The sequence below is a fragment of the Leptopilina boulardi genome, unplaced genomic scaffold, assembly GCF_019393585.1.
Source record: "Leptopilina boulardi isolate dan_hultmark-lab unplaced genomic scaffold, ZJU_Lbou_2.1 LbouV2_78, whole genome shotgun sequence".
Taxonomy (NCBI): domain Eukaryota; kingdom Metazoa; phylum Arthropoda; class Insecta; order Hymenoptera; family Figitidae; genus Leptopilina; species Leptopilina boulardi.
This window is the reverse complement of record NW_026138025.1, coordinates 465,032-600,999: the sequence shown is the minus strand read 5'-3', so window position 1 is coordinate 600,999 and position 135,968 is coordinate 465,032. Positions and strand designations below refer to the sequence as shown.

At 23.8% G+C, this 135,968-nt stretch overlaps 4 protein-coding genes across 27 annotated transcripts; 2 read left to right on the top strand and 2 right to left on the bottom strand.

Annotated features, from left to right (window-relative positions):
- Window positions 1-6,815: 6,815 nt before the first annotated feature.
- On the bottom strand, window positions 6,816-15,439 carry LOC127290661 (dentin sialophosphoprotein-like). 18 transcript variants are annotated; one of them, XM_051319399.1, is made up of 17 exons: window positions 15,193-15,428; window positions 14,962-14,988; window positions 13,992-14,021; window positions 13,681-13,707; window positions 13,334-13,360; window positions 12,651-12,707; window positions 11,067-11,096; window positions 10,850-10,876; window positions 9,979-10,035; window positions 9,668-9,697; window positions 9,448-9,474; window positions 8,267-8,296; window positions 8,048-8,074; window positions 7,697-7,723; window positions 7,549-7,575; window positions 7,399-7,425; window positions 6,816-7,024 (listed from the first exon to the last, which is right to left on the bottom strand). In XM_051319399.1, exons 1-17 carry the CDS (start codon window positions 15,277-15,279, stop codon window positions 6,902-6,904), a joined length of 687 nt encoding a protein of 228 aa, XP_051175356.1. In that variant the 5' UTR covers window positions 15,280-15,428; the 3' UTR covers window positions 6,816-6,901. The 18 variants fall into 18 exon arrangements, with proteins under 18 accessions (XP_051175356.1, XP_051175360.1, XP_051175359.1 ...); XM_051319403.1 differs by lacking the exon at window positions 7,697-7,723 and having other exon boundaries at window positions 15,193-15,432; XM_051319402.1 differs by lacking the exon at window positions 7,399-7,425 and having other exon boundaries at window positions 15,193-15,431.
- A 5,705-nt stretch (window positions 15,440-21,144) lies between these two features.
- LOC127290656 (uncharacterized) lies at window positions 21,145-23,970 on the bottom strand. The gene is made up of 4 exons (XM_051319387.1): window positions 23,805-23,970; window positions 22,860-23,720; window positions 21,804-22,718; window positions 21,145-21,694 (listed from the first exon to the last, which is right to left on the bottom strand). The coding sequence occupies exons 1-4, from the start codon at window positions 23,922-23,924 to the stop codon at window positions 21,194-21,196; spliced, it is 2,397 nt and encodes a 798-aa protein (XP_051175344.1). The 5' UTR covers window positions 23,925-23,970; the 3' UTR covers window positions 21,145-21,193.
- Window positions 23,971-38,607: 14,637 nt separating this feature from the next.
- Window positions 38,608-97,591, top strand: LOC127290658 (QRFP-like peptide receptor). Of its 7 annotated transcripts, none has more exons than XM_051319393.1 (12): window positions 38,608-38,785; window positions 43,726-44,175; window positions 50,899-51,029; window positions 75,290-75,411; window positions 79,120-79,243; window positions 88,287-88,492; window positions 92,430-92,556; window positions 92,781-92,941; window positions 94,371-94,532; window positions 95,197-95,260; window positions 95,509-95,577; window positions 95,823-97,591. In XM_051319393.1, the coding sequence occupies exons 2-10, from the start codon at window positions 44,049-44,051 to the stop codon at window positions 95,225-95,227; spliced, it is 1,191 nt and encodes a 396-aa protein (XP_051175350.1). In that variant the 5' UTR covers window positions 38,608-38,785; window positions 43,726-44,048; the 3' UTR covers window positions 95,228-95,260; window positions 95,509-95,577; window positions 95,823-97,591. The 7 variants fall into 7 exon arrangements, with proteins under 7 accessions (XP_051175350.1, XP_051175347.1, XP_051175348.1 ...); XM_051319390.1 differs by having other exon boundaries at window positions 43,718-44,175; XM_051319391.1 differs by having other exon boundaries at window positions 43,695-44,175.
- Window positions 97,592-103,967: 6,376 nt separating this feature from the next.
- Window positions 103,968-106,721, top strand: LOC127290660 (uncharacterized). Its single transcript, XM_051319398.1, has 6 exons — window positions 103,968-104,261; window positions 104,506-104,714; window positions 105,091-105,232; window positions 105,514-105,596; window positions 105,737-105,884; window positions 106,166-106,721. Exons 1-6 carry the CDS (start codon window positions 104,059-104,061, stop codon window positions 106,434-106,436), a joined length of 1,056 nt encoding a protein of 351 aa, XP_051175355.1. The 5' UTR covers window positions 103,968-104,058; the 3' UTR covers window positions 106,437-106,721.
- Window positions 106,722-135,968: the final 29,247 nt, after the last annotated feature.

The window sequence follows — 135,968 nt, the reverse complement described above, 5'->3', positions numbered from 1 at the left end:
GTTGTAAAATTTATGCAAATACACCTATAACCTAACCTCAAATTTTAAATCGAATTTTAAATTTAAATATTTTTAACCAAAAAAAAAATTTTAATAGCACTAAATTAAATTATCAAAATTTCATCGCATATTAATTTTTACCGATACATTATATTTATATAATTTTATTTATACATTATTCTTATATATGTATATATATAATTACCAAAAAGATAATTATCATTAAAGACGACAAAATTTTTTTTTATAATCATATTTTATTATCTTTATACAGGATACGTTATTTTAATCAGATATCATCTATTATTGATGATAATGTCATTGAAAAATTGTTTATTTTTATATTAAAAATCAAGGGCAATATATAATCAAATCTCTCTCTTTTTTTTATTCCTCCATATTGATAAAATATAATTTATTTTTTTTTGCATAAAAATTTTGTTTTGTTGATTTCTTCTTAAAGATTTAAATTTTATTACAATCTTTGATTCTCGGATATATATATATAGAGAGAGAGGTTTAAAAAAAAAATTTCTGATTAATTTTGCACAGTCATAAAAATTAGACGTTAGGTGTAGAACAATTTAAATTAAATTGAACAAAAAAAAATTTTTTTTAATTAAATATAGAGAAAGCAGATTAAAAAAAAAATCATGAAATTTGCAATTATTGGACATTTACTTTTAATACTTTTTTCCATTGCAATCGGTGATGAGAATGTTACATGGAACGAAGAAGTAAGTGAAATTTGAAAACAAAAAAAAACTTTTAACCTACATTAGACATTTTTTTAACTAGATTAAATTTTTTTTTTTACCTACATTAGATCTTATATTTGAATCCATTTTTGCACCTACTTTGACCTAAATTAGACCTTGTTTGAACCTACATTGGACTTACTTTGACCTACATTGTACCTTATTTGAACCTATTTTGAATCTACTTTGACCTTCATTGAACCTATTTTGAATCTAATTTGACCTAAATTGAACATTATTTGAACCTATTTTGAATCTACTTTGACCTAAATTGAACATTATTTGGACATAATTTGACCTAAATTGAACCTATATTGAACCTACTTTGACCTAGATTGAACTTTTTTTAAACTACTTTGACCTAAATTTGTCCTTATATAAAACTAGGTTGGACCTACTTGGACCTACATTGAACCTATTTTGAAACTACTTTGACCTAAATTAAAACCTTATTTGAAGTTACTTTGACCTACATTGAACCTACATTGAACCTATGTTGAACCTATTTTGAAACTACTTTGTCCTAAATTAGACCTTATTTGAACCTACATTGGACATAATTTGACCTATATTGAACCTACTTTGACCTAGATTGAACTTCTTTTAAACTACTTTGACCTAAATTTGACCTTATTTGATACTACGTTGGACCTACTTGGACCTACATTGAACCTATTTTGAAACTACTTTGACCTAAATTAAAACCTTATTTAAAGTTACTTTGACCTACATTGAACCTACATTGAACCTATGTTGAACCTATTTTGAAACTACTTTGTCCTAAATTAGACCTTGTTTGAACCTACATTGGACCTACTTTGACCTACATTGTACCTTATTTGAACCTATTTTGAATCTACTTTGACCTAAATTGAACATTATTTGGACCTAATTTGACCTAAATTGAACCTACTTAGACCTAGATTGAACTTTTTTTTAAATTACTTTGACCTAAATTTGTCCTTATATGAAACTAGGTTGGACCTACTTGGACCTACATTGAACCTATTTTGAAACTACTTTGACCTAAATTAAAACCTTATTTGAACTTACTTTGACCTACATTGACTTACTTTGACCTAGATTGAACCTTTTGTCAACTACTTTGACCTAAATTAGACCTCCTGTGAGCCTACATTGGACCTACTTTGACATATATTGAACCTACTTTGACCTAGATTGAACTTCTTTTAAACTACTTTGACCTAAATTTGACCTTATTTGATACTACGTTGGACCTACTTTGACCTACAGTGAACCTATTTTGAAACTACTTTGACCTAAATTAGAACCTTATTTGAAGTTACTTTTACCTACATTAAACCTACATTGAACCTATGTTGAACCTATTTTGAAACTACTTTGTCCTAAATTAGACCTTATTTGAACCTACATTGGACATAATTTGACCTATATTGAACCTACATTGGACATAATTTGACCTATATTGAACCTACTTTGACCTAAATTGAACCTATTTTGAAACTACCATGACCTAAATTAGACCTTATTTGAATCTACATTGACTTACTTTGACCTAGATTGAACCTTTTGTCAACTACTTTGACCTAAATTAGACCTACTTTGAACCTATTTAGAATCTACTTTGACCTACATTGAACCTATATTGAACCTACTTTGACCTAGATTGAACTTTGTTTAAACTACTGTGACCTAAATTTGACCTTATTTAAAACTATGTTGGAGCTAGTTTGACCTACATTGAACCTATTTTGAAAGTACTTTGACCTAAATTAGAACCTTATTTGAACTTACTTTGACCTAAATTAGACCTTATTTGAACATATATTGGACCTACATTAAACCTATTTTGAACCTACATTGGTCTTAATTCGATCTAAACTGGTCAAAATTATTAAAAAATTAACTTAATTTTGATACTTTTTTTTTTTAATTTAATTCATTTTGCCAAATAAATTTATTTTGCCGTATTCATTGTTTAAGTAATAAATAATAATAATAATAATAAAAATTTAGTGATACTAAAATTTTTCATTTTTTTTTTTCTCATTAATACAGGAAATTGTGATAACATTAAAACCAGATGTTCGTCAATATGAGCCGAATAAAAAAAATTATGTCGTTAGACAAAATCATTTTCAATATAAAAAAAATTTTGGTATTATTATAAAAAAAAATACAACATTCATTTTAAATATCGAAACAAATAATAATATAATTGAAGAATTATATTTTCATTGTTTAACATCATTAAAAAAAGGTACATATAATGAAATAAATTTAAAAAATTATAACACTACACAAATAAAAGTGACAACAATTGAAGATTGTGTACCAATTACATCGGTATCGCACAATATACCATTAAATATGACAATTATCACTAATAATTGGATAAAATTACCAATATTTGACACTAAATATGTGACATTTTTAACATCAATTGATGAAGAGGAAAAATTTTTTAATCAAATAAAAATTTATGGTTTTATTGAAAATTATTATACCCAAATGTTATTGTCAATTAATGATGTTATAATATTGAAGAGAAAAAATTATAATCTTTATTTAGGTTTACAAAATCAAGCCGATTTAATTGAATATTATGATTATTTATTGGGTGTTAATCGTTATATTAATGAAAATGAAAATCATTGGTATCAACAAATGGAACGTACAACAATGTTTTTACGTACTGAACCATGTAATGATGATGATAAACCATTTAATAATTATTTACCAATAAAATGTGAAAAAGTGAAAAATAATTGTGAAATGTATTCTGGTTGTCCATATTATGCATATTATTCATCACAATGGATAGCAATTATTTCTGATTGTAGTGAATTTTTAAATCCATTAAAAGGTGAAGATTGGGTATTGTTACATGAAATGGGTCATAATTATAATTTAGCATCTTATAATGTTAATATTATTGGTATTGGTGAAACAGGTGAGGTTTGGAATAATATTTATGCTGCATTATATCAACAAAAATATCATGTTAAAGTACATTGGATTAATGAATCATTAATTGAAGTTAATGATACAATAAAAAATTATAATAATGGTATAAAATTAGAAAAATGGGATTGGCGACCAAAATTACATTTTTTTATTAGTATTTTTGGTTATGATGGTACTGATGCAGCATTAAGGGAATTTAATCAAAGACATTATAAACATTCTGAAAGAAAACATGAATATTATAATAATATTGTACCCGATTTATTAGAAGTATTCCTCGATCTTTATAATATCAATTTATTACCATATTTGGAGAAAATTTTAAATTTTCAATCAGAAATACCATTAATAAATGAAGAACTTAAATTACGTTTATTAAATTCAAATGCAATAATGCCGGCAATTGATTTTAATGTAAATTATAAAGATTTACAAATAACAAGTAAAGAACGTGATTTTCGTTATTCAACACCTTTAATTTTACTTGGAAAAATGTTTAAAAAAAATGTTAACATTAAATTTATAATAAATTCACCAATTAATTTAAATAACAATTGTTTGTATTTAAATAATAATTGTTATTTAATTAAAAAACATAAATTTAATTTAAAATTATTAGTAAATATTTATTCAACTTATATTATTGTTAAACGTGATGAAAATTTTTATCTAAGTGATATTGAATATCATAAAATAGTAAACAATAATTTTCAAATAATTCTAAATGTTAAAAAAATTAATGAAATTTTTCTTCCATTATTACATTATACAATTTCTGCTTTTGATAAAAATGATATATTAATATCACAAGCATTTATTGATTATAAAACAAGTGAATTTTTTATTTCTCAAGTTGAAATGAAAGAAAAATTTTCATTACAAAATAATAATAATAATAATAATGAAGAAATGAAAATAATTGATAGTAGTATTTATAAATTTGTCATTAATGATACAATTATATTGAATCTTGATAATATTAAACGTTTAGATATTAATGGAAAATCAATGATAATTGATAATAAATTAACAATGAAATTAAAATTTCTTTTTACACCAATTGGTATACAAAATAAATATAATTTAAATGATTTTGAATTTATTGAAAATGATATTAAAAGAATTGATGAATTTGTTGAAAATTATAAATTTGATTTAAGTGGTAATGAATTGTTAAACATTTATCTTGATCATTATGCGCGACAATTACAAAAATTTAATTCAAATATTAAATTTCCAAAAAATTGGTTAAAAATGTAATTGTTCTTTTTTTTTTTATTAAAATATTAATTGGAAATTAAAATATTTGAAAAGGCAAAATTTTAAATCATACTATTATTATTATTGTTGTTGTTGTTTTTCTCATCTATTGAATATTCACTATTATTGTAAGGTGAATTAATTTCAATAAATTTAAATATTCCCGGTGTATGTTCATCGTTGATTGTTTTTTTTAATATTTATTGGAATTATTAAATTTGACTCGCCATCATTTATAAATAATAATTCAATTGCAAAACGACTGCTTGTAAATGTTTTATTTGTCTCAAAATTATTAATTGATAAATCAGTTTGCGTTGTATTCTCTGAATGTAACATTGATGGTTTTTCATTGACACGTTCAAGTGTACCAAATACATTGATCTTGAAAATAAAAAGTTAAAAAAAAAAAAATGAATTTAAAGAAAAAAAAAAATTTTTTTTTTTTAAGAAAATAATTTTTAGTTTGTAAAAAAAAAAATAATTATGTAAATTGAATTGAAAAATTATTATCATTGCAAATGATAAAAAAGAAATTAAATTATTACGTTAATTATTGTCAAAACTGTGAATTTGTTAATTAAAATGTTTTATAAGCAAATTATTAATAAATAGTTAGGAATTTGGTAATTAATTTATAAAATTTTAAAAATTCCATAATTATATGAAAATAGAAGTGAATGAACAAAATTGTTTTGTTAATAAATGTCGAAATAGCGAATTTGTTAATTAAAATTTGTTTAAACAATTAATAATTAGGAATTTGTTAATTAATTTTACAAAATTAGAAAATTAATAATTATATGTAAACAGTACTGAAGAAACGAAATTATTTTGTTAACAAATGTGAAAATAGCGAATTTGTTAATTAACATTTTTTTAAAACAATTATTAGTTGAAAATAGGAAATTAATTTTACAAAATTAAAAAAAAAAAATAATTTTATGTAAATATTGCGGAAGAAACGAGATTATTACGTTAACAAATGTTCAAATATTAAATTTGTTAACTAAAATTTGTTTAAACAATTAATAATTAGGAATTTGTTAATTAATTTTACAGAATTAGAAAATTAATAATTATATGTAAACAGTACTGAAGAAACGAAATTATTTTGTTAACAAATATTCAAATAGTTAATTTGTTTAAACAATTAATAGTTATGAATTTGTTAATTAATTTTACAAAATTAAAAAATTAATAATATTATGTAAATAATATTAAAGAAACAAAATTTTTCCAGTAATAATTATTTAAATAGTACCAACATTTGTTAATTAACATTTGTTTAAACAAATTATTATTATTATTAATATAGAAACAGATTAATTTAGGTACAGGTAAATTGAAAAAAAATTTAAAAAAAAGAAAATTATAAAAAAGAAAATAAAAAAAGAAAAAAAGAAAATTTAAAAATTATTTAAATAATTATTTTCCAAAAAATTTTAATTATTTTATAAATAGTAAATAAAATCTTGGAAATATACTCAAAAAAAAAAAAAAAAAAAAAATTTAACTTCCTTTTCGTATATTTTTACAAAATTAAAAAAAAAATAATTTTATGAAATTATTACTGAAGAAACGAAATTATTTTGTTAACAAATGTCAAAATAGTGAATTTGTTAACTAAAATTTGTTTAAACAATTAATAATTAGGAATTTGTTAATTATATTATATTATTTTATTATTATTATTATTATTATTATTATTATTATTATTATTATTATGAATAGGAGAGGAATTAATTTATTTTTTTTTTATTTTCCAATTTAATAGACGGAATAAATTTTGACGATATTGGTAAGGAAAATGTGGAAATGAAGAAATAATAAAAAAAAAAAAACTAGTAAATTGTTACAGATTTATTAAATAATTATACAATTTTTCATAAATAAATTTGTATTTCATTTTAAACAGTGAGTGTTTGAAACATTTATCCCCTACTAAAAAATACCAGATAACCAATACCTGATACTGCAACAGTACCAGTAACTGCTGCAAGAATTTTCCAAAACATAGAAGTATTGTTTTCTGAGGTTGGTTCTGACGTTGTTGTCTACGTATAAAAGGAAGATGAAAAAATAAATTATTTTTTTTCACTATTACCAGTGTTAGAAAGAATTAATTTAGGTTCAATAAAAAAAAAAAAACAAAAAAAAATTTTTTCGTTGAAATTATTAAAAAAGCAATAAAAAATTGATAAAAAAAAAAAAAAGTTAAAAACAAAATGGTAGCGAATGATAAATTATATTATTCGGAATAATCTTTATATGAAAAATAAAAAAAAAATAAATAAAAACAGAAATTGTAAAATTTCATTATATACAAATTTTATTTTCATTTTATTTTTTTTAAATAAATTTTTGAATTCTTTAACTACCGAAATAATTTAAAATTTTTATTTTTGAAATTTAAAAAAAATTAACTTACAGAAACATTGTCGGAGGCGTCAGTTGCCTAATTCAAAAAATAAAAAAAATTATTGAATAACTTTTGTTTTTTTCGATAAATTTTTGAATTCTTTAACTACCGAAATAATTTAAAATTTTTATTTTTGAAATTTAAAAAAAATTAACTTACAGAAACATTGTCGGAGGCGTCAGTTGCCTAATTCAAAAATAAAAAAAATTATTGAATAACTTTTGTTTTTTTCGATAAATTTTTGAATTCTTTAACTACCGAAATAATTAAAAAATTTTATTATTGAAATTTAAAAAAATTAACTTACAGAAACATCGTCGGAGGCGTCAGTTGCCTAATTCAAAAATTAAAAAAAATTATTGAAAAACTTTTGTTTTTTTTTTTTTTGGTAAATTTTTGAATTCTTTAACTACCGAAATAATTTAAAATTTTTATTTTTGAAATTTTAAGAATAGTTTTTTTTTGCCTAAAAATTTGTGTAGACAAAATTTCAATAAAAATAAGAATTATTTTTTTTTTTTAAAAAAAGATCTAAAAATGAAGTTTAATTTCAAATAGTAAGAGAAAAAATTAATATTCATTTACTAACGAAAGGCATATTTTTTTTGGTAGCAATTAAAAATGAAATTAGTACTGGATTTAAAAAGAATTAACTTACAGAAGCAACCTTGGAGGGTTCAGCTGCCTAATTCAAAAATAAAAAAAAATTATTGTACTTTTTTTATTATCTTTAATATCTGGATAAAATTTCAATAAGAATAAGAATAAATTTTTTTTTTTTAAATAAAAGATTTAATATTTATTTATTTGTTTATTACAAAAATAAAAAAAAAAAAAACCACCAATCAAAACTATTTATAATAAATAATTTTATTACCTCTACATTTTGTATTACCCCGCCGGAAATCTGTATGAGAAAAATAAAACTCGCAATCAAAAGAATAGTAGGCAAAAATTTCAACATTTTATTTTTTTTTTTTTTTGAAATAAAATATCAAAATATTTTCACTTTTTTTCTTTTTACTTTAAAGATGAATTTTTAAATTTTTCATATTAAAAACTTGGTATTCAATTTTTTATTTGAAAATTTCGTAACAATTTTTTTTCTTTAGAATTTGGATTTTTGGAAAAATTATTTGGACACAATTTCCAAAAGAACAAAGAATTAGGATAATTTTATTTACATTAGCTGTTTTCTAAAATGAAAATTAATATAATTGAAATTAATTATATTAATTATTATTTTTATAATTATACTTATTATTATTGTATTAATTATATTAATTGTTATTATCTTACTTATATTAATTAATACAATAATTTACAATACAGGTTCTATAAAATAAAATTTCATTATTCTCAAAAATTTGAATTCAAAATTAATTGAATTTTCAATAATTTGAATTTTCAATAATTTGAATTTTAAAGCATCTAAAATTTAATTATTTGTAAAATTTTCCATGGAAAATTTGTTTTTTGAAATTTAATAATTTCAATTATAACTCTAAGGAAATTCAATTATTTTTAACTATTTTAATAATATTGTTTGAAATTTTAACTATCTGAAACCATTTTTCAATTAAAAATGATTTTCAAATTATTGTCTTTTGTCTGCATTTACTAATAAATTTTTAGTGAAATCATCTAAAATTTTAATTACAAAACACTTAAAGTTTCAATTAATTTCAAAAATCTCAACTTTAAATCTTTGAAAATTCAATTAAACGGAGGCGTCAGTTACCTAATTTAAAAATTAAAAAAAAATTATTGAAAAACTTTTGTTTTTTTTTTTTAATTTTTGAATTCTTTAACTACCGAAATAATTTAAAATTTTTATTTTTGAAATTTTAAGAATAATTTTTTTTGCTAAAAATTTGTGTAGACAAAATTTCAATAAAAATAAGAATTTTTTTTTTTTTTTAAAAAAGATCTAAAAATGAAGTTTAATTTCATATAGTAAGAGAAAAAATTAATATTCATCTACTAACGAAAAGCATATTTTTTTTTGGTAGCAATAGAAAATAAAATTAGTACTGGATTTAAAAAAAATTAACTTACAGAAGCATCGTCGGAGGCGTCAGTTGGCTAATTAAAAAATAAAAAAAAATTATTGTACTTTTTTTATTATCTTTAATATCTGGATAAAATTTCAATAAGAATAAGAATAAATTTTTTTTTTTAAATAAAAGATTTAATATATTTATTTATTTGTTTATTACAAAAATAAAAAATAAAAAAAACACCAATCAAAACTATTTCTAATAAATAATTTTATTACCTCTACATTTTGGTTTACCACGCCGGCAATCTGTATGAAAAAAATTAAACTTGCAATCAAAAGAATAGTAGGCAAAAATTTCAACATTTTTTTTGGTTTTATTTATTTATTTATTTATTTTTTTTTTTTTTGAAATAAAATATCAAAATATTTTGACTTTTTTTCTTTTTACTTTAAAGATAAATTTTTGAATTTTTCATATTAAAAACTTGGTATTCAATTTTTTATTTGAAAATTTCGTAACAATTTTTTTTTTTCTACCGAAATAATTAAAAATTTTTATTTTTGAAATTTAAAAAAAATTAACTTACAGGAGCATCGTCGGAGGTGTCACTTGCAACCGGTTTATTGGAAGTATTACTCGATATCTATAATATAAATTTATTACCATATTTGGAAAAAATATTAAATTTTCAATCAAAAATACCATTAATAAATGAAGAACTTAAATTACGTTTATTAAATTTAAATTCAATAATGCCGGCAATTGATTTTAATGTAAATTATAAAGATTTACAAATAACAAGTAAAGAACGTGATTTTCGTTATTCAACACCTTTAATTTTACTTGGAAAAATGGTAAAAAAAATGTTAACATTAAATTTATAATAAATTCACCAATTAATTTAAATAATAATTATTATTTAAATTATTAGTAAATAATTATTCAACTTATATTATTGTTAAACGTAATGAAAATTTTTATCTAAGTGATATTGAATATCATAAAATAGAAAACAATAATTTTCAAATAATTCTAAATGTTAAAAAAATTAATGAAATTTTTATACAATTTCTGCTTTTGATAAAAATGATATATTGATTATAAAGCATTTATTGATTATAAAACAAGTGAATTTTGTTATTTCTCAAGTTGAAATGAAAGAAAAATTTTCATTAGAAAATAATAATAATAATAATAATAATATTGAAGAAATGAAAATAATTGATAGTAGTATTTATAAATTTGTCATTAATGATACAATTATCTTGAATCTTGAAATTATTAAACGTTTAGATATTAATTATTATTTTTTTTTTTTTTAAAAAAGATCTAAAACTGAAGTTTAATTTCAAATAGTAAGAGAAAAAATTAATATTCATTTACTAACGAAAGGCATATTTTTTTTGGGTAGCAATTGAAAATAAAATTAGTACTGTATTTAAAAAAAATTAACTTACAGAAGCATCGTCGGAGGCGTCAGTTGGCTAATTAAAAAATAAAAAAAAATTATTGTACTTTTTTTATTATCTTTAATATCTGGCTAAAATTTCAATAAGAATAAGAATAAATTTTTTTTTTTTTAAATAAAAGATTTAATATTTATTTATTTGTTTATTACAAAAATAAAAAAAAAAACCACCAATCAAAACTATTTATAATAAATACGTTTATTACCTCTACATTTTGGTTTGCCCCGCCGGAAATCTGTATGAGAAAAATAAAACTCGCAATCAAAAGAATAGTAGGCAAAAATTTCAACATTTTTTTTGGTTTTTTGTTTTTGTTTTTTTTTTTTTTTTTGAAATAAAATATCAAAATATTTTCACTTTTTTTCTTTTTACTTTAAAGATGAATTTTTGAATTTTTCATATTAAAAACTTGGTATTCAATTTTTTATTTGAAAATTTCGTAACAATTTTTTTTCTTTTGAATTTCGATTTTTGGAAAAATTATTTAGACACAATTTCCAAAAGAATAAAGAATTAGGATAATTTTATTTACATTATAGCTGTTTTCTAAAATGAAAATTAATATAATTGAAATTAATTATATTAATTATTATTTTTATAATTATATTTATTATTATTGTATTAATTATATTAATTGTTATTATCTTATTTATATTAATTAATACAATAATAATTTACAATATAGGTTCTATAAAATAAAATATCATTTCAGAATATTAAAAAAAAAAATTTTTTTTTTTAAATTATGATAGAATCTTGTTATTTATATCAACAAAACCTGAAGAATTATTTAACAAATTTTGAACTAAAATGATTTTTCACTAAATTAATTATTTTTAATAATTTTAATGAAATACATCACAAATTCAATTATATCAAAATTATTTTTCAATTAAAATTTTTATGAAATTTAACAATAATTGTTTATAATTAAAAAAAAAAATATCACAATAAAATTGAATTTTTTTTTGAAAAAATTCAATTCAAAATAAACTAAAATTCAATTATTACCCGAAATTTTAATTCAAAATCATTAAAAATCCATTAATTATCCACAAAATTTTCAATTTAAAATTTAATTATTTACCAAGTTTTCAATTTAAAATGAAATAAAATTCAATTATTTTCTAAAATTTCTATTCAAAATTAATTATTCAAATTTTTAATAAAAAATGAACTTAAATTAAATTATTATCCAAAATTTCAATTAAAATTCAATTATATCCCAAAATTTTCAATTCAAAATGAACTGAAATTCAATTATTTTCCAAATTTATAATCAAATAAAATTTCATTATTCTCAAAAATTTGAATTAAAAATTAATTGAATTTTCAATAATTTGAATTTAAAAGCATCTAAAATTTAATTATTTCTAAAATTTTCCATCAAAAATTTGTTTTTTGAAATTTAATAATTTCAATTATAACTCTAAGGAAATTCAATTATTTTTAACTATTTTAATAATATTCTTTGAAATTTCAACTATCTGAAACCATTTTTCAATTAAATATGATATTCAAATTATTGTCTTTTGTCTGCATTTAATAATAAATTTTTAGTGAAATCATCTAAAATTTTAATTACAAAACACTTAAATTTTCAATTAATTTCAAAAATCTCAATTTTAAATCTTTGAAAATTCAATTAAACGGAGGCGTCAGTTACCTAATTCAAAAATTAAAAAAAAATTATTGAAAAACTTTTGTTTTTTTTTTAAATTTTTGAATTCTTTAACTACCGAAATAATTTAAAATTTTTATTTTTGAAATTTAAAAAAAATTAACTTACAGGAGCATTGGCGAAGGCGTCACTTGTAACCGATTTATTGGAAGTATTACTCGATATCTATAATATAAATTTATTACCATATTTGGAAAAAATATTAAATTTTCAATCAAAAATACCATTAATAAATGAAGAACTTAAATTACGTTTATTAAATTTAAATTCAATAATGCCGGCAATTGATTTTAATGTAAATTATAAAGATTTACAAATAACAAGTAAAGAACGTGATTTTCGTTATTCAACACCTTTAATTTTACTTGGTAAAATGGTAAAAAAAAATGTTAACATTAAATTTATAATAAATTCACCAATTAATTTAAATAACAATTGTCTATATTTGATTATAAAACAAGTGAATTTTTTATTTCTCAAGTTGAAATGAAAGAAAAATTTTCATTACAAAATAATAATAATAATAATAATGAAGAAATGAAAATAATATTGATAGTAGTATTTATAAATTTGTCATTAATGATACAATTATATTGAATCTTGAAATTATTAAACGTTTAGATATTAATTATTATTTTAAAAAAAAAAAAAAAAAAAAAAAGATCTAAAAATGAAGTTTAATTTCAAATAGTATAAGAAAAAATTAATATTCATTTACTAACGAAAGGCATATTTTTTTTAGTAGCAATTAAAAATGAAATTAGTACTGGATTTAAAAAGAATTAACTTACAGAAGCAACGGTGGTGGCTTCTGCTTCCTAATTCAAAAATTAAAAAAAATTATTGAAAAACTTTTGTTTTTTTTTCGATAAATATTTGAATTCTTTAACTACCGAAATAATTTAAAATTTTTATTTTTGAAATTTTAAGAATAATTTTTTTTGCTAAAAATTTGTGTAGACAAAATTTCAATAAAAATAAGAATTAATTTTTAAAAAAAAAAAAAAGATCTAAAAATGAAGTTTAATTTCAAATAGTAAGAGAAAAAATTAATATTCATCTACTAACAAAAGGCATATTTTTTTTTGGTAGCAATTGAAAATAAAATTAGTACTGGATTTAAAAAGAATTAACTTACAGAAGCAGCGGTGGTGGCTTTTTCTTCCTAATTCAAAAATTAAAAAAAATTATTTTAAAACTTTTGTTATATTTAAATATTTGACTAAAAATCAAGTTTATTACTTTGTAAGAAATTTTAGTGTTTTTTCTTTTCTTTATTTTTATTATTTTTTTTATTATCTTTAATATCTGGCTAAAATTTCAATAAGAATAAGAATACATTTTTTTTTAAATAAAAGATTTAATATTTATTTATTTGTTTATTACAAAAATAATAAAAAAAAAAAAAAACCACCAATCAAAACTATTTATAATAAATAATTTTTATACCTCTACATTTTGGTTTATCCCGCCGGCAATCTGTATAAGAAAAATAAAACTTGCAATCAAAAGAATAGTAGGCAAAAATTTCAACATTTTTTTTGGTTTTATTTTGTTTTATTTATTTATTTATTTATTTTTTTTTGAAATAAAATATCAAAATATTTTGACTTTTTTTCTTATTACTTTAAACAAAATACTTTTTTCAATGTTTGGAATTCTATTAAAAAAATCTACACAAAACTCGCTTTTTATATACCAGTGATTTTTATGTTCTTTTTTTTTTAATAGTGTTGTAAATAAGCAGTATGACGATATGAAAAAAAAAATGTTAACATTTTTATAATAAATTCACCAATTAATTTAAATAACAATTGTCTATATTTAAATAATAATTGTCATTTAATTAAAAAACATAAATTTAATTTAAAAATATTAGTAAATATTTATTCAACTTATATTATTGTTAAACGTGATGAAAATTTTTATCTAAGTGATATTGAATATCATAAAATAGCAAACAATAATTTTCAAATAATTCTATATGTTAAAAAAATTAATGACATTTTTCTTCCATTATTACATTATACAATTTCTGCTTTTGATAAAAATGATATATTGATTATAAAGCATTTATTGATTATAAAACAAGTGAATTTTGTTATTTCTCAAGTTGAAATGAAAGAAAAATTTTCATTACAAAATAATAATAATAATAATAATAATGAAGAAATGAAAATAATTGATAGTAGTATTTATAAATTTGTCATTAATGATACAATTATATTGAATCTTGAAATTATTAAACGTTTAGATATGAATTATTTTTTTTTTTTTTTAAAAAAAAAGATCTAAAAATGAAGTTTAATTTCATATAGTAAGAGAAAAAATTAATATTCATCTACTAACGAAAAGCATATTTTTTTTTGGTAGCAATAGAAAATAAAATTAGTACTGGATTTAAAAAAAATTAACTTACAGAAGCATCGTCGGAGGCGTCAGTTGGCTAATTAAAAAATAAAAAAAAATTATTGTACTTTTTTTATTATCTTTAATATCTGGCTAAAATTTCAATAAGAATAAGAATAAATTTTTTTTTTTTTAAATAAAAGATTTAATATTTATTTATTTGTTTATTACAAAAATAAAAAAAAAAAAAAAAAAAAAAAAACCACCAATCAAAACTATTTATAATAAATACGTTTATTACCTCTACATTTTGGTTTGCTCCGCCGGAAATCTGTATGAGAAAAATAAAACTCGCAATCAAAAGAATAGTAGGCAAAAATTTCAACATTTTTTTTGGTTTTATTTTATTTTATTTATTTATTTTTTTTTTTTTTTTTTTAAATAAAATATCAAAATATTTTTACTTTTTTTCTTTTTACTTTAAACAAAATACTTTTTTCAATGTTTGGAATTCTATTAAAAAAATCTACACAAAACTCGCTTTTTATATACTAGTGATTTTTATGTTCTTTTTTTTTAATAGTGTTGTAAATAAGCAGTATGACGATATGAAAAAAAAAAATATATAAAAAAAAAACAATTCTAGTATATGATAAATTATATTACCGAAAACAATCTATGTATGAATAAAGAAAATTGTAAAAAAATGAAATAATTTCATTTAAGAAATATAATTTTTTATTTCAAAAATTTTCTTAAAATTTTGTTATTTAGATGAATTTTTGAATTTTTCATATTAAAAACTTGGTATTCAATTTTTTATTTGAAAATTTCGTAACAATTTTTTTTTCTTTTGAATTTGGATTTTTGGAAAAATTATTATTTGGACACAATTTCCAAAAGAATAAAGAATTAGGATAATTTTATTTACATTAGCTGTTTTCTAAAATGAAAATTAATATAATTGAAATTAATTATATTAATTATTATTTTTATAATTATATTTATTATTATTGTATTAATTATATTAATTGTTATTATCTTACTTATATTAATTAATACAATAATTTACAATATAGGTTCTATAAAATAAAATATCGTTTCAGAATATTGAAAAAAAAAATTTTTTTTTTCTTTAAATTATGATAGAATCTTGTTATTTATATCAACAAAACCTGAAGTATTCATAAAATTCTTTATACTGAGAAATAAAAAAAAAAGGATAACTTTTTTTTTTATTACGAAAAAGTAAATTTTTGCCAAATAGCTTTTAAATTTTAAAATAACTGCTTTAAAATTTAAATAAAAATAAATATATATAATTTAATTTTGTTTTATTTTAATTTAAAAATTTTGTTTTATTATTATTTTTTTTATTTTTATTATTTATTTATTATTTATTTAATTAAATTATATTCCGTATAAATTTTTTTAAAAAATTAATTTTATTAAATTTGTCCAAATATAATTTGCAGAAGTTTATTTTTCTACTAGCAAAATTAAACGCACGTAAGCGCGCCAAATTGAGTATTTAATTGTTTGTTATAAAGAAATTAACGATTAATATTATCAATAATAATTTAATTTATTAGAATATTATTACATATTAAATGATAATAATGAAAATTATATATGTTTACAGGCCTCGGATTATACGAATTTTTCCGACTTTTTTTTTCAAAAATACGACTTTTATCGACTTATTTTAATAAAATGCGACATTTTTTATTTTACATTTGAAAAAAAATGTAAATAAAATACATTTTTTTAGAATAAAATTTATATCTTCTTCAGATCTTCTTCAATTCAATTATTTAACAAATTTTGAACTAAAATGATTCTTCACTAAATTAATTATTTTTAATAATTTTAATGAAATACATCACAAATTCAATTATATCAAAATTATTTTTCAATTCAAATTTTTATGATATTTAACAATTGTTTATAATTAAAAAAAAAAAATATCACAATAAAATTGAATTATTTTTTGAAAAATTTCAATTTAAAATAAACATTATTACCCGAAATTTTAATTCAAAATCAATTAAAAATCCAATAATTATCCACATAATTTTCAATTTAAAATTTAATTATTTACCAAATTTTCAATTTAAAATGAAATAAAATTCAATTATTTTCTAAAATTTCTATTCAAAATTAATTATCCAAATTTTCAATCAAAAATGAACTTAAATTAAATTATTATCCAAAATTTCAATTATATCTCAAAATTTTCAATTCAAAATGAATTAATTATTATTTAAAATCAATTTATGCATTAAAATTTTTTCCTTTAATACATTTAAAGTATTAATCAATTTTTTTAATATATTCCTTGTATTTATTTTAAAATTAAAATCTTCATTTACTAAAATATTAATGGCATTATTTAAATTTTTTTTAATAAATAAAATTATTTTTTGAATATTATTTGCAAAATTTATATCTCTATTTTTATTAATTTTATCATTAATATCTAAATTAATTGTATCACAATGTGATGGTAATTGTGATAATTTATGATTAATTTCTGTGAGTTCCATTTTGTTCTTTATTAGAAAAACATTAATTTCATTAACATCCTCAATGTCCAATGATTTATTAAATATTTCAAGACTATTAATCAAATGTATCATTGAATTAGTGAATATTAAACGTGAATCAAATTTTAAATTACTATTGCAAATTAATTGATTATAAAAATTTAAACCAATTACACTGAATATTTCAGTAATGTTTTTCGCAGTGTTGGCAATTTCAATCTGTAACAAAAAAAAAAAATGTTGATATTTTTTGTTCAAAAATTATGAAAAATTTTATTTTTCCTGTATAAGAACAAATTTAATTCCAACAGTAGAAAAATTTAATTTGAATTTTTACTTACGGAAATTGTTGCAGTTGTTGCTTCTGTTTCGTCTGATTTTTCTGGTTTATTTTCTGTCATAGTTGCTGCTGTTGTTTCGATTAATGATGCTTTTGTTACTATCGGTGTTATTGTTTCTTCCTCTGGCAAAATTGTTGATTTTATTTCTGTTTCATTTGCATTTTTTGATTCATTTTCTATAAAACTTGTTGCTGTTGTTCCTGTTCCTGTTACTTCTGTTATTGTTGGTTCATTTTCCCTAAGTGTTGTTGATTCTGTTGTTGTTGGTTCATTTTCCCTAAGTATTGTTGATTCTGTTGTTGTTGGTTCATTTTCCCTAAGTATTGTTGATTCTGTTATTGTTGGTTCATTTTCCCTAACTATTGTTGATTCTGTTGTTGTTGGTTCATTTTCCCTAAGTATTGTTGATTCTGTTATTGTTTCATTCAATTTTTCACTAAAATTTTCTGCTGTTGTTCCAATTAATGTTTCTAACATTTCATTTGGCATTTTTGTTACATCACTTTCAAATTGTGATTTTTTTACTACTTCCAATTTATATAAATTATTCACATATAATCTAAATTTATTAATAAAATTGATACGCTTATTTATTAATATTATTAAATTTTGACGAGTTTCATAATCACCTTTTTTTGCAACATCACCAATTCGAGGCATTCTTTTTCTTAATAACATTATACCATTTAGAATTTGATTTGCCTTTTTTACTAGAGAATTATTTTCATCAATTGACGACAAATTCATTGTGTCACAATGTTGTGGCAATTGATGAACTATTGTTTGAATTTGATAAAAATTATTTTCCAAATCTCTTAACTGAGAATTTAATTTATTAATACATTTAGTGTCTAAAGATTTTTTAAATAAATTCAAAGCATCATTTACATTAAATGACATATTTAATGTCATTTCTAATGGTAAATTAATTTTCACATTTTTTTGTGATTTACAAATAAGATGATTGTAAAGATTAACACCAACTTTATAGGCTTCATCAGTGATATTTATCATGGTATCGACAATTCGTTCAATTAAAATTGGTACTGTTGTTCCTACTACATATACTTTTTTCGGTTCGTTATCTACTTTAGTTGGTAATGCTTCATCTACTTTTTTGTTGTCATCATCTGTCAAAGTTGGTAATGTTGTTCCTACTTCATCTACTTTTTTCGGTTCGTTTTCTACTAAAGTTGGTAATGCTTCATCTACTTTTTTGATGTCATCATCTGTCAAAGTTGGTAATGTTGTTCCTACTTCATCTACTTTTTTCGGTTCGTTTTCTACTAAAGTTGGTAATGCTTCATCTACTTTTTTGTTGTCATCATCTGTCAAAGTTGATAATGTTGTTTCTAACTCAATTGGTTTTTCTTCCGAATTAATTAATTCTGTATCAATTGCATTCAATTTTTCTCTTTTATTTTCTATTATAGTTCCCTCTGTTGTTTCTATTAATAATTCTTCTGTTTCTTCTGATCCTATTAAATTATCCACCTGCAAATTTTTTAATTCTTTTATTTCTAATTCATTTGTTTTCATTATATAAAGTTGCTTCATTAGAGGTATTAATTCATTTAAAATTTCCGGTATATAATTGAAAATAAATTCCCATTGTTTTTTTGAATCTTCATAATTTATATTTGATATTAAATTAATATTGTTCATTGCAATTTGTATTTGTTGCATATTATCTTTTAATAATGAACCTATTTGTAAATTAGAATTATTTTCATCAATATATTCCAAATTTTCCACACTACAATATATTGGTAAATTAATAATTGCACGTTGAATTTGAATAAATTCAGTTTCAAGTTTTTTTATAAACATTTCTTGTTTTATAATATTTAATGAAGAAGAAGAAGATTCATTAAGTATACTTAGAGAATTTATCACATTATATGTACAATTTAATGCGATATTAAAAATTAAATCAAATTTAGGAATATTCTTGTTATTATTGTTGTATGTACAGACAAGATAATCATAAAGATTTTCATATATTTTATAGCCATAATCGGTGATATTTTTGAGAATGTCGGCAATGTTGATTAAAAATTTTTTCAACTATTTTTTTTTGGGGGGAAAAAAAAAAGAATATATTAGTTTATAAATATTAGAAATAAAGTTTTATATTTTCTTTAATTTTAAAATAAATATATATATATATTACCTCGTCGTTTTCAATTATTGATATATCATTGTCATCATTATTATTATTATTATTATTATAACAGGATACGAAAACAATTGTCAAATTAATGGACAATAATAGTAGAAACCAAAATCTACACATTTTGGATTACTTTTTTTTCACGAAGAAAAAAAAAAACAAAATTGTTATATTGTGAAAATTTTTATTCTTACATATGTATTTATACCCAATTAAATTTAATTGCATCATCATAATGACATCATTTCATCATTAATTTATATATGTAAATTTAGTTTATATACTGTCTAATATTTAACATAGATAGTTTATATGTGTCAATAACGTACATTATATTTGTGTTATTTTGAAATATATTTTTCTAATACAACAGAAACATTTATATATATAGGTTGACCTTAATAGATAATTTTCCAAAAATTTAAACAATTATTTATTTATGAATAAAAAAATTGAAAAAAATATGTTTCAGATAAAAAAAAAAATTTTACGGATCATTTGTATTTATATCAAGGTGAATTATAAATATATTTGCATAATATGTAAATACTAAAAAAGAAAATATTGAAAATTTATAGTTTTCCAGTTATTTAAAATATTTTTAGATAATTTATTTCAATAATTTTTTTTAAATAATTTATTTATTAAGTTATTATTATTAATATTATTATTAACTATTAAGTAATATTTATAATATACTGTGCTCAATTCTTGTATAACAGAAAATAAATTTTTTGATAAAAAAAATAAAATATCACTTGAGTTCAATAATTTTTTTGTTTTATTTAAGTCAAAATATAGAGATTTATTTGAATTTAAAAATGTTTTTATTTTATTTAAATAAATGTTCTATTTGATATAAATAATTAATTATTTGACGCAATTAGAGGGATTTTAATATGAATTAAAATAATTGTGACAAGTAAATTTTTAGTTGTTTCAAAAAAAAAAAAAATTTATTCTTGTAAATAAATATTTATTTGAATTCAATAACATGAATTATTGAATCAAATAATTTTCATAATTAATTATTAACAAAGCAGTATTTATTAGTGTAAATTATTTCATTTATTAGATTCAAGTAATTTTTTCTATGGCATACAAATTACTGTTTATTTGAAAACGATAAAATAAAAAAAATACTTTTACGATTCGTTTTCTGATAAAAATTTTATAATTACTTAAATCCTCGATCATTTATACTTTTATATAACAAATTTTTAATTTTTAAAAATCTTCAGTTTATTTAAATTGCTTTTTCAAATCTTTTAAAATATTTATTAACATTGTTAATCTTTGCCCCGTTACTTTTTTAGATTTAAAATTTGATTTTACTAAAATATTAATTAATTTATTTAATTTTCCTTTAATTAATGAAGCAATTTTTTCAACTTTAATTCCAAAATTTATATATGAATTTTTATTAATTTTATCATTAATATTTAATTTTGTTGTATCACAATGTGAAGGTAATTGTGAAATTTTATGAATAATTTGTGTGAGTTCCATTTTGTTTTTTGTTAGTAAAACATTAATTTCATTAACATTCTCAATGTTCAATGATTCATTAAATCTTTCAAGTCCATAAATCACATGTATTATTGAATTAGTCATTAAATGTGAATGAAATTTTAAATCAGATGCATTGCAAATTAATTGATTATAAAAATTTAAACTAATTACACTAAACATTTCAGTGATATTTTTCGCAGTAATGGCAATTTTTATTAATCCATCTTCAATCTGTAACAAAAAATGAAACAAAAATTTTAATATATTTTTTGAAAACATAAATGAAACATAAAATGTAAAATATATATTAGTAACAAAATTTAATTGGGTTTTTACTTACGGAAGTAGCTGCTGTTGTTGTTGTTGCTGCTTCAGTTTCGTTTGATTTTTTTGTTTCATTTAATTTTTCTGATTTATTTTCTGTAAAAGTTGCTGCTGTTGTTTCTGTTAATGATGCTTTTGTTACTATTGGTGTTGTTGTTTCTTCTTCTGGTAAAATTGTTGTTTTAATTTTTGTTTCCTCTGAATTTTTAGTTACATCATCTGTTAAAATTGATGATTTTGTTTCTGATTCAATTATTGGTTTTTCTTCCTTAGTTGTCAGTTCTGTTTCATTTAGTTTTTCTCCTTCATTTTCCATTGTTTCTATTACTTTTGATGTTGTTTTATTATCATCATCTTTAAAAATTGTTGATTTTGTAACTGTTTCATCTAAACTGCCATTTAAAACTGTTGAATTTTGTTCAAATTTATACGTTTCAAATTTTGCCTTTAATGCATTTAAAGTATTTAACGATATTTGTAGATTATTCCTTGCTTCTATTTTAAAATTAAAATCTTTTATTCTTAAAAAATGAATAGATTGTTTTAAATTATTTTCAATAAATGAAATCATTTTTTGAGCTTTATTTCTAAAATTTATTATTAAATTGTCATTAATTTCATCATTAATATGTAATTTTGTTGTATCACAATTTAAAGGTAATTGAGAAATTTTATGATTAATTCCTTTGAGTTCCATTTTGTTCTTTATTAGAAAAACATTAATTTCATTAACGTTCTCAATGTCCAAAGATTCATTAAATATTTCAAGACTATGAATCAAATGTGTCATTGAATTAGTGAACATTAAAGTTGAATCAGATTTAAAATCATAATTGCAAATTAATTGATCACAAAAATTTAAACTAATTACAAGAAACTTTTGAACGATATAATACGTAGTGGAGGCAATTTCTATTAATCCATCTTCAATCTGTAATAAAAATGAAACAAAAATTTTAATACGTTAGTGGTTATATTTTTTGTTTAAAAATTATCAATAAAATTATTATTTTTCATGTGAAAACAAAATTTAATTCCAACAGTAGAAAAATTTAATTGGGTTTTTACTTACTGAAGTAACTACTGTTGTTTCTTCTGTTTCGTCTGATATTTCTGTTTCATTTAAATTTTCTGATTTATTTTCTGTCAAAGTTGATGCTGTTGTTTCTGTTAATGATGCTTTTGTTACTATCGGTGTTGTTGTTCCTTCTTCTGGCAAAATTGTTGATTTTGCTTCAAATTTTTCAAAAAATTTTGAGTCTTCATCTGTTAAAGTTGTGTTGTCTATTTCTAATTTATCTAAATATTCAGTTTCATCATTTATTGAAATTGATGCATCTGTTTCTTCTAATCCTGTTCGATTTTCCTCCGTCAAATTTATTAATTTTGTTTCTAATTCACTTTTTTTTGTTACATAAATTTCATTCATGTGAAGAATTAAATCATTTAAAAAATCTGGCATATATTTTAAAATATTTTTCAACTTTTGTCTTGTATCTTTATAATTACTTTTTAAAATAAAATAAACATCGTCTACTGTATATCGTATTCCATGCATACAGTATTTTAATAAATTTCCTTTTCGTAAAACATTATTATTATAATCAATATTTTCCAAATTTTTTATATCACAATATATTTCTAAATCAATATATGTAGTACGAATTTCAAAATATTCCATATTCAATTTTCTTCTAAATATATCCTGTTCCTCAATATTTAATGATGAATAAATTGATTTATTTAGTATATTTACAGAATTTATCACATTATGTGTAGAATTTAATACCATATTGTAAATCAAATCAAATTTAGAATTATTACTGTTGTTGTATGTACAAACAAGATGATTATAAAATTTTTCATAAATTTTAAAGCCAGTATCGGTGATATATCTGAGAGTGCCAGTAATGTATATTAAAAAATTTTTTAACTATTTAAAAAAAAAAAAAGGAATATCAGTTATAAACGTTAAAATTTTTTTATTTTTAAATTTAAAATATGTTATATATCATACCTCAATGTTTTCATCTATTGATGTATCAACATTGCAATTATCATTATTATTATTACAACAGGATACGAAAACAATTGTCAAATTAATAGACAATAAAAATAGAAACAAACATTTATTCATTTTGATTCTACTTTTTTTTTTTCTAACACAAAAAAAAATTGTTATATTTTGAAAATTTTTTCTTGCATATGTATTTATACCCAATTAATTTAATTGCATCATCTTAATGACATTATTTCATCATTAATTTATACATTTAAATTTAGAACATATATTGTCTAATATTTAATGCAGATGGTTTCTATGTATTCATTACTAATATTTATTTGTGTCGTTTTGAAATAAATTTTTCTAATACACATATACACAAACATTTATATATATATATATATATATATATATATATATATATATTCTTATATATACATATATAAAACAAATAATTGGTTAAATTTTTGGAAAATTATCTTTTATAACGTTATTAATAGTTATTTTGATGACCTTAAAAGATAATTTTCCAAAAGTTTAAATAATTATAAGTTTACAAATTGCGTAGTAAAAAATATGTTATATTAAAAAAAAAATTTTTTTGTATCTTTTGTATTTGCATATGTAAATACTATAGAGAGAAAAAATGGAAAATTTAAAATTAATTCAAAAAAATTAATTCAAAAAAAATTTTTTTAATTTTAAAATTTTTTAAAAATTAATTTAATTTTAAATTTATTTATGAAATTATTATTATTATTATTATTATTATTATTATATATTAAGTAATATTTATGATATATTGTGCTAAATTCTTGTATAATACAAAAAAAATATTATAAAAAAATATTCAAAAATTGTTATTCATTAAAATTACAATTTTTTAAATTTAGCGCTATAATCTATCTTTTTTTTCGTTTCATATAGTTGGTACATTTGTTTTATTGCCAATTCAAAAGTTTACTAACCTAAAAATTCGACTAAATAATATGCGCATAGAAAAAAATTATCTTCATTTTGAGGTTTGGAATAAAAACAAATCTTTCTTCAAAATTGACAAGATTAACTATAACCTAAAAAATAATTATACTTTTTTAGATATAATATATATATATATATAAGTAAAATAATAATTAATTCTGTATTTTGAGGTTAGGAATTGGAAAAAATATATCGTTTTTTGTATTATTTGAGGTTAGGAATTGTAAAAAAAATTTTATCATCATTCGTAATTTGAGGTTAGAAATAGAAGAAAAATTTATAGTATTTAGAGGTTAGGAATTGAAAATTTAGAAATTTTAGAAATAAGAAAAAAAATTCACTGTATTTTGAGATTAGAAATTGAAAATAATTTACCTTTATTTGTAATTTGAGGTCTATAGAAATAGAAGAGAAAATTAACCGTCATTTGTATTTTATTGAGATTAGAAATTTGGAAAAAAAAAATTTACCACGTTAATTGTATAATTTAAGGTTAGAAAAATAAAACCATAGTTTCAAAATATATATATATATATATATATATATATATATATATATATATATATATGTATATAAATCGAAAATAAATACACAACTCAAAAAAAAAGAAGTATTTGTAACCATGAGAAAAAGAAATGAAACTTGAGAATTGTATGTTTCACATTGTGGCGAATAATTGAGAAAATGAGAAAAGAAAAGACAAACGGTTTGCAGAAAATATATATATATACTCGTATATATATATAAATACAAGTCGGGAGTCGGTAAAACCAGACAGAAATCATTTCGCCGAGGCTATATGTATATGAAACCGGTTTTTCGTCCAGTCTCTCGCTCTTTTCGCACAGTTGATCAGCGAATCGCGGCCATCTTTATATTTTGTATACGTATATATATATTTTTTTTTCAGCTTCGCTATTGCCGCTTAAAACACCATACCTTTTATGATTAATTGTCCTCTACATGTGTGTATGTGTGTGTGTGTGTGTGTGAGTGTGATTTCTTCTCCCATAGATTCACAATCAGCAACACAAACTGGATACAATTTTAAAACCATAGATGGCGCCCCAAACAAATCTCGAGGCCATTTTTCCTTCCTTTCTTTCTTCTAATTAATTTTGTATACTCATGGAAAAACGTTCTTCTCATTCTTGTTTTTCATATTTCTCTCTTCTTCTTCTTCTTCTTCATTCTTTCAGCTCATTAACACGGAAAAAATTAACTTTTTTCAACAAAATAAAAGTTTTTTGATAATTTTTTTTTTCAAATAATTTTTATTATTATTTAAATATTTTTTTGGTAAAAGAATTTTTTTTTAGTTTAAATTTCAGTTACATTACATTTAGATACAATAATAATGATTACAATACTTTTTGTTACAATACTTTTTGTTACAATCCTTTTTGTTACAATCCTTTTTGTTACAATACTTTTTGTTACAATACTTTTTGTTACAATACTTTTTGTTACAATACTTTTTGTTACAATACTTTTTGTTACAATACTTTTTGTTACAATACTTTTTGTTACAATACTTTTTATTACAATACTTTTTGTTACAATACTTTTTGTTACAATACTTTTTGTTACAATACTTTTTGTTACAATACTTTTTGTTACAATACTTTTTGTTACAATACTTTTTGTTACAATATTGTTTTGTGTTAAGTAAAAATATTATAAAAAGTATTGCAACTAAAAGTATTGTAAGTAAAAGTACTGCAACTAAAAGAATTGTATTTACTTTTAAAAATATTGTAACAAAAAGTATTGTTACTAAAACTAAAAGTAACAAAAAAGTATTTTAAAAAAGACGAATTGTATAACTAAAAGTAATTAAATTAAATGTATTGTAACTAAAACCAACAAAAAGTATCATAACTAGATGTAAAATATAACAAAAAGTTTTTTTTACTTACGATATTTTAACATACAATAAATTTTGTTTAAATTATTTACAATACTTTTTATTATATTTTTATTTATAACAAAAAAGTATTGCAACAGAAAGTATCGTAACTAAAAGTAAGTAAAAAGTATTATAACAAGAAATAATATAACAAAAAGTATTGCTAGAAAAAATTATTGACACTAATTATAAAAAGTATTTTAACTAAAAATATTATATGGAAAAGTATTGTATTTTTTTCGGTTAAAAAAATTTTTTCAATTAGTGTCAATACTTTTATGTTAAAACACTTTTAGTTATATTACTTCTAGTTATAATACTTTTCGTTAGTATCAATTTCAATAGTTTTTGTTTCAATACATTTGAATACAATACTTTTTGTTACAATACTTTTAGTTGTAATAAATTCTGTTAAAATACTTTTCGTTACTTTTAGTTTTAGTAACAATACTTGTAGTTAAAATTACTTTTAGTTTCAATACTTTTTGTTACAATAATTGTAGTTAAAATTACTTTTAGTTTCAATACTTTTTGTTACAATACTTTTAGTTACAATAATTTGTGTTAAAATAGTTTTCGTTACTTTTAGTTTTAGTAACAATACTTGTAGTTACATATTACTTTTAGTCACAATACATTTAGTTATAATACTTATTATTAAAATACTTTTTGCTTCTTTTAGTTTTGGTTAAAATACTTTTAGTTATAATAAATTCTGTTAAAATACTTTTCGTTACATATTACTTTTAGTCACAATACATTTAGTTATAATACTTTTTATTAAAATACTTTTTGCTTCTTTTAGTTTTGGTTAAGATACTTTTAGTTATAATAAATTCTGTTAAAATACTTTTCGTTACATATTACTTTTAGTCACAATACATTTAGTTATAATACTTTTTATTAAAATACTTTTAGCTTCTTTTAGTTTTGGTTAAAATACTTTTAGTTATAATAAATTCTGTTAAAATACTTTTCGTTACTTTTAGTTTTAGTAACAATACTTGTAGTTAAAATTACTTTTAGTTTCAATACTTTTTGTTACAATAATTGTAGTTAAAATTACTTTTAGTTTCAATACTTTTTGTTACAATAATTGTAGTTAAAATTACTTTTAGTTTCAATACTTTTTGTTACAATACTTTTAGTTACAATAATTTGTGTTAAAATACTTTTCGTTACTTTTAGTTTTAGTAACAATACTTGTAGTTACATATTACTTTTAGTCACAATACATTTAGTTATAATACTTTTTATTAAAATACTTTTTGCTTCTTTTAGTTTTGGTTAAAATACTTTTAGTTATAATAAATTCTGTTAAAATACTTTTCGTTACATATTACTTTTAGTCACAATACATTTAGTTATAATACTTTTTATTAAAATACTTTTAGCTTCTTTTAGTTTTGGTTAAAATACTTTTAGTTATAATAAATTCTGTTAAAATACTTTTCGTTACTTTTAGTTTTAGTAACGATACTTGTAGTTACATATTACTTTTAGTCCCAATACATCTAGTTATAACACTTTTTATTAAAATACTTTTTGCTTCTTTTAGTTTTGGTTAAGATACTTTTAGTTATAATAAATTCTGTTAAAATACTTTTCGTTACATATTACTTTTAGTCACAATACATTTAGTTATAATACTTTTTATTAAAATACTTTTAGCTTCTTTTAGTTTTGGTTAAAATACTTTTAGTTATAATAAATTCTGTTAAAATACTTTTCGTTACTTTTAGTTTTAGTAACAATACTTGTAGTTAAAATTACTTTTAGTTTCAATACTTTTTGTTACAATAATTGTAGTTAAAATTACTTTTAGTTTCAATACTTTTTGTTACAATAATTGTAGTTAAAATTACTTTTAGTTTCAATACTTTTTGTTACAATACTTTTAGTTACAATAATTTGTGTTAAAATACTTTTCGTTACTTTTAGTTTTAGTAACAATACTTGTAGTTACATATTACTTTTAGTCACAATACATTTAGTTATAATACTTTTTATTAAAATACTTTTTGCATCTTTTAGTTTTGGTTAAAATACTTTTAGTTATAATAAATTCTGTTAAAATACTTTTCGTTACTTTTAGTTTTAGTAACAATACTTGTAGTTAAAATTACTTTAAGTTTCAATACTTTTTGTTACAAAACTTGTAGTTAAAATTACTTTTAGTTTCAATACTTTTCGTTACTATTAGTTTTAGTAACAATACTTGTAGTTAAAATTACTTTTAGTTTCAATACTTTTCGTTACTTTTAGTTTTAGTTAAAATTACTTTTAGTTTCAATACTTTTCGTTACTTTTAGTTTTAGTAACAATACTTGTAGTTAAAATTACTTTTAGTTTCAATACTTTTTGTTACAATACTTGTAGTTAAAATTACTTTTAGTTTCAATACTTTTTGTTACAATACTGGTAGTTAAAATTACTTTTAGTTTCAATACTTTTCGTTACTTTTAGTTTTAGTAACAATACTTGTAGTTAAAATTACTTTTAGTTTCAATACTTTTCGTTACTTTTAGTTTTAGTAACAATACTTGTAGTTAAAATTTTATTTAGTTTCAATACTTTTTGTTACAATACTTGTAGTTAAAATTACTTTTAGTTTCAATACTTTTTGTTACAATAATTTTAGTTACAATAATTTGTGTTAAAATACTTTTCGTTACTTTTAGTTTTACTAACAATACATTTAGTTTTAATACTTTTTATTTAAAAAATTTTTGCTTCTTTTAGTTTTAGTTAAAATACTTTTTGCTTCTTTTAGTTTTAGTTAAAATACTTTTAGTTACATTAATTTTAGTTACAATACTTTTAGTTAAATTACTTAGGGTAACTTTTTGTTACAAAAAAATAATAATAATAATAATAATAGTAATAATAATTAAAAAAGTAATAAAAAAACAAAAAAAATAATAAAAAATAAAAATTTGTAATAAAATAATGAAAAATAAATAAAATACAAGTTTTAAATAAATAAATAAAATTGCATAGTTCTATGGAGGAGTATAAAGAGTCCTCCTCCTCCTCGTCTTTGGGGAGCCCTTCACCTGTTGCCATGCATTTTCTCTCTTTGTCTCTTTCTATCTCTCTCTCTCTCTGTCTATCTCTCCCTTCTTCTACACTCAACTTTCTTTACTTTATTTCCCTTCTTTATTTTTTCTTTCTTCCTTTTCCTTCTTCCTTTCTGTCTTGCAGTTGCCAACTCGTTTATGCTTCCATCCTGCTTTTTGCCATGGCTCGACTCCTACCCCAATCCCATATTATAACCATGCCTTCTGCCATTTCCTATCGTCGTTCTCTCCCTCTAAACCATCCTCTCCCCCCAAATCCCTCTTCCTTCATGCAATCCCTATATCTTTTTGAAAAGAAGTTTCAGACTGTCGTGAATTCTCATAGGGATACGATCACGTGACAAGATCGCGAGTGTTAAGAAGAAATTTTTTTTTGCAAAAAAAAACTCACCCACCCTTGAAAAAAAAAAATTCATTCAAAAAAAAAAAAAAAAAACTTTGGAACAAGGATTTATTATCAACAATTGATTAAAAAAGAAAAAAAAATTTTTTTTTTTTTCAACAAAAAGGTATGAATAATTTATTGTACTAGTTATATAATTTTTTTTTTTTAGTAAAAATAATTAAAAAAAATTTTTTTTTACTTTATTTAAAAATAATTTTGTACTATTTACCAGTAATTCAAGACAAATAAAATATAATAATAATAATAATAATAATAATAATAATAATAATAATAAAATAATAATAATTTAAAATAATAAATTTAATTATTAATTTAAAATTTTTTGTTTTAAAATTAATAAATTATTTTTTTTTTTTTTATAAAAATACATAGGCTGATATTTATTTCTTTTTGTAATTATTTAAAAATTTTAGTTATTTTTATAAACAAAACAATTTCAAATAGAAAAATATTAAATTAAAATAAGAAAAAAATTTGTAATATTAAATTGAAATTATCTTAAATAATTTTTATTAATTAATAATTACTAATTTTATCAATAAATAAATAAATTTTTATTATTATTATTAATATATAAATAAATTAATTTTTTATTCCATTATTCAATATTAAAGAAATAATAATCAAAAAAAATTTGAAACGTTAATAAAAATTGGTTATAATGTTTAAAGAGAGAAAAAAAAACTTGATTTCAATGATATTTGAGAATTGATTGAAAAACAAATTTTCCTTGACTGTCTTGATACTTGAAACCTTTTGCAAAATATTCAATGTCGAGGCAAAGTGATAGTGAAAGTAACGACCTTGAAAAGTTATCTTTACATTCTTCCAAGGTGTGTATTCTGAAGGAAATTTTAACCCACAATCATGACCTGCAATAACTTCTAAATTCGAATCCTTTTGCCCTTCATTTCAAATAAATTGCAAATAAATTTTTTTTTCTATAATATTATTTTAAAATTATACAATTTATTTATTTATTTATTTAATTTTAAATAATATTATAATGCAATTTAATTTATTTTCATTATATTAATTAATATCAAATTAAGTTAATTATAATATTTAATTAAAATTAATTTCATTATATTAATTTTTTTTTCTTTAATTGATTTTAATTTTTTTTTTATTGCATTACAATTATTTTTATTACATTAATTAATTTCAATTACTTTCATTAAATTAATTAATTTTTTTTTTTAAATTCCTGTAAAACATTTTTTTTTTTTCTATTCATTGATGTGTGTAGGGTTGCATTTTCAAAGTATTAGCGCCTGTGAAACTTCTTTTCTTAAAATTAAAATTACACATTGTATAATAGGTTGCATTTTTTTTCGACTGCTACTCTATGATGTAAGTAGGGTTGCATTATCCAAATGTAATTTTTTTTTTATTCAATGGTGTAGGGTTGCATTTTTCTAATTTTAAATTTTTATCTATACAATAGTGTAAGTAGGGTGGCATTTTTTTTTCTATTTCAATATGTAAGTAGGGTTGCATTTTTTTCTCTATTCCATGGTGTAAGTAGGGTTGCATTTTTTTTTTGTTCTATTTCGTAGTGTAAGTAGGGTTGCATTTCTTTGACAGTAACTTTTTTTCTTATCTATTTCATAGTGTAAGTCGGGTTGCATTTTTTCTATTTTGTCAATGTAAATCGGGTTGCATTTTCTTCTATATTGTCGTGTAAGAAGGATTGCATTTTTCCAACTACAAATTTTCTACTCCAATTTTACGGTGTCAAAAGGGTTGCATTTTCTCTTCTATTTCGTGGTGTAAGTAGGGTTGCATTTTTTTTTCTATTTCGCAGTGTAAGTCGGGTTGCATTTTCTTCTATTTTGTCGTGTAAGAAGGGTTGCATTTTTTTCTATTACGAATTTTTTTTTTCTATTTTGTCGTGTAAGTCGGGTTGCATTTTTTCTATTTCGCAGTGTAAGAAGGGTTGCATTTTTTTTTTCTTTTGCAATTTACAATATTTTTATAATTCTTACACCCTGTATAAAATTCGCATCGAAAAAAAAGGGGGGAGAGGGAACTGTGAGTGTGTGCACACTGCAAAACTTCTTCTTCTTCTTCTTCTTCTTTAAGCTACACTAGCAGACGTACCTGCCACAGCAAAGTCCCAGACTCCGGTCAAGGTCGTACGTTGTTTAACGTTCGTGGTTTTTTTTTTTTTTTTCCCTTTTTTTTCGTACTTTTCATGCTTCTCTACCCGGTGACTCGTGAGCGAATGTACCAATGCACCACACACTATATAGCAGAAAAGGGGTATCAAGAGACGGATGCCTTCAGCATTCTTATGCATTTCTCAGGCCAGCCAACTTGAACGGCTAACATTTAATCGCACCGAACCATCTTTCTTCTTTCCTTCCACAAACCCCTCCTCCCTCACCTCCTCCTCCCCCCTCAAAAGCCCCCTCGATGAATTTATTAAACTCCCTTTCTTTTTCCCTTACTCCCCACCCCCTCAATCCCACCCCCTCCATAACTGCCACATATCATTCTTTTCTTAATATTTTTCTGCCCTAATTATATTCATTAAGAAATAAAAAAAAAATTACTTTTCAGTTTAATTAAAATTCATTATTATTTTATTCAATTTTTATTTTAAATTGCAAAAATATATTTTTTTTTTTTTTAATTTAATGGTTAAAAAAAAATGATAAAAGTAGAAAAATTTTGGAAAAAAAATTAAGAAACATTTTTAACTTAAAAAAAAAATCTAATTTTTTTTTTTATGTAGCTTTTCGTTCCCCTCAAGAAACACACAGACAAGATTTTATATATATATATACATTCCGGCTTGTTCGTCGAATCCAAGACAAAAAAGATTAATGAATCAACCCGAGCTTCTCGAGGCTCCTTGTAAACTACATTCTGAGGACGTATAAAATGCCACACGATCGGTTTCTCCTCCAAATAATATACCCAGTGACAAAAGTTTTTCTTTATCATTTTAAAAAAAAATTGTTTTTTTTGTTTTTTTTTGCAAAAAAAAGGAAGTTTTTTTTCTACATAAATCGGTAAATGTAATTGATATATTTTTTTTTTTATCTGTTTATATATAAAAAATCATAACATCGATATTTTTGATTAAAAATCGTTATATCAATATATAAACGATGTAAAAAATTTTATTACGATTTATAATTGATTTAAAATTTATATAAAATCGATATATCGTTAAATAATCGCATCAAAACCGATATAAAATCGATAAATTGTTATATAATCGATGAAAAACGATAAATCGATATAAAATCGATATAAAATTTATATTTCGATTTATAATTGATTTAAAATTTTATTTAAAATCAATATATTGATATATCTAATTGCAGCAAAACCGATATAAAATCGATAACTCGATATATAATCGATGAAAAACGATAAATCGATATATGAAATCGATATCTAATCTATAATATCTTTGTGTAATCGATATTTTCACAATATATCTACATATAATTAATCAATATAAAATCGATATTTAATCAATATAATCGAAATATAATCGAAATTCTCGTTTTCTCTTTATAATCGATATATAAATAATATTTTTGTGTATAATAGATATAAAATCGATATATATCGAAATATAATCGAAAATCTCGTTTTCTCTTTATAATCGATATATAAATAATATTTTTTTGTATAATAGATATAAAATCGATATATATCGAAAAATAATCGATAGTTATTATTATTATTATTTTGTATTAATTAAAAATTAAATTTTTAATATATTAGTGAAAATAATTTTTGTTAAAAAATAAAAAATTATTATTTATAGCAAAAAGAAAAAAATTTATTTTTAAAATATGTATTTCTATGTATGTGTCTGTGTGTGTGTGTGTGTATGGGAAAATGAAATTTCCGCTTGAGGCTTTCCTGCGCGCCTTTTGATCGGTGTCTTGTTGCAGAACTGGATGTTGGTTGGCTTAACCTTGAATGAAAGGACGAAAGGGTAAAATGCTCCGATTCTCGTCAGGAATTCGCGAAGATCGTTTCAAGTCAAAGCATTAAGAAAAGCAAAGATTCTACAAATAAATAGTTGCACAAAAGAAAAAGATACGTATATTGCTATAAGCAATGAAGAAAATAAATTTTTAAAAATAATAATAATTATTATTATTATTTTTAATGGAAAATAATTTTTGGGTTATGTATATTATTATTAATATTAATTATAATAACTATTATTAATATTATTATTATCAGTTTTTTGTTATTATTATTATTATTAATATTACACTATTCATTGTTGCAGATGGCGCCAAAAAAAGAGCGAAAATTTAAAAAAATGAATTTACATTTTTCAGAAATTTTTCAGCTTCTTTTTTTCAGTTAGCGGTATAAATAAAGAAGAAATTGATATATATATACTATATATATAGATATACTAAAGTATTATATACATAATGTGGAAATTGCATCAAAGTTTGGTAACTCCACCACCGTTGGCGAAAAATTCAACAGCCAATGGGGTAAGAGTTTCCTTCCGCTGTTGCAAAATACAACATTTGCCAAAAAAATAAAACAAAACAAAAAGAACTCAATAACTATATGATATTTTGTCATTATATACAACCTTTAATGATAAATTTGTATCTATTAAGAAAACAAAAAAAAAAAAAAATAGAAAAAATATAAGAAATTAACAAAAAAAAAATAAAACCTATTTAGATATTATAATTATTTGTATTATTATTATAATTATTATAAAATAGAATTTATCCAAATTAGTCGATAAAAAAAAAATGAAAACAAAAATGTTTCTTTAGATTCAAATTGATTTTTTAATATTTTTTTTTTTTTTTGTACTAGAATTAAAACGAGGCGCCTCTAACGGTTTAAACAAGAACACAAATAGCCAGCGCGCAAAAAAAATTACAGGAAACTGTAATAAAAAAAAAATGTTATCGACAGTAGATAAGAATAAAATACATCTATAGTCACAAAAATTTTATCATAGATGTCACTGTAATTGCAATTTTGAAATTAAAATAACTATGAAAAAAATTTGTTTTACATATATAATTATAATATATTTTGTTATTTACATTATATTTACGTTATTATTTATTAAATATTTAATTTTTTCTAGATAACAAAGTTGAAGGGAAAAAAAAAAAATTTTTTTTTGAAAATAAAATTCGTATTTCTATATAAATAATACTATAAATTTGTCTGCGGAAAATTATGTAGGAAATGCCTAAAGGTTTTTATAGTCCCTGAGGGACGGAAGAAGAAATCTTTGGAATGTTATATATATATATATATATATATATATATATGTGTGTATATATGTATATGTATGTATATATAGAGACTTTAAATTAACACATACGTTAAGTCATTTAACTGCTCGAGTTATAATTATGAGGAACATTATCAAAATCGTGTGTTACACACAAAGGACCATCAGTCACATTGCAGCTTAAGTTCTATTCTCAAGAGATGTGTGTGCATGTGTGTTTTATCTCTTCATCCACTTCTATAAGCTCCCTTTACCTTTCCGTCAAGTTTTAACGACTTACTACATACACTAACTATATATATATATATATATATATATATATATATATATATATATAAATTTCACAAATACTTAAAAAATATATTTTTTTTATAAATACGTAACGTATGATTAATATATTCTAAAAATCATTAGTTAGAAATTTTATTTTATGGAATTTCATTTGTCATAATTATTTTTGAGCCGAATTTTTATTTGTTCGAATTATAGTATTTTTGCAGAATTTTCATCAAAACGATTCTTTCTAAATTACAAAATTTTTATATAACCGAAAATTCACTTCGCAGAATTTTTATTTGTCAGAATTTTTCTTTGCTCGAATTTTCATTCAACATATATATAATAGGGCATTTTAAAGAATTTTTATTGGCTAGAATTTTATTGCACAGAATTTTCACTTTGTTCGAATTATTATTATGATTGAATTTCCATAAAAACCGATTTTTCTACAGAAATTTTAACCGAAAAATTATTTAACAGAATTTCTAATTGATTTGAATTTTCATTTGTCCGAAATTGCAAATGACCGAAAAATCGATTTTGGCGCGATTTTTAAATTATCAGCCAATCAAAAAATTATCCATAAAATTGTGATTTGATAATTTAAAAATCGTGCCAAAATCGATTTTTCAGTCATTTGCAATTTCGGACAAATGAAAATACTATCAATTAAAAATTGGGTTAAATAATTTTTCGGTTAAGTTAAAAATTCTGTAGAAAATTTGATTTTTATGGAAATTATATCGAATAATAATAATTCGAAAAAAGTGAAAATTCATCTGAAAGAATAAAATCAAAAATTCTATGAAATGAAATTCTAACCAATAAAAATTCTTTAAAATGGCATATTATGTTAAATGAAAATTCGAGTAAATAAAAATTCTGACAAATAAAAATTCGAACAAAATAAAAATTCTGTGAAGTGAATTATGTAAAAAATGTTAATTGAAAAAATGGAAATTATTTTAAAAATAATTTCTAATAAAATTCTAATTTAAAAAAAAACAAAGAAAAAAATTTGCCATAATACATATAGAAGGTGTTTTACGAAATAGTTCAAGTAGAAAAATGGAAAAGTGATAGAGAGGGGGGAGGGGTTGGTGGTAATGGAGGATCTCAAGTATAAAAGGATAATCATAAATTATTATTTGCTATACAAAAGTAAAAGCTGCAGAAAAAACAAAAAAATGATAAGACTATCATCGTATGGAGAATATTGCTTGTAATCATGGATAAAACAGAAACGTTTATACCATTTAAGAGTTATAAAGAAAAATAATTTCCATTTTAGAAAAAAAAAAAAAAAAAAAATAGAAATATTAAAAAAAATCACTTTTCTTAAAAAAACAATTTTTTTTATTATTTTCTATTTTATTATAAATCACGCAACAATTTTTATGAAAGAAAAAAAAGAATGATTTTTTTTTTATCTATTCTCAATAAGAGAATTTCTCGAATAATGAAAACTAATTTGTATTAAATACATATATGTATATAAAAGAACGGCAAATAACCGGAACGAAATTTTCTATTCACTTCTGTCAGTTAATTAAAAATAATTTCCAATGAGTTCTTAACAAAAATAATAATGACATTTTTAACCGCAATATCTCAAGTAATTAACAAACCAAGTTCTTACAAAAAAAAAAAAAAAAATAAGCATAATTGACATTTTTAATACAGAGACAGTAATTTTTAAGTAAAAAAAAAATCGATAATTGAAATGTAAATTAAAAAAATTTTTTTGTCACATTTTAAATAAGTAATACAAAAAAAAATATATATATATACATATATATTGTCACGTCAGTATCGTGTGTAGAAAATTTCATGAGACCAACTGAAACCGTTTTACGACTCTTTAAATTTCCGTCGTCTCGAGATACCAGTCATCAAAATAAAACGAAGTCTTTCTAAACAATTCAACCTGCCGGCACCAACGTGGCGTCGACCGAGTATATAAAATTGATAAAAGATTTTATGAATTTAGTGCAAAAAAAATAAATTTTAATTAAAAAATTTTTCAATAACAATAACAATAACAATAACAATAACAATAACAATAACAACAACAAAAATAACAAGAATAACAATAACTGAAATTATTACAATAAAAATAATGACAACAATAGCAATAACAATAACAAAAGTTTTTACAGTAACAATAATAACAATAATAGGATTAATAATAACAAAAGTAATTTCAATAACAATAACAAAAGTTACTTTCCCTATACAGTAAAAATAATATAAATAACGATAGCAAAATTGATATTAAACAACAAACAACAACAATAAAAATAATAATAAAAATAAGAAAAATAACAATAAAAACAACAAAAACTAAAGTTATTACAATAAAAATAACGACAACAATATCAAAAACAATAACAAAAGTTGTTAGAATAACAATAACATTAACAGTATTAACAATAACAAAAGTTGTTAGAATAACAATAGCATTAATGGTATTAATAAAATAACAAAAATAATCCCAATACAAAAAGAGAGCAATAAAAATAACAAAACTAATACTAATAACAATAACAATAGCAACATAAATAACAATAAGAAAAATAACAATATTGTAACAAATATTACAACAAAAATATCAAAAATAGAAATTACAATAGAAACAACAACAACAGCAAAAATTAACAAAAACAAAAGCAATAGCAAATAATTTAATTATGTAAAAAGAAATATTATTAATATTATTATTATGTGTCACTCTAATGGTTTATATATAAAATTAATAAAATAAAAATAAAATAATTATGTAAATAAAAAAAACATATATATATATATATGAAAAGTCATTTTTCTTTACTCGAATAACCTCGGGAATTTTCGTCACAACTTCGGAATCGCGTCACTTGGCGGGTTCTTCTTCAATCTTGCGGCGCGTTTTAGTCAGTTTATACTCGGTACCTCTCGCATGTCGGATTCCCGGAATTTGTTAATTTCAACAAAAAAAAAAATAAAAAAAATATATAAAAAAAACGTGAAATTAATTTTTAATAAAATGTATGAGAAAAAAAATTAATTACCCAAATATTTTGCATTTATTTATTAATATAGGTATACTTTTAAAAAAAAATATATATATATTTTCCCCTCTTCTATAAATTCACATGTGAATAATAATAATAAAAAAAAAAAAAAAACAGTGTGTGAAAATTAACAAATTTTTGGTGATAAAAATTAATAAATATAAAAAAAAAATTATTACCAACTGTTAAGAAAAAAAATAATTTATTTATAAAGGAAAAAAAAAATTATAGAATATCCCCAAAAAATGAGTTACAAAATTTTTTTTTTTTATTTAAAAAGCATTAAAATAGCGAAAATTTTTTTAATTAATTTTTTTGACAAGAATTTAAAAAAAAAAAATTAGAGTTAACATACGATAATGAGATATAAAAAATTCACGAGAAAATTCTAATATATTTTTTTTTTTTTTGTTTTTTGCTTTTCATTTTGTTCCCATAAAGTGAAATGCTTTTATGTGTCGAAAGTTGGAAAAAACTTAATACAGATCTGTGCAAATATAAGAAAAAGAGAGAGAGAGAGAAAGAGAGAAATAGAGATTGAGAGTGAGGGTGAAATTTTCGATTCTATGTCAACTTTACCTAAGAGAAACTAAACTGTCAAGAACTGAATCAGAAACTTTGTCAACTCGTTGGGAAAATTCTCGTCGTATTATACATATAATATATATATATATAGTAACTGGGAAATCGCTTTTCTCCAAAATGTGTTTATTCAATTGTTCTTTTTTTCCCCTTTTCTTCCATCTATTCTGTTAAATTCAAATCGTACCGGAGAAATTTCAATATTTAGTTTAGAGAAATATATATCAAAGGATCAATTTCATTTTTTTCAAAAATTATTTACATTTAATTTAAAAAAAAAAAAAAAAATTACAACAATAGCAAAAAAGCAATAAATGAACTAAAAAAAAAACAATAGGTAAAATAAAAACAAGAGTAAAAACCAAATTAAATTAACAACAAAATAAAATTAGCAATAAAAACAAAAAAAATTAAAAATAAAAGCAGATCGAAAAACAAAATCAATTGTAAAAATTTTTGTATAACAATAACAAAACATTAAAAAATAATTTGTTAGGCAACAACAACAATAAAAATTATAACAAGAAGGACAAAACACTTTAAATTGAAATAAATAATAAATTTTTCAACAAAAAAAAAAAACAATAATAAATAACTATAAATTTCGACATTAATAACAATAACTTTTGCAACAAAATTTTTTATTTTTGCAACAAAAACTTTTGTAACAAAAACAAAAGGAACAAACTTAACAACAATAATATTAATATTAACAATAAAACACTATAAATTGCAAAAAAGCAACAATAAATTTTGTAACAAAAATAACAGGAAAAAATTAATAACAATAACTTTTATAACAAAAACAAAAACTTTAGTAACAATACTGTAATTTGTAAAAATATTAACAATAACTTTTACAATAAAAAACAAAAGGAAAAGCATTAACAAAAATAAAAAAAAAAACTGTAAATTGTAAAAAATCGTTACAATAATAATTGCAATAAAAACTAAAGCATTCCAACAAGAACAATTAAAAAAGCATAAACAATAAAAATAAATGCAGTTAAGCGCATTAGAAATGTAAAAAAAAATATATAAATCAAAGAAAACAAAAATTTCAAAATTAAATTACTATTGATAAAAAAAAAAAAAAGAAAAGAGATTAAAAAAAAAAATTTGAATAAAAAAAAAAAATGAAGAAAATCGAAAAAATTAAAATTTGATGCTTTTAATGTGAAAGAAGCGCGCCTCTAGGATTTGATTAAATCTGCGCTATAGGTAATTTAGTTTCTCTGTATTTTATCGAATTAACTTCAATAGAATAAACGCCCAGTGAATTACATCCGCTAATAACGTTTATTTCTCTTTGCAAAGTACGAATGCCTGTTCCTCATTTTTTTTTCTTTCCTACTTTCAAAACTTTTCCGCTTACTTTAACTTCACCCTCCGTCTTATCTTAAGTATTATTCTCTGCCACGCATGAATTTTTAAAAGTCATATATATATATATATATATATATATATATTTATTTATTTGATTTTATTATTTATATTATTATTATATATTTATTTACTATTTTTTAAAATTATTATATTTACTTATCATTTTTTTTATTTATTATATAAACAAAAAAATAAAAATAAAATTGAAAAAAAATATTTTTTTGCCACTTATCGTTATTTTGACTGTGTATTAGACGTCAGAAACGAAAAATTTCAAGATACCACACGGCCAATTGGCATTCAGCCTATTCTGTAATCCGGAAATGTGCAAAGTTCAGATGAAAAAAAATCCATGAAAAAAAATTGAATTAGACAATAGGCGTATTTTTTAAAATAGAATTCATATATATATATATATATATATTTACATGATGATACACATGTTGTTCACAAAATATGAATACAAAATTTTATATATATATATATACTTAAATAAATTTTTTTTATAATTATTAATATTAAATTTTCTGAATAAAAAATACATCAATTAATTAAAAATTTATTATTATTATTATTATTATTATTATTATTATAATTAATTAATTATTCATTAATAATTAAAATTTTTAATTAAACAAATTAGATTTTTTAAAAAAAATATTGAGAATAGAAATTTTTTTTGAATATGAAAAATATTTTATTTAAGAACAGATCAAAGTCGATGCGATTTTCCCATTGAAGCTCTATATATATATATATATGTATTTAAAAATGTTGTATCGATTTTGATCTATTCTTTAATTAATAAATTAAAATGTTAATAATAATTATAAATAGAAACCAAATTTAATTTCCAAAATTTATTGTATGATTTTTGAAAAATTTTATTTATTATATTTTCTATATAAAATAAAAAAATAAAATAATAATAATAATAATAAAAAATAGAAAATTAAAAAAATTAAATTTAAAAAAAAAATCCCACTTCTTGAATTGAATATTTTTATTTTCAAAAAAAAAAAAAACTTTTGTTTTATAATCTTTTTTTTTCCTGGCGTAAAAGTATGAGAAAATTTGCCCCTGAGCAATACAATAGAGTATCATTGTGTTTTTTTTTTTTTATTTTACTGTAGAATTTATAGATTTGTAGGTTCAAAAATAAACCAGCAAACGTTTTCTCTTGTCTAAATATATTATATATATATATTTTTTTTTTCAATATAAACGTAATGTGATTTCACGAAGTTTTTGTATTTCTCTCTCTCTCTTTCTTTTTCTCTCTATAAAATTAAAATCTTATCTCATTGTAAAAATATTTAAACTTTAATAGTTCCTTTTCTTTATTATTTATTCTAATAAAAATTATTTTAATTAAATTAATTTTTGTAAATAATAATTTTTTTTCTCGTACTTATTTTCAAAAAAAATTCTTTTACATGGCCTTAAACAATAATTAAAATTTGTTAGAATTAAAATTTTTTTTTAAATAAATTTTTATTTATTTAAAAAAAAATTAAAAATAAATTAATTTTTACTTATATATTTAAAAAAAAATTAAAAATAAATTAATTTTTATTTATTTAAAAAAAAATTAAAAATAAATTAATTTTTATTTATTTAAAAAAAAATTAAAAATAAATTAATTTTTATTTATTTTTTGTTCTCTAATTAGCAAAAAAAAAAAAATCTTTTTCTAATGTTAAATTTCTATTTTTTTCTCCTGTTTTTCTTTCTACTTTGAATAATATAATCAATTTAAAAAGAAAATGAAAAAATTATGAAAAACAAAGTTAAAGGTAAAGTGAAAACATTTCTTCAAAAATTTCTCAATGAGTTTATTCTTTGTTTTTCGTTTATTTTTTCTTTCTTTTTCGAGAAATATAAGAAGTATAAAAGCGAATACAAGGCGCAAATATTAATTTAGTTTTTCTGCGTTTGTAAATTTGTCCTGCTTTATGCAAATTATTATTTTTCCATGAAACGAAACTCGTTTCAGCTTTTAGCTAAGTTTGAATAAAAAAAAAAAAAAAAGTCGAGAGAGAGAGAGAGAGAGAAAATTTGTGCGCTTTATGACGAAAACCAACGTGGAGGGTGTGTAGAATTTTTAATAACAAAAAAAATTTATATATATATGCATATAATAAAAAGCTGAATATTTGCTAAAAATAATCAAAGGAAGAAAAATGTTGTAAAAATAATTTAATATATTTAGTTCTATTGAGAAAAATTAATTTATATTTTCATTGAAAAAAAAAATTTTCTATATAATTAAATGATAAAAATTTATAATAAAAATTTAAATAAAAAAATTATTTAATTTATTAAACATTTTTGTAAACTTTTAAATTAATTAATAAAAAGTTGAATTTATTAAAAATTTTTGTAAAAATTTTTAATTAAATAATAAAAAAATTAATTTATTACTTAAAAATTTTTGTAAAATTTTTAATTAAATAATAAAAAATTTAACTAAAAAAATTTTATTTATTACTTAAAAATTTTTCTAAACTTTTTCATTAATTATATTTAAAATTATTTAGTAAAATTATTTAATTAATTAATGTAATATTTAATGAACGTATTTAATTAATTACACGTATTTAAATAATGTTAGTAAAATATTTAATAAATTTTTAACTTTTGTCTATTTCAAAAATTATAAAATAAAGAAATAAATTCCCTTTTCTTTTTTTGAGTGAAAAAAAAAATCTCAAAGCCTAGATTTAAGAATAAAAGAAGATTGAATATAATCAAGCGATTTTCCAAGTATATATATATATATATATAAGACGATTCTCATCCCCTTTTTTAAAAGTTTGATCCAACTATGATGATGATGATGATGATGATGAAAACTTGGCAAAGAAAACTAATTAATCCCTTAAGGGAATGAATTATTCACAGTAAGGCCAAAATAAACGATTCGAAATTTTCTCAATCTTTTTCTTTTTTTTTTGAATTTTTATTAGCCGAAAAAAATAGAATGAGATAGATTTTCAGAGATAAAAAGAAGAATAAAATGAAATGAAAGAATCACCATGAATGGACAATTATTATAATTTTACATTCGCTCTGTGTTAAAAAAAAAAATAGAATAGAATAAAATAAAATAAAGTGGAAATAAAAAAAAATGACGCTCACGGAAACTGAGATGAGAGACGTTATTCGATTTTTCATCATTTACTCCAGTGTGCCAATAAGTGAACGAAAAAGAAACTCGATACGGGATTAAAATTTATGTTTTTTTTTTTTTTGCAAAACTTAGAAAAAAATTAATAAAATAAAAAAGTTAATTAAAAAAAAAAAAATTAAAAATAAACAAAATGGAATTTTACAACTTTACGAATGAAACAATGCCACCGGATGATGATGCTGATCTGGGAATTCCATGGGCTGAATATGGACCAGTTTTATTCATCTATACACTAACTTTTATGCTTGGATTTATTGGTAAGTGGTTTGTTTTTTTTTATTTTTACTTTTCATTTTTTAATTTTCTTCTTTTAACTTTTAACAAGTTTTGAATTTATTTTCTTTTTTCAATAATTGTCAAGGAAAATTCAAATTTAGTGATGAAAAAATACCAGCTTAAAAGCAGGTTTTATATTTTTTAAAAATAACATCAAATTTAGATTCAGCAACCCCTAAAAACCCCTCGAGTAACAAGTTTTAACCGAATTTGGAAAAAAAAAATTTTTTAATCTAAGTCGCCATATTAGATCCGCCATTTTGAATTTTGTAAATTTTACATCAAATTCGTAATCAGCGACATCAAAAACCACCCGAGTAACAAATATCAAAGGAATCGCAGCACTTTTTTCAAATTCGTCCGCCATATTGGATCCGCCAATTTGAATTTTGTAAATCTGAGGTCAAATTCGTATTCAGCGACCTCAAAAACCCCTGAGTAACAATTTTTAATCGAATTTCGAAAATTTTTAAAAATACAAGTCGCCATTTGGATCCGCCATTTTGAATTTTTTAAATCTGAGGTCAAATTCGTAATCAGCGACCTCAAAAACCCCCCGAGTAACAATCTTCAAAGGAATCCGAGCATTTTTTCAAATTCGTCCGCCATATTTGATCCGCCATTTTGAATTTTGTAAATCTGAGGTCAAATTCGTAATCAGCGACCTCAAAAACCCCCGAGTAACAAATATCAAAGGAATCCGAGCACTTTTTTCAAATTCGTCCTCCATATTGGATCCGCCATTTTGAAATTTGTAAATCTAAGGTCATATTCGTATTCAGCGACCTCAAAAACCCCTGAGTAACAATTTTTAATCGAATTTCGAAAAATTTTTAAAACACAAGTCGCCATTTTGGATCCGCCATTTTGAATTTTTTAAATCTGAGGTCAAATTCGTAATCAGCGACCTCAAAAACCCCCGAGTAACAAATATCAAACGAATCCGAGCACTTTTTTCAAATTCGTCCGCCATATTGGATCTGCCATTTTGAATTTTGTAAATCTGAGGTCAAATTCGTATTCAGCGACCTCAAAAACCCCCCATTTAACAATTTTTAATCGAATTTCGAAAATTTTTAAAAACACAAGTCGCCATTTTGGATCCGCCACTTTGTATTTTTTTAAAAACCTCAGGTCAAATTCGTAATCAGCGATCTCAAAAACCCCCGATTAACAAGTTTCATGTGATTTCCACCTATTTTTCTCTAATTCGTCCGCCATTTAAAATTTTTTGTAATTCTGACATTAAATTCGTAATCAGCGTCCTCGAAAACCCCCCGGAACAAGTTTCAAGTAAATCTGACAAAGTTTTGAAAAAAAATTCCGCCACATTGGAGCCGCCATTTTGAATTTTGTAAATATGACATAAAATTCAAACATTCAGCAAATTCAAAAAAGCAACGTGTAACAAAGTTTAAGGCAAATTTGAAAAAATATTCATAAGAATCATTAAAATTTTTTTTAAATTGTCCTATTTCTCTTGAAATTTGTTACAAAATTTAAAATGGTGGATTCAATATGGCGGAAGGAATTTTGCAAAAAGTGCTCGGTTTCCTTTGAAACTTGTTACTCGGGAGGTTTTTGAGGTCGCTTAATTCGAATTTGACCTCAGATTTTAAAAATTCAATATGGCGACTTAGATTTTTAAAAATTTTCGAAATTCGGTTAAAAGTTGTTTCTCAGGGGTTTTTGAGGTCGCTGAATACGAATTTGACCTCAGATTTACAAAATTCAAAATGGCGGTACCAATATGGTGACAAAAATGTTTCAAAATTGTCTCGAATCGCTTCAAATTTGTTACTCGGGGGTTTTTGAGGTCGCTGATTACGAATTTGACATCAGATTTTTAAAAATTCAAAATGGCGATACCAATATGGTGACAAAAATCTTCCAAAATTGTCTCGAATCGCTTCAAATTTGTTACTCGGGGGTTTTTGAGGTCGCTGATTACGAATTTGACCTCAGATTTAAAAAATTCAAAATGGCGGATTCAAAATGTCAACTTAGATTTTTAAAAATTTTCGAAATTTGGTCAAAAATTGTTACTCAGGGGTTTTTGAGGTCGCTGAATACGAATTTGACCTCAGATTTACAAAATTCAAAATGGCGGTACCAATATGGTGACAAAAATGTTTCAAAATTGTCTCGAATCGCTTCAAATTTGTTACTCGGGGGTTTTTGAGGTCGCTGATTACGAATTTGACCTCAGATTTTAAAAATTCAAAATGGCGGATTCAAAATGTCGACTTAGATTTTAAAAAATTTTCGAAATTTGGTCAAAAATTGTTACTCAGGGGTTTTTGAGGTCGCTGAAACTGAATTTGATGTAAAATTTACAAAATTCAAAATGGCGGATCCAATATGGCTACTTAGATTTGTAAAATTTTTTCCAAATTTGGTTAAAAATTTTTTACTTGTGAGGTTTTAGGGATCGCTGAATTCGAATTTGACCTCAGAATTACAAAATTCATAATGTAGGATCCAATATAGGGATATAACTTTTTTTTTTAATTTATTATAATTATCTAAAAAAAAAATTTCGCGAGATTTTTTTTAGATTGTTTCAATATAGAAAACAGTTTCAACTGTGTCAAGAGTTAGCTCATTTTTTTTAGTCTTATTTTTGTAAATTTGCTAATGAATTTTGCGTTGAAATTATTTTTTTATTTGACATTTAAGGAATTTAGTGATCCACCCTCTCAACATTAAAACTTCCATCATCATCGTACTCCTACTCCTAGTTGTCGTCGTTGTCGTCGTCGACGAGCCGTTTAAAACGTTTCGAGTATGTGGATACAAACGAAAATCGATAAGCGCTATTTATGCTTTAGAGAATAATACATATGCAACTGAAGCAGAGAATTTAGGAGCATACTTGCATTGTACCAATAAATTCATTAGGAGGGAGGGGTCAGCGAGCGAGCGAGAGAGATAGAGAGAGAGAGAAAAAAAATACAGTTGGACTTGGAAAAAGTGAATATTGCATGAACTAGTTAAATTTTTTTTTTTTTTAATTTTCAAATTTAAATTTAATTAATTTAGAAAAATGATTAAATTTTTTCCACTGTGTTGAATTTAAATGAAAAATATAATTTAAAATTGTAAAAATGTATTTCTCTTTTTTTCGGATGATTTTGTGTTATTGAATTTTTGGCTAAAATCAATTGGATCTCTAAATTCGTTTAAATTCGTTTCGTTTATTTTGTTTTACAGAAAATCTATTTGTCTTTTTTTTTTTTTTTTTATCTCAATTTACATATGGTTTTAGAAAAAAAATCATTTTATCAAATTTCAATTTATTTCTATTTGAAATTACATTTTATTTTTATTCGAATTCAAAAATTGCCCAAATTTCTATCTGAAATCAATTTGACTTATTGTAGTTTTAATAACTTTTTTTTTTATTTCTTCTAGCAAATTTTTTTTTGTCTTTTTTTTTCCTAATAAATTTTTTCTAAAAATAAAAATTATTTATCGTTTCAATGAAAAACTTTCAATTTTCTGCCTGTAATATTCTTTTCTTTTTCTATTTTAATATAAATCAATGATCAAATACATATGTCAATAGAGGGTGAGACAAAAAAAAAAAAAAATGAAAAAAAAAAATGAAAAATCGTTAAAACAAAAAAAAAAAAAAAAAAAATTGCCTTCCCCCTTACTCTTCTCAAAATGTTTTATTGGTTCGCCCCATATTGGAAACTTTGGACGTTAGCCAGAATATTAATGATATCTAGCGTTCACTGCATGTATATATATATTGGAAGGAATTAAAAAAATATATATCAGATAAATGGAGTCGCTTTAACGAGTTGTTTTCCCAACAAATATGTGTTTTAGTTTTGTTCAAATATTTGCGATTCTCTATTTTCAAAACAAGTTAGTGAAATTTTTTTTTTTTTTAAACTGGTCATTGCATTTGTTTAAATGTTTATTATTTTTCCAAATTGTTAATACAATTATTATTATTAATATTTTATTATTATTTTACTATTATTTTATTATTATTATTTTTTTTTTTTTTTTTTTTTTTTTTTTTTTTTTTTTTTTTTTTGCTTACTGCGGGTCGCCACATTACTCCTACAACAGAATGCCCACATAAGAAGATATATGACCATTCAATCATAGGAGTTATAATGGCTTTAAAATCTTTTATAGAGAAACAAGCTTGGCGCCCAAGCTTGAATACTGTGAGACTCTGACGCAAGCGCCCATACTCACTAAAAACCCATTTTACCCGGACACTATTTCACCTGCGGAACTGCCGTCAAGCTTCGGTCTTCGCAGATGAGGTCCCGTTTTGCCGCTATAGCGACCCTACCGTTACGGAACTTCGTAGCCTACTCTTCCGGCTATTGCTCAAGGCTGGACAGAAGGGGGAGGGGATCTAAATTCTCCTCCTCCCTCTTCTGCTTGATCCCTGCCGAGCATTAAGGTATCTCCCGGTCAACCCGGATCTTCCGTCTTTGTCTTTTGTCGACATGACTTTTACGACAAAAGTCTCGATATGCCTCCAAGAGTCCACATTTTGGAGCATGATGGGGACCATAGTATCGGGGTTGAATCGAGTCCCAACCGCCGTAAACATGGTCTCCCTATCATCGCTCCAATGCTCACAGGAAAATAGCGTGTGTTCTGCGTCATCAATTTGAGCATCGCAGTACACGCATTTTGAAGCTTTTCTTATTTTAAATCTGAAGAGATACTGGCCGAAACAACCATGACCTGACAACACTTGTGTCAGGTAATAGCCAACTTCGCCGTGCTTTCTATCAAGCCAGGTGGCGAGGTGAGGAATCAGGCGGTGTGCCCACCTTCCTTTTAAATCCCCATCCCATCTCTCTTGCCATTTCTCAACGAGACGTTTCCTCGCTTCTTTGCGAATAGCCGCCTTTAGGCTATTACAGTTCCCTTGTTCTAGCGAGCTCGCTAGGTCCTTTACTAGCATGAAGACCTCCTGTCTTTCTCTCGCCAGTAAATCTACTGGCGGAGTGCTCGCCAGAACTAGGACTGCACTCGTTGAGACTGTTCTGTAGGCTGAAACCACTCTCCGCGCGGATCTTCCATGTACGGAGAGCAGTTTATCAGAGATGCCGCGGGTCTTTAGGGCTTTATCAGCCCATGCAGGGGCAGCATACAGCTGCTTTGCTAGACCCACGGTCGCCACCAATCGCCTTTTCCTTTCCCTGGGGCCGCCGACATTGGGCATCATCCTCGAAAGGTTTCCAACGCATTCGGCGGCCTCGAGTGACTTGATGTTACAGTGTTGGTGGAAGTTTAACCTTCTGTCCAACGTCACTCCCAGGTACTTGAGATTATTTCCCCAGGAGACTTCGGTCTTCCCGATTTGGAGCCGAGGGGTTTCATAAGGTCTCCGGTCTGTGACGAGCAAGGCTTCAGTCTTCTCTATGGCCATTTGAAGGTCATTGAGGTCTAACCAGCGTTTTACTCGTCTCAGACTTTCATTGATCCTTATTTCCAGGATTTCTAAGCTCTGCGCGCAACATACTATAATGACGTCGTCTGCAAAGCCGACTACAAACGTGTCTTCAGGTAGGTCGATCCGCAGGAGTTCGTCATACATGACGTTCCATACGAAAGGACCCACCTTAGACCCTTGTGGAGCTCCACATGTCATTTCGTATTTGATATGACATGTGTCGCTCTTGTACACAACCCATCTGTTGCTAAGATAGTTGTCTATCATGCGCAACAGATAGGCTGGAACCCTTTTACGTTTCATTGCTTCTATGCAATGGTCCCACCTTGCAGAATTAAACGCATTACTTATGTCGACGGAAACGAGCGCGCAGAATCCTTTCTTTTTCCCCTCTTTGGCTTTCTGTGCCTTATTGACAACAGTGAGTATTGCATCAACTGTTGACCGGCCTTTTCGAAAGCCAAATTGGTTCTCCGATAGGCTGTTCTCGCCTACCAGGATTTCCTGAAGTCTCTGTAGAACCATACCCTCTAGAAACTTACCCATCGTATCCAATAAGCATATCGGTCTGTACGATGTGACCTTATCTAGAGGTTTGTCTCCTTTCCTAAGGAGGACCAATTTCTGTATCTTCCAGTCATTGAAGAACTCTCCAGCTTCCAAACACGCATTAAAGACGTTGAGAAGAAGCTCTGGATAGGCAGCGGTCACCTCTTTTAGGATCTCACTGGCTATTCCGTCATTGCCAGGCGCTTTGCCATTTTTCAACGTCTTTGCCACCTTTTTTAGTTCTTCAAGCGTGAAGAGCTCCTCCCTCTGTACTACACAGTGAGTATAGTCCTCCCTGGGGATCGGTTCTACGTGGGGAAATAATGCGCTTATGATTTTCTGGACCCAAATCGGATCATCCAGACCAGGGGTTTTTTGCCTAGCCACCAATTTCTTGGTGACAATCTTGAACGCCAAACCCCATGGATCATTTTCGGATTCACCGATTAGGTCCTTCCAGCAACGGCGTTGGCTATTTCGAACCGCTTGCTTGAAGATAAGCCTGGCTTTATGCCATTTTTCTCGCAGCTCGGAGTTTCCCTTTTTATTATTATTATTATTATTATTATTATTATTATTTTTATTATTTTTATTATATTATAAAAAATATGGAAAGTATAAGAAAAAGAAAAGGGGAAAAATTCTCATATATATAAATATTTTTGGGTTATAGAAGACAAAAAAAAAAAAATTTCATTTTTGTCTTTTCTTTTTGCAGGAAATGTCGTCATTATTGCGTCAACACTTTGCCCAAGATTACGACCATTACCAGCGACACCCACTAATGTCTTTCTTGGTGGTCTCGCCACAGCTGATCTTTTACTCATCATCTTTTGCATTCCAGTCAAGGTATATATATATATATATTTTTTTTTTCAAACTATTTTACATCTATAATGTATTGTATGTCACTAATTACTTAATTAACTTATACATAACTATTCACTTAAAGTTATAAATTTTATTCCTCGACATTTTTTTTTAATGTTCACAAATTGAAAAAATTCAAATAAGCGTGAAGTAAAAAATATATTATAATATATATATATATATATATATATGAATATAATTATAATGTCAATTGGTTAATGATTTTTTAAATCGATATATTGGTTTTTTAAAACGATATTAATAAATCGATTTATCGATTTTTAAGTAGATACATCGATATTTAAATCGATATATCGATATTTGGATTAATTAATCGATACTTAAATTGATATATCGACTTTCGCAATTAGATATATAAATATTTAGATCGATATTTAAATCGATAAGTAGACTTTTAAGTAGATATATCGATATATAAATCGATTTATCGATACTCGGATTAATAAATCGATATTTAAAGGAAAAAAATGTACTTTTAAGTGGAAATATTGATATTTGGGTCGATATATCGATATCTCAATCGATAGATCGATATTTAAAGCGATATATCGATATCTCAATCGATAGATCGATATTTAAAGCGATATATCGATTGATCGTTACGGAAATCGATAGATCGATATTTAAAGCCATATATCGATATCTCAATCGATAGATCGATATTTAAAGCGATATATCGATTGATCGTTACGGAAATCGATAGATCGATATTTAAAGCCATATATCGATATCTCAATCGATAGATCGATATTTAAAGCGATATATCGATTGATCGTTACGGAAATCGATAGATCGATATTTAAAGCGATATATCGATATCTCAATCGATAGATCGATATTTAAAGCGATATATCGATTGATCGTTACGGAAATCGATAGATCGATATTTAAAGCGATATATCGATGTTTAAATTGATTGATCGTTACGGAAATCGACATATCGATTTCCTAATCGATATCTAAAACGGTTTATGGATATTTAAATCTATATATATATATATATATATATATGAAGTTAACTTAATTTATTCAGGAAATATTTTAAATTAGATTCAAGATGTTTGCTGTGGGAAAACAAACAGAGCCCGTTTATATGTTAAATTGAATAACTTGGAATATAGTGAATGAGAATACTGTCAATATACTTAATGTTTTCTCAATAATCAAATCAGAGGAAACTAATTACCAGTGTTGATGTGAAATATTAATAAAATTATTTGCAAAATTTATATTTAAAAAAAAATGGAACATAATCAAAAACAAGAAAATTTCCAAATTTATTTTGACAATTTTTATAACATTTAAAATTAATTTTTATTATTATTATTATTATTATTATTAACAGTCTAACTATTATTATTACTATTATTATTATTATTATTATTATTATTATTATTATTATTATTATACGATTATAAAAAAAGCTTCTTAATAAAATTTTTTTCTTCTCTTCTTATAATTATTATTTTATGATGGAAAATTCAAGAATTAGGTCAAATTAATAATCACTATCGATTCTCGAGACATAAATTTAATGAATGAATGATAAATTTTTTAATAATACGCAAATAATTATATACACCCATATATATATATATATATATATATATATATATATATATGGCATTGAATATTAAATGTATAAAAAATATAAATGAATTAATGAGAAAAAAATAAAAAAAAAATTTAAGTAAACTTGAGAAAAAAAAAAAAAATTGTATGCATAAAAATATTTATTTCTGTGTTTTTTTTTAACCTCAATTTTTCGAATTTCCATGAATTGTTGTGTGATTATTCCTTGTCACTTGATGTGGAGTTTAGTATGAACACAATGCAATTCCAAGTAAACGCGCTCGCCCTTTAAAGCCCAGATTGACGGACATGAAGTGGAAAGTGGATGGGTGTTCGAGAAGCAAATTTACTTCACACGATATATAGACATTCTCGCGTGTTTAAAACGACAAAATCAAAAAAATAAAAAAAAAATAAAATTTTGGTAAATTTACATTAAAGTCATTGCATGTTTAATTAAACAATGTTTCACTACTTTTTTTTTCTTTTTAAATTAAATATATATATATATATATGACTTTCGCATATATATTAAAAATTAAAATTTAATTAAAATTTTTGTAAAAAATTTAAAAAAAATGAATTTTATTAGAAATAATTAGTTTTTTTGATGAATTTACAATTTTTCGAATTAATTTTCAATTAGTAAATCAATATTTAAATTGATATTTGGATCGATATACTGATATCTCAATCAAAAGATAGATATTTAAATAAAATTAATTCAAAAACTTTTATCCAAAAAAATTCTTATTTCTAATAAAATTCTTTAAAATTAAAATTTTAATTAATGATTTTTTTATGAGAAATTTTCTCCCTACATTTTTTTGTTCAAAAGGTAAAAAAAACCACAAAACTATCGAGTTACAAAAAAAAAATTTTTTACCAAAAAACCATTTTTCGATGACAAAGAATTTTTTTAATTTGCAAATTTTTTTTTTCAGAAAGAGAATAAAAAAGAATTGACATTTTTTTCTCTCTTGATTTATCCCTTAATAATAGAACGATTATTATATACTTTTAAACGCAAAAAAAAAAAACAAATCTTTATTGATAATAAATTGTCACTATTTCATGGGGTCACAACTTCATTCAAATTGAAATTATTTTCAATTATTGTTTTGATCCCTCAGTGGCATGACAGAAAAAGAATGAGTGAGTGAAAAAAAGAACTTTATTCGATATTGATATCATGTATTTTGATACAGAATACCACGTATTCAATTCCCGTGTTACTTTAACAATTTTTTTTCCTTCTCTTTCTCTCTCCCACAACTGACAGCCTTTGTACATCGATTTGCAAATTGATGTTTGAAAAGAAAACCTATAATAATAAAAAAATATAAATAAAAAAAAAAAAATTGTAACATTTTTTTTCTATTACATAAATAATTTTCTTTTTTTTTATTTTTATTTTTATGATTAAAATCAAATCATTAAAAAAGACACCTTTAATATTAACAAAGAAAATCTCTCATATTTATTAATTTTTCCTGTTCATGAAACGAAAAAAAGAAAATGTTTCAATATTTTCTATATAATATACAATACAGTCAATAGACAAAAAAATTTCCGCGTTATTGAAAAAATTTTTTTTTTTTTTTCGCGTGTCCAGAAAAAAAATATTTCACCGCAATTAAAGGGTGGGAATTTTTCTTTTTTTTATTCTTATTATTCTCGGGGGTGCTTTTCATGCCTTCGAGAAAGGTCAAAAGTTTCATTCATTCATTTGAGCCTCAAGTTTCCTTTTTAAGCAATTTTCCTTGTGCCAAGAACTTGAATACAATTTACAAAAGCAAGAGAAGAAAAACTTTTCGATATAAATTTACACATTCTTTATTGTTACTTAAATTTATTCGCAGTGTTACAAAAAAAATTTTCTTCTATAATTTATTATATATTTCTTTATATTTTACTAATTTTTACAAATAAAATGTTTTCCTTATTTTTTTTTATTATATTGAAATTATTATTATTACTATTACTAGTATTATTATATTACTTTAATTATATTATTATATTATATTATCAAAATGAGGGCGGGGCAAAAAAGTGGGCGTCACTAATAGGGGGCGTCACGCCAAGTAGGCGGAGCCAAAAAGTAGTGGGGTGTCCCTAAAAAACATTGGCATGATTATTATATTATACAAGAGAGGGCGAAGCTAAAAAGTGGTCGTCACTATTAGGGGCGTTAGGCGTAGTGGGCGGGGTTTAAAAAGTGGGCGTCACTCTTAGGGGGCGCTAGGATAAATGGGTAGGGCTAAAAAAGTGGGCGTTACTAGTATGTGCGTTAAGCGAAGTGGACAGGGTTTAAAAAGTGGGCGTCACTAGTAGGCAGTGTTAGGCACAGTGGGTACGACTTAAAAAGTGGGCGTCACTATTAGAGGGCGCTAGGCTAAATCGGTAGGGCTAAAAAAAGTGGGCGTTACTAGTAGGGAGTGTTAGGCAAAGTGGGTAGGACTTAAAAAGTGGGCGTCACCATTAGGTGCGTTAGGCGAAGTGGGCGGGGTTTAAAAATTGGGCGTCACTCTTAGGGGGCGCTAGGCTAAATGGGTAGGGCTAAAAAAAGTGGGTGTTACTAGTGTGGGCGTTTAGCGATGTGGACAGGGCGTAAAAAGTGGGCGTCAATAGTAGGGAGTGTTAGGCAAAGTGGGTAGGACTTAAAAATTGGGCGTCACTATTAGGGGCGTTAGGCGAAGTGGACGGGGCTTAAAAAGTGGGCGTCACTAGTAGAAGGTTTTATGCAAAGTAGGCGGAGCCAAAAAGTAATTGGGCGTGGCTAAAAAAACATTGGTCGCAGCACGAAGATTGAGGAGTCATAAAAATGGGGTGTGTCACTAACATAAGGCGTCACGCCAAGTGGGCGGAGCCAAAAAGTAATTGGGCGTGGCTAAAAAAACATTGGTCGCAGCACGAAGATTGAGGAGTCATAAAAATGGGGTGTGTCACTAACATAAGGCGTCACGCCAAGTGGGCGGAGCCAAAAAGTAATTGGGCGTGGCTAAAAAAACATTGGTCGCAGCACGAAGATTGAGGAGTCATAAAAATGGGGTGTGTCACTAACATAAGGCGTCACGCCAAGTGGGCGGATCCAAAAGTAATTGGACGTGGCTAAAAAAACATTGGTCGCAGCACGAAGATTGAGGAGTCATAAAAATGGGGTGTGTCACTAACATAAGGCGTCACGCCAAGTGGGCGGAGCCAAAAAGTAGTTGGGCGTGGCTAAAGAAACATTAAACGTTGCGTGGGGAATCATAAAAGTGGGGCGTGTCACTAGAATAAGGCGTCACGCTATGTGGGCGGAGCAAAAAAAAAGTGACGCTACGAGTATATAAACCATTTCCACGAATGTTTCCAAAACTCTTTGTTTTCTTGAACATGTTTACCCTACCAGGATAAAATTAAAGAATCTAACCTTTTTTTTATTATAGATCTCCTTTTATGCTACATGGAAAATTTTTTTTTTTCCTTCTACACACAATTTGCCTGCAATATATATTGTTATACATAAATTATCCGACGATTTTTGGATTAATAGCAAAATTCTATGTCATGTTAGCGTACTTTAACGATGCTGTGCTTCAGTTAAATGAATGTCAGCCTTCAAATGTGTATGGATATATATATGTATGTGTGAGACATTTATCTAAAGTGAAAATGAACAGGTTTTCAACATATATGCACGTTGGAAATTCTATTAGAATATTGCCGCTATTCTCAAGGACCCATGTGTGTGTGTGTGTGACCGGGAATGTGATCCAGACGTTTGGAGGGTGAGTGTCTTGAGTTTTAATAACACAATAGAGAGGTTAATAATTATTATTCACTTGAAACTTATTTAATTATAAAAAAATCATTGACATTTAATTAACTTGTTAATATTTTCAACGATTTGACAGTTTAACTAGAAAATTTTCTTCTCTTCTAGAGCAAAAGTGTAAAATTATTAAGTGATTTTCCATGTTTGATAGTTTATTGTTTAATAAAGTTTCATTTGGCGAGTGCATTTCATGTTTGAATTGAATGATTTTGTAGTTAAAGTAAGAGACGCGACAATAATAGAGAGAAAGTGAGAGAGAACGAGAGACGTAGAGGAACGTTGATACTGTTAGGAGGGAAGTTTACTAAAGTTAGAAACTATCGGGCTTTGACCCCAATTTTCAATGCTTTTCGTTAATTTCAAAGTTTGCCTTTATTCACCGAAAATAAATACTCCACCAATTTAATCTTCCCTTAAATTTTTTTACTAAGTAAAGAATTTTTTTTTAATTTCCTAAACTGATTATGTTAAATTGTAATAATAATAATAATAATACTAGTAAGAATAATAGTAATAACAATCGTAAGAATAATAATAGTACATTAATATGTGAACCGACCTTTAATATTTATAAATAAGAAAAAAAAATTTTTTTAAAATACGATGTGACTGCGACGACGTCTCGAGCAAGACTGAGGAGCTCCGCTTTGCTCAGCGCCTTATATCGTATTCTTGACTCCCCTCCACCACCGCAGCGGCCAATCGCATCACAGCTCCCTCTCCTGCGTCTCTCGAGTTTCAGGAAAGCAGTGGGCGGTCCCAAACGTAGGAGTGGGGAAATACTCTTGCTAAATTATAATTGGCGGCCGCCGCAGGGTGGGGAGGTCTTAAATTCTAATTCGTCGACGCTGCGGGGTGGGGGAAATAAAAATCGATCACTGACAAAAAATTCACTTCCGTGTGCAACTACACATAATCAAAACCTAATTAAATTACTCTTTTTCTTCTTCGCTTTTAAAATTTATTATTTATTTTTATTCCTCAATTATTATTAAATTATGTCTGACGTGTCAGTTGAAAATTTCTTCTAAACACGACGAAGATCAAAAATTCTATTTTTTTATTTTGCCTTCATCTTCTTCTTCTTCTTCTTTTGCCATCGCATCAGTTCGTATTAAAGGGAAACACAAGTTGTGCAGACATTAAAAATTCAGACTGGAAGTCTGCCAGAGTTTCCTCTTATATAGTAGCTGCAAATATACATTTACTTTGTGGTTGTTTAGTGAATGGATTAGCTATATTGGATTTTATTTTTACTCATATTATCTATTGTTAAATTGAAAAATAAAACAAAAATTTTTCTCTCTTGTACGGTGAAAAAAAAATAAAATTAATTTCATTATAAACGGAAAAAATATTTTCCTTTGCAAATCTCTTTTTTTTGGGGGGGGTTTATTTTTTGGTCCTGTTGATAGAATATGATTAGTGAAGTTTAATCACGTTTTGTTAATCAAGAGTGCTGCGATATAGAGAAAGCTGTTGACAAACTTGTTTAAATGAAAGTTGAGAGCGACTGCAATTTATTTAATTTCGCGGGTAAAAGGTTTTTGAATTATGACAACTCTCTCTCTCTTGCTCTATCTCCTTTATCTCCAAATTCGTTTGTGATAATTTGTTAGAGGAATATTTCTCTTTTTAGAAATTGCATTTATTTTCGTTAAGAGACGAAACAAAATTCCTTCAAACAAAACTTAATAAATCATTTTAGTAATAAGCTGTGCGCTCAGGATCAAAAGAAAAGGATGGAAATCTACTCTTAAGAATAAAATTTTGTCCTCTCTTCTTTTTTGTTTCAAAAAAAATTTTCTATTTAACCGTTTGTTTCAAGTCGTCGTCGTCGTCGTCATTCTCTCGTACTTCCGTCAGGGCATTAGTATAATACACACGCAGTGCACGTCGTTTGCACAGTGAAATGTACTTGGCTGGCGTCGACCTGAAACAGAAACTATTCGTAACTGGGCGGATGCATGTATTCCCTTCCAGTAAACAATTGCCGTGAATTATTACCACCACACTATATAGCTTCAGAATTTGTTGATATATTCCTGAAAATTTGTTCATGAACGCAACCAAAAAAAAAAAATTTACTTTAAATTAAGAATTTCTTTTTAATTTTTTTTATAAAAATATTTTTGGATTACTATTTTTTTTTATTAAAATTATTAAAATAATTATTGAAAAAAAATTTACAAAAAAAAACTCGAGTTTTACTGAGAATTTTAAGTCCTAGCAGTTGATTTTTAGAGAAAAGGAAGCGAAGATAGAGGGGAAAGAATCATGATTGGCTGATACCAAGGTGGAGGGGATAGGCAAAGACGATATAAGCAGCCGCTCAAGACCGGGAGCGTTTTTCTCACTTAAGACGTCGTGAGGAACGTTTCAATTTTTTTTTTAATATACACTAATTTAAAAGTATCAAATAGTAACTAAAAATATCAAATTGGTGAAAAAATTTGGATCAATTTGATATTTTCAGTATAAATTTAATACTTTTAGTATTTAAACGTTGAAACTTCTTTTTACAATTAAAAAAAAAATATTCCATAAACCGATTCTGGATTATTATTTACATTGTTTTTTAAATTTACATTTTTTAAATATATTATTATATATTATTAATATATTATTATATTGAAATATATTATTATCATTATATAAATTATTTATTGTATTATATATTAATTGCTCTTTACAGTATTTTAATAATTATAATACTAATAATACAATTGATAATAACTTTTATTATATTATTATTATTATCATTAAATATAATTAAAAAATAGAAAACATGATTAAACACTATATACTAATATGTATTGGAAACGATTCGATTTCAATTTCTCGGATCAGGGATCAAAGGAACATGTAGTTACCCTCTCCTTTATATATATATATAAAAGAAGACTCCAAAGTTAATTTTAAAATTTTGTTGTTCAGTTTAACCTGCCACCTTTGATCCTTCAACTAAATGAGCATTTTATTTTTTTTTTACAAAAAGACTCATCTATTTTTAGAGTTAAATTGCGAATAGAAAGCTTTTGATGAGGAATCCTTAAATGCAAAAAGCTTAGAGATTCGCAAACATCCGTTAATGCGCTTTGAATACCTATATATACAGCAGAATGCAAAAGTGCTCTTTAAAAGCAGTCAATTCATAATTTTAAGTTCACCTAATTACGATACATTTTATTTAAAAAAAAAATTCTGCCGTTTAATTAACAAAATTTTAATTTTATATAGACTTAAATATTAATTTTTTGATTCAAATAAATATTTGTTCTGAAGCGCTTGGGGTTTTTTTTTACTTTCAGGTTTAGAATTTTAAATTATAATATTAATAGTAATAATAGCAATTATATTATTAATAATAGTAATAATATAGAAATAATAATAATAGTAGTAATAATACAGAAATAATAATAATAGTAGTTATGAAAATAGTAATAATAATAGTAGTAGTGAAAATAATAATAGTGATGATAATAATAATAAAAATACTTCAATACTTAAAAATAAAAATTGTAAAAGAAAATACGATGTGACTTCGACAACGTCTAGAGCGAAACTAAGGAGCTCTGCTTCGCTCACCTCCTTATATCCTATTCTTGACTCCCCTCCACTTTCCGAGTTCCAGGAAAGCAGTGGGCGGTCCCACGCACAAGAACGATTAGCTACCCCGTCCAGTGGTGGGGATAACGAGTAGAATATAAAGCGTCAAACGAAACGCAGAGCGTCAGTCTCTCTCCAGACGTTGTACAAATTACATCTTAAATTATTTTTTCGAAAAAAATTATTTATTTACTCATACTTGCTTTTACATTTAGCTCAAGTTTCTTCTAACAATCTCTAATTGTAAATTATAAAATTTTAAGAAAAAATTTCATATCTCGTTATGGAAAATAATTTCAAATACCGCAGTATTAAAAAATTAAAAGTAAAAAATTTTCACAAATAGAACATAATTTAATTATATATAAGAAACTATTTTTTTGTAAGGAGAAAAAATGTTTTTTTTTTCGTTCAAAAAAAAAAGCAAAAAATAATTCACTTTACATATTTTTAAATTGAAGCAACAAGTTTCGTTGAAAATCTTTGGACCAGTTCCAAATTGTACCTTTTTTCTCCTTTCTCTCTCTCTCTCTCTTTCTCGTTTACAGCAACAAGTTGCAAAACCAATGAAAATTTGAACTTTCGAGTTACTTTCTAAATTGCTCTTTTTTTTCTCTTAATTCTCTCTTTTTCTCTACATTTACAGTACAGTAAATATAATTTTATATTCCATGAGATGTGAAAATATTTCTTTTTTTTCAAATTTCCCTTATTTTTTTTCTGTGACATTAAGTAAATAGTGGAAATTCTCATATAAGTGTAAAAAAAAAGTAAATGGTCAATTCATAGAAAGTGGTGGCCCTTCATTGGTAGATTGTAAGAAAGAGGTACATTGGGAAAATTGTTCACGTGGTAGGAATTCAGCGCACAAATCGGATTTTTCATCTCTCTCACTCTCTCTCTGTTTTTTTCTCTTATACTTTCAGCTCACGTAACATCAAAACGATAATTCGAAGGAATCGAAAAACCTTTAACAGTGATGGGTTGTGTGGTCTCATCGTGAAAAATAATTACTCATTTCTTGTCTTCATTTTAATTACAATTTAAAAAAAAAATTACTATTTTTTGCAAGATCAAAAAAGTTGAAACCTCAAAAGTCAAAAAAAAAACAAAAAGTCACAAATTTCGAAATCTTTGTAACTAAATTCATAATAAACTGCCCTCCCTCAATAGTGGAATAATTCCCTTTGGAATAATTTACACCCTTATAAAAACAAGCACCAAGGGATTTGTACAAAAGGCGAATCTGTCAATTGGGATAAAATCGATTATATACTTGAAGGTCGCACTTTGTGTTCATAGTGTTAGCCCTTTTGAAGAAAAGAGACCTTTTTTTACCAAGAGAGAGATAGAGAGAGAGAGGGAAATTTTATAGCTAAAGAAACTTGTTCTAAGAAGAAAAAAAATTCTCTTCTGTAAGGAGGAAAAAAAAAGATCCATTATGGGAATTTTTTTTCGAAAAAAGAAAACTATTTTTGTTTTACGATATCCTATTGTTAACGAAGGAAATTTGTGATCAATATCACTCACACACACACGAGTTATAAGGTTTCACGAAGACCATTAATTGTACAAGTTAATATCAACCAGACATCCATTAGATGTCAAATTGAAAAAAAAATTTTGAAGGATAGTTACACATATTCTCCATTCTCTTGTACAAGTTACCTCAATAACGACCAAGATTTAGGTTATTATTTTACCCCATATATATATATATATATATATATATATATATATATATATATATATATATAGTGGAAAGTGATATTTTTCACAGTTGTAAGTTTAGATGAAAATTAATTTTTTAAATTTATCACTTTTTTATGATACTTAAAAAAAATTTTTTTATAAACTTTATGTTTCAATCGATATTGATGGGAAACTGTAGTGGATATTTGATACCTCCACTGGGAATTAATAAATTTTTTTTTTATTTTTATAGTAGGTAAAATGTTTTATATCTAGGACCAACTCATGCATTCATAGAATTAAAAAATAATAATAGTATTATTTTTTGTTTTTGTGAATGGTAAAGTGGAAATTACAGCAAGGAAGGAAAACATCCCCAATAATTATTATAATAATAGTAGTAGTAGTAATAGTAGTAATAATAGTAGTAATAATAGTAGTAATAATAGTAGTAATAATAATAGTAAGGATAATAGTAATAATAATAGTGATAATAATAATACTAATGATAGTAATAATAATAAAAATACTTCAATACTTGATCCTTCTTTTCTTATTTATAATTAAAAATAAAAATTGTAAAAGAAAATACGACGTGACTTCGACAACGTCTAGAGCGAGACTGAGGAGCTCCGCTTCGCTCACCTCCTTATATCCTATTCTTGACTCCCCTCCACTTTCCGAGTTCCAGGAAGGCAGCGGGCGGTCCCAGCGCAGTGGTGGGGTCCAGTGGTGGGGATAACGAGTAGAATATATACCGGAAAACGAAACGCAGAGCGACAGTCTCGCTAGAGATGTTGTACAAGTCACATCTTACATTATTTCTTTGAAAAGAAATATTTTTTTAATTTTTTACTATTATTATTATTATTTTTTACTATTATTATTTTTTACTATTATTATTATTTTTTACTATTATTATTATTTTTTACTATTATTATTATTTTTTACTATGATTATTATTTTTTACTATTATTATTATTTTTTACTATCATTTTTTTTAAAATGAAACATACGCCTCATAATTTTTTTTTTCCTAAAATTATCGGAAAAAAATATTTTTTTTTTTGGCGTAGCATATTACAAAAGAAAAAATAAACTGAATATATTTTTTATTAATAAAAAATAAATGTGGAAATGTTTTGCGCTTACTGTCACCATCACGGTTATTATTATTTTGTTGGGATAATAAAATTCTTTTTTGTATGAGACGCATCGCGTGAATTGTAAAAGGCAACACACGCGGCGCCTTTTATGCGAGTTATACGAGGACAAACGATTCATTTCTATGATCATGTTTTTGTATCTCTGTGTGTGTGTTCACTCATGAGAATTTAACTTGCTCTCTCTCAAAATATCCTTATTGCATTTAGGGGGAGGTAAAAGGGGTTTTTGGGGTGAGGGACGTTGAAAAATAGTTCCACGCTTTCTTTCAAGTGCTTTTTATCGAATCGTCTCGCTATTTTATTTGTTATTTATATATATATATATATATATATATATATATATAAGAAAATGGAAGGTTTTGAAAGCTCAACCAATTTTTTTTCAAATTATTAAATTTTCTTTTTGATCAGTCAATTGTGAAAAATGTTTTTTTTTTTCAAAAAATTCTTTTTCGATGAAAAATATATTTTTTTCTACTCAATAGAATTTAATATCTATATTTTATGGTTGAGAGGGGATTGATTGTCAATTTTTTTTTTTTTTTTTTGCTTTGTTATCGCTTGCCTGCAAAAAAGAAAAATGGATGTTTGAAAAATCCTTGCGAGTCTTTGGAGAGGTCCCTTGGAGACATATTTTACTTTTACGCGATTGAGTCTTATCTGCATCTCTCGTGTGTTCTGTCAAGTCTTTCGTGTGTCGTCTAAAAGACAATTTACCAATGTCACTGTGTGAAAATCACGACTTTTTAAACGGTTATATTTTATCTTATCTGTTAGGTTTAAATTTTTTTTCCTTATGGCAAATGATTTAGTTTTTTTTTGGGGGGGGGGGTGTAAAAATGCGTTTTTTTTAAATTTATTAAAAAAAATACGCGTAGTAATTTTAATGACAATTTGCACCTGCGCAGTGATGTTTAACAGATGTGAAGTGATTTTAGAGGTAAATTTTTACCTGCGCATAAAAATAAAACATATGCGCAGTAGTTTTGGGAATAATATTCACCTGCGCAGTGATTATAATGGCACGTTTTATCTGCGCAAAAAAGGTAAAACACATGCGCAGTAATTTTAAAGGCAATTTTTACCTGCGCAGAAAAGTAAAACATATGCGCAGTAGTTTAGAAATCAATTTTAACATGCGCAGAAAGGTGAAACATATGCGCAGTAATTAAGAAAACAATTTTCACCTGCGCAGAAAAGGTGAAATAAATGCGCAGTAGTTTTGGAAACAATTTTTGTTATTGTGTGACAAATATTTTTCAAATTTAGAGAAGAAATTTGCATAGTAAAATTTCTTCAGTAATGTAAAACTTATTTTTCACAATTGCATATAATATTTAACCAACAAAATTGATATCAATTTTCTCGATATTATTAATAGAGGAAAAAAAAAGTAAAAAAAAAAAAAATTGCAATGATCCACTTCTTATGGAGAAGATCTCTGGAAGACTTAGTTAAACCTTGAAGTCATTATAATTATTTCTCCCTTCTGGTTTAGTGTATCAAGTCAGAGCACGTCAGCTTTGGAAACTGTAACCCCTCTTTTATAAACGAGCGACACTAACTCACCCTGATACTTGCCACCAACCCTCCTCTCACGTAACTACTCTTTTAGGGCCACAAAAAAAAAAGGAGACTGGGAATTGTTTGCTGAAAATTCACCCCCCCCCACCCCTATGGAATTGGACAGATATTTATGGTAACCCGTACATATATATATATGATTTCTTGACACTTTTTTCTAAGAAAAAAAAAGCACCAAGATGTTTAGAAAAAAAAAAAATTGAAAAATTATTTTTAATTACTAAAATAGATTTTAAATTATTTTAATTATTAAAATAAATTTAAAATTATTTTAATTACTAAAATAGATTTTAAATTATTTTAATTATTAAAATAAATTTTAAATTATTTTAATTTCTAAAATAAATTTAAAATTAATATCAATTCAAAAAAAAAGATAAGTGTCAAAAAAAATGCATTTTTAAAAAATATAATTTTCAGGCAAAACTTAATCGAGTTTGATTAAAATAATAATTTTTATAAGAGATAGATAGAAAGAGAGAAAGATACCTGATTTGCCGTTGTCACGAGACTTTACGTGACTAATTTTCAAATCGTTTCATGATACCTACAAACACACTATCTCTCTCTCTCTCTCTCTCTCTCTCTATATATATATATATATATATATATATATATGCCGTGAAACATTAATTTGTATCCCTTGTTTAATATGAAAGCGATTCATCAAAATTTCAATTACTCAAGTCAACATCAAAGATGATATTTTCATTTCTCTCTCTTTTTTTTACATTTTCTATAAATCAAATTATTTCAATCTTGTTAAAATAAATAGAGGATTATCTTTTTAATTTAATTTTAAAATTCAAAAAAAAAAAAATGCATTTTTACTTTGTTTCTATAATAAAAAATAATTTATATAAAATAAATTTTACTAAAAAAATTCAATTTACTGAAAAAAATTAAACTTGTCAGTTGTTCTTTAAATAGGGGAAAAATTGCCTGGGGAATGATAATTCAAACAATATATATTTAAATTAAAAATTGAAAAACTAGAAGGTAATCGATACCACTGCAGAATAATGCGCAAAGAAATATTATATAATTTACAATAAGTTTTTTAATTATATTATTATTATTGTTATTATTATTATTATTATTATGAATCCTTATTGGAAATATATAAAATATATTTTTTAAGAGAGAAATTTTATTGATATTTAATTTGTTTTTTTTTTTTTGATATCAAAGCAATAACAAACAAATAATAAGAGAAATTCACGATGTGGGTTTTGAAACAGTTTCCGATTCCTGAAACCATTTCCCTCAATTAATAATAATTAATGCCTGGCGGTCTCTATAGCCCAATGGGGCATCCCGTTACGCAAAACCCACTTAATTGAGTCAACCTTAGAGACTCGGGTACTAACGAGCTACTTTTAATATCAACAAAATGTCACTTATCCCCAGCAACTGAAAACTATTGAATATTAAATAAGTTGCCTCTTTGTATATATATATATAAATTGTTGGCTCTAGTTTCTTTTATGTTACGATCGGAAAATATAATTTGAGTTTTCCTTTCGAAAAAAAAAAATTTAATGAAGCAACAAAAATGAAATTTTAATTTACAATTTAAAAGATAAAAAAATAGAATCTTACGCTAATATTAGATTATTAATTAAAATAAAAAAAAATTTAATATTTAATAATATTTTCAAGAAAAAAAAAAATTAGTAATAAAAAATAAATTATTTTAAATTTATTACGAAAATTCACCACTCAAGTGTTACTTCCACCCCTTGTATTAAAATCATAATAGCTTCTTAATACAGTTACATATAATATACTTTTATTGATATTTAATTATATCTTGAGTATACATGAAAAATTTTCTAATTTATCTTAACATAAAATCAATTAATTTTTATATAATATATAATTAAAAGGTCATTTTTACTTTTATATATAAAAACAAAAAAAAAAAGAAATATCTATTTTTAAATAAATATTAAAAAGCAGTTTTATGATCAATAGAAGAAAATGTAAAAATATTTTTATCCAAATTTTTAAATAAGACTAAAATGATGTGTATTTTTATTCTATTATTACTATTATTATTTTTTAATTACAATAAAATAATTTAATCAAAATTATTGACAAAATTCATTAAAAAATCATTAGGACAAAATTTTTTTTTAAAAAAATCTATATTCACATAAATCTGATTTGTAGGAGGAAAATTTACAACCCACTATCAACATTCACGAAATTACATATCAGAATTGTATTTATGCCAAACACGTTCAACTAACTAATTACTTCTCGATTGTTTCACGAATCATCGATAAATTTACTGCAAACCGTCACAACACACTATATAGTTATAGATTAAAATTTCCCCTATGTATCAAAATTTACACTGTAATTAAATATATTTTTAATTTTTGATGTAATTTTCAAAAAAAAAAAAAATTATTAGTATTTTATTAGAATAAATTTTCTTTTTTCGATTCCAATTTTCATTTGACCGAAAATGACATAATTGTCCGAAGAACATATAAGATGGGAAAAAAAAATTTTCGGCGCGACTATTCAAAAATTTGACCAATTACAATGTTTCTTGATAAATTTCTAATTGGTCAAATTTTGTGAATAATCGCGACCGAAATTTTTTTTTTTTCCAGGTTATGTTCGGACATTTGTCATTTTCGGTCAAATGAAAATTCGATGCGTTTCTAAGAATTCTATATCTTCCTATATTACAAAAAGATATCGCCGCCGCCGCTGTTTCAAGAATTCTTGACCTAGGAGGGGGGAGTCCCCCCTCCTAAATTTTGAGGTTATGTTCGTTTCAAGGCTCTGAATTTAGCCGCAAGTCCCCCTCCCTCCTCTCAGTTCCCCTCCTCCGTCAAAAATGACCTAAATTTTGAGGTTATGTTCGTTTCAAGACTCTGAATATAGCCGCAATTCCCCTCCCATCCCCCGCCAGAAATGACCTAAATTTTGAGGTTATGTTCGTTTCAAGGCTCTGAATATAGCCGCAAGTCCCCCTCCCTCCTCTCATTTCCCCTCCTCCGTCAAAAATGACCTAAATTTTGAGGTTATGTTCGTTTCAAGACTCTGAATATAGCCGCAATTCCCCTCCCCTCCCCCGCCAGAAATGACCTAAATTTTGAGGTTATGTTCGTTTCAAGGCTCTGAATATAGCCGCAAGTCCCCCCTCTTTCCCCTTCCCTCATCTTTCTCTGTATTTCCCGCCAAAAATAGGGGGGTTGGCGCGCGGGGGGAGTATAGTAAAAAAAACCGTTAAATAGAAAATTAATATCTAAAAAAAATGTCTATTTTTAAAAATTACATTCAAGATTTTTTTTTCGACATTTACACACAGATAAAGACAAAAAGAGCTGAGGGCAAAAAAAAAGAGAAGAACAATTTTTTTTTTCTTCTCACACACGTATATAAACGTCTTTTCAATGAAGGCAAAAAGACATTAGAGTTTGTTTACTGCCCATAGGGTAAAAATAAACAGAGCTGTAAAAATGTACGAAAGTTTCTCTTATCTCGAGTGAAACACTTTTTTTATGGCGTCGATAAATATATTCTTCTTTTTTTTTTTTTTTTTAGATTTTTGTCCTTGTCTTCAAAAGTGTATTATATGTGTACGATAATTTTTAACATTGGGTAATAATATCTCACTTTAGTGCGCTTCTTTGACGACGACGACAACAATAACAGCACTTGACTATATATGTATGTTTTACAAGCGGCAGAAAAAAAAGTAGCAAAAGTGTGCGAAATTACAAAAAAAAAAACGAAAAATTTTTATCATTTTATTTGCAAAGAAAAAAAAATTTAAATACATGAATTGAAATAATTTTAATTAAATTAACACTATTGATATTTTTTCCAAAACCCTTTTTTTTAAATAAAAATATTAATATTAGTTTAATAACAATTATTATTATTATTAATTACTTAATAATTACTATAAATAATTAATTATTTATTACTATTTTTTTAAACTATTTTTAATTAATTAATTAATACTATTATTAATTGCTTAACAATTACTATTATTTATAAATTATTTTTTATTATTAATAATAATAATAATTACTAATTAATTAATATTGATACATAATATTTATGAGACAAAGTTACCCTCCTAACTTAATACTTGTTTTTTTTGTAATTTGTGCGGAATAGTGTACAAAACGTTATTCCAATTATATTGTGTAAACTTTAATTCACTTGTAGAAAGCTCAATGAATTAAAGTTTACACAGAATAATTGAAATGAACTTTCTTTTTTGAAATGTCAAACAAGAACGAGAACAATTTTTTCAAGAGCTAGATTTAAAAAAAAAAAAATGACTAATAATAATAATAATAATAATAATAATAATAATAATAATAATGCTAATAATAATAATAATTGTTATAATAATAATTTTTTGGAACGCATAATTATGTTCTAAAAATCATTAGTTAGAATTTTTATTTTACTGAATTTAATTTGACATAATTATTTTTGAGCCGAATTTTTATTTACTAGAATTTTCATTTAACATAATAGGATATTTTAAAGAATTTTTGATTAGCTAGAATTTTCATTGCATAGAATTTTTTGTTTTATATTCTTTCAGATGAATTTTCAATTTATTCGAATTATTATATTTAATAGAATTTCCCATAAAAACCTATTTTTCTGCAAAATAATTTTTAACTTAACCGAAAAATTATTTAACAAAATTTTCTAATTGATTTAAAATTTTCATTTGTCCGAAATTGCAAATGACCGAAACAACAATTGATTTTGGCACCTTTTTTTTAAATTATCAACCAATCACAATTTTATGGATAATTTTTTTGATTGGTTGATAATTTAAAAATCGCGCCAAAATCAATATTGTTGTTTCGGTCATTTGCAATTTCGGACAAATGAAAATTCTATCGAATAAGAAATTCTGTTAAATAATAATTTTTCGGTTAAGTAAAAATTCTGTGAAATGAATTTTCGGTTATATAAATAATAAAAAAAAATAATGATAATGACAATAATAATAATAATAATAATAATAATAATAACAGTAATAATAATAATAGTAATAATAATAAAATAATAATAATAATAATAAAATAATAATAAAATTAATAATAACAATAATAATCGTTGCTTATTCCCTAAGCAAAATATTAAAATAAATTAAAAAAATAATAATAATAATTGTTATAATAATAGTATTCATAATTTTCCATATATATATATAAAATAAATTTTAACAGGTAGACAAATATAATTCCATGAATGGACCAAAGGTTAACCGAATAATTAAACAAATCTACTTCTGTAGATGCATATAATATATAACGACAAATCTAATTTACATTGCAATTACGACAGTATTTCGAACGTTAAAATAAACAAAACTTGGTGGACAAATATAATTTTATCGGATTATTTTTTTAACATAAAAATAAATTACAAAAAAAAAAAAAAAATTTTTTTTTTAATTGTAAAATTAATAACAAAAATTTATAATTAATCTCCACTTTTCAATTTTGTATCAGAAATTAAATTTCTCATTTTGTTTCTTTTTTCATTTATTTGTATTATTATTAATTCAAATATCATTGCGAACAAAAATTGGAATTTAAAAATATACTTTTCAATTATCTTTTTTATAATTAAAAAAGAAGTGAAAAAGATATTAAAGAGAAGATGATTTTTTTTTATTATTAAACCATTTTAAATATTTAAATTTATTTAATTAAATATTAAATTTAATTTAAATATTTAATTATATTTGAAATTAAATATTAAATTTAATTTAAATATTTAATTTTATTAGAAATTAAAAAAATTTAATTTTTTCGCGAAATTAATTATTAAATTTTTTAGTAAATTATATATTTATGCATATATATGTACGGGCTCATTGGGAGGGGGAGGAATCCTCTAATTCATAAGTAATATATATATTATAAAATAATTTAGAAATATATATATATATATATAATTACAATACATTAATAATTTTTTATAACTAAGTTTTCAAATTCAAAAAATGTTGAATTAAAATCGAAAGAGAAAATAACGTATACCAAAGATTATATTACAAATTAAAAATCATTTTGCTTAAATAATAATAAAATAAAAACTCACTTTTTATCCTGTCACGAATCATCTGAAATTAGAAAAAAAATATTTCTCTATTAATTTGAAGAATAGATTAAATAAACAAAAGTTGAGCAGAAATTGGGACGTGTCTCGAAACGTTGACAGGAAGCAGACTGGTAAGTGAACGAGGAAACAGGGTCTTATATATCTGGCCAGGGAGGAGTGGGGGAGCACTAAATGTAGTGGGGGGTCCATAGGCGTTACCGTTGGCCAGTGGAACGTGACGTACTGCCCTACTACAAATTTTTAATACCCCCACTCCTCGTGGTTCTGGTATTTAAGTCAGCGCTCGATTGCTGCGTCTCAGTTGACCTACTACCGGGGCCCAAGTCACTTCTCAAATTTTGTTTAGGTAGCTCAATAAAGATTTTCAATTTTATTTTTTCTAAACTCCTTCAAATTGACACTAAAATACTTCATTATTATTGTTTTAATCCTTTTTTTTTTACAAAATTTCTATTTATTTAAATAATAATTCACTTCTTTCTCTGTCGTTACTAAAATGGAATTAATTAGAATATTTAAAAGTAATTTAATTAAAATTGATGAAAATAGAAGTTAACAAAAATTAAGTATATTAAATTGGCAACATTTATGTCAATTTTTAACTTTAATTGTAAGTTTTATTAATTTTTAAAATTAAGTAAATTAAAAATTTAGTGAATTCAATTAATAAAAATATAGTAAATTTAACTAATAATTTAATTATAATAAATAATATTGATATTAATTTAAAAATAAATTAATAAAAATTTAGTGAATTTAACTAATAATTTAATTATAATAAATAATAATATAATGTATAATAATAATTAATGTAATTATAATAAACTATAGTTTAATTATAATAAATTTAAAAAAAAAATTATTAAATGTACCATCTACTAAAAAAAATATTATACCTAAGAAAGCAAAAAAAGAAAATTTTCTCTAATGGCATGTAATTAAACATGTTCGTTTAAACGTGTTTGTCAAATCCGTTTTCGGGACACTTGATCCTCTTAAAATTGTTACCTATATACTCTACACTGGGCTGTTGGCAGTCATGTTTGCAAGCTTCGTCTCTCATTAATATTCAACTTGGTTGGAAAGTTGTTTGCCAAATCGAAAGGATTTGCATGTCACATGAATTATGGTCACGGAGACTCTCGTTAATGCTACCCTCTCTCTCTCTCTTTCTCTCTCTACGAAGAGAGAAAAAAAAATTTCTCCCTTCTGTCATTTACAGCACTAGTAGTGCTTTATTTCTTTCTTCCTTCTCTGTCCCATCATTTTTTTTTGTTTTTGCTCGCAAAAAGAAAAGATCAAAAAAAAATTTTTTCAGCAAATATTTATATCGTCAGAATAATGAGAAAAGTTCCTTTTTGTCCCTATTGTAAAGTTAAGAAGAGTTTCAGTAAAAAAAAAAAAAAAAAGTTTTAAGAACATTTCGTAGGAAAAGATTAAAAAAAAAATTTTTTTTTTTCTTTCTATTGATATGAGGAAATATAAAATTATGGCATTTGGAAGTGGGGAAAAAAGCAGTTTTATAATAAGTAGAAGAAAATTGTTAAAATGAAAATAATTTTTTATTTGTTTTGAAAGAATAAAAAAAGCAGTTTTATGATCAGTAGAAGAAAATTATAAAATAAAACCAAATTTTTTTTTTTCATTCTTAATTTGTTTTTTTCTTGGTGAATTTAATTTTTTTTTAGTTTTTTTAAAATTATATTTCTTTAATAAAATTCTATTTTAAAATCAAATTAATTATCCTATCAGACATAAAAAAGCAGTTTTGTGAATAGTAGAAGAAAATTGTAAAAAAAACCAAAATCATTTTTAATTTGTTTTTCTTAGTGAATTTTTAATTTTTTTCTGAAATTTTATTTTTAGTAAACTTTTCTATTAGAATTCAAATTAATTATCCTATCAGAAAGAAAAAAAAATCAGTTTTATGACCTGTAGAAGAAAATTGTAAAAAGGAGTAAATATTTTTTAATTTTGCAGTAAATTTAAAATTTTTTATTTTTCTAAAATTATTTTTTTTTTTAAATTTAATTATACATCAAATTAATTATTCTGTAAAAAATAAAAAATAGCAGTTTTATGATCAGTAGAAGAAAATTATAAAATAAAACCAAATTTTTTTTATTTCATTTTTAATTTGTTTTTTTTCTTGGTGAATTTAATTTTTTTTTTAGTTTTTTAAAATTATATTTCTTTAATAAAATTCTATTTTAAAATCAAATTAATTATCCTATCAGACATAAAAAAAGCAGTTTTGTGAATAGTAGAAGAAAATTGTAAAAAAAAACCAAAATCATTTTTAATTTATTTTTCTTAGTGAATTTTTAATTTTTTTTTCTAAAATTCTATTTTTAGTAAACTTTTCTATTAGAATTGAAATTAATTATCCTATTAGAAAGAAAAAAAAATCAGTTTTATGACCTGTAGAAGAAAATTGTAAAAAGGAGTAAATATTTTTTAATTTTGCAGTAAATTTAAAATTTTTTATTTTTCTAAAATTATTTTTTTTTTAAATTTAATTATACATCAAAAAAATTATTCTGTAAAAAATAAAAAAAAATCAGTTTTATGATCAGTAGAAGAAAATTAAATAAAAAAAAAAATTTTGTTTTTAAATTTTTCATTTATATTTTCGGTTGAATTTTTATGTTATTAATTTGTTTTTTCTAAAATTCCTTATGGGGAAAATTCATTTATGAATCAAAACGTGAGGACAATATTTTTTTTTTAAATTTTCTTAAAAGAATAAAAAAATTGTTGAGTGAACTCTGAATTTTTGACATAAAAAAAAAATATTTTTTTTTCTGATTTTACTTATGTGGTTAGCATTTAAATTATTCTGTCGACCTCAAAGTCTTCAGCAACATCCACTAAAAAGCATTTAAACTTCTCTTTATGCATATTCGTGCTTATGCATATATGCGAAATTTACATCAGTTACTGTGCTTACCAGTCAATATTCTTGGCAATTTCTTGTTTCATTCATGTATTGAGATAAATTTTCTATATAATTTACTGTATTTTACATTAAACAGAGCTTAAAAAAAAAACATTCGTGGAAAACAAATTTCAAAAATTATTTTACAAATATTATTAATTTTAAAAAATATTTCAAAAATTATTATACAATAATTAATTTTAAATAATAATAATAATAATAATAAAAATAATTTCTAAAAAATTATTTACCAGAATTTCTAATTGATAGAATTTTTATTAGTCCAAAATTTCAAATGACCGAAATAACAATCGATTTTGGCGCGATTTTTAAAATCAACCAATCACAATTTTTGGAATAATTTTTAATTTGTTGATAATTTTATTTTTCAGTTAAGTAAAAATTGTGCAGAAAATCCGGTTTTATGGAAATTATATCAAATAATAATTCGAACAAATGAACATTCTTGCAAAATATTAATTCGAATAAATAAAAATTCGGCTTAAAAATAATTAAATGAAAAATAAATAATAATAAAAAAATAATAATAAAAATAATAATAATAATAATAATAAATAATAATGAAAATTCTTTAGCTTTTTTTATGTGGGTTAAAATTTTTTATATTTACTTTATCAAATTACTTATTAATATATCTCATTTTCTAAATATAAGGTATAGAAAAAAAGAAAATTAAAAAATTAACCCTGCTTGATATTCTTTTAATGAAAAAAAATACTAATAACTCTCTAGGAAAATGCAGCAGAAAACAAGTGAAATAAATTTTCCACGAAATTTCTCTCTCTCTCTCTCTCTCTCGTTTCAAATAAAAATGATGATAAACTCAAGAAGTTTTTCTCGCGTGCAAAAAGGATTTACATAACAAAAGAAAATGACTCGAGAATTTTAGAGATATATGAATTTAGAAATTCAAATTTTCGATTTTTATTATTATTATCATTATTATTATTATTATTAGATATTGAAGAAATATTACAGTTCTATTCAAAGTGACATTTTATCAAAAAAAAAAAAAAAAAGTAATGGCTAATAAATTCTACACTATATAATTTTTCATTCGTTTTCTCGCTGAAAATGTCCTTTTGGTCATGATATTTTTATGGTTCAAGAGAAAAAAAAGTGGTTGTTTAAAGATATTGTTACAGAAGAAAAAGAGTAGATTACAATTTATTTTTGTTTGAAAATTTAAGAAACGTCCGTGAAATGGGAACCCTTTAAAGGTGATAGTAAGTTTTTATTACTTTTTCTTGAGACGTGAAAAATGTCAGAAACTGAAAAGTAATGACAACTAAAAAAAAAAATAGTAAAAAAAAAACTTTAAAACAACATTTCTGTTTTTTAGTATCAATGAGAGACAATGAGTCTTGTAAAAAGATCAAAAAGACATTTTAGAACAATTTTCTTTTTTTTTTTTTTTAAAAAAAAAAAATTTTATTGATTGAAATAAAATTTTATTAACTACAAAAAAAGGTTGCTTAGGTGCAAATAAATTTTTTAGTACAAAAAATCATTTTTTTTAAATTAAATAAAAAAAATTTTTTTTTAAATTGTCTCAAAAAGAAAATTCTAAAATAAAAAAAAAAACTAATAAAAGAAACAATTTTTTTTTTTTGCAAAATGAAAAAAAAAAATTCTGTCTAAAATCTAAACCAAATTTTTGATGAGAAAATTATGTTTCCTGTTCTAGATAGCAAAGCTGTTCTCTTTCACTTGGGAAATGGGTCTTTTCTTATGCAAAGCAGTGCATTACATGCAAAGTGTTTCTGCAATATGCTCAGTATTGACCCTCACAGCCATGTCCGTTGAGAGGTAAATTCTTTTTATATATTAAATCAAAATTCACTATGGCAAGTTATCATAAATCCTGTTTCTTTTTTTTTCTCTTTTACTACATACTTTTTTTGCACCCTTTTTTACTATAGTTTTTCTAAAACTTATATCATTCATTTTTTATTCTTTTTGCCAAAAATATTTCTTTTAAATATTTTGAAAGGGCTACGAATTTTTACATAACAATAATAATTATATAGTTAATAATAATAATAATAATAATAATAATAATTATTATTATTATGTTCGGTCAGTGAAACATATTGAGGACGGTAAAACAGTTATTAACCTTATCAATCAAATTGGAATTTCTGTAAGATTCCTACCTTACCGACTGTTTGTAAATTAGAAATCTGTATTACCGACTGCAGGTACTTAATCGAGATGAGAAATCTTGTTTGTAATTTTTCTTTTTTCATTAATCTTTTTTTGAGAAGATAATTATTTTTCATAAAATATTTTTTCGATATTTATATATTTATATTGAGGTCGGTAAAGCAGTTTCTAACCTTATCGATCAAATTAGAATATCTGTAAGATTCCTACCTTACCGACTGTTGGTAAAGTAGAAATCTGTATTACCGACCGCAGGTACTTAATCGAGATGGGAAATCATGGCTACAAATTTTTACATAACAATAATAATTATATAATTAATAATAATAATTATTATTATTATTATGTTCGGTCAGTGAAACATATTGAGGTCGGTAAAACAGTTTTTAACCTTATCAATCAAAACGGAATATCTGTAAGATTCCTACCTTACCGACTGTTGGTAAATTAGAAATCTGTATTACCGACTGCAGGTACTTAATCGAAATGAGAAATCTTGTTTGTAATTTTTCTTTTTTCATTAATCTTTTGAGAAGTTAATTATTTTTCATAAAATATTTTTTCGATATTTATATATTTATATTGAGGTCGGTAAAACAGTTTTTAACCCTATCGATCAAATCGGAATATCTGTAAGATTCCTACCTTACCGACTGTTGGTAAAGTAGAAATCTGTATTACCGACTGCAGGTACTTAATCGAGATAAGAAATCTTGTTTGTAATTTTTCATTTTTTTTTATTAAACTTTTGAGAAGTTAATTTATTTTTCATAAAAATATTTTTTCGATATTTATTGTACGTTAATGATTAAAAAAAAAAGAGAGAAATATGAGACAAAATAAATTTCATTTTAATGTAGATTTTTTTTAATAGGCAGAGAGTGAGTGAGTGAGTGAGTGAGGGAGAGAGAGAGAAACATTATTTGATTTGCGTTAAATGAGAATTTGCTTTAGTTCCAACATGAAGCTTGCATTTGAAAGCTTTAAAACCACCAAGTCAGTTGTGGTCTTCGTAAATAGAAGTCATGAGTTTACTTTCTAGATCGCGATTAAGGTACACTTCGCCTTTCTTAATGTCACGCAAGAAAACTACGAGTTATACGGAGAAAACTCTCTCTCTCTCTCTCTCCCTCTCTTTCACTCTGTAAAACTTCTATATATAAATTGGCTTTTGAAACTTAAATTCTTACCGCATTTGTAATTACATTGATAAAACGAAAAAAAAAAATTATCTTTCAAACTATTTTTCATTTCATTATTATTCTATAATTTATCTTACAATTTTTGATCCAAAGAAAATTATGCATATATTTATTTCTGTTTATTATTTTTTTTATATTCTCATATATTCTCATATATTATTATTATTATTATTATTATTATTATTATTATATTTATTTACAATGCAAAAAAATTTGTATATAGTTTTATATTGTCTAAAATTAATTTTTTTGTTTATTAAATTTAAAAAAAAAAATTTATTTTTTTATTTTATTTATTTTTGTTAAATATATATATTTTTTAATATTATTTTTTTTTGGGGGGGGGTTTATTTTTGGAAATATTTATCATAATAGAAATTTTATTTGCTCTCAAATACTTGTGGAATAAATCATAAGTTATACTGAAGGAAAATAAAAAAAAGAAAGAAAGAAAGTAAAAGAGAATATAACGAGAAGAATAAATGTGGCTTATTTGAAAAAAAAAGAAAAAGAAAAAAAAAATTTTTTTCGCGAGAAAGAAAACTGATTTAAAAGTTTCATTCATCGATCAAACTCCCACTTTTCACATTTATTTTCAATTAATCATTTTTTGGTCATTTTTATTGGCTCATTATTTTCATTTTTAAAAAATTATGTCTTCACTATTATTATTATTACTATTATTATTATTATTTTTATTATTATTATAATTATTATTATTATTACTATTATTTTTATTATTTTTTATTATTATTATTATTATTACTATTATTTTTATTATTATTTTTATTATTATTATTATTATATATTCTTATTATAATTATTAAAATTTTTACCTAAATTTTGAGGTTATGTTTGCACTAAGGCCTAGAATCCTGGAAACCTATACCCTTGAATTTTGAGGTTATGTCTGACCTCTGACCTTGTATCGTAACTACCTAGGACCTTGAATTTTGAGGTTATTTTCGTTTTAATACTAATATAGGTAGATATATGGGTCATTCCATGTCAAGAGAAACCAACCTAACCTAAACTAGTAAAAAATAATAGTAATAATAATAATAATAAAGAAAGATATAAAAATAATATCAAATACCGCTTTCTTAAAGGTTCAAAAAAAAAAAAAAATTTAATTTTTGAACCAATATTCAGCTGGGCGTAGAAGATATATATATATATATATTTTTTTTTGTATTAAAAATTAAATTTCTTCGCATTCTCTATTTAAGCGCGCGAATCATTTCTCTTTGATAAATTCTCGTGAATTCTTCTTTTACTTTCGTCTTTGATGAAAAATCATATTATGTCGATTTTCTCAGTTTTATTCTCTTTTAAAAAAAGAAAAATAAGAAAATAAAAATATAATAAATATAATAAAAACAAAAAATAAATTAATAGTAAATCACTTCGATAAGGGAATATAAGAAATTACATATGAGAGAGTTTTTTTTCTGAACTAAAAAAAATACATATTTACACAATTCTTTTTTTTCTTCTTCTTCTTCTTCTTCTTTTGAGGTATTTACGATTCTCGTGGGTGAGAAAAAAGTATATGCAAGAAAAAAATTCCTTTTTTTTTTTTTTGCTTCCAACCTTCTTTCTTTTTTTGTCCGTCGAGCTGTCATCGGTTCAAAAAAAAAAAAAAAAAAAATTTAGAATTAGAAAGAGAAAAAAGAAGAAGAAGAAAAAGATGAAGAAACGTAATCCTTAAAAATCTCATTTCAAAACTTTTCCTTGATGGAAAAAAAAAATAACAAACTTTTCGGATATTTTTCACTTGTCAGGAATAATTTCACATTTATAAAAGTTGTTCTTCTAGAAGAAATCTGTTTAATCTTTTATTTTATTTGTAGAAATTTTCCTTTTTTTTTTAAATTAAATAACAGATTTTTTTTTATTTTAATAAAAAAAACTTCAAAAATTTAATAAAAATTGAATTTTTTTTTATTTTATTGAATTTAATAAAAAAAAAAACCTTTAAAAAATTCCATAATTTATTAATTTTTCTTTAATAGAAAACTTTGAAAATTAAATAAACAATTTATAATTTTTTTTTAATTCAATAAAAAAATGATTTTAATAAAAAAAAATATATATATATATATTTTTTTCAAAAATTAAAACAGAAAATTTTTTATTTTTATTTCAGATATTATGCCATAGTTCATCCAATGAGGGCTCAGTACATATGCACCATAAGTCAAGCAAGAAAAATTGTCATTTTTGTCTGGTGTGCATCATTCATTTTGGCAATACCAATGATTTTTGTTCAGGTAACAAGATTATTGTATTTTATTCAAAAATTAATACACCTTTTTTTTTTAATTATTAAAATTTAAATCTATTTTATTTTATGTCTTTGATATAAGATGTTCAAAAATTTAAAAAAAAAATCAAAGATTTTATACAAAAAAAAAAAAAAAAATTCATCAAATTTACTTAAAACTTGTTACTTGGAGTATTAAACTATAATTAAATCCAAAATCTAATGTCAAATTCGTAATCAGCTACACCAAAAACACCCGAGTGATAAGTTTTAAGAATATTTGACGATTTTTGAAAAAAAAATCCACCATATTGGATCCGCCATTTTGATTTTTAAAAATCCGACCTCAAATTCGTAATCAGCACCCCCAAAAACCACCGAATAACGATTTTTAAACGAATTTGAGTAATTTTTAAATTTTTTCGAACGCCATTTTGGATCAGCCATTTTGAATTTTGAAAAATTAACATTGAATTCGTATTCAGCGACCCCGAAAACCCCCCGAGTAACAAAGTTTGAGACAAATCTGATGAATTCACAAAAAAATTTCCGCCATATTGGATCCGCCATTTTGAACTTTGAAAAACTGACATCGGATTCGTAATCAGCGACCTCAAAAACCCCCGAGTAACAAATTTCAAATGAATTCAATAAATTTTTCAAAATTTTTCAGCCATATTGGATCCGCCATTTTGAATTTTCAAAAACTGACATCAGATTTGTAATCAGCGACCCCGAAAACCCCCGAGTAACAAGTTTCAAGTGAATTTGGTGAATTTTTCAAAAAAATACTCCGCCATATTGGAACCGCCATTTTGAATATTGAAAAACTGACATTAAATTCGTCATCAGCGACCACGAAAACCCCCGAGTAACAAGTTACAAGTGAATTCGGTAAATTTTTAAAAATGTTGCCGTCATATTGGATCCGCCATTTTGAATTTTGAAAAACTGACATTTGATTCGTAATCAGCGACCTCGAAAACCCCCGATTATCAATTTTCAACGAATTTGAGTGATTTTTTAAATACTTTTGAACGCCATATTGAGTTTGCCATTTTGAATTTTTATAAACTCTCACTGAATCTAAAATTAGCGTTTTCGGGACCGCTGAATGCAAATTCAATGGCAATTTTTCAAAATTCAAAATGGCGGTTCCAATATGACGGAAATTTTTTTGAAGAATTCACCAAATTCACTTAAAACTTTTTACTCGGGGGTTTTCGGGGTCACTGATTACGAATCCAATGTCAGTTTTTCAAAATTCAAAATGGCGGATCCAATATGGCGGCAAAATTTTGAAAAATGTACCAAATTCACTTGAAACTTGTTACGCGGGGGTGTTCGTGGTCGCTGATTACGAATTTAATGTCAGTTTTTCAAAACTCAAAATGGCGGTTCCAATATGGCGAAGATTTTTTTGAAAAATTTACCAAATTCACTTGAAACTTTTTACTCGGGGGTTTTCGTGGTCGTTGATTACGAATCCAATGTCAGTTTTTCAAAATTCAAAATGGCGGATCCAATATGGCGGCAAAATTTTGAAAAATTTACCGTATTCACTTGAAACTTGTTACTCGGGGATTTTCGTGGTCGCTGATTACGAATTTAATGTCAGTTTTTCAAAATTCAAAATGGCGGATCCAATATGGCGGCAAAATTTTAAAAAATTTACCGTATTCACTTGAAACTTGTTACTCGGGGGTTTTCGTGGTCACTGATTACGAATCCAATGTCAGTTTTTCAAAATTCAAAATGGTAGATCCAATTTGGCAGACAATATTTTTTAAAATTTACCGAATTCACTTGAAACTTGTTACTCGGGGGTTTTCGGGGTCGCTGATTACGAATTTAATGTCAGTTTTTCAAAATTCAAAATGGTGGATCCAATATGGCGGCATCATTTTTAAAAATTTACCGAATTCACTTGAAACTTGTTACACGGGGGTTTTCGGGGTCGCTGATTACGAATTTAATGTCAGTTTTTCAAAATTCAAAATAGCGGATCCAATATAGCGGTTTTTTCTCAAAAATCGTCAAATATTCTTAAAACTCATCACTTGGGGATTTTTGAGGTCGCTGATAACAAATGTGACATTAATTTTTCAATTTAGCTACCACAAAAAGCCCCGAGAAACAATTTTTAAATTCCATCTTTCAATATGTTTCCGACATTTAAAATTTTAAAAAAACTCTCAATGGATTTAAAATTAGTAAAAATTAATTGGCTTCTTAGATCGTTTTGTAATGAGCCAGGGCATATATGTATAATGTAATATAATATATAATATAATATATTAACTTATAATGTAATATGATACAATGTAATGGAATCTAATCTAATCGAATATAACAATTATAATTTTTTCCCCATTTTCTTAATCGCATTATAAATATCAAAAATGATTATAGCTTATATCAAATTTTCAATTGAGCCAAGAACTTAAAGCTCACTCAATATTATTCACTCGGGCTAAAAGTTAGTTTTGTTGGCAGTGAAAGATTATCCTCGTTCAAGTAGATCAAGTTTAGTTTTCACTTAACCTAATTTCCCTTCAACACAAAAGAGTGCTAAATAAAATAAGTGGTACCTTAAAGGGGGGTTTGAAATCCTAGAGAGGTGCGGCGGAAGAATTAAATAGAAAAAAAAGAGAGAGAGAGAGAGAGAAATTGAGGGGGGAGGGTAAAAAATTTAGAAAAGATAAGTGTAATCAACACCTACTTTAACAATTATTCACTTTGCTATTAGTCATGATAATGATAATGAAGAAACTTTATTAAAATCAAAAGTTTTTAAATATAACTTTATTATAAAAATATAAAAAAAAAATAAATAAATAAAAATAGAAAAAAAACGCTAAGAAGAAAATGATAAAATATAAAGATGAAAAATGCACAATAAAGTTAAGGGAAGTGAAGAATAATTAATTTACTTTGTGAGTTGCAAACTGCTGTGAGAAGAGCTTTTGAATTATGTGCGATATACTATGTTTTATAAACGACTTTATAATTTTTTTAATTATAACTTCTTTTAAATGCTCTTGAGTATACCAAAAAAAAAAAAAAAAAAAAAAAAAAAATTTTTTTTTTTGCTAAGAATTTTACAAAACTTGATATATTTTAAATATAAAATATAAATATATATTAAATATAAAATGTTAGTTAAATTATTTTTAAAAAAAATTTATCTTAATATCACTAATTTTTTTTCCTTTTAGAAATTAATATATAAATTAATTATTTGCATGCAATTATAAAAATAAAAAAAAAAACTCACCGATAGCTGTGGAGTCCAGAAGCAGTTCCTCTTCTCTCTTGGGCCCTAAAGCAACCCTAAGGATAAATTTCAAGACCAGCTTATTGATATATAGAGCTTATCTGTAAATTTACCTTTAAGGAGGCAGCCAAGAAAGTGTCATTCACAAAACAAAACGTGACGCAAACTTTTTGAAATTTATTTTATTGATCAGAATAAGCACACTTTTTTTTAAAAAACACTCACCAAAAAAGAAAGATGCATTATACAAAAAAAAATGATTTTATACAATTAAAAATAATTTAAATAGCTTACATTTTTAATATTAAGATAAAATTTTATTTTAAACATAATACAAATTTTAATTTAATTTATTAAAACAGATAAAATAATTCTTTAAATATACAAAACCCAACTAGTAAAATATATAACCACAGAATATATTGTAATATTGCGGTTATATGTTTTACTATTTAGGAAAAAAAAAATTAAGTAATTATGCATTATTATAACTGTAATACAAAAAAAAATTTTTAAACTGATTTGCATTTAATTTAATTTTAAGAAAACACGTGAATTTAGCCGGCTGTCTATTTTCACGCCTTAAAATGGCGTGACTTTAGAAAAATGTATAATTTTACTTTCTAAAAGGACGTGACTTTAGACTAATTTTCAATTTTACGCCGTGACTTTAACCAAATGTCTATTTTCACGCATTAAAATGGCGTGACTTTAGACAAATGTATAATTTTACTTTCTAAAAGGACGTGAATTTAGACTAATTTCCAATTTTACGCCGTGACTTTAACCAAATGTCTATTTTCACGCCGTAAAAGGACGTGGCTTTAGACAAATGTATAATTTCACGCCGTGAATTTAACCGATTGTCTATTCCCACGGCGTCAAAGGACGTGACTTTAGACTAATTTTCAATTTTACGCCGTGACTTTAACCAAATGTCTATTTTCACGCCTTAAAATGGCGTGACTTTAGACAAATGTATAATTTTACTTTCTAAAAGGACGTGACTTTAGACTAATTTCCAATTTTACGCCGTGACTTTAACCAAATGTCTATTTTCACGCCGTAAAAGGACGTGGCTTTAGACAAATGTATAATTTCACGCCGTGAATTTACCCTGATTGTCTATTCCCACGGCGTCAAAGGACGTGATTTTAGACAAATGTCTATTTTCACTCTCTAAAAGGACGTGACTTTAGACTAATTTCCAATTTCACGCCGTGACTTTAACCAAATGTCTATTTTCACGCCGTAAAAGGACGTGACTTTAGACAAATGTTTAATTTTACGCCGTGAATTTAATCGATTGTCTATTCCCACGCCGTTAAAGGACGTGGCATTAGTCAAATGTCTATTTTTCACTCTCTAAAAGGACGTGACTTTAGACTAATTTCCAATTTCACGCCGGAAAGTGACGTAATTTTTGCGTCATTTAACGGAGTGAAATTAGACATTTGGTTAAAGTCACGTCACTTTCCTGCCTGAAATTAGACATTTGTCTAAAGTTACGTTCTTTTACAGCGTTAAAATAGACATTTAACTAATGTCACGTCTTTTGACGGCGTGGGAATAGACAATCGGTTAAAGTCACGGCGTAAAATTATACATTTGTCTAAAGTAACGTTCTTTTACGACGTGAAAATAGACATTTGATTAAAGTCACGGCGTGAAATTAAAAATTAGTCTAAAGTCACGTCCTTTTAGAGAGTGAAAATAGACGTTTGGCTAAAGCCACGTCCTTTCACGGCGTGGTAATAGACAATCGGTTAAATTCACGGCGTGAAGTTAGACATTTGGCTAAAGTCACGTTATTTTAGGACGTGAAAATAGACAATCGGCTAATTTCACGTCACTTTATTCCGTGAAAATAGACAATTTTATTCAAAATTTATTCACATAGAATGCCCTATATATATAAAATATTAATTTTTATTTTGATATGGAAAATATTTCTTCAAAAAAAAAAAAAAAATTTTTTTATTAATAATAATGAGTGTAAGTGTAACTTAAACAGATTAAAAAAATAAATTGCGCAAAGAATGTGCAGTTAGGTATGCGTAGCCCTTGCCTTATCCCACTAGCGGGTCGATGGCTACAATATTACTTACAAATTTTTTTGTAGCCATCAGTGTAAAGATTCACAAGGAAATATTTAAAACCCTGGCGTTAAATGTGTGATACATTATATTTCTCAAATCAATCCATTGATTAGTAGGTGACAAATTTTATGATAATCAGAAGCGCATATAACAATCAAGGTTAAATAATTGTCACAAGTAAAACTTTACAGATGAGATGAATAAATTTTTTCATAAATTGGTTTTATTTATGAAAAATTATTCAACATTCAATAAGACTTATTGCGAAATCCCTGGCATAATGATTTCAAATGAGCCCTCCCACCCCCCCCTCTTCCCAATTTAAAATAAACTTTTTTTTTTTGATGTGTTCGCGAAAAAAAAAGGATCGCGGTTTTAAATTATATAATTCGAACGCGCGCGTTACGAGTTGTCCTTTATGTATATATGTATAACGGAAAGACAAACAACGAAAACGAATTTTAAACACCCTATACTAAAAAAATTTCGTTTCGCGATTATAGAAAATTTCGTATTAACACTCCCGAAGCTAATTTTTTAAATCCGACACGACACGTACAGCTGTATACGTATACGCTGTTTATAACGAGAATAAGAAAAAAAAATTTTACATTAATAATTAAACGACCGTCACTTTCACTATAGGTTCGAACACTCCCGTATAATGTAAAAAAAAAAATTTTTTTTAATGAATCCGCGCGCTGTATACCTGAAACAAAAAAAATTCAATTAATAATATTAAAATTTTAATTAATAAAGGACTAAATTATTTTTTTTTAAATCTGTTTTACCGACATAATCCATCAAATCTGTTTCATTAACAGTCGGTAAAACAGTTTTTTAAAATGTAAACAGTCAAATAAGTTTTACCAACTGTAGGTAAAACAGTTCTTTTAATCAAGCATTAGTACCTATATAATTAATAATTGAAATGTTAATTAATTAAACAACTAAATATTTATTTTAAATATATTTTACAAATGTAATACATTAAATTTGTCTTATCAACAGTCGGTAAAACAGTTTTTATTAAAATAATTATCATCGATTTAATCAGTCAAATCTGCTTTATTATCAGTCGGTAAAACAGATTTTGTATAAGAACTTATCTATTTAATCAGTCTAATCTGTTTTATCAGCAGTCGGTAAAACAGTTTTGACTAAGATAATTATCATACATTTAATCAGTCGAATCTGTTTTATCAACAGTTGGTATAATATTTTTGTCTGTGGAATTATTGCTTATTTAATATAATCAGTCAAACTCTACGTTATTAGAAGTCGGTAAAACAGTTTTTGAACAATCAAAACTGTTTTATTAGCAGTAGGTAAAATAGTTTTTTTTTTGAACGCAGGCATTATTATAATTAATAATTAAATTATTAATTAATTTAACACTAAATAATTATTTTAAATCTGTTTTACTGATTTAATACTTCAAATCTATTTTATCAACAGTCGGTAAAACAGTTTTGACAAAGATAATTAAATATTTAATCAGTCTAATCTGTTTTATCAGCAGTCGGTAAAACAGTTTTGATTGAAAAAAAATTCTCATCAATTTTTAATTAGTCTAATCTGTTTTATCAGCAGTCGGTAAAACAGTTTTGACTAAGATAATTATCATTCATTTAATCAGTCGAATCTGTTTTATCAACAGTTGGTATAATATTTTTGTCTGTGGAATTATTGCTTATTTAATATAATCAGTCAAACTCTACGTTATTAGAAGTCGGTAAAACAGTTTTTGAACAATCAAAACTGTTTTATTAGCAGTAGGTAAAATAGTTTTTTTTGAACGCAGGCATTATTATAATTAATAATTAAATTATTAATTAATTTAACACTAAATAATTATTTTAAATCTGTTTTTTACTGATTTAATACTTCAAATCTATTTTATCAACAGTCGGTAAAACAGTTTTGACTAAGATAATTAAATATTTAATCAGTCTAATCTGTTTTATCAGCAGTCGGTAAAACAGTTTTGATTGAAAAAAAATTCTCATCAATTTTTAATTAGTCTAATCTGTTTTATCAGCAGTCGGTAAAAAAGATTGTACTATTAAAAAAAATAAGACAAGTGCGAGTTACACATTAAAAAATTTTGTTTAATAAAAATTTCATACATATACGCCTAATATATTATTGTCATTTTTTTTTTTTATTTAATTGGAAAAGAAAGGCAATAAAAATCAGGAAAAAATAAGAAATTATTGCTTCTCAAGTAAAAGGAAAAAAATATATCACAAGAAATATATATTATATTAGATTGCATCGAGTATCCCCAAACGTAACATTCTTGAAAATTTTATAGACTCTCCACGTACCGAAAGTATTTTGTAGAATTTTCAATTTCTTTTAGAAAACATTTTAGTTATTACATATTTACGTATATATATATATATATATATATATATAAAACATTGTTCGTGTAAACAATGTCTAAAACATCTTATATGTGTAAGTTCCTGTATTCACGTACACCTCAGGAATGTTTTAGAGAAGAATTTTTTAAGAAAAAGAAAATTTAAAAAAAATTTTTTTTTATTGTATTAAATATTGTATAAAATTTAATTTATTTTTTAACTATTTCAAACAATAAAAAAAATATAAACAAAAAAAAAATAAAATTTTTTTTAAATTAAACTTTTAATTTTTATATTTATTTGTTTTTCCCGTCTATATCTACTATAAATAAATAAATTCAATTTTTTGTAATAAAAAGAACATTTTTGTTTTTAAATTGTTTAAAAATTAATTTTTCATATTTATTTTATATTTATTTATTCTTTTCTTGTTTACATTTTGCATTTAACAAGAAAAAAATTGTTTTGAACTTGTCACTTTGTATATGGATAAAAAAAAAACAATATTTAAATAAATTTTTTTTTTAATTGAAATTTAATTTCGTTATATCGTTTCAATTTGTAGAAAAATTTCAATTTATCACTTTTTTTGTGGTTTTTCCCTCTTTCTCTCTCATTCCATTTTGACTTATTTCTGAAATGCAGCCAAACGATATTATCGTTCAATTTCCCGGGCATGGAATTTCGATGGTGCAATTTTTACTCAAAGTCTCTTGTACTGCGCCCTCCCCCCACCCCACCCACCATCACTCTCTCTCTCTCTCTCTCTTTCTCCCTCAGTTTCATTAGTTACTTTAAATGTAGTTTAAATAACTTTGAAAATCCATTTATCTGATATATTCATATATTTACAGCACATTTACTAATTTTCTCCCGATTTTAGTAGGAAAAAAAAAATTAAAAATTTAAATACCTATTTTTATTTTTAAAAAAATATTTTATTTCTAGATTTATTATTATTATTATTTTATATTTCTATTTATTTTTTTTTTTATTTTTTTTAGAAAAAAAAACAATAATTTTTTATTGCAAAAAAAATATTTTTAACAGAATTTTCAAAAAGAAAAAAAAAATTATTTTTTCCCTCCAGAATTAAAGAAAAATACCTTAAAATAAATACTAAAAAAAAAAAGAAGAAAAAAAAAATTGCCGACAATATTTCTAATGTGTCGAGAAAAAAAAATTTGTATTTTTTCACTCACGATATAGACATTGAAACATCGTCTACTCATACTCAATTTTTTTCCCTCTCATCTTTTTCATATATATATATATATATATATATATATATACTTTTGCTTACAGATCCATAAAGAAGTAGGAATATATGTAAAAGCATATCACTGTAAAAGGGACTTCAATTCAGTTACTTTATGGCGAACACATGAACTTTACATGCTTTTACTGGTATTAGTGATACCTCTTATAATAATGGCATTTTGCTACACTGCAATCTGTTGGGAAATATGGCGTGTAATGAAAAAACGATATCACATGACATCAAGACACGCGTAAGTATAATAAATTTACTAAAAAAAAAAAAAAAAAGAAAAAATTAATATTACAATTAAAAAAAATAAAAAGAAAAAAATTTTATCTTTATTTTACTAGAAATTTTAAGAAATATTTTATTTTTGATAAAAACAATCTCAAAAATGTGTAGAAAACGTATTATTGGATGTTTCTAGCCTATTTACCATCAGTCGGTAAAGAAAATCCCTTAATTACCATCCGTCGGTAAGTAGGCGATCTTCATTACCGGCTAATGTTAAATAGGAAAATAACCATTAGTCGGTAAAGAAGATCCCTTAATGACAATCTTAATGTGTAGAAAAAGTATTATTGGATGTTTCTAGTCTATTTACCATCAGTCGGTAAAGAAAATCCCTTAATTACCATCCGTCGGTAAGTAGGCGATCTACATTACCGGCTAATGTTAAATAGAAAAATAACCATCAGTCGGTAAAGAAGATCCTTTAATTACCATTCGTCGGTAAGTAGACAATCTGCATTACCATCGGTCGGTAAATAAGATCCCGTAATTACTATCCGTAGGTAAGATGGCAATCTACATTTCCAACTAACAATAAATGAGAAATCTATATATTGTTTTCGTTTTTATACCTTACAGTCGGTAATAAAGATCGCTTATTTACCATCCGTTGTTAAGTAGGCAATATTATCGACTAATGATAAGCCAGAAATATACCTTTACTGCTAATGCTACTTTACAATATATTTAGAAATAAATGCAAATAAAATTGAAAAAATACTAAATAAAATTATAAATACTTCCTTCTTGCTTTTCGGAAAAATTGGTTTTTAATTTTTTTAACTTTCTTTGAAAAATGCACCATTAATATACACGGGTAGTATTAATAGAAGTTTCGAGTCTTGTTACCATCGGTCGGTAGGGAAGATCGCGTATTTACCATCAGTCGGTAAGTAGGCGATCTGCATTACCGGCGAATGGTAAATGAGAAATGTCCATATTTTTTTCGTTTTTATATCTAACTGTTCGTAACTACTGTCGGTAATAAAGATCGCGTATTTACCATCAGTCGATAAGTAGGAAATCTGCATTATCGACTAATAGCAAGCCAGAAATATCTTTATACTAATAAATACTTTACAGGTTTTTTTTTTTAGAAATAGGTGAAAATAAATGTAAAAAATTATTAAATATCAATTCAAAAATTAAATATTTAAAATAAAAAGAAAGTATTTTAAATTTTGTATTTCCTGGATAGAGGAAATTATTATTTTTTTTAAAATAATCTACATATATTTTCAAGTACCACAACGCCAATGAATTTGAACTAATAAAAATCTATTTTAAAATCCATCTTGTTTGAAATCTTAATTGAAAGATTTCCATTTAAACACACGTGCATGTTTGTTGGCCTTTTAAAATTAAGAAACATCCACAAATTACTACTTAAAACCAGGCGTCCAATATACTATATACAATTATATATGTTGATAGTGAATTTTTGTTTACATTTTCCAAGAACATTTATAATCTTAAAATTGACTAACACACAATTCTATTTTAGTGTCATTATTTGTTTACAGTAGTCGAAAAAGTGATAATGAATCAATTTGCAGTCAAAGAAGTGAGACAGAGATTTATTTTTCACATTTTTTTTTTTTGTCTCTTCGAAAAAAAAAACGACAAAAAAAAATCATTTTCTAAAAATAACTATATATATGACAATATTTGATAAATTAATTTATTTTTTATAAATAACAATAAAAATCTGTGTAAATAAATTTAAAAAAAAAATTAAAATTAAAATAGAAAACTCAAAATTATTTTTAAAAAATCCAAAAACCATAAAAAAATAAAAAATAATTATTATAAATGTCATATTTTGTCGAGGCGGTAAAATTGAAATGTCCAAAATTTTGAAGTTGAAAGTCAATTAAGATAATAATGATTTTGATTTAATTCTCAAAAGATTGAAACTAATGATTGGAAGAAAGTTAAAGCGAAAAGGACAGTAACCGTGCCGTGAAAATTTAGATCACTGTCGCAAGTCGGAAATAATGTTTCCAAGAGGATTTAAATATAGAAATGGAGTGTTTGTAATCGCCCAGAAAGACATATATATACACACACTCTCTAAACTTGCAAGATTATAATTTAAAAACTAACAATCATTAAAACTTTTATTCAATTTGAAAAAGAAAAAAAATTTTTTTTTGATTTCGAGACCACAAATTTTTTTTTTTCAAAATAGACAAAAAAAAAATCATTTCCCTCTAATATTAAGAAAATCATCAAAATAAAACAAAAATACGTGAAGGAAATTTTTTTTTTTTTTTTTAAATCAAATAAATGTATTTCCCTTTATTACCGACAGTGAATAAAGAATTTTTCTACTTTACCTACAAATTAATAACAATTTTTTTTCAATATACTGACAAAAAGAAAAAATTTGCAATTCACTTTTTTATGATAAAAAATAAAAAAAAAACCATTCAAATATTTAAATAGTGAATTTTTTTTCGATAACAAAAAAGAAAAGAAAAGAAAAAAATTCACAATTCAAAAACTAATTTTTGCATATAACCAAGCATTGTATTGAGAAGAATTCTTTGAAAAATAATTTTTTTTTAACATCATCACGAATCTATTGTGGAAAAAAACAATATATTGTTTTTTTTTTTAATATCCAATTTTTCACGTCTGTCCATCAATTTTACTGAGGGTGCTTATTTAAATATTTCACGTTTATATATATATATATATAAAGTCCGGACACATGAAATAGAGCTCGAACTTCCGTCTGAATATCGATAATCCACTTTGACCACTTTGAAACTATCAAAGTAATTTATTCTCACGCGAAAATAGGTTAGCACATAATTCTTTTTGATAAATTTTTGCAAAAATTATCTTTAAAAATTTGTCGAAAAAAATTTTTTTTTTATCATTAATAGTTTTTTAATTACCAACTGTCGATAACTTCAATTAATATAAATATACATTGAGCCATGTAAAGAAATTTGATTGAATATTTTAAATATAATTTGCTTTCAATGAAATTATCTGCATTATCAACAGTCGGTAATAAAGTTATCTCTATTATCAACAGTCGATAATAAAGCTGTCTGTGTTATCAACAAACGGTTATAAAGCTGCATGTATTATAAACAGTCAATAAAGTTACCTGAATTACCAACAGTCGGTAATAAAGTTACCTGCATTACCAACAGTCGGTAATAAAGTTATCTGCATTACCAACATCCGGTAGGGTAGAATATACATTACCAATACAAAAAACTTAATTATTTACCAATAGTTTTCTATATTACCTACAGTTGGTAATTATAATGTCTACATTACCAACAATCAGTAAAGAAATATTTATAACAATTAAGAATAAATACTAATAATAATAATAATAATAATTAATCCGCACTGACAACTGTTGATTATACAGTAAATAAATTACCTACACTTGGATGACTATATTACCGACAGTTGATAAATATAATAGCTACATTACCAACAGTCGATAAATCAATTACCGACTTTGATGCCTATTTTACTGACCGTTGACAAATATAATACCCACATTACCAACCGTCAAGAAAAAAATTACCGACTTGGATGCCTATGTTACCGACAATTGATAAATAAAATCCCTACATTATTAACAGTCAGTAAATAAAAATTCCTACATTATCAACATTCAGTAAATAAAATCCCTACATTACCAACAGTCAGCAAATAAAATCCCTACATTATTAACAGTCAGTAAATAAAAATTCCTACATTATCAACATTCAGTAAATAAAATCCCTACATTACCAACAGTCGGCAAATAAAATCCCTACATTACCAACAGTTGGTAAATAAAATACCTACATTACCGACTTTTTAAAAAAATGTAACATCGATTGTTAGAAATTAAAAAAAAATTTATTTTTTTTTTCTAGGTTAAGTCCAAACAATATAGAGACAGAGTGCATTCCAATGTCTAATAGACAAAGCACAATTCGCAATGGACGTCGAAATCGTCGGGAAAATGGTCAAACACAAGAGGAATCACGCACGATGAAACAGGTTTATATTTTGTCAATATAATCTTAAAAATATACTGTGTTTGTACTGTCAGTCGGTAAAGTAGGAAATTTTTTTTTATTGTTTTTCAGATTCTCTTTGATTTGAGAAGATAAAAATGTTTTGTTTTTAAATAAATTAAATTGAATTTGAAATTTCACTTTACCAACGGTCGATAAAGTAGAAAATAAAATTTTTTTTAGTTAATAAAAAAATTTCCTTTATAGGTTGTAAAAATGCTTGTGGCTGTTGTCGTATTATTTGCCATCTGTTGGAGTCCAATGCTCATTGACAATGTTCTTACTGCTTATGGAATTTTTCCAAAACAAAAACATAGTCATTATAAACATATGAATACTGCCTTTCAACTAATGGCATATTTAAACAGGTGAGTTGTCTTTCAACATTTTTTTTTCTAAAATTTATTTATCATAATTTATTTACTATACTTAAAATTTGTAATAATAATAATAATAATAATAATAATAATAATAATAATAATAATAGAAATTAAAAAATATATAATAAATTTCCAAATGAAAGAAAAAATATTTCAATTTTCCGTATCGAATGCAAAAGAGTAATTCTCAATTATTTTTTTTCCTGATTCATTATTATTTTGCTACTGACACTGTGATGGACATTAAAAAATTGTTACAAGAATAATTGAAAAAAAAAAATGTGATTTTCACAAAGTTAATAATGCAAAGATGATGTCATCGATTTTCAAGTGACTTTTTTTCTTTAATGTACATTTTTTATAATTACATTTTCTCTCACTCACTCTCTTTCTTCCTCTCTTCAACTCAGTTTTTCTCACACTTCTTAACAAATGTCAATAATGTCAGAATGAGAAAAAAAAAGTTTCTTAGTTATATGCCAACGACTTTTTTTTATATTCTGCATGAGAAAAAAATATGTTTATTTAATTTTTAAATGCAAGCAAAATTGAATATTGCAAACTTTTTCTAACATTACAAATTTTGTCAAAAAAAAATCCAATATTTAAATAATCGATAAAAGTTATTCACAAAATTTCTTAAATTACCGACAGTTTATAGTAAAAAAAAAATTGACATTAGTCGATAAGAGAATTTTCTGTATTACCAACAGTCGATAGAGAAGAATTCTACATAACCAGCAGTCGATAAATAAATTATTGTTTTTAGTAACATTGGTAGATAAGGGAATTTTGTGTTTTATCGATAGTCGATAATGAAGATTTCCACATTACTAGCAAATAGTCTATGAGTAGATAAGGTAATTTTCTGCCTTATCAACAGTCAATAATAAAATTTTTTACATCAGTAAATAAGGAAATCGATAAGAAAATTTTTCTGTATTATCAGCAGTCGATAATGAAGATTTCTATATCACCAGCAATCGATAAGTAAATTATAGTTATCAGTAACATTAGTAGATAAGGAAATTTTCTCTATTACCGACCGTCGTTAATGAAAATTTCTACAATACCATCAGTCGATAAGTAAGTTTTTTTCATTATTGACAGTCCATAAGTAAATTTCCAACATTATCGATATTTGGTTAAAGTTTTTTTTGGACAGGAAGTTGATATAAGAATTTTCTTTATTATCGAAAGTCGGTAAAGAAATTTTCTTCATTACCGATAGTCGGTAAAGAAATATTTTCCATTACCAGCAGTCGGTAAAGAAATTTTCTTTATTATCGGCAGTCGGTAATGAAATTATCAACATTATCATCAGTCGATAATTATAATTTAAATACAAAATTCTTTCAAAAAAAAAATGTTTTACTATTTTTTCTCATCCCCTCATCCCTCTTTTCTTTTGTTTCAGCTGTATAAATCCAATAATTTATGGATTCATGTCAAAACATTTTAGGGAAAGTTTTTTATCAGCAGCACGTGGTGGATTATGGCGTATGTGTTCAAGACGAGGATACCCAAACACCGTTAAAAGACATGCCAGTCTTAGTCAAACCAGAACAACTAGTGTGCGGTATGTTTAAATTTAAAAAAAAAATTTATTCTCACTACGTCCCGTTATAAAAATCGACTAATCGCTCAATAATTGCAATAATTATTATCATTTTGATAAAAAAAAAAAATTATTTTCTATTTTTTTAATAAACAAAAAAATTTAAGTTTTTGATAAAAAAAAAAAATTTGTCATAATTTTGTGTTCAAGTAATTTTAATTAAAAAAAAATTTTTTCTTTACACTTTTTCTTTTTAAATGCGAATGTAGTTTTTTTTTCTCTCTTTAAAAAAAAAAGAAATCTTGTTTCTTGCGTGGTTTAACGTCGACCCATTTGAAATATCAACTTTAATTAACTTCTCGTAATTAAACTTGTCGGACACTTGAAATTACTTCATCTTCCCCAAAAGTAGAGTTTTTTTTTTTATTTTTATATTGTTTTCTTTTTTATATTTTGCATTTATTATATAGCATATGATAAATAATTTTAATATTTTGAAAATAAAAATGTTTACAATATAATTTTTTTTGGGAAAAACATTTTTTTTTAATAAAAATTTAATTAGGCTCTATTTTGACTGTTTTTTTTGCATTAATTTTTTTTTTAATTTAATTTACTAAAAGAAAAGAAAAAAAAATTCAATTTTCAATTTTTTGAACTTTTTTCTTTTTGTTGCTTTTTTCAGTGTTCCTTCGACGACGATTATTAGTACTTAATTATGATTAGGACATTTATAATAAAAAAAAAATGTAAGTAATTTTTATTTCTTAATAATTATTTTTTGGAAATTTTTTATATTTTTTATTTTTTGTTTTACTTATTTTTTTTCTGGTTTTATTTAATTACTTTTAAAAAAAAAAAATTTATATTATTTTTACAGTTATTTTTTTACAATTATTAATTTTTTAATATTGTTTTTAGAGATTTGGAAAAAAAAATATTTATGATTTTAAAATTGTCAGTTACATTTCGAGTTCTTTTTTTTTATTGATTTTAGATGGACCTGAACTTATGGTTTAGTCAATAATATATTGCCGGGTCCATTGATAGAAAATATTTAGGAGAGGTCAGTAACAAAAAATTATTATTATTATTATTATTTCATTCAAAAAATTAATCTAAAAAAAAATACCTTAGATTCAGACAATTAATTTATTTATTAAATAAATAAATAAATTATAATTAACAAATAAATAACATTTGAATATAGAAATTTAAAAAAAAAATTGTAAATAAATATTTTTTTTAATATTAAAGAATAATAAAAAAAAATTTACTAATTAAAAATATTATTTTTATCCAATTTCACAGAGGAATAACGACTCCAATGCTCCTTCAATTAACAACAATAATTTCTCGATATGTGAAGAAAAACAAAGGATATCAGAGAGAAAACCACATAATGGAAAGTTTTCTTTTTTTTTTTTTTTTTTTCAAAAAAAAAAAAAAAAATTGAAATCCTATATGTATATGTACGTAATTTTCCATCCTGAATCAATATTTCAAAACAAGGTCAGTATTTTTGATTTCAGGAAATGGAAAATTAAAAAAAAAAATAAAAAAAAAATGGGGAAACTTGATCGCTATACATATATAACAATAATTATATTTTTTTTTTTTTAGAAAAATTAAGAATTAAATGTCATTTTTTGTTTATTTTTAAATTTACCTTTAACAGGTTAAAAAATAAAAATTTTATTGAAAAAATGATTACTTTCTGAGAGCGCAGTTCTTGTAAAAATAAATTTGGGACAGTCGGTAATAAAGTTGTCTACTTTATCCACAGTCGGTAATGAAGTTATCTGAATTACCAACAGCCGGTAAGGTAGAATATACATTACCAACAGTCGGTAGGGTAGAATATACATTACCAATACAAAAACTTAATTATCTACAATTAGTTTTCTACATTACCTACAGTTGGTAAATGTAATATCTACATTACCAATAATCGGTAAATAAATATACAATTATAAATAATTATTATAAATAGTAAATGGTCGAAAATAAAGTTACATGTACCGACAAACAAAAAAGAATACAGTAAATAAATTACCGACATAGATGCCTATATTACCGACAGTTGATAAATACAGTACCCACATTACCAACAATCGGTAAATCAAAAAACCTACATTATCGACTTATGCAAATTTTTTGTAATATTTAATAATAATTATAAAGGAAATTTATTCAATTCCCTCTAAGCGCTGTCCCAAAAATATAGAGATTAAACCTTTTTTTTTTATTCTTTTTTAACATATTTCAAATATAGCAAAAAAAAAATAAATAATTTTTTCACACTGGTGCTCTTTCAAATTTTGTTTTTATAATTTTTTACACTTATAAAATTAATAATTAAGATCGATCAAAAAATGTTTTCATGTTAAAATTGTTTATTTTATTAAAAAAAAAAAATTTTTTGAAAAAACATTTTAATATATTTAAAAAAAAAAAATTAGAATGAATGTCGTAAAATTAATTTAAGTATATTTCGCCTGTCGTTCAATTTTATCGAAAATTCTATAATAAAATAAGTAGAAAAGAACATTTTGTCAAATACGTAAGAGAAAAAATTTAAAAATTAATTAATTAGCTGATAATTAATGTTTTATTATAAAAAAAATTTTAACATTTAGATAAGGAAAAAAAATATATCTAAAATAGTATTTATTAAAAAAAAAAAAAAAGATTTTACATTTTGTAATATTTATTAAAATATTAGTTATTTATTTATTAATCAATGTATTATAATAAAAAAAATTTATTGTACAATTGTTTTATTATTAATTTATTATTATTATTATTCTTATTATTATTATTAATAACAAAAAATCAATAAAGATTAAAAAAATGTAAAATCTATTTTTTTAACTAGCGAAAAAAAAATTTCTTTTTCTCCTTTCGCTGATGAAATATAAAGAATGGTATGTGAAAAAAAATATAAATTTCAAGCCTGCCAAAAAAATCTGTGTTTTGCGTGTGTGTGTATGTGGAAAGAGAGCGGGTAATTTATTCAAAACCAACTGAAACAAAATTGTTAAATTTATAGAGATAAAGTGCGTGAGATTTTTTTTTCATTTATCATTTTTATTTTTAATAAAAAAAAAAACATTTTTTCCACTCTTAACAACATATTAAATTAGCATAAATTTGGAAATTATTTTCGAAAAAAAAAAACAAAAACAACAAATAATGTTATTTTGTAAAAAAAAAAATTGTTTTCTTGTTTTTATTAAAAAAAAATTAATATATTAACTGTAAAATTGGTGTTTATAAATGTTTAAAAAAAAAAAAAAAGAAAATTAAAATACAGGGACATCGAAAAAAAATAAATTTGTATTGCAAAATTTTATGGTTTATTTATTTTTACGATTATTTCTCAATTCTCCTTGCAAAAATAATCAACTGTCGATAATGAAGATTTCTATATTACCGGCAATCGATAAGCAAATTATTATTGGTGTCATTAGATAAGGTAATTTTCTGTCTTATCGACAGTCGATAATGAAGTTTACCACATTAAAAGTGGTCGATAAGTAATTATAATTATTACAACTGGAAAATAATGTAATTTTCTACATTATCGATAGTAGATAATGAATATTTCTACTTTACCAACAGTCAATAAGTAAATTATTATAGATATTAGTGAAACAAGTAGATAAGGTAATTTTTTGTCTTACCGGCCGTCGATAATGAATATTTCTACTGTACCATCAGTCGATAAGTAAATTTTTTTTCATTATGAACAGTCTATAAGCAAAATTTTCGACATTTGGTTAAAATTTTGTTTGGATAGGTAGTTGATATGGAAATTTTCTTCATTATCAACAGTCGGTAAAGAAATTATCTGCATTATCATCAGTCGATAAGTATAATTTGGATGCAAAATTCTTTTTAAAAAAAAAATATTTATAAAAATAAATACAATGTAACAAAAAAAAATTCCTTGTTTGATATATTTTAGGAATTTTTTTTTTTCTTAGCCTTACTACAGGCTTTAGTTTCGTAAAACAAAGAAACACATTTTCTCATTTACAGAACGTTAACGGGAAGAAATATATTTTGATTCTGAAGTGGAGGAAGGTTTCCATAAATTGTCACCGTCTTCGCCACACGATAAGGTGTGTGTGTGTATATATAGTGTCCGAAAGAATTGCTCCTTGTGACCACCAATTCACCCACTGCTATACTTTTTATTATCGTTTCGTTTTTATTTTTTTTTATTTTTTTATTTTATTTATTTTTTTTTTAGAGGCTCAAGAGAGAAAATTGAACCGCCGAAAAAAATTCAGACTTTTTCTGGTGAAGGTGAAAAAGGATAGTATTTGATTTTTTTTCTTTTTGATTTTTTTTAGTTGAAAAAACAAATTGAAAAAGTAAAAATAAAATACAACAAAAATTCAAAGTAAAAAAAAAACAAAAATCGAAAAAGTACAAGAAAATGGAAATCAAATAAAAAAAATTACAAAAAACAAAGAAAAAAAAAAATATTTCAAAAAACAAAAAAAATTACAAAAAAAAAATAAAAGTAACTAAATTTTTTAGCGTAAATTAAAAATAATTAAAAAAATAAAAATTTTTTATAAATAATTTATTGTTTGATTAACATTTGCGTTTCTCGACGATTTTATTTTCGTATTTTATTTTTAACGTATAGCAAAAGAAAGAGAAAGAGAGAGAGAGAGAAAGCCACTTTAGATCAGAAACAGTAAAAGAAAAAAGTCCTTCATATTTTATGTTATGTTTCAACTTCTTATATCTCTGATTTTTTGACGACATTTGAAAATTGACGAAATTTTTTTTTTTAAACCAACGATCTTTTCTATTATAAATAAAATTTTGCCAAAAAAAAAGTGAGTTCTAAAACCGACTTTTATTTTTTTTTTTTTTGCCAAGATATTATTATATATTTATAAATATCAAAAAGCAATTTCTTGTCTTTATAGAAAAATAACATTCTTTTTTTATTATTTATTTACTTTTTTCAGCTTCAATCAGATTTGTTTTGCCGAGGATTTTTCTTTTGTTCTAATAAATAAATATTTTAATAATTTTTTTTAAAATTTAATTTTGTTAAATTAGAATTTAAATTATTATTATTGTTATTTTTATTATTATTATTATTATTTTTATTATTATTATTATTATTATTATTATTGTTGTTGTTGTATATATTATTATATTTATATTTAGTATTTACTTATTTTTAATAATAATGAATTGTCTAATTAAATTAATATACAAAAAAATTTTAACATTACTGTTAAAAGAGGTTTTTAAAATTTTTTCTGTGCCATTTTGTGCCATTTTTATACCTAGTTTTAGATTTGGCCATTGCAACTTATTTTATATTATTTTATTGGTTTCTTTTTTGTTATATCGATACTAAAACTATTTTAAAAAATTTTCATTGTGCCATTTTGTGCCATTTTTATACCTAGTTTTACATTTGGCCATTGCAACTTATTTTATATTATTTTATTGGTTTCTTTTTTGTTATATCGATACTAAAACTATTTAAAAAAATTTTCATTGTGCCATTTTGTGCCATTTTTATACCTAGTTTTAAATTTGGCCAATGCAACTTATATTATTGGTATATTTTTTGTTATATCGATACTAAAACTTTTTTTTTTTAATTTCCCCTGTGCCATTTTGTGCCATTTTTTCATACCCATTTTTACATTCGCCTATTTTAAATTATTCTACGCCATTTTATTGTTGTATTTTTTATTCTATTGTTTCTATTGCTAATACCAATTTTTTAAAAAAATTTCTTGTGCCATTTTTATATTTGCCCATTTTAAATCATTTTACGCCATTTTATTGTTGTATTTTGTATTCTATTATTGCTAATAAATTTTTTTTTCAATTTTCTTGTGCCATTTTGTGCCATTTTTGTACATTGTTTTAGATTCGACTATTCCAACTTATTTTATACTATTTTATTGGTTTATTTCTTGTTATACCGTTAATGATACTATTTTTAAAAATTTTCCTTGTGCCATTTTGTGCCATTTTTCTACCCATTTTTACATTCGCCTATTTTAAATTATTCTACGCCATTTTATTGTTGTATTTTTTATTCTATTGTTGTTAAAAAAAAAAGTTTTTTTTATAAAATTTACATGTGCCATTTTGTGCCATTTTTAATTACGTCCACATTGCATTATTTTGTAAATATTTTATACCATTTTATTACTATATTTTTTTCTATTATTTTTTTTTTTAATTTCTGTGTGCCATTTTATGCCATTTTTTTATTTTTCTTGTGCCATTTTGTGCCATTTTTTATTTTTTTTTTATTCGTACAATTTAAATTATTTTACACCACTTTATTGACAATTAAAAAAGAAAAAGCAAAAAAATACAGTTTTTAAAAAACCTTGTTTAAAAAAAAAATAATGTATTACTACCAATTTTTGGTGGTAATATAAAAATTGTTTTTTCTCTCTCCTACCCTTACGAAAAGTAATTAATTAGTTGACTACTGTTTTGTTTACTTAATAATTTAATTATATGAATCGTCTCTCTCTCTCTCTCTCACTCTCTCATTCACTCTCACGATTAGGACACACCAGTAACTAAATATTTAGAAACAAAACTTTCATAAACTTACTCTCTCCCCCTTTCATATATATAGTGCCCTCTTGAGTCTTTAACGTTTATCACACGATCCCCAGGCTGTTTGTATTTGAGCCCCTTGAGCAAGTCCTCGACTTTATACATTACACAAATTTACATTTCTCTTCTTGAAAACGGTAGATGAAATGATATCGAGAAAAATTTCCTGACATTAAACAAAAGTAAAATTTATTTGAGTAGTTTTTTTTTTTTATGAAAAAAAAATTCACTATTTGCCAATTTTTTTTCTTTTTGACATTTTATATAATTTGCGGTTTTATTGATATATTTTTTTTTTGTTATTATTAGCGAAGCCAATCTTTCAATTTTTCCTGTGCCATTTTGTGCCATTTTTTCCACTATATTTTGGATTCGTTCACTTTGAATTATTTTATACCACTACATTGGTATACTATTTGGTTCTATTTTTGGTAACATTTTTTTTTTTAATTTTCTTGTGCCATTTTGTGCCATTTTTGTTTCTGTTTTTAGACTCGTCTATATTGCACCATATTATACCATTTTATTACTATTTATTGTTTCCATTATTGCAGAATTCAATTATTTATTTTTCTTGTGCCATTCTTTTTTTAATTTTTTGTGCCATTTTGTGCCATTTTGTGCCATTTTTGTTCGTATATATTGTAATCGTCCACTTTGAATTATTTTATGCCATTATATTTATGTATTATTTGGTCCCATTGTTGAGTATATTTTTTTAAATTTCCTTGTGCCATTCTGTGCCATTTTTAGACTCGTCTATATTGCATCATATTATATCATTTTATTAGTATTTTTTTCTTTTCATTATTTGCAGAATTCGATTATTTAATTTTCTAGTGCCATTTTGTGCCATTTCTTTTTCGATTTTTAGAATCGTTCACTTTAAATTATTGTGCACCATTTTATTCGAGTATTTTTTGTTCTATTTTGTCATTGATACTATTTATTTTCAATTTCTTGTGCCATTTTTTTAAAAAAAATTTTGTGCTATTGTTTAATTTTTTTGTGCCATTTTTTAAATTTCTTGTGCCATTTTTGTACCTATTTTTAGGATCGTCAATATTTTAACTTAATTTATACGATTTTAAAGACATATTTTTTGTTATATTGTTGAAATCGAATATTTAAATTTCTTGTGCCATTTTGTGCCATTTTTGTACCTGTTTTTAAATTCATCTATATTGCAGTATTTTAAAACAATTTTTTTTTATACTATAATATTGTCATTGAAGAACATTATTTAATTTTCATGTGCCATTTTGTGCCATTTTTGTACCTTTTTTAATTTTTTTTTTTATACCATTTAATAAGTATATTTGTTTGTTCAATTATTGTTGATAACATTTTTATTAATTTTCTTGCGCCATTTTTTATTAATTCACTTGTGCCATTTTATGCCATTTTTGTTTTTTTTTTTAGATTTGTTATATACTATTTTATTTCTTTTTTTTCTTATTCTAATGTTATTGAAACCAAATTTATTAATTTTCTAAATTTTTTTTTTCATTTTTGATTTTTTCTTTTTCTTTCACTAATTTTTCTTTTTTTTTTTGTCCAAAGTTGAAAAGAAAAAAAAAAAGAAAAATCATACAGTCTTTTGAAATTCTCAACGCCAAGTGAATTTATTCTATTTTTAGCGACACAAGACCACGCCTCATCATTGTCGTACTGTCTTCCGGAAAAGGGAAACAGAAACCGGAAGTCGATCGACAGCCAGTGTCTAAGGCAGGGTTTCAGTAGTTAATATCCACCCTACGATATTATCTTATGTCTCGCACACGAAACTTTACTTATAAATGTCCTTATCAAAATTTGCAAAAAAAAAAAAAAATTTCTTAAGTTTCCTTTTTTTAATAAAAAAAACTTCATTGACATATTATTTTTTCTTTGGTCAAAAATTAGAAAAAGAAAGTGATAAAATCATTTTTTCAAATTACCAAAATTGAAAATTTCTTTTACAATCCAAATTTTTTTTTTTTTTTAAATATATTTCTTTTTCCCGCCAAAAATGTAATGAAAAGAAAGAAAAATTATTTACTTAAAATAGAATATACATTTTTTTAAAAATATTTTTGTAAGAATTTTTGACAAAAAAATAAAAAAAAAATTATTTTTTCAAATTTTTTCAATTATCTACATTATCATTGTAGGATAAATATTTCTAGATGGTATTATGAAGATGCAAAGACTTAATGAAAATTATTTATTATTATTTATTATTATTTTTTAATATTTTTATTATTATTGTTATTATTTATTACTTATTAATTAATTAATTAATTATAATAATTACTAATAAATAATTATTATCACATAAAGATAAAGTAGATAATTGTAAAGATATATTTTATTTTATAATTATTATATATTTTATATAAATAAATATTTAAATATAATAATAATAATAATAATATAAATATTTTATATTTATTTATATTTTATTTTATATATCTTATTCTTTCGATGATAAAGTAGGGAAATAAAAAATAATTCCACTGTCGGTAAGTCGGTAACTTATCCTCATATGATAAAGTAGAAAATTACAAAGATTTATCTAATTACCATAAAATCACTAAAAAAAAAAATTTAATAAAAAATAATTTAATACTTCTAAATTGAATTTAAATTGTGTAAATAAATAAAAAAAAAATAATTAATAAGTCGATAATGTAGAATATAATTTATCGACAGTGGATATATTTAGCAATTACAGCGCTAGAGGGCAACACTTTGTTATATTAAAATTATTTTAAAAATTAAAACTATTTTTTTTAATAAAAAAAAAAAAAGAATACTTTATTTATAACAATCATTTGTTTTAACCAAAAAAAATTTTTTTTTTTTTTGATACTTTTTTTCTAAATTCTAAGATAACAAAAAAAATTATTATCAACGAGAGTTAAAAAAAAAAAATATGGTGTTTGTAATTCGTCGCGATGTCTACAGATGGCGACACAAGAAAAATTCACAAAAATCAAAAAAATCTTTTCCACCTTCAAATAAAAATGAAAAATTAAATTTACAATTTGGCTCATATTCTCTTTGCAAAATAACTCCAATTAATTCAAACGATTGTAAAACTGTTCCAATTTTTAAACAAAAAAATTTTGTCACTAGGTAATTTAAAAAAAAAAATTATTTTTCATATTTTTAATATTAATTTTTAAATAAAGAAAATTAATTTTAAAAAAATTTATAAATAATAATAATAATAATAATAATAATAATAATAATATTAATGATAATAATGAAAGTTTTAAACGGTTCGAGAAAATAATTTTTTTTTTCATTTAAATTAATAATAAAAATAATAATCATAATAATAATAATAATAATTCAATAATATTTTATAATGTCAAAGAAAAAAAGATAGAGAAAATAATGTACGGCTTTTTGGAGAATTTGTAAAAATTTCAAAATTAAAAAATAATATCGGTCCTGGTTCCTATGATATTGTACAATGGCCAGAAAATTTTTTAAATAAAACTGGTTCAAGTGTGAAAAAAAATTTGGATTTTGGAACAACGTCACGATTTTTGAAGAAAGTCAAATTCTCAACTCCTGGTCCTGGTAAATAATAACTAAAAAAAAAAAATTATTTTATTTTAATTTAATTCAATAAATAAAAATAAAAACTTATTAATTATTATTTTTTAAAATTTATTTTAAATATTATTTAATTTATTTTTTTTTTATTTTATTTTGAATATTTATTATTTTTTTTTGTTATAATTATAATTATTATTATTTTTTAAATTTATTTTAATTATTATTTATTTTTTTATTTAATTTTATTATTATTATTATTATTATTATTATTATATTTTAATTATTATATTTTTATTTTTATTAATTTAATTCAATATTCATTTTATTGTAACAAAAAAAAAAAAATTCTCTCTTTTGCTCGCATACAAATTATATTTAAATTTTTCAAAATTTTTAGGTTATGTTGGAATTAATCATAATCCTTATTATTTCATTGAAAATAAGAAAAAACAAGGTGTTTCCAAATTGCCAACTTTTGAATTTGATGGATTGGCCCCGAGAATTCCAAAAATAAAATCCACTTCATTGGCCCCAAATAGGTAAACAGAAAAAATTATAATTTTTTCTAAAAAAAAAAAAAGAAGGAAATTCTAAATTTTTTTTTAATTCGAAAAAAATTCAGTTCTGAAGACAAAAAAAAAAAAAAAAATATTATAAACAAGAGAGAAATTAATAAAGAAAAAAAATTTACGTTTATATTAAAAAATAATTTAAGTCGTGGCTGATGGCGTTTATTCACGTAATATTTTTTGTATGCGAATGATCAGGGTTCGATTCTTCCCAGAGGTAATTTTTTTTAATTTAATATTATTATTTGCAGATACAAGATTAAATATCCCAATAGTTTGGATAGTTTTATTGAGAAAAAAACTGGTAAACGAGGACCCTATGATTTATTTACTGGTAAAAATTAAATTTTTTTTTAAAAAATTGTTTTTTTATTAATTTTTTAATTTTTTTTAAATTTAAAAAAAAAATTTATATTTTATTTAATAAATAATTATTTATTTAAAAACAAAAAAAAAATTGAATTTTAAAATTAGGACCCAGGGATTATTCAACTGTAAAGGGATATTTTATCGCTCCAGTAATTTTCGAAAATTCTGATTGGCCAAAAAAATTGCCCGGCGAAATTGAAAAATTATTTCATAAATCAAATCATTTTAAAGGTGTTTTTGGCAAAAATCCACGGTATTTTTTTTTTTTTTATTTTACATCAATTAAAAATTACGTAATTTATTTATTTATTATTTTTTTTTTTTTTATTAAAATTTTTTAAATTAATTTTTAATTCTATTTTTTTTTTTTTTTAAATATTGAAAAAATTTTATTTTTTTTTTAATACAAAAAAAATTATTTTTTTTTCATACAAAAAAATAATCTTTTATCAAAAAAAAAAAAAATAGTTTTTTGATAAAAAACATTTTTTTTAAAAAAACCAAAATTTAAATTTTCTTTTTTTTTTGGTCCAGTTTTCCAAAATCGGAACCAATTGGACCAGGACCGAATCACTATGAATTGGAAAATCGAAAACAAACGAGAATAGTTAAAAATAATAATTGCGCATTTGGAAAATCGCTTGAGAAAGAAAAAAAATTAGGTTGCAGGGAAATTCGTCCATGCCCGGGACAATATAATTTGGAAATGAAAAAAATAATTCACGGTTCGGGATGGAGGTCAATTTTTAAAAGTAAACTTCCCAGGATAAAAAGTCTCGTCAAAGAGTCCTACAACAGTTTTTGAAAATCTCCCCCCCCCTGCCCTATAAAAAAAACTTAATTCCGGTTTAAAAAAAAAAAAAAAAAAATTTTAATTAAAAATTTTTTTTTGTTTTTCAAAAAAATATTGCTCTTAAATCCAGTTTTTAAAAAATAGTTTTTCAAAACCAAAAATGTAGATTTTTTTTCAAAAATATTTTTTTTTTTAATATCTGCCCATAAAAAAAAAATAACAGAAAAAAAAAAATTTTTTATTTTATTTATTTTTTGAAGAAAAAAAAATATAAATAAAAAAAAATTTCTCAAAGTTCGTCACTGCACTTTACTTTAGAAAATCAAGGTCAACATTGTTAAACTGGAAAATTTATTTATAAACGCTCTCCAATGTTTGTCTTTTTTTTTTTTTTTTTTTAATTTTACGCTCTCATCTTATTATTTTTCCTTTTTTTATCATTAATTTTTTTTTTTTAATTAATTAAACAAATAGAAAAAATAATAAAAAATCGAAAATAAATTCGAAAACATAAAATATAAAAAATGTATTAATATAAAAAGTTTATCTATTTTTGAAAAATCTAATTTTTAAAAAATAAAATTGAAGAAAAATAATTATTAATTAACAATTTTTTTTTTTCGCTTTTTGAAAAATCGACTTTTTTTTGGTTGTAAAAATCAAAGAAAATGAAAAAAAAAAATCTTTTGGCATTTCAAGAATGTAATGAATGTTAAATTCAGAAAAATGGAAAAATTCTCTAACAACATTTTTCAAGACTCTCAAGGTCACTGAAAATAAATTAGGTCAGCCATGACGTCCTTCTCATTCTGAGAAGGAACAATTTTTGACAATGTACCCCATGGGCCCCTTAGAATTTCGTTTTTGTCTCCATCAAATTCCATTTTTTATTTTTCACACTGAGAAAGAGAGAGAGAGAGAGAAAATAATAATAAAATAAATTTTTTTAACTAAAATTTTTTATTTAAAATTTTTTTATTATTATTATTATTATTATTATTCAAATTTTTCTTTAAATACTTAGCTAAATATATATATATATATATATTTGAAATTCAATTTTGTTTAAATTTTATTTAACAAATTTTTTTTTTAATTTTTTAAAAAATAATAAAATAAATTTTTTTTTTAAATAAAATTTTATTATTATTATTATTATTATTATTATTAAATTTTTGTTTAAATACATAGTTAGTTAAATATATATATTTTTTTTTGAAATTTATTTTTGTTTAAATTTTAATTTAAAAAGTATTTTTTTTTTTGGAATTTTTTAAAAAATAAAACAAGATTTTTTTTTTTTTTGAATTATTTTATCATAAAAATTTTTTTATCTTAAAAATCATTTTGTATATAATATTTAGTGTATACGTAGACAAAAAAAAAAAAAAAAAAAAGAAAAATTTGGAAAAAAAATTTTTGTGTCATAATTCAAAAATTTTTGCTGAAAATCACTGAACAATGAATGCGCACAACACAATTTGGACCCATTACTGGGTCACAGGGGCAAAAATTTCTTTTCTACGTTCACCAGCAAAACGAAAGAGAAAAACCCGCAAGGTCTTGTAAATTTTATATTGGGAAAGTTATAAAATTTTAGTTTTTCCACAGAGAAGAGAGAGAGAGAGAGAGAGAGAAAAAAAAAAAACCGGTAGCTGCATATAAATTAAATAGTGAATTTTGAAATTTTTTTTTTTCACCACAAAATTTTCTCTTTTTTTATTTTATTGCCCTTCGGTTTTTTTTTCAGCAAAGAAGTCAAATATTATTATTATTATTATTATTATTATTATTATTATTATTATTATTATTATTATACGCGACATAAGTCAATTGATTCTGTAAATCATTATTTTAAGAAAATTAAAAACTAAAAATTTCCTCTTCAATTAAGAGGATTTTAACTAATTTTTGTTAAAATTTGTTTTTTGAAATAAAAGAAAAAAAAATTTTCAAAAAACACTAAACATAGAAAATTAACGAATTTTTTTTATAATATACAAAAAAAAAGTATTATTTCCTCTCAAATTAAGAGGATTTTTCTTTCTTCTAATTATTTTTGTCAAATTAATGAGACTTTTCGTTTAAATTAAAACAAAAATGAATTTTAAAAAACTTTCATTTTTCCGATTTTTTTTTTTTTTTTTTTACTAAAAAGTATATATTTCCTCTCAAATTAAGAGGATTTTTTAAATCTAATTCTCTTTAAAAAATTACAATTTTTCATAAATATGATATAAAAAAATAAATTTGCAAAAATATTAAAATTATTATTTTTTTTTTTTATTTTTACTACGAATCACAAGAATATTCCTCTCAAATTAAGAGGTATTTTTTTTATCTAAAAAAAAAAATTTAATTTATTAAAAATTACAATTTTTAATAATATAATATAAAAAAAAGAAATTTGCATCACATTGAAATTATAATTTTTTTTTAATTTTTACACAATAATATTCCTCTCAAATTAAGAGGATTTTAATTTTTTTTTATTTTTGCAAATACAACACAAAAAATTTACAAAAAAACACTGAAATTATAATTTTTGCAAATTTATTTTAATATGCAGACAACTGTCTTTTTTTTACTGATTAAAAGAATATTCTCATTTATAGAGGAATTAATAAATTTCATTTTAAAAAAAGAGGTAACTTTAAAAAAAAAAAATTTTTTTTTTAATTATAAATATTATTTCAATATCCTCTCTAGAATGAAGAAAAAAAAATGTTATGAAATATTCTCGTTTTAAGAGGAACAAAAAAAGGAAATTAAGAAGTAAAGTATATTCCTTTTAATTTGAGATTTTTTTTTCTTTTACTATGATTTTTTACATATACAGGAAGTCTTAGAATTAACTTTGTATTCAAAATTTTTTTTTCTTTTTTGTTTTTTTTTTCTTTTTTTTGTTAAAACGATATGGAATTTTCATTCTTGTCAGAATGAGATTTTCTCAGGGCGGATTTTTTAAAAATATAATATATACAGGTATAATATATATATATATATATATATATAAACAAGATTCGAGATTTTGCCGAGTCATTTCTTCGGCGATCGAAAAGTTAAGTTCAAAAGATATTAGCCGCAAAGACCGGTAGCACTCATCAGTTCATTATTTATTACAGACGTCATCACTTTTTCGCAAAATTATTAATATTATTATTATTATTATTATTATTATTATTATTATTATTATTATTATTATTTTTAATATCATAATTTTTCATTTTTATTGTTATTTTTTATAATAATTTATCACTAAATATTTATATTTAAACGTGTATATATATATAATACTCTTCGTTTGAGAGGATTTCCATTTTTTTTCCTCTCAAATTGAGAGTAAAGTCTTTTTATATATACTAAAGAACTATATTATAATCTACTAAATAATTATACTTGTGTTGTATACTATAAAAATGAGTTTCCTCTCTTAACAAAAAAATTTATTCCTCTCAAATGAAGAGGATTATTTTCTATACTCTAAAACCTAGAATATTATAAAAACTATATGGTTATACTAATATACTAACTAACATGTCTACATATATAAAAAAATTGTATTTCTCTTTTTTATAATTAAAATATTAAAATTAATTGTTTCCTCTCAAATGAAGAGGACTGTCTTCTAAACAAACAAAAAAAAAAACTATATACTATTCTGAACTAAAAATAAAAAAAAATACTTTACTAAATAATTGTACTAGACTCTGTACTAATAATAGTAATCGATTTTTATAATAAAATTTATTCCTCTCAAAAGAAGAGGACTATCCTTCGCTATACTTAAAATCTTTATTAAACTTAATTGTAATATACTAAAAACTATGCAAATAGTATACTAAAAACTGTAATATACTATGTACTAATAAATTAACTACTGTGTACTTTATGCTAAAAATAAAATTCCTCTCAAATAAAGAGGACTAACTTCTATATTAAAAAAACTACATTATTATATACTAATTACTATATTATTATATACTACTATCCACTAAGAATTATACTATATTTAGACTAAAAAGAATAATCGTTTTTTATAACAAAATTCATTCCTCTCAATCGAAGAGGATTATAGTTTATAATAAAAAACTACATTATTATACACTAAGAACAAAAGCATACTGTACTATTATCCATTAAGAATTATACTACCTATATACTAAAAAAAATAATCAATTTTTAGAATAAAATTTTTTCCTCTCAAACGAAGAGGAACTGTATACTAAAACTTATACTATACGCTTTACTATAATGTACCAAAAACTATGTTTAACTGTACTAAAATAACTATACTATATATCCTATATATACTAAAAATAATATTCGTTTTTTTAGAATAAAATTAATTCCTCTCAAACGAAGAGGACTAACTTCTATATTAAAAAACTACATTATTATATACTAATTACTACATTATTATGTACTACTGTCCACTAAGAATTATACTATATCTACTATATCCAAAATGAATAATCGTTTATTATAACAAAATTCATTCCTCTCAATCGAAGAGGATTATTGTTTATAATAAAAAACTTCATTATTATACACTAAGAACAAAAGCATTCTGTACTATTATTAAGAATTATACTATCTATATCATTTTTTAGAATAAAACCCATTCCTCTCAAACGAAGAGGAACTGTATACTAAAACTTAAACTATACGCTTTACTGTAATATATCAAAAACTATGTTTAACTGTACTAAAATAACTTTACTATATATCCTATATACTAAAAATAATATTCGTTTTTATAGAATATAATTAATTCCTCTCAAACGAAGAGGACTAAATTCTATATTAAAAAACTACATTATTATATACTATTATTTACTAAGAATTATACATACTATATCTATACTAAAATGAATAATCGTTTTTTATAACAAAATTCATTCCTCTCAATCGAAGAGGACTTTTTTTTATAATGAAAAACTCCATTATTATACACTAAGAACAAAAGCATACTATACTATTATCCATTAAGAATTATACTACCTACACTAAAAAAAATAATCGTTTTTTAGAATAAAATCCATTCCTCTTAAACGAAGAGGGACTGTATACTAAAACTAATACTATACGCTTTACTGTAATATATCAAAAACTATGTTTAACTGTACTAAAATAACTATACTATATATCCTATATATACTAAAAATATAATATTCGTTTTTTTAGAATAAAATTATTTCCTCTCAAACGAAGAGGACTTTCTTCTATAATAAAAAACTATATTGTTATATAATAATTACAACATTATTATATACTACTATCCACTAAGAATTATACTATATCTATACTAATAAAAATAATCATTTTTTATAACAAAATTCATTCCTCTCAATCGAAGAGGACTATCTTTTATATTGAAAAACTACAATATTATACACTTAGAACTAAAGCATACTGTACTATTATCCATTAAGAATTATACTATCTATACTAAAAAAATATTCATTTTTTATAACAAAATTCATTCCTCTCAATCGAAGAGGACTATCTTTTATATTGAAAAACTACATTATTATACACTAAGAACTAAAGCATACTGTACTATTATCCATTAAGAATTATACTACCTATACTAAAAAAATATTCGTTTTTTTTAGAATAAAAATGAATTCCTCTCAAACGAAGAGGACATTCTTCTATATACACAAAACCATTAAACTAGACTATAACCAAAAAATTATACATTCTATTAAAAATCCAATATTTCTCTTCTATTGTTAAAAATAAAAAAAAAAACTTGTCCTCTCAATACAAGAGTAAATATATTAATTTAAAATTTAAAATTTTAATTTCTCAGAAATATTAAAATGATTTTAATATAGCTTTCTGCCAAAAACTGAGACACGCTTCTCCTGTCATCCATTTCAGTGAGAAATCGATATATATTTTCAAACATTTTGAAAAACATCTCAATTTGACAGTGTCACAACAGGACATCAATTGACGTAGACATACAGAGACATTGTGAAGAAAAAAAAATTGTTCTGAAAATTCAAAAATTCTGTTTTCAGTCAAAATCCCATTTTAAAACATATATACCCGGGGGGTGTCTCTCTCTCTCTCTTTCTCTCTTATACGAAAATTAGGCCCCCCACTTGTTTTTAGGTTACTGGGCCTCATACCCGAAAAATAGAAGTGGTGGTAAAAAGGGAAAGCATTATCTGTGCCAAAGAGTCGCGTGGCCGCACAGTAGGAAAAATTTCACCACCTCTCTCTCGTTTTCATTTCCCAAAATTTGATGGCAGTAAATCTGGGCCTCTTCCCAAACAAAACAAAAAAAAAAAAAAAAAGGGGCCTTCTCACCGGTAGCTATTTTAAATTCCCCCTCCCTCACCTCTTCTTATTTTTTCTCTCTCTCTCTCTCTCTTTCTCCAATAAGTGAGTCACATTTTCCCTCTCTGTTTGTATATATATACATATCTTGTCTGTCTGTCCGTCCGTTTGTCCGTCTGTGTGAGGGTAAGGCCCCTTTTTCATGAAAAATAAAGAAACTGAAAGAATGTCAAAACCGTTTGTATATTTGGCGTAAGAAGAAGAAGGGCGTAAATTGCCAAATGTGTCCATCAGCACAGTAGCCCAAAGACCTAGTGGCCCTAAAATTTTCAAGAAAAAGTGTGTCACGAGGACCAAATGGAGATCGACTACAATAGTAGAAAAGAAGGGGGGGGGGGGCTGAGGAAAGATGGACTTTAAATTTTTCTCTAAATTAACAATAGATGTGGAATGGTTCACACATCTCACAGTAAAATTTTTCTGAACCTGTGTGAGGAAAGATGAATGGAATTTTTTTTTTTTTTTCGTAATGGCACAACGCACGGGTTATAAAGGCATAAAATTGGGACTGACCCATTTTACATGATGAAGAAGGAGTAGGGGGGGGGGGGAAGGGGACCACATAGTGTGCCAAAAATGCACAAATTATTTAACGTGAAAATTTCTATAATTGTCATGTTTCATTTTCTTTTTTTTTTTTTCTCGTAGAAGATATAATAATTTTTCTCATTTTGGGCCTTATATGTAAAAATTGTAATTATTAACAAAAAAAAAAATAAATAAATAATAATTGTGCACTAATAAGTATTTAATAATAATTTTCTTAATAAATAGATTATTTAATTATTGGGCCTTAAAATGGGCCTTATGCATATTTTGGGCCTTATTACATTCATATACAAATATTGGGCCTTAGCAAGGGCTTTAGAAAATATTTTTAATATTAGTAATTACAACAACAAAAAAAATGGGCCTTATGTGGGGGGGGACCACATTGTGTGCCAAAAATGCACAAATTATTTAACGTGAAAATTTCTATAATTCTTGTCATGTTTCATTTTCTTTTTTTTTCGTATAGAAGAAATAATAATTTTTCTCATTTTGGGCCTTATTTATATGTAAACATTGTAATTATTAACAAACAAATAAATAATTGGGCACTAATAATTATTTAATAATAATTTTCTTAATAAATAGATTATTTAATTATTGGGCCTTAAAATGGGCCTTATGCATATTTTGGGCCTTATTACATTCATATACAAATATTGGGCCTTTAGCAAGGGCTTTAGAAAATATTTTTAATATAAGTTATTATAATAAATAAAAAATGGGCCTTATTTGGGGGGGGACCACATTGTGTGCCAAAAATGCACAAATTATTTAACGTGAAAATTTCTATAATTCTTGTCATGTTTCATTTTCTTCGATTTTCTTTTTTTTTTCGTAGAAGAAATAATAATTTTTCTCATTTTGGGCCTTATTTATATGTAAACATTGTAATTTTGAACAAACAAATAAATAATTGGGCACTAATAAGTATTTAATAATAATAATTTTCTTAATAAAAAATATTATTTAATTCTTGGGCCTTAAAATCGGTCTTAAACGGTATTTTTATTAGGGTCTTATGCATATTTTTTGGGCCTTATTACATTCATATACAAATATTGGGCCTTAGAAAATAGAAAAAATAGAAAATAAAATTTAGCAAAAATATTTTTAATATGAATAATTACAACAACAACAAAAAATGGGCCTTATATGGGGGGACGTGAAAAAAATGCACAAATTATTTAACGTGAAAATTTCTATAATTCTTGTCATGTTTCATTTTCTTCGATTTTCTTTTTTTTTTTCGTAGAAGAAATAATAATTTTTCTCATTTTGGGCCTTATTTATATGTAAACATTGTAATTTTGAACAAACAAATAAATAATTGGGCACTAATAAGTATTTAATAATAATAATTTTCTTAATAAAAAATATTATTTAATTCTTGGGCCTTAAAATCGGTCTTAAACGGTATTTTTATTAGGGTCTTATGCATATTTTTTGGGCCTTATTACATTCATATACAAATATTGGGCCTTAGAAAATAGAAAAAATAGAAAATAAAATTTAGCAAAAATATTTTTAATATGAATAATTACAACAACAACAAAAAATGGGCCTTATATGGGGGGACGTGAAAAAAATGCACAAATTATTTAACGTGAAAATTTCTATAATTGTCATGTTTCATTTTCTTTTTTTTTCGTAGAAGAAATAATTTTTCTCAATTTTGAGCCTTATTTATATGTATAAAAATTGTAATTATTAACAAAAAAAAATAAATAATTGGACACTAATAAGTATTTAATAATAATTTTCTTAATAAATATATTATTTAATTATTGGGCCTTAAAATGGGCCTTATGCATATTTTGGGCCTTATTGCATTCATATACAAATATTGGGCCTTATTAGACATTCACATATACGAATATTGGGCTTTAGAAAATATTTTTAATATAAATAATTACAATAAACAAAAAAATGGGGGCCTTATGTGTATTTTTGGCTCTTAATATTAATAGATTATTAGACATTAGAATATTGGGCATTAACGACGGCTTTAAAAAATATTTTTTTAGTAAAAAAAAGTAATTATAATAATTAAAAAAAAAATGGGCCTTATGTATATATTATTCGGACTTAAATACGAATATTGGGCCTCAACTAGGCGACATTGGACATTATTTTTTAATAGTAGTATAATTACAATAACCACAAATGGGCCTTATGTAAACATATATATATATATATATTCTTTGGTCTTATATATATATATATATATATATAATTTGGGCCTTATTACACACAAATACAAATATTGGGCCTTAGTGAGGTGTTTCGAAAATATTTTTAGTAAAAAAAGTAATTATAATAATTAAAAAAAAAATGGGCCTTATATTAATAAGGCCCATAATATTGGGCCTTAAATATTAATATTGGATCTTAGCTATAGAACATTGGACATTATTTTTAGTCGTATATAGTAATTATTCAATAACCACAAATGGGCCTTATATGTATATATTCTTGTATATTATATATATATTTTTTGGCCCGATTTTTGGGCCTTATTTATACGCAAATACAAATATTGGGTCTTAGGCAAAGTTTTTTTTGGAAAATATTTTCAGTTTAAGTACATAATAATAATAATAATAACCTAAAAAATGGGCCTCAATTATATATTTTTGAGCCTTTATTTACACATATATTATATAAATATTGGGACTGAGGCGAGGTCTTTAGAAATAAATATTCATAAGTAATTATAGTAACTAAAAATGGGCTTTATATGTATACTGCCGTGTTTTCTAAAAACTTAGGTAACTGCAGAATGAAAGATTTCGAGAAAAACGCGAAAAACTGTTTAAACTTCATTGATATGTACCGCAAAGCCTAATTAAAATTTTTAAATGCCGTTTTGTTCCTTCGATTCGTCTAAATTTATTCTTTTTAATTATGTAAAAATAAATGTTGTATTTGTTTAAACATTCAATAAATTATTAAAAATGTAGTTACCGGTATGCTGATTCGAGGGTCGTCGCACGAGAAACTTAGGTAACTGGTAGTTACTTGGTCCCTCGTGCTACGAGCGCCCGTATTAGGCCTCTCGTCGCACAGAAAACTTAGGTAACTGCAGGGAATATATAAGAATTTTCATCTTTCTGGGCAAAAAATAGTAAAAATATATTAAATAATAAACTACACTGAGAAAAAGAATTTAGTGTTTGCAACAAAATTGTTTGGTTAGGCAATTTTGGTTCTTGTAACCAAATTTTGGTTGACTGAAACAAAGTCGTAGAGTTATCTCAACCAAACATTTGGTTAGGCCAAGAAAATTATTTGGTTGAACATTTTTAAATTCCAACCAAAATTTGGTTACGAGAACAAAATTATTTGGTTACGACATCAAAATTATTTGGTTAACACAACAAAATAGTTTGGTCTAAAAAACCAAATGATCATTTGTTGTCCTAACCAAAGTTTGGTTGCGACAACCAAATAATTTGATTCGCTCTCAGCTTAACAGAACATTTAGTTTCAATCTCTCACAAGGATGGGTAGTCCAGTGGTTAGAGCTCCCAACCTTCAGTTTTAAAACAGAGGTTCGATCCCAGGCGGAGATGAGATTTTTCAAAATCCACAAATATTTCAATTGGATAAATATAAATTCAATGTTAAATTGTTAATAAATAAATAATGAAATAAATAAAAGAGAAAACAGATAAGGCAGAATAAAATTTTTAATTTAAAAAAAAACTGTTTGTTTGATCAACCAAAAATTTTTGTTGACCTAACAAAAAAAATTTGGTTGAGCTAACCAAACATTTTTATTATGCCAACAGTAAACACTCAACCAAATTTTTTGGTTGACTCAAACAAATAGTTTGGTTGCTTAAATACCAACAAAATTTTTTTGTTGGCCCAACCAAATTTTGGTTGCTCTAACTAAACATTTTTCTCTGTGTATAATTATTTAATAAGCTGCGAAAGTTGTCACTATAATTATTGTTTTTTAAAAATATTTAATTTTATGGTTAAATTTATTTTAATTATACAATATTAGAGTCAAATATTGTATTAACTCAGAATATATTAAATAATAATATAAAATAAAATAAAATACATAAAAAAAATTAAAAAATAGTAAAAATATATTAGGATTAAATAAAATAAAAAAAAATAATATAAAAATAAATAATAAATAATAAAGTGTAATTATTTAATAAGATGCGAAAGTTATCATTATAATTATTGTTTTTTACAAATATTAAACTAAATGATTGAATTTATTTTAATTTTACAATATTAAAGTCAAATTATTGTAGGTAATGTAGTTCGCTGCTTTATTAACGTTTATTTAAATAATTAAAAACGATTTTAATTTTTTAAATAATTGAACTAAATTAATTATATATTAATCATGAAATAAACATATTACTGAACTTCATTTTCTTAATTTATTAATGCTTTTATGTTATTTATTAAAATTAATACTTAATTTTTCAATAATTGATAAATTATTATTTAGGTATAATTATATATATATATATATATATATATATAGTATTGGAGTTTTTTATTTCATTATTTATTGTCATTATAAATTATTAATTGCACAAAAAACATTGTAATTTTAAAGAAATGTATAAGATTTTGCAGTTACTTGGTCCTTCAAAACACGGACCTCCTTTTTCGAGGCCTCGTCGCATAGAAAACTTAGGTAACTACAGTGCTCTGATAGCACTCTGTAGTTACCTAAGTTTTCCATGCGACGAGGGCTCGAAAAATGAGGTCCGTGTTTTGAGAAACTTAGGCACTGGTGCAGTTACCTAAGTTCTTCAAATCACGACCTACAAAATACGTCACAACACCCAAAGACACCCAAGTTTTTATAGCAGTTACCTAAGTTTCTCAAATTATCACTCATCAATTTTTGCAGTTACCGGTATTTTCAATTATTTATGCAAAAATTATTATTAATAATATTAACAATTTTTAAAAATAATTTGCATTAACAGGTGTATCTTTTTTCCACGATTCCAACGATATAAAAAACTCATTTTTCGATTTTTTTGCAGTTACCTAAGTTTTTAGAAAACACGGCAGTATATATATATATATATTTTTTTTTTTGCTATTAAAAATATTGGGCCTTAGTGAATATTTGTTTAGTAAAACTATATATATACATTATAATTTGAAAAATGGGCCTTATTAATATTTTTCTAAATACATAAATATTGGGCCATTGAGAATAGTTTTTTCTTTAGTAGAAAAATAATTATACGATATATGTATATAAAAATGGGACTTATTACAATTTAATTTTTTTTCTCTATTTTGGGCCTTAGAAAATATTTTTAAGGCCCAATTTTTGAAATTTGGGGCCTTAATGAAATTTTTTTTATATAAAAAAAATATATTTTTTTTAATTGCACACTAAAATTTTAGGCAAAATATTTTTTTTTTTTTAACAAATTTGGGCCTTATCGATAAAATATATTATATACCCATATAATACCATATAAATAATATCTATTTAAAAAGTGTTGAAAGATGGGACGGGAGGGGGGGGGAGGGGAATAATTAATAATAAATTCTTTTTATCGAAAAGAGAATCGTAAATTAAAAAGTTATTAATTCTAATTGGTCCTCGATTAATTTACCCTCGTAACTAATTCTGTTAACACCCGCGACGATAATAATGGACCAAAATACACCACGCTGTTCAATATACATATATATATATAATATACTAATTTATATTATATATATAAACCATCTGAAAATAAACATGCGGGTGTCAGTTGCACCATGAAATTCATCTATTGATTTGAAAAAAAAATTTGTGAAAACATATGGCTGACGTTAAAATATGATTTTTTTTTTTTGTTCATTGTCTATTCTTTTTTATTTAAAAAAAAAAATAGGAAAAATTGAATTAAAAAAAAAAATTTACAAATAAAAATTAACAAAAATAACAAAATTAATTCTGCAAAATAAATAACAAAAATAATAACAACAAAAACTGAAAAATAACAAAAACAACAAAATTAAATATTGGAAAATAAATAAAGAAAATAATAACCAAAAATGAAAAATAACAAAAATAACAAATAACAAATTAAATACGGCAAATAATAAACAAAATAACTAAAAAACAAGAAATAAACTAAAAAATAACAAAAAATTTAAAAATAACAAATAGAAACTGAAAAATAACAATGAATTACTAAAATGCCAAAAATAACAAATAATAACAAATAAAAACTGAAAAACAACAAAAATAACAAAATTAAATATTGGAAAATAAATAAAGAAAATAATAACCAAAAATGAAAAATAACAAATTAAATACGGCAAATAACAAAAAAAAATAACTAAAAAACAAGAAATAAACTAAAAAATAACAAAAATTTTTTAAAATAACAAATAGAAACTGAAAAATAACAATGAATTACTAAAATGCCAAAAATAACAAATAATAACAAATAAAAACTGAAAAATTAAATATTGGAAAATAAATAAAGAAAATAATAACCAAAAATGAAAAATAACAAATTAAATACGGCAAATAACAAAAAAAAATAACTAAAAAACAAGAAATAAACTAAAGAATAACAAAAAATTTTTAAAAAAATTTAAAAAATAACAAATAGAAACTGAAAAATAACAATGAATTACTTAAATGCCAAAAATAACGAATAATAACAAATAAAAACTGAAAAATAACAAAATAAACAAAAAATAACCAAATAAAAATAACAAAAATAAAAAAATTTGATAACAAATCAAAAAATAAAAATAACTAAAATGCAAAAAACTAACAAATAAAAACTATGAAAAATAACAAGTAAAAAACCTTAACAAAATTAAAAAAAAAAAATTAAAACATTACAACTAATGAAAAACGAAAAATAACCAAAAATAACAATAACTAAAAATTCCAAAAAATAACAAAATAACAAATAAAAACAGGAAAGTAAAAAAATAACAGTAACTAAAATGCCGAAAAATAACAATAAAGAAACTAAAAAAAAAATTTGAAAAAATTTTGAAAATAAATAATATAGAAACGAATATCAATAGAAAGTCAAATACAAGTTAAAGGAAAATTTATAAAACAAAAAAATAATTTTCCCTTTATTTAAAAAAAAAAAAAAAAAAAAGTTTTACAAGCCCTAAAGGAGGAAGTAAGTTATACTAACTTTAGGTAAAAGGGGTTGAAAAGTGTCCTTGACTTGATATTGAAAAAAAAATTTTTCTTTTTTTTTTTTTTTTTTTTTTTGAGGTGCAGGCCTCCACCAAAATTGAAACACAATAGTCCCCCAAAAAGCCATGTAACGTACAATAGACGCCAATGTACATTTCACGGGACTTAGCAATAAAAATCTGCTTTTGCAACTATATTGTATATATTCCATACAACACGATCATAAAATTTCTTGCCCTTCAAAAAATTTTGAGTAAAAAAAAAAAAAAGAAAAATTCATTTTCAATCTTATATATATAATATTGAGCCCTTTAAAAAAATATTTCTGTACAGTAATAATTACAGTTACTTTTTAATTTAACAAAAAAAAAATATCTGATTTTCTATCTAATTCGAGGTTATGTACGATAAATATAACCTCAAAATTTAATTCTTAAAATAATTAAATTTTTTAAATTAAACTTTTAATTATTATCAAGACTCAAAATTTTGAGGTTATGTTTGTCCAATGTCTTGAATTATATTACGACTTAAAATTTTGATGTTATGTTTGCCCATTGTCTTGAATTGTATTACAACTTAAAATGTTGATGTTATGTTTGCCCAATGTCTTGAATTATTTTAAGACACAAATTTTGAGGTTATATTCGCCCAAGGTGTTGAATTATTATAGAACTTAAAAAGTCTTTAGGATAATAGTCGTATAGAAAAAAAAAATACAAAATCTTTCGACGAACATAACCTCAAAATTTAAGTCTTCAAATCCTCAAGACATTGGGCGGACATAACTTTAATAATTTTAAAATTAAATGACAACATTATGGGCCATTGGCGAATATAACACTCAAAAATAAGGATTGGTTAAGATTAAAAGTAGAATTAAAAAAAAATTTAATTTTCAGGTTATGTAAAACTAAAAAATTATTATTATTATTATTATTATTAATATTATTATTAACTAAAAATTATTATTACTATTATTATTATCAACTAAAAATTATTTTTACTATTATTATTATTATTATTAACTAAAAATTATTACTATTATTATTATTAACTAAAAATTATTATTACTATTATTATTATTGACTAACAATTATTTTTACTATTATTATTATTATTATTATTATTATATTAGAACTAAAATTTTAAGATTATGTTTGCCCAATGTCTTAAATTAGCTTAAGACTAAAATTTTGAGGTTATGTTCGCCTAAGATGTTAAATTTACTTCAAGACATAAATTTTAACTTTTGAGGTTATGTTCGCCAAAGTGCTTGCCTTATTTTAGGACTATTATCATAAAGACTATATATATATATATAAATAATATAAAGTCCTATAAGACTTTGGCTGAACATAACCTCAAAATTTAAAAATCTTAAAATAATTCATAACCATAAAATTTTTTTTAAGATCAAATGAAAAAATCATATATGTATAGGCCACGGGAGAAAATTTATAACCTTGAAAAATTAGAATATTGGTTATGTTTAAAAAAATTAAATAAAAATAAAAAATTAAATAAAAATTATTTAATTCAATTAAATATCATACTAATTTAAAAATATCAAATTAATACAAAAAAATATCAAATTAATACCAAAAAATATCAAATTTGATATATAAAAATTTGTATCAATTTGATATTCTCAGTTCCAATTTCGACACTTTTAAATTAATGTGATAAAAATTCAAATATAAAAATTCAAATAAAATTTTTTTAAAAAAAACTCACTTTATATGCAAAAAATTAAAAAAATATTTTTAAAAAAACACCAATACTGTCATAAAATTTTTTTTTCGAGTGTCAAAAAAAAAAAAAGAAAAAAGAAGAAGAGGAAGAAGAAGGTAAAAAGAAAAAAAAATACGTAAAAGTAGAAGAAAAAAAAAAATTTTCTCTAGTATATAAAATATAATATACTCGCGCAAGAGAGAGAGGAAGAGAGAGAGAGAGAGAGTCAGGGTCACTTGAAGGAAATTATTTGAAAATGTATATATATATATTTCTTCATTATATACACGAAGGTAGTTTACTGACAAATAATCGTTGAAAAAGAAAAACGTAGTTATATGATTTACGGGAGCACGCACAGGCCCAAGAAATTGTTAGTGAAGTGAAAATTTTACGAGTTGATGACTTTATGGGGGTTTATGGTGGCTGGCGTGTGGCCGTCGTTCGACCATAAGAAATGGTTCAAAACTTTTCGAAAAATGGGATCCCGGAAAATGGCTTTTTCGACAGTGGTGGTGGTGGTGAGGGTGCCGCGTCCTCTCACTTTTAACCCCCCCCCCTCTCTCTCTCTTGCTCTTCCTTTTGCTCGTGAAATATAAGGTATATGTAGTATTCCATTTGCAAAAGGAAGACAGAGAGAAAAAGGGCTCAAGGAGCCAGATATCCTTGATTTTTTGATTTACGACAGATATATTTTTGGCCAAAAATTGCGTTCAAGTCTCTCACTCTCTAGGAGAGAGGAAATATCTTTAAAATACATATAATACTTATATTATATTAGCCCAGGAGGTTAACATCTTGAGGCCAGGTTGGAAAATTTTTTTTTTTGTTACTAAGAAGAAAAAAAATACTAAAAAGAAAGGAAATTTTTTTTATATATATATATTTATATAAACAAAGAGAAATGTAAAATTTTCTTCGCTTATTTTAATATTTGGAAAATAAATTAAATTCTGTCTAGGAAACCTATTCTAAAACTATTCAAAACAATCTAGATGCAGTAAACAGATTCCATATAGTTAGGTATCTAGAAAGTAGATAGTTTTACTATTTTAGCCTTTCTAAACAATCGAAATATGGAAACTATCTAGTTTTTAGATAGTAAAACTCTATGGAAACTATCTACTTTCTAGACAGAACAATTGTATAAAAACATTCTAGGTTTTATATAGTAAAACTCTATGGAAACTATCTAGTTTTTAGACAGTACAACTGTATAGAAATATTCTAGTTTCTAGATAGTAAAACTATATGCAAACTATCTAGTTTCCAGATAGTAAAACTATATGCAAACTATCTAGTTTCCAGATAGTAAAACTATATGCAAACTATCTAGTTTCCAGATAGTAAAACTATATGCAAACTATCTAGTTTCCAGATAGTAAAACTATATGGAAACTATCTAGTTTCTAGATAGTAAAACTATATAGAATCTATCCAGTTTCTAGACAGAACAACTGTACAAAAACATTCTAGGTTTTATATAGTAAAACTATATGGAAACTATCTAGTTTTTAGACAGTACAACTGTATAGAAATATTCTAGGTTTTATATAGTAAAACTGTATGGAAACTATCTAGTTTCTAGGTAGTAAAACTGTATGGAAACTATCTTGTTTCTAGACAGTAAATCTATATGGAAACTATCTAGTTTCTAGACAGTACAACTGTATAGAAACATTCTAGGTTTTATATAGTAAAACTCTATGGAAACTATCTAGTTTTTAGACAGTACAACTGTATAGAAATATTCTAGTTTCTAGATAGTACAACTATATGAAAACTATCTAGTTTTTAGATAGTAAAACTGTATGGAAACTATCTAGTTTTTAGACAGTACAACTGTAAAAAAATATTCTAGTTTCTAGATAGTAAAACTATATGGAAACTATCTAGTTTCCAGATAGTAAAACTATATGGAAACTATCTAGTTTCTAAATAGTAAAACTATATGGAATCTATCCAGTTTCTAGACAGAACAACTGTAAAAAATTTTTTTTAGGTTTTATATAGTAAAACTTTATGGAAACTATCTAGTTTTTAGACAGTACAACTGTATAGAAATATTCTAGGTTTTAAATAGTAAAACTGTACGGAAACTATCTACTTTCTGGGTAGTAAAACTATATGGAAACTATCTAGTTTCCAGATAGTAAAACTATATGGAAACTATCTAGTTTCTAAATAGTAAAACTATATGGAATCTATCCAGTTTCTAGACAGAACAACTAAAAAAAAATTTTAGGTTTTATATAGTAAAACTATATGGAAACTATCTAGTTTTTAGACAGTACAACTGTATAGAAATATTGTAGGTTTTAAATAGTAAAACTGTACGGAAACTATCTAGTTTCTGGGTAGTAAAACTATATGGAAACTATCTAGTTTTTAGACAGTACAACTGTATAGAAATATTCTAGTTTCTAGATAGTACAACTATATGAAAACTATCTAGTTTTTAGATAGTAAAACTGTATGGAAACTATCTAGTTTTTAGACAGTACTACTGTATAGAAATATTCTAGTTTCTAGATAGTAAAACTATATGGAAACTATCTAGTTTCTAGATAGTAAAACTATATGGAATCTATCCAGTTTCTAGACAGAACAACTGTTTAAAAACATTCTAGGTTTTATATAGTAAAACTATATGGAAACTATCTAGTTTTTAGACAGTACAACTGTATAGAAATATTCTAGGTTTTATATAGTAAAACTGTATGGAAACTATCTAGTTTCTAGGTAGTAAAACTATATGGAAACTATCTAGTTTCCAGATAGTAAAACTATATGGAAACTATCTAATTTCTAGATAGCGAAACTATATGGAAACTATCGAGTTTTAGACAGTACAACTGTATGGAAACGTTCTAGGTTTTATATTGTAAAACTGTATGGAAACTATCTTGTTTCTATACAGTAAAAATATATGGAAACTATCTAGTTTCTAGACAGTACAACTGTATAGAAATATTCTAGGTTTTATATAGTAGAACTGTATGGAAACTATCCAGTTTCTAGACAGTAAAACTGTATAGAAACTATTTAGTTTCAAGATACTTAAAAAAATATACAAACGTTCTAGTTTATAAATTAATTTTAGGTGGATTCGGACACTTTCACTATCCAGTTTCTAGATACTTGAACTATATGGAATCTATCTAGTTTCTAAATACGTAAACATGTAAAGAAACTATTAAGATTCTTTACGATATGGACAGTTATACAATCTATTTTTTGGATACCGAAATTATGTGATTAGTATCTAGTTTCTGGACAGTAAAACTGTGTGAAAACTATTCAACTTATAGATATTAAAACTGTTTGAAAACTGTCCAGTTTCTACATAATACAACTGTATGGAAACTATTTAAATTCTATATAGTAAGGCTGTATGGAAACTATATAGTTTCTAGATAATACAACTGTCTGGAAACTATATAAGTTCTGTATAGTAAAACTATATGGAAACTATCTAGGTTCTATATAGTAAAACTGTATTGAAACTAGTTTCTAGACAGTAAACCTGTATGGAAAATAGTTTTCAAATATAGTAAAACAGTATGTAATCTAACTAGGTTCTATATGGTAAAACTGTATTGAAACTTGTTTCTTGATAGTAAACCTGTATGGAAAATAGTTTTCAAATAGTAAAACAGTATGTAAACTAAGTACTATATGGTAAAACTGTATTGAAACTAGTTTCTTGACAGTAAACCTGTATGGAAAATAGTTTCCAGATAGTAAAACTGTATGTAAACTATCTAGGTTCTATATTGTAAAACTGTATGAAAACTATCTAGTTTCTAGATACTTAAACAATATGGATACTATCTATAGATTACTTAAAAAGATCAGGACAATTATACTATCTAGTTTCTAGATAGTTGAACTATGTAGAAACTTGATAGTTTTTAAATTTTTACTGTACGTTAAAACTATCTGGTTTTTAGATTATTTAGAAAGGTTCGAGTAGTTTTACTGTCCAGTTTCTAGATACTCGAACTATTTGGAAACTATATCTAGTTTTTTTAACTTCTTAAACTATTCAAAAACTATCTAGTTTCTAGATTATTAGGTCCAGATCTTAATTTTTTTTTAATTTACTCTCGCTTCGTATAGGTTCAATTTGCTCGCGCGTAATTTTTTAAATGTCCCCGGTTTCTCTCACTATTAAAATGACAGATTTATCGCTGCGTCTTATAAATCAAAATGTATTGGAGTTTTACAACGAAACGTGTGTGCCTATACACTAAATGGGTATTTATAGTTATTTATTTATTTTTTCGAATTAGTTAATTTTGCAGAATTTTCATCAAAACGATTTTTTCTATATTACACAATTTTTTTGCAATTTCGGACAAAAATGAAAATTCTATCAAATTAGAAATTCTGTTAAATGATTTTTCGGTTAAATTCAAAAATTCTGCAGAATAATCGGTTTTTATAGAAATTCCATCAAATAATAATAATAATAATAATAATAATAATAATATTCGAACAAATGAAAATTCATCTGAAAAAATAAAATGAAAAAATTCTAGCCAATAAAAATTCTTTAAAATCCGCCTATTATGTTAAATAAAAAATTTGAGTAAATAAAAATTTTGACAAATAAAAATTCAGTAAAGCGAATTTTCGGTTTTAGGAAAAATTCTGTAATATATAGAAAAAAAATCGTTTTAATGAAAATTCTGCAAAAATTTACTAATTCGAACAAAATAAAAATTCGAACGCTCAATAATAATTATAACAAATGAAATTCCATATTAAAATGAAAAATATTTTCCAACAAAAAATCTCCAATTCCAAGAAAAAAAAAAAAAAAAAAAAAAAACATTTTCCAAATTAATCACATATTTTATTTTTAAAAATCTCGTTTTTAAATGAGATTTATGTCGCTATGTCAAAAGCGAAAACCATCGTCTCGCGCCACTACTTTGCCAAGTGTGAAGAGAGGGTTAAAAGAGGTGTTTGAAAGTGGGGAGAGAAAGGTGGCAACCTTCTGGTATTAAAGTTAAATGGTGGGGATCAGAGGACAGCCTTTTAGGCACGCCTTCCTTTTTTTATTACCAACACACACACACACACATACACACACACGAACAATCCTAACACTAAAAGAAAAAAAAAAGAAGGGGAAAAGAGGAAGCAATCAGAAATTGTAAAAAGGCGCTCATATTTTATATACATACATACATACATAATCTATTTTCTAATATGCGATATCAATTACGTTACTGTAAAATCCCCCCCCCCCCAAAAAAAAAGTAAATTTTACCTATGCTAAATTATCCAATTTTTTTGTTTTAATTTAAATTAAATTTTTCAATTTAATCGAATTTTAATTTAACACAATTTTCATTAAAATCAAATTTTATCTTATACAAAATTTTAAATTGAGAACAATATCAAATTCACCAAATTTTAATTTATTATAGTAATTTAATTTGGACGAATTTTAAGTAAACGGAATTTTAATTTGCTCATATTTCAATTTATTTGAATTTTAGGTTTAACGAATTTTTAATTTGGCCGAATTTTTATATATATGCGAATTTTAATTTGACCGAATTTTAATTTGACTGAATATTAAGTTAACGGAATTTTAAATTTCGCCGAATTTAAATATATACGAATTTTGTTTGTCCAAATTTTTAATTTGACGGAATATTTTAATGTGGCCGAATTTTATTTTAGCCGAATTTCAAGTAAACGGAATTTTAATTTGCTCGATTTTCAATTTATTCGAATTTTAAGTTAACGGAATTTTAATTTGACCGAATATTAAGTTAATAGAATTTTAATTTGGCCGAATTTTACGTAAACGGAATTTTAATTTGGCCAAATTTTAATTTGACCGAATATTAAGTTAACAGAATTTTCATTTGGCCGATTTTAAATATATTCGAAGTTTGTTTGTCCGAATTTTAATTTGACGGAATAGTATTTTAATGTGGCCGAATTTTATTTTGGCTGAATATTAAGTTAACGAAATTTTAATTTGCTCGATTTTCAATTTATTCGAATTTTAAGTTAACGAATTTTTAATTCGGCAAAATTTTCAGATATGCGAATTTTAATTTGACCGAATATTAAGTTAACAGAATTTTAATTTGGCCGAATTTTACGTAAACGGAATTTTAATTTGACCGAATATTAAGTTAACGGAATTTTCATTTGGCCGATTTTTAATATATTCGAATTTTGTTTGTCCGAATTTTAATTTGACGGAATAGTATTTTAATGTGGCCGAATTTTATTTTGGCTGAATATTAAGTTAACGGAATTTTAATTTGGCCGAATTTTAATTTGACCGAATATTAAGTTAACAGAATTTTAATTTGGCCGAATTTTACGTAAACGGAATTTTAATTTGACCGAATATTAAGTTAACGGAATTTTCATTTGGCCGATTTTAAATATATTCGAATTTTGTTTGTCCGAATTTTAATTTGACGGAATAGTATTTTAATGTGGCCGAATTTTATTTTGGCTGAATATTAAGTTAACGGAATTTTAATTCGGCCGAATTTTAAGTAAACGCGGAATTTTAATTTGACCGAATTTTAATATATACGAATTTTAATTTGTCCGAATTTTAATTTGATTGAATATTAAGTTAGCGGAATTTTAATTTGTCCGAATTTTAAGTTAACGGAATTTTAATTTTTTCGAATATTTATTTACTCAAATTTTCAAATTGTACGAATTTTAATTTATCCGAAATTACATATGTGCCGAAATCTTTTTCTGTCGATTATTTGTGTTTTCGACGATTTTTTGTAATTTCGGACAAAAATGAAAATTCGGCGTCAGTAAAAAATTTACACAATTTGAAAATTCGTAAAAAAAAAAAAAAAAAAAAAAAAAAAAAAAAATTCAGACAAATTTTTTAAATTCGGTTAATTGGAATTTTTGTCGTTAGAAAAATTCAAAAAATGAAAATTCTTTTAAAAAAGAAACAAAGAAAACGAAAAAAAAAACACACACAGTTTTTGGAAATTTAAAAGTCCCTTTTTTAATGGATTTGGAAATTTTTTTTTGGGGAGGGGAAAACTTCAATATACATATATATATATATATATATATATATATATATATATATATATAGTCAAAACGCGCGTGTGTATAACTTTTAGCAACCTGCTCGTTTAGAGAGGTGAGCCATTATAACGAATAAATGATTTTACAATCCCAGCCGGTAAATTCTTTTCGAGGGTATTTATTATACTCGTCAAAACCAATATATTATTATATAATAAACTGAAAAATTCTTCACAAAAAGGAAAATGCAAGTCCTTGGCGTTGAAAAATAATTGACGAAAAATTGCCTAAAGAGAGAGATAAATGGAGAGAGAGAGAGAGAGAGAAAACGGACAAGTTTCTCGCAATTATTTACAACCTAAAAGAAGTTTACTTCAAAAAGTTATTTCACCTTCTATATATATAATTGTTTTCCTTTAGCAATTCAATAAATTTATGATTTTCAAAAAAAAAAAAAAAAATTTACGAGCTTAAAAGAGCACGCGACCTCTTTTTTTTTAACTATTATTTTCTATATATACAATTTTTTTTTTATTAAACACGGGGTAAAAACGACACATGTTCACTTTTACCCCACTCTTCATTTTTTCCTCTATGATTTCAATGAAAATATTTATATTTCACTATATTATACTAAAAAATATTGTTAATTAAAACAAGGTAATTGTGTGTCACTTTTACCCCACTTTGTTAATTCTATAGTAAGATACATATATGTCACTTTTACCCCATTTTTTTTTTTTTTTTTTTGCCAAAATATAATTTTATATTGATATATAAAAATGTAAATATATTGTACTGTAGAAAAATTAACATATTTTCTATACTTTATTATACTAAGAAAAATAGCAAACCTCCCGCCCCCCCCCCCACCCCGGGGTAAAAGCGACATATATACCATTTTTACCGTAATTTTTTTGGACATTATATTTTAATATAAAATATATCATTTATTGTAACGTAGAAAATAATTATATTTTTTATTTTATTATATACTAAACAAAAATACTCCACGGGGTAAAAACGATATACATATATATATGTCACTTTTACCCCACTTTTTTTTGGCACTATATTGATTAAAAAAAATTAAATTATACTTTGGAAAAAAATATATTTTCTATATTTTATTATTCTAAACAAAATAGCAAAAAAAAAAAAAAAAAAACCGGGGTAAAAACGACTTATGTCACTTTTACCCCACCTTTTTTTATATTTATATTAAAAAAATTATATTTATTGAACCGGAGAATATTAACGAAAATTTAATTTGAATTATATTCAAAAAATATCAAAACCTCCCCCCCCCCCTTGGGGTAAAAGCGACATTATGTAATTTTGACCCCATCGACTTTTGTCTTCGTTTACAAATATTGAATATTATATATATATATATAGAAAATAAAAATTATTCTTACAAATTTAATTAACTGATTAATCACAATTGAACCGGGGTAAAAAGGATACATATGTCACTATTACCCCTTTTTTTCTGAAACAATATTTTTATTACTTTAAAAAATATATATATATATATATAATAAATGATAAATTTCGAAAAAATTTTCAAGGATTGATCCTCAAAATATTTTGTCTGTAACTGCCTTTTAAAATCTTGAAAAAGTCAAAAAGGTTTTTGTGTATGTTTCGTATGTTTAAATAGGGAATTTTAACCAGATTAACAGTCAAGTTTTGCCAATTCTTAAGGTACCGGAGTGCCAACAGTCCGCCTAATCCGACGTTAAATACCGCGCTCACTCTGTATACGAACTCCACCTCCATGTATCCTTATACTTAATCCCTCATAATCCTCTTGTTATGGGTATAACCAAAAAAAAAAAAGAGGAAGCAATAACTTATAGAAAATATATATATATATATATATATATACGTACAAAAAAAAATTAACAAAAATTCTCTTTTGCCACTGTTTTTTTTTTTTTAAATTCAAAAATTATCTTCAATTATTACATTTTTTTTAAATCCACGTAGACGCAAAAAATATAGGATTTAAAAATTTTTTTTTCTAAATTCAAAAAAAGACGGGGTAAATTATCCCGGGCAGCAAAAATTAGAAAAAAAAAATTTTCTATTTAAGAAACCGTTTTTTTTTTTTTATTATTTTTTTTATTACAGTCCCGGGCGCAAAAATTGGATAAAAGGGAAAAAAAACTGGTTTTTATTAAAGTCCCGGACGTGAAAATTTAATAAGAAGTAACAAAAACTGTTTTTCATTAAAGTCCCAGACGCCAAAATTAAGTAAATATAAAAAAAAACTGGTTTTTATTATCGTCCCGGGACCCAAAAATTATAAAAAATGTTTTTTTATTAATATATTATTATTATTATTACAGTCCCAGGCGACAAAATAAATTCAATTCTAAATTTAAAAAAAAAACAGTTTTTATTTATGTCCCGGGACTCAAAAAAATAAATGATTAATAAAATTTGTTTTTTTAATATTATTATTATTATTATTATTATTATTATTATTATCATTATTAAAGCTCCGGGCGCCAAAATTAGGTAAACATGAAAAAAAAACCGGTTTTTGTTATAGTCCCGGGACGCAAAAAATAAATAATTTATAAAACTGTTTTTTATTATTATTATTGTTATTATCCCAGGACCCAAAAAATAAATAATTTATAAATCTGTTTTATTATTATTATTATTATTACTGTCCCGGACGCCAAAATTAAGAAAATATAAAAAAAAACTGGTTTTTATTATCGTCCCGGGACCCAAAAATTATAAAAACTGTTTTTTTTTTTTTAATATATTATTATTACAGTCCCAGGCGATAAAATTAATTCAATTTTAAATTTAAAAAAAAAAAAAACAGTTTTTATTTATGTCCCGGGACTCAAAAAAAATAAATAATTTATAAAATTGTTTTTTTAATATTATTATTATTATTATCATTATTATAGTACCGGGCGCCAAAATTAAGTAAACATAAAAAAAAAACGGTTTTCGTTATAGTCCCGGGACGCAAAAAATAAATAATTAAAAAAACTGTTTATTATTATTATTATTATTGTTATTATCCCAGGACGCAAAAAATAAATAATTTATAAATCTGTTTTATTATTATTATTATTATTATTATTGTCCCGGGTGCCAGAATTAAGTAAACATAAAAAAAACCGGTTTTCGTTATAGTCCCGGGACGCAAAAAATAAATAATTTAAAAAACTGTTTTTTATTTATTATTATTATTGTTATAATTCCAGAACGCAAAAAATAAATAATTTATAAATCTGTTTCAAAAGTTTAAGAAAAATGAAAAAAAAATTTTTTTAGTAAAGTCCCGGGCACCAAAAATTAAAAAAAAAAATTTATAAAAACTGATTTTTTATTAATACGTAATTACTATTACAGTCCCGGACGAAAAAATTAATTCAATTCTATATATTTAAAAAAAATAGTTTTTATTTAAGTCCCGGGACTCAAAAAAAAAAAAATTTATAAAACTGTTTTTTAATATTATTATTATTATTATTATTATTATTATAGTCCTGGGCACCAAAACTAAGTAAACATAAAAAACCGGTTTTTGTTATAGTCCCGGGACACAAAAAATTTTTGAAAAAAATTTATAAAAACTATTTTTTTTTTATTAATATCTAATTACTATTACAGTTCTGGGGGCGAAAAAATTAATTTAATTCCAAATATTAAAAAAAAAAAATGGTTTTTAATTAAGTCCCAGGACTCAAAAAAGAAATAATTTATAAAACTGTTTTTTTTAAATTTTTATTATTATTATTATTAGAGTCCCGGGCGCCAAAAAGTAAGTAAACAAAAAAATCCGTTTTTTCTTATATAGTTCCGGGCACCGAAAGTTTAATAAAATTAAAAAAAAAAAAAAATTTTTTTTTATTAAAGTCCCGGACAACAAAAATTAATTAAATTTTTTTATTTAAATATATTTTTTAAATTCACTAAATTTGTAATTTTTTTTTTTTATTGTACATTTTTAAAAAAAATCAAATAAAAATTGAAAATAATTTTTAGAAAAAAAAAAATTTATTATTTTGCAAAAAAAAACACAAACAAACAAACAAATTTTCTAAAGGGGTAAAACTTGACTTTCCCAGCATCCCGCCGTTAAATGATGACTTTTCTCATTTTTGGAAATATCTCTCATATATATATATTGACTCAACGTTTGCATACAACTTTTGAAGAGTCTCTCTCATACCCTGTCAATATATGAAAAGTGAAGAAAAGTATTTAGCGGCATTATCCGTCATTGGTGCTGTTGTAAATTTGTCAAAATTCACTCACTCACTCTCTCTATCTATCTCTCTCTCTCTCATTTTTCCCGCGCCCACCACGCCCAAATCGACACCCTAATCCCTATTGTTTGGTGTTTTTGTGTGGTGAACCGCCCAATTTTCAAAACTCTCAAAGCCATTATTATTATTATTATTATTATTATTATTATACGTGTGGTCTACCACAAATTTAAGAGAGAATCATTTGCTCAGCAAAATTTTCATTTTTAATAAATGCATCGACGAAGGGGTTTTTGTTAAAGGAAAATAATTTGTCACTTTTGGGGTGTTTGCTAAATGTTACTATATATATATATATATATATATATTGGAAAGAGGCGCGTACCCTTTTTTCAATTCTTGTTTCTGTGAATGAAATTTTTATGAATATAAAATATATTTGTATTTTTAGAATACAAAATACCCATACAAACCAATATCGAAAAATGACTTGTACACGCCCTTAATGCTGGTAATTTGTCTTAATCCTATTCAGTATATATATATAATATGTATATATTGTATATATTATAAAATTTCCTCTAAACTTTCTTTATTTTGTCATCATTTTTTATTAGTACGTCTTAATTGGACACTTTTACCCCACCTTTTTTTTTTTTGGAAAATAATTCAAATTTATTGCTTTAAACTGAAATTATTCGAATAATAACAATGTAAAAAAAAAATAATATACTTCTTATGGAATGACCCCAAAAAAACAATTATAACTTTTAAAAAAAAAAACTATCGGATTACTGTAAAAATTCGTAATCATTTTCTTTGCAATGAATTAAATCATTTAAAGAGGAAAAAATACAAATTAAAAAAAAAACGGAAAATTAATACGGAATGACCACAAAAAAAAATTTTAAAAACTGTTGTAAATTTCGAAAAAACTACCGTATTACTAAAAAAATTTCGTAATTATGTTCTTTGCAATGAATAATATATTACTCAAAGACGAAAAAAATACAATTTTTTTGCAAAAAACCAATATTTAATATGGAATGACCCCAAAAAAAAAATTCAAAAAACTGTTGTAACTTTTGAAAAAACTACCGGATTACAATAAAATTTCGTAATTAGGTTCTTTGCAATGAACGTCATCATTCAAAGACGAAAAAAATACAAATTTAGTATATAAAGCGAAAATTTATTACGGAATGAACCAAAAAAAAAAAATTCAAAAAACTGTTGTAACTTTAAAAAAAAACTACCGGATTACTAGAAAATTTCATAATTATTTTCATTGCAGTGAATAATATTACTCAAAGACGAAAAAATACAATTTTTTTTGCAAAAAACCAATATTTAATATGGAATGACCCCAAAAAAATTAAAAAAAACTGTTGTAACTTTCAAAAAAACTACCGGATTACAATAAAATTTTGTAATTAGGTTTTTTGCAATGAACGACATCATTCAAAGATGAAAAAACAAAAATTTAGTATAAAAAGTGAAAATTTATTACGGAATGACCCCAAAAAAAAATTCAAAAAACTGATGTTACTTTCGAAAAAACTACCGGATTACTAGAAAATTTCGTAATTATGCTCTTTGCAATGAATAATATTACTCAAAGACGAAAAAAATACAAATTTTTTTCAAAAAACAAATATTTAATATGGAATGACCCTAAAAAAAATTTCAAAAACCTGTTGTAACTTTCGAAAAAACTACCGGATTACTATAAAATTTCGTAATTATGTTCTTTACAATGAATAATATTACTCAAAGACGAAAAAATACAAATTTAGTATAAAAAAGCAAAAATTTATTACAGAATGACCCCAAAAAAAAAATTCAAAAAACTGATGTTACTTTCAAAAAAACTGCCAGATTACTAGAAAATTTCGTAATTACTTTCATTGCAGTGAATAATATTACTCAAAGACGAAAAAATTCAATTTTTTTTCAATAAACCAATATTTAATATGGAATGACCCCAAAAAAATTCAAAAAAAACTGTTGTAACTTTCAAAAAAATTACCGGTTTACAATAAATTTCGTAATTAGGTTCTTTGCAATGAACGACATCATTCAAAGATGAAAAAACAAAAATTTAGTATAAAAAGCGAAAATTTATAACGGAATGACCCCAAAAAAATTCAAAAAAAACTGTTGTAACTTTCAAAAAAACTACCGGATTATACTATAAAATTTCGTACTTATGTTCTTTACAATGAATAATATTACTCAAAGACGAAAAAATGCAAATTTAGTATAAAAAGCAAAAATTTATTACGGAATGACCCAAAAAAAAAAATTCAAAAAACTGATGTTACTTTCAAAAAAACTACCGGATTACTAGAAAATTTCGTAATTATGTTCTTTCCAGTGAACGTCATCATTCAAAGACGAAAAAATACAAAAGAATAAAAAGCGAAAATTTATTACGGAATGACCCCAAAA

Coding starts and splice junctions, on each gene's coding strand:
- LOC127290656 (XM_051319387.1), bottom strand. CDS start 23,924: ATGAATAAATGTTTGTTTCTATTTTTATTGTCTATTAATTTGACAATT. Junction 23,721..23,804: donor CAATAGATGAAAACATTGAG/GTATGATATATA, acceptor TTTTTTAAATAG/TTAAAAAATTTTTTAATATA. Junction 22,719..22,859: donor AAACAACAGTAGTTACTTCA/GTAAGTAAAAAC, acceptor TTTTTATTACAG/ATTGAAGATGGATTAATAGA.
- LOC127290661 (XM_051319399.1), bottom strand. CDS start 15,279: ATGTTGAAATTTTTGCCTACTATTCTTTTGATTGCGAGTTTTATTTTT. Junction 13,708..13,991: donor GGATAAACCAAAATGTAGAG/GTATAAAAATTA, acceptor TTTTTGAATTAG/GAAGAAAAAGCCACCACCGC. Junction 9,698..9,978: donor ACACCTCCGACGATGCTCCT/GTAAGTTAATTT, acceptor TTTTTCATACAG/ATTGCCGGCGTGGTAAACCA.
- LOC127290658 (XM_051319393.1), top strand. CDS start 44,049: ATGGAATTTTACAACTTTACGAATGAAACAATGCCACCGGATGATGAT. Junction 44,176..50,898: donor TTTTATGCTTGGATTTATTG/GTAAGTGGTTTG, acceptor TTCTTTTTGCAG/GAAATGTCGTCATTATTGCG. Junction 51,030..75,289: donor TCTTTTGCATTCCAGTCAAG/GTATATATATAT, acceptor TTCCTGTTCTAG/ATAGCAAAGCTGTTCTCTTT.
- LOC127290660 (XM_051319398.1), top strand. CDS start 104,059: ATGGTGTTTGTAATTCGTCGCGATGTCTACAGATGGCGACACAAGAAA. Junction 105,597..105,736: donor ACCCTATGATTTATTTACTG/GTAAAAATTAAA, acceptor TTTTAAAATTAG/GACCCAGGGATTATTCAACT. Junction 105,885..106,165: donor GTTTTTGGCAAAAATCCACG/GTATTTTTTTTT, acceptor TTTTTGGTCCAG/TTTTCCAAAATCGGAACCAA.